The following is a 144,179-nucleotide window of genomic DNA, read 5'->3' on the forward strand; positions in this document are numbered from 1 at the left end:
TTTAAAAACATCACTAAATAACCTAAACAGATACGATTTAAGGAAGTAATATCAATAGATACAAAGGTTGACATGGAACTACATTTAGAGTTAACACTGTTTATATCAGATGGTAGTATGCCTCAGACAATTTAATTTTTTAGAACTCACATTTTTAATATAATAAACATATGCTACTATTATTACCAGGAAACAATATGAATTTTTAAATTACCTGACCTGTTTTATTCATTGTTGTGATGTTTCTTATTCTTACCTTTTTAAATTCTTATTCGTACCTTTTCCAATATTTTAGAGTACTTTGGGGAATAGCTTTGAGACAAATGAATATGCAGAAGTGCTTTGAATATCTTTGGAGAGGTCATTGGTGAATTCTCTGTTTTTGAAATTTTTAAAAATAGTTATATTATTTTGGCCTGTCCAATTTTTCCATTATTTGATACTTATTTTAAAAAATACATAGAAGCTTCTTTCCTAAAATATTTTAAGGCAGTTTATAATACAGAATATATGCAATATGCTATTTTGTAAGTAGATGGAAATGTTACAAGCAACTGGAAACTTAGGGCTGGAAGAAAAAGGAAGAAGCAAATAAGCTATTGGTAGGCACGGTTGTAAATTTCCTGTGATTGAGCAGTAGACATGACTCTGTGTGGCTAGCATAAAAGAAAAACCATTGAAAATGTCATAGGTCTTATTTTCGGGAAGGCAATGGCATGCCTGGGGAATGGGCTAGGAGCGGGTGGGGGAAGGGTCATTAGAATGTTTGAGGACTGGAGCATGTGTAGTTTGAAGTCCTCCTTCAAAGGTGATTATGGTTAATGCTTCTCTGCCAGACATTCTCTCATAATTAATGTCTGGCAGAAATGGGGTGTTAGGAGAAGACTCTCCATGGGCCTCTCATGTTTCCGCAAGTACCCTAACTAGAGGTGCTGATTACCTTTATCTTTGCAAGGATTTTTGTGCAGGAGACAGCTTTTAAAGAGAGAGAGAGATCGTGTCTCCCTCTAGAGCAGAAGACAGGTTTGTTTCCTGTCCAGTATGGTAAAGACAGTTTCTTCCTCTGGAGCAAAAGTCACATGGATTTGGTGGCGCCCGTTATAAAAGATTCAGGTTCTCTAAACATGGGGCTTTTCAGCTGCGATTCAAGGTCACTGTGTGTGCAGCATCCACCTGCACCCGTCTCATGTCCACGGGACTTAGGAGGCGAAGAGAAGCGTGGCAGACAAGGTGCTAATGCTGCCCGCTGTGCGATCAGTAGTGAAGTTCTTGCACGTTGACCCAGGGTGCATGTCTTTTGCTAGCATCTGTGAAGCTGGAAGACTAACTAACTTATTAGCTTAAAAACGGTAAAATTAAAAAAAAAAATTAAAAAAAAAAACGGTAAAATTGCGGACTGTCCACAGTTTCTGACAATGATTTGAAAGAGAAGGCTTTTCTTGAAGCCCCAAGGCTCATAGGCTTGGGCAAGTCTGAGAAAGGATGCATACGAAGTGAAAGTTAGAGAAAGGAGGAAATCATTTATAGCTAGTGAGGGCCCCAGATACATTTACTTAAAGGAAATTAATTACAGTGAACAGTATATGAATTAATCAAACAGGTTAACAAGGTAGGTAATAAACAAACCCTAGCAATTCCCAAAGATCATTTACTGCTAGATATTAGTTAATACTAGATAATTTGTTATCTGTTGAAGCAATGGCTCAAAAATTTAATCATTTTTAAATATCTTCTTATTCACGCTGAAGGAATCGAGCTAAAAAGATGTCTTCTTTCTGTGTAACATTTGTACATAATGACACCAATGCGAGGCATGCTTAAGTCTTCACACTTCAAAGAAATGACCTTTAAGCCACACTTAGGGAAAGTAAGCTAAAATCAGTGGGCATTCCAGTTGCCAAGGACACTTGTAATCATTTCCTTAATTGTCTTTGACAATCTTATCATTAAAGATGTGGGACATTAATTAATGATGGAACATCTATTCCTGGAAAAACAGGCCTTGGAGGCACAATAGAGAGCTTATTCTCTGTACATTCTTTGTGAGCACTGTTTCTACAGTGTGGGTCATCCATGTTGCAAGCGTTGCCCGGTTGGCGTGTAAACATTTGGAGCACTCGATTGTATGAGAATTGGATTGAATAAAACCAATGCTGATAATGCTGAAAATATGTTCAAAACCAATGTTCCCTAAAGAAGCTTTTATGCCTAGATTAGTATCAGTGTTTAATTGACAGCCTCTTCACTTGGTTAATTACTTGGTCTATTGTGGCAGGGAGAGGGAGAAAAGGACAAAAAGCATTTGTGTTATGAATAGTTGCCAATAAGGGAATCAAATGAGAGAAGGCTGAACACCCAGCTATAGAATACTATATTACATAAAGTCTTCCTTGTATACTGGATGAATTTTTTTGAATGACTGTCCTCAGAAAAATGGAAATTGTTGAAATAGGCCCTGTCTTTCAAAACACAAATTAGTGCCTTTGTGCTTTTAAGATGCCATGGAGGACAAACTCTGGGGCGAACTTTTTGCCTTCGTGTACCTTCTGCTGTAAAGAAAAGGAAACAGAAGCTGAGATATAAAAACATATATTGAGGATTTATCCTTTGTACCTTTGAACTTCTTTATAAATTAAACATTTTTCACAAAAGGAAGCAAAAGAAGTTGAGATACTATGAAAACATATGCATGCATTTATTCTTTATATCTGTAATTTATATACTAGAGCTTATAATAGCTGTTTCTTTTCTAGATTATTTTTAAAGAATTTATGGCAATCCCTATTTATTTTGCAATACTATGATGCTGTTCAAAGGCACTAAAAATATAAATAGATCCAGAGAAGGAAGCCGTTGTATTTGTGTCCTATCCTGTACATCCTCATCAGTCCGATCTCCAAATGAAGTTGTTCCCAAAGCTGAGTCGAAGGCTTGGCCTATGCCCTCTGCTCTTCTCTTTTTCCAAGTACTTCTTTGGTGACCTCATCTAGTCTCATGGTTTCAACTATCATCCACATACTGATGATGCCTTTCATTGTATTTCCAGCCTGCGCTTCTTCCCTGAACCCTACTCGGATGTCTGTTAAGTATCTTAAACTTACTGTGTTCCGATCTGAAACCTCCATGGTCCCCTTCTGCTCTGCACCTCCCACTGCCCTCCTGTTTATCGCTCCATTTTCTCTCCACCCCTTCTCATTCCTACAACGAGAATAGATCCCAGAAACATTGTGAGTTATCTAAAACAACCTCTCACCACTTTATCATTTCTTACCTATATATTACTATAGTCCTCTGAGACCAATCGCCTATTCTCTTCTCTTTCATACTATTGTTAGTTGTCTTTCTTTAAAACCTAAGCACTTTACACAGGCTCCCTCATTTTAATTCTCAGAAAACCTTCTGGCGTGGGCACAGTTATGCCAATTTTATAGATAACCTGAAGATCAGAGAGGTTAAGGCATTTATAAGGAGCAGAACCAGACTTTAAGCCCAACCTTCCTGATTTCTATGTTTATGTTCCTTCTATTAAGCCACATCGTGTATGATATTCAGGATATTAAACACCTGTTAACTTAATGAAAACATAGTCAGACCAGTTGTATCCATCAGATACTGATGGAATGAATACTTCACTTTCAGGCATTGGTTTGTTAGAAACAGACCTGTATCTCGACTTTAATAAGCCTCCTGCTTCATATGGGCTGGAAGCTGAGCAAGTCACTGTTCTCTGTGGGAAAATCAATGGCAACATTGGACAGGGAGCCAAAGAAAAGCAGAGGGAAAGAGCATGACTTGGCTCTACCAGTCAAAACTTGATCTGTGCCACGGATACTCATTCAGATGAATTTATGGGCTTTTTAAAAAGATCATCATTAGTGCCAACAGTCAAAGCCAAAAAGTCATGCCATGCTGATGAATGTGAGGGACACTGCAGAATTAAGTAGTCAGGCAAGTCCTACCATTTTATCCCAAAGTACATCATACTTGGATTAATATTTAGGCAAGATGTTTATCTTTTTGTTTCAGTTGAAAAAAGAAATAGACCTCATAAGTCATCTAATTTGTCCTCTTCAATTTAGGCTAGATTGGTCTGTGCCCAGATGAATATCTTCTGTGTGCTTAAAGATTTCTAGGCCAGAATTATCCTCTGTTGCCTTATTCCACCAGAACAGCAACGATCATGACACTGATTGTATGCTGATCTCCGTACATTAATGTGATACCCGCCCAACGAAAGTCAAGATTAGAAAACATTAACTGAGCACTTATCATACGAATTCAAACAAAATAATGATTGAATATGTTGAATTTGTTTATTTTCTGTGTATCCCCATTCAGAACATTCTTTTTAATCTATAAAAATGAGTTTGTTATTATTGAAAGTGTAGTTTCATATCCATCATGCTTAAAGTCCAGTCTAAGATTTGGAACCACCAGGGGCACCTGAGTGGTTCAGTGGGTTGGGCCTCTGCCTTCGACTCAGGTCATGGTCTCAGGGTCCTGGGATCGAGTTCCACATCGGACTCTCTGCTCAGTGGGGATCCTGCTTCACCCTCTCTCTCTGCCTGTCTCTCTGCCTACTTGTGATCTCTCTCTGTCAAATAAATAAATAAAATCTTAAAAAAAAAATTGAAACCACTAGCCACGTTAATAATAGAGACATAGTGGAATGTTATACGACCAGCCCATTCTCTAAAGAATACATTGATACCATAAGATATCTTCTTAAAACTGGTAGGTGCAAACAAAACTGTTTATCTAATTTGTTTCTAATCCCTGCATAACACATCCAGTTTGACTCTAGGATATACTTGGATTTAAGATGTACTGTGCCAAGATTGCAGTGAGATTTCCTAGATATTTACCACCAATGAAAGAAACGCCCGTAATGTTTATCCCAGAAATTCACACACAGAATTACAGTACCCTGCTGCTCATTACAGGTTAAGAGGCACGTACGTGGGGAATTCAATGCCTCAGTGATTGTCAAGGCCACAGTTTGACAGACATGGCTGTGTTGCTGCCAGAGGGACAGGTCTCTATTTCAAAGCAGGCAAAATGCGAGGATAAAAGTAGAGAAAGAAAAGAGCTAGGTAAGAAGTCAAATGAAAAAAATGATTAACAATATTTGGTGGGTAGTATAACCAGTAACATACCGGTTCTATGATTATCCCAGATTATAATTTAAATATGCTAGTGGATATCTGACTAATTTGACTATAATTGTCTACCTTATTCATTACATAGTTCCTTAAGTCTAGAATTTTATTCAATTCCTACACATACGTACACACACACGTATAACAATTAAGTAAAATTCTAGATTTTAAGTATAGAATTCTCATCTGCTGGTCACTCTTTAAACCTTATAAATGAGCTGATTTTTTTCCATCTGAGGAACTGAAACTTTTCACGTCAAGCTCATAAAGTTCTCCATGTTGCCAATCCCAGCTGACACGCCCATCCTCATCTTAATTGAATTTATTAACAGTGTTCAACACAAATGACTATTCCCTCTTACCTGAAACACTTTCTTCTTTTAACTTCTATGAAACATATGCTTATGATTCGGGAAATGTCCTACGACAAGGGAATTGAGACTTTGGTGCCAGACTGCCTGGGTTTGAATCTTAGCTCATACACTCACTGACTCCAGGGCAAATAAGCTTTCATTGACTATAACTAACAATCCTCTTATGCAAGACAAATGATACTAACATTTACCTGGTAGGGTTGCTATAAGGATTCAGTGAGCTAATATTTATAAAGCATTTAGAAAATTGCCTGGCACATAGTAAACCCTGTAAGAATGTTAGCTGTTATTATTATTAGCTGTTCCTGACTACTTTTTCTTGGTCTCCTTTGCTGACTCAACTATGGGAAGAATCACCTGAGAAGCTCTTGGAAATACCTGAGGTACAATTTAGTGTGATAATTTTCAGTACTCAGTCTGGAATGGGCCCATTCCGTAGACTTTGGAATATAAAACATATATATAACTTGATCTCCACATTGTGCCAACATGGAGTACTGAGGACAGGATTTACTGCCCTACCTTAAACAAGTAGAAACCACGCAAAACATATGAAACAATTGTTTTCAGACATTGGACACCAGATAGCACAGGGTAGCAATTCTTTTTTTTTTTTTTTAATATTTTATTTATTTGACAGAGAGAAACCACAAGTAGGCAGAAAGGCAGGCAGAGAGAGAGGAGGAAGCAGGGTCCCTGTGGAGCAGAGAGCCCGATGTGGGGATCGATCCCAGGACCCTGGGATCATGACCTGAGCCGAAGGCAGAGGCTTTAACCCACTGAGCCACCCAGGCGCAGGGCAGCAATTCTTAATAGATGGGAAACAAATGAGAGGAGCCGTACCATGCCCAGCTTAATGCCTGGGGAGGCTCCAGGCTACCTCGCAGGGAAATGGATCCCAGACAAACCCCAGTAGTTTCCCATAATTTAAGAGATGGAGTTGGGAGTTCAGGGATACCAAGGTCAATAGAGTTTGCAAGACAAAATACTGGAGAGGAGAATGCTGCATAGAGACAGCATTTGGGAAATCTGCAGAGTCCCTCTGCCCACCATGTATACCTGAAGACTGATCAGCACATGCATGTAAGGAGACTGAAGCTTCGGGGGGAAGCACCCTAAAAGAGTCAAGTAGAGCAATCCTAGGAGCTGTCATTCGGAATAGTTTATATTCCAACAACCACAGTATAAAACCCTTGTAATATACATGGCACCAGGTAGACTACTATGAAGGGTACTTTCTCAGTAGTGCAGAAAACTTGCTTGAGTCTGAAGGTTGCTCTAACTCTGGCTGACAAAGCTTAATGGCAAGCCTTGAAAGGACAAAATGATTTCTAAGTAACTTAAGGACAATTCAGAATGGAAACTGAGAATATTTAATGGAATACAAGACTATTTAACACTCAGTAAGGTGAAATTCACATCTAGCATCTAATAAAAAATACTAGAGGTGCAAAGAAGTAGAAAATGTCACTCATCAGAAAAGCAATAAAAAATGAAATCTTGCCATTTGCAATAACGTGGATGGAACTAGAGAGTTTGCTAAATGAAAAAAGGCAGAGAAAGACAAATAGCATACAATTTCACTCATGTGTATACTGTAGGAAGCAAAACAGATGAACATAGGGGAAGGTAAGGAAAAATAAAATAAGATAAAAACAGAGAGGGAGGCAAGCCACAAGAGACTCTTAACTACAGGGAATGAACTGAGGGTTGTTAGAGGGGAGACGGGCAGCAGACAGGGTAAGTGGGGGATGGGCATCAAGGAGGACCCTTGCGATGAATAGTGGGCGTTATGCATAAGTGATGAATGACTAAGTTCTACTCCTGAAACCAATACCACACGATGTGTTAGCTAACTTGAATTCAAATAAAAACTTGGAGAAAAAAAAGAAAGAAAGAAAAGCCAATGAATACAAATAGATTTAGAAATGTCACAGATGGCAGAATTAACAAGTAAGGATACTGCAGTTGTTATGACTGTAGTCCACATGTCCCAAAAGAAAGAAGAAAGCTAAGGATGTTAAGAGAGTCATAGAAATATTTTTAAAGGCGAAAGTGGAATTTTTAAATGAACACTATAATGTCTAAGATGAAAAATACGATGAAGGATACTAGTAACAGATTAGAAACTGCATAATATTAGTAAATTTGAAGAGAATATAAAAAAATAATTATTAAGAAAGGAAAAAAATCCTGAAAAAAACTCTACAGCTTTAGTGATCTTTGGAGCAACTTTCAACAGCTTTATGTATATGTAATTAGAATGCCCAAAATGGAAGGGGGTAGGAAATAGGAGAAAAAGTTGTGAACAAATAATGCATTAAAATGTAAAAATTTGGTGATAAAAACAATAAACTCACAGATCCCAGAACTGCAATGAAACCTAAACACAAGAGACATGAAAAACTATACAAAAACCATATCAAAGTATGGTACAATTGTACAATCAGACAGTACAATCAGATTGCTTCATACCAACTGAAAAAAAAAAGTTTCTTTTTTAAAAAGATACATTTGCATTCAGAAAATAAAAATTAGAAGACAGCGCACTTGCTATGAACACTGGGTGATGTATGGTACTGTTCAATCACTGTATTGTATACCTGAAATAATATAAACTGTATGTTAACTATATTGGAATTAAAATTAGAAAAATAAAAAACAGTGGAATAAGATTTTTAAAGAAAGTTTAAAAAATCATGACATAATCCACATACCGTAAAATTCATCCTTTTAAATTGTACAATTCAGCAATTTTTAGTATAATTACAATTCTTTGCAACCATTACCACTATCTAATTCCATAACACTTTTATCACCCCAAAAACAAACTTGCTCCCATTAGCAGTCAGTCCCCCATTCTCCACTCCAGCCCTAGCAACTACTAATCAAATTTCTGTCTACCGATTTGCCTGTTCTGGACATTTCATATAAATGGGAACATACAATATGTTACCTTTGGTGTCTGGCTTCTTCCACTTGGCGAAGTGTTTTCGCAGTTCACAAATGTTGTAACATTTATTAGTACTTCGTTTCTATTTATGGCTGAATAATACTATTGTATTGATATACCATATTCTTTTTATCCATTCATCAGTTGATAGACATTTGGATTGCTGCCAGTTTTTGGCTGCTATGAATAATTATTCACATTTGATACTACTTTTTGTGTGTATGGATACTATTTTTGTTTATATTTTAATTTCTCTTAGGTAAATACCTTATGAGTGGAATTGCTAGATCATTATGGTAGTTCTGTTTAATTTATTAAGGAAGTTCCAAATTGTTTTCCACAATGGCTACATCATTTTATGTTCCCACAAATATAATGTATGAGGGCTTCCTATTTCTCCACACCCTTACCAAGATTTGTTGGTTACTGATTATAGCCATCCTAATTCTGTGTAATGGTACTTGCGGTTTTGAGTTGCATTTCCCTAATTAATGATGCTGATGATCCTTTCATGTGCATATTTGCCATTGGCAACATTGTTGTGCAGCTATCACCATCATCCATTTCCAGAATTCCTTTCATCTCGCACAATCAAAACTCAATACCCATTAAACCATAACTCCTCATTTCCTACTCTCCTAGTCCTTGGCAATCACTATTCTTCCTATCTCTATAGCTTTGCTTACTCTAGATACCTCATATAAATGGAATCATATAATATTTGTACTTCTTATGACTGGTTATCTCACTTAGCATAATATCCTCAAGTTTCCTCCATGTTGTAGCCTGTGTCAGAATTTCCTTCCTTTTTAAGGCAGAACAATATTGCGTGTGTGTGTGTGTGTGTGTGTGTGTGTGTGTGTATGTCCATTCATCTGTTGATGGAAACTTGAATTGCTTTCATCTTTTGGCTATTGTAAATATGGATGCTATGGACATGGGTGTACAAATATATACTTTACTGTCTGGTTTCAATTCTTTTGCTTGCTCATATGGTAATTTGATTATTTTTTTAAAGAACACCATACTGTTTTCCATAGCAGCTGTATCATTTTACATTCCCAACAACAGTGTCCAAGAGTTCCAATTGCTCCACATCCTTGTCCGCACTTGTTATTTTGTTTTTGGGTTTGTTTTTTACTACCGGGTGATCTCTCACTCTGATTTTGACGTTCATTTGCCTAGTAATTAATGATATTGAGCATTTTTTCATATGCTAATTGTCCATTTATATATATCTTCTTTGGAGAAATGTCTTCTCAAGAACTTTACTCACTTTTTATTCAGTTTGTTTGGTTTTCTTTGTGTAGTTATAGAAGTTCTTTATATATTCTGATTTGTAACCCCTTACCGGTTGTAGGATTGGAAATATTTCTATGGGTTACACTTTCACTTGATTGTGTTTTCTGATGAACAAAAGTTTTAAATTTTGATATAGTCCAATTTATCTATTTTTTTCTTTTGTTGACTGTAGTTGTTCTAAGTCTGGTCCATTTTGAGTTAATATTTTATTATGGTATAAGACAGTGTTTCAAATTCATTCTTTTTCATGTGGCTAGCTAATTGTCTCGTTTGTTGAAAAGATTGTTCTTTTCCCATTGAATTGTCTTGGTGTTTTTGTAGAAAACCAATTAACCATAAAAGGAAGGGTTTATTTCTGAACTCTAAATTCTAGTCCATTGATTTACATATAAATCTTTATGTCAATACCACTGTCTTGATTATAATAGTCTTTTTTTTTTCCCTTTTTATTAATTTTTTCAGCGTAACAGTATTCATTCTTTTTGCACAACACCCAGTGCTCCATGCAAAACGTGCCCTCCCCATCACCCACCACCTGTTCCCCCAACCTCCCACCCCTGACCCTTCAAAACCCTCAGGTTGTTTTTCAGAGTCCATAGTCTCTTATGGTTCGCCTCCCCTCCCCAATGTCCATAGCCCGCTCCCCCTCTCCCAATCCCACCTCCCCCCAGCAACCCCCAGTTTGTTTTGTGAGATTAAGAGTCATTTATGGTTTGTCTCCCTCCCAATCCCATCTTGTTTCATGCTTAGTGAAATAAGTCAATCGGAGAAAGACAACTATCATATGATCTCCCTGATACGAGGACATGGAGAAGCAACATGGGGGGGTAGGGGGATAGGATTATAATAGTCTTTAATAAGTTTTGAAATGTGTGAGTGTGAGTGCTCAACTTGGTTCTCTGCTAAGATTTTTTTTTTGCCTATTTTGGGTTCTTTGTATCTCTATAGGAATTTTACAAATTCTTGTCAATTTCTGAAAAAAATGGTACCTGAGATTTTGATGAAGATTTCATTGAATCTGTACATCACCTTGAGGATTTTGACCATCTTAACAATTTTAAGTCTTCTAATATATGAACATGATATGTTCCCATTTATTTAGATTTGCTTTAATTTCTTTCAGTGATGTTCTGTGGTTTTTAATGAATGAGCCTTAAATTTATTTTGTTAAATTTATTCTTAAATATTTTATTATTTTTTGAATGGATAAATGGAATCATTCACTTAATTTTATTTTAAGTTTGCTCACTGCTACAGCAGAGCTGAGAGTGGAGTCAGACATGGGGCTCAATGTCATGACTCTGAGATCATGACCCCAGCTGAAAACAAGAGTCAGTTGCTCAACCAGCTGTGCCATGCAGGCACCCCTCTAAGAAGTTTTTAGATTGCTAATTCAATCCCTTTATTTGTTACAGACCTGTTCAGATTTTCTTCTTTAGTCAGTCAGTAGTTTTTGTCTTTTTAGTAATTCATCAATTTCATCTAGGTTATATAATTTGTTGGCCAACAGTCGGTCATAGTATTCCTTTAATGTTTTCTATTTCTATAAGGTCAGTAGTAATGCCCCCTCTTTCATTCCTGATTTTTTAGGAACCTAAGTTTTCTCTCTATCATCACTTTAGTTAAGCTTACATAAACTTTGTTAGTCTTTTCAAAGAAACAAACTTTTTGGGCACTGGCTGGTTCAGTCAATGGAGCATGCAGCTTGACCTCAGGGTCACAGGTTCAAGCCCCACGTTGGGTGTAGAAATTGTTAAAAATTAAAAAAAAATTTAAAGAAAAAGAAAAAAGATAAACAACTCTTGGCTTCAAATATAGCCATTTATGGCTAAACTTCCCTCTAAGCGCTGCTTTAGCTGCATCTCATAGGAGCTGGTGGGTGTGTTGTGTTTTCCTTTGTTTATCTAGAAGTTCTTCCTAATTTTCTTTTTGATTTCATCTTTGGCCCACTGATTATTCATAAGTATGTTGCTTAAGTTCCCCATATTTGTGAATTTTCCAGATTCCTTTCTGTTACTCTTTTCTAATTTTGTTCCATTGTGGTCATAGAACATAGTTGAATGATTTTCGTACTTTTAAACTTACCAAGGCTGTTTTATGGAATAACGTATGTTCTCTCCTGGAGAATGTTCCATATGCACTTGAGAAGAATGGGTATTCTGGTATTTGGAGTGGGATGTTTTATAGATGTGTATTAAGTCTAGTAGTTTATGTGGTAATGAAGTCCTCTAATTCCTTGTTGATCATCTATCTAGTTGTCCTATCACTGAAAATGGAGTACTGAAGTATCCAACAATTATTGAATTGTCTGTATCTCTTTTTAGTTCTGTCATTTTTGGCATTATGTGTTTTGGGACTCAATTCTTAGGTGCTATGTTAATAATTATTATATCTTCTTCATAAGTTAAAGGTCCTTTTTTATTATTGATAATTGGGATACATAAAATATGTAAATTCACACACAGACATATCACTATTTGTGATTTTGACAAAAGCTTATGCCCTAGCAATATAAAAATTCTAATAAGTTCATTTCATGAGATTCCCATCAAAAAGGAAAAAAAAAAATATGTGGTGAATTTGCAATACTTTGCACCACATTACCAAGCACATTCTCCAGGGGGAATAACTTCCTTTTTTTTTTCCATTTTATTTATTTTTTCAGTGTAACAGTATTCATTCTTTTTGCACAACACCCAGTGCTCCATGCAAAACGTGCCCTCCCCATTACCCACCACCTGTTCCCCCAACCTCCCACCCCTGACCCTTCAAAACCCTCAGGTTGTTTTTCAGAGTCCATAGTCTCTTATGTTTCGCCTCCCCTTCCAAATTTTTTTTTTAATAAACATATAATGTATTTTTATCCCCAGGGGTACAGGTCTGTGAATCGCCAGGTTTACACACTTCACAGCACTCACGATAGCACTTACCCTCCCCAATGTCCATAGCCCCCTCCCCCTCTCCCAATCCCACCTCCCCCCAGCAACCCCCAGTTTGTTTTGTGAGATTAAGAGTCATTTATGGAGGCGAACCATAAGAGACTATGGACTCTGAAAAACAACCTGAGGGTTTTGAAGGGTCAGGGGTGGGAGGTTGGGGGAACAGGTGGTGGGTAATGGGGAGGGCACGTTTTGCATGGAGCACTGGGTGTTGTGCAAAAAGAATGAATACTGTTAAGCTGAAAAAATAAATAAAATGGAAAAAAAAAAAGAGTCATTTATGGTTTGTCTCCCTCCCAATCCCATCTTGTTTCATTTATTCTTCTCCTATCCCCCTACCCCCCATATTGCTTCTCCATGTCCTCATATCAGGGAGATCATATGATAGTTGTCTTTCTCCGATTGACTTATTTCACTAAGCATGATACGCTCTAGTTCCATCCACGTCGTCGCAAATAACTTCCTTTTTGATTAGGTATTAATGAAAATGGAAAATCTGACTTATAATTTTATACATCAGATAAAAAGAAAAGTTTTCTAAAAACTAGCTTCTACCTCAAAATAGTCAAGACCCCATTTCTCCTCTACTGCACATTCTTTGGGTATTGGGGTTATAGGACACCATCAGAGAATTTTCTCTGCCAGCAGGCTATTTTGTTTGATATTTCCTCTGTTCCTGGCCTCTTGTGTCACAGTACTGGGTGAGTCATCCCAGCAGGCAGAAGGAGTATTCCTAGGACTTAGCTACACTCAAAAATGACTGCAAATTTCATAACTGTACTTCACTAGGCCACAGCTCATTGAATCTTCAATTCAACTTTCTGTTAACCAGATTCCAAAAAAGGATCATGTCTATGCAATAATGCCATCCCCAAAATGAAGGTCAGAATGAACAAGAGAAAGTCAGAGTGGAAAAGGATAGTAGTCTTATCTAGTGCTGTTAAATTATCTTTCTTTTGATGACTTTACGAAAAGAGAGGAGACATATACACAGTGCTAGGGCCTTCCAGGATCTTGGAAGGAGACCTGTGCAAAAGTGAGGGACCTGAAATTTACATTTAGGGAGTTTGTTATACATCCACCTCTGGTCCCAACTCAAGAAGCTTTGTAATAATAACTGCCATTCAGGCATAAGAGCCATTCCATTGCTGAATGTTAGTACTCTTCAAACCATCACCAGAAACACTCTTTTCTTACACCCTCATTTGATTAACTATACTTACCAAGCACCCACTATATGCTATTGTTCTGTACTCAGCCCTGGACATGCAATGATGTGCAAGATATACACGCTGTTTCCACTCAAAGAGCTTAGAGTCAAAGGCAATACTTGTCCCGCCCCAGCTAGAACATTTCAGGTTTGCCATTAGCCATCTGCCTTCTTAGTCCTTGTCCCTGCCGTGACGAATTCTTTAGGCTACTTTCAGGCTAAGCCTGGCCTGGATCACCATACCTCAGCTCACAGAACCAATGCGGCTTCCCATCACACTGAACTGGAGGGTCAGATTCCTTATCCTCAGTTACAAGGCTCCTATTGCACTCCCCTGAAAGACTCAGTGAGCTCATTTCACTGTGTTCCCTATCCCATTACCCCCGTTCAGCTCATGAGAACTCCCTTCTGCCATTTGCCCTTTCCATCCAGATATTCCTCTTTTGGATCTTCATTACCTCACTTACAGAATTACCTCACTCTGTGCAGAATGCTACTCACACTGGGGAACTATTTTACTCAAAGCTGCCCATAGCATGCCCAAAGCCTCCCTGGATCAAGTGAGATAGTCTATCTGCATCCCTTGCCATACACTTTGGGGAAAAATTATAGCCTCGCTTTCCACGTAACATCAAATTACTAATTATCATTTAGTCCTCACCAGAAGTATGATACATTGCATTTAGTAATCATTTTTTTAATACCTGGTTTTAGGTAATACTTTCCATGCTACTTTCAGCTAAGAAATCATTCTTTTCTAAGTGGAATTTAGGAGGAAAAAGACTTACAAATGATGAAATCTGGTCCTGTTCACACACAATAGTAATCTTTATTGTATGATTCAGGGCTAGAGTTCATTGAGGTGGTGTTTGGCTGGCTTAGTTAGGCTGTCTCCCCAAATTAGCTTTGCTTTCCAATCCAGATGCAGAAGTGTAAAATGGTCACCAGCCAAACGCAGAAGGACACACAATCTGGCTGCAAAACATAGTGACCTATCTAGCAGAAAGAAGAAACTCGACACAGACCTGGAGATGTGCTCACACTCCACACCGGGTGCTTAAGAATCTGGTAAGAAGGACCTTTAAGCCTTGAGGGGAAATGGTGAACTTGAAAATGTCTTAGCTGAAAGGTGCAAAAGGCTCAGACCAGACTTCTTTGGGAAGGCAGTCTCTATCCTTGAGGATTTCATAGAGTAAATCTATTATCATTACCACGGCCTGCTAATGATAATCAGGGCACGTGTAGACTGGGCCAAAATGAATTATACACAAATCAAATATTCCAAGTGCATAAACAGTCTCTGTGAATCGATGAGACATGTGTGGCCTGAGGATGAGGGGATAACAGGTGTATGGTCGTTGTTTTCTCAGGGCTGGTCACATGAAAGGAGAAAGCAATGATGCATGCAGCTGTATTTATATCCTGTATTCAATCATGGAAAATGCAGCATTCAATTTCATTGTCCACCCATTGAAAGTAAGTCTGGAATATTTCTTTTAGGAATCTCATAAGTTACCGGGACAGAATTTAGCCCTTAACTATTCATCTCTGTTGGCTTTTAAAATGTAATCCTGGTCAGTAAATAAAGTACTCAGAAATCTGTGAAGTGGAGGTAGTTAAGACATATATATTTGTAGAGTCTCTTAGAAATAGTGGCACCATCCCATCTGAGCAGGCACAATGCCTCTCTTAACAGATGGCTGGGAGAGAAGGCGGCCAAAAGACCATGTATGAACAACAAATGTGCTTGCTAAGGGCGGGAGTCCAAGTGGCGAATGTCGAAATTGTTTTCCATCCTAAGCTTGCCGGCCTGTGGCAAAGGGAGTGGGGAGTCAGTTGACTCTCGTACGTTAAAGTAAAATGATCAAACAGCTCCCATGACGATAGGGAAGGAGACCAGCAGACTTGGGAGTGGCAGTGTTTTGAACATGGCATTACAAATGTTTATCGTCCTTGTATCCTAATGTGGAAATTCCTCTTTATATCTGTTAGCATCGTATTTTATCTGGTTTTCATTTATATAAGCTAAACCATGAGTGTCACATGTACACAGGCAATCTGGCATCTCTAGAGATGAAAAGTATTTCCACTAAAGGGATTGGGTACAAAATTACATTGCTTAAAAAGAGATTATTTATAGGAGGGGAGCTGTCTTTGAGGGTTTCTACCTTTCTTATTGCGCTCTAAGCAACTTTCCACCAAGTAAATTTGGATACAACTAGTTTATTATCTTCTGTCTTGTGCAAGTGCCATAAGGATGTAGTGAAAAAGCTTAAGTGTTGCTTGCACAAGTCAAGACCTCTGGAGTAAAAAAGTGCAGTTTATGTGAATTTTAAGGCTATGTTGTTGAATAATAATTTTTACATGAATGAGAATTTTTCAATATAGTCTATGGATGGAAGCAAAATTGTAATGCAAACACCATTTTTTGAAGTCCAGCATCAATGGGTGAAGGTGTGTAGTTTGCATTTGTGTATGTATGAGGATGGGCACTATATGCAAATGACTATCTACGTACCTTTATTTATTTCCAGTATTCACCCAAAATGGTACCAAAACGTGACAAAAGACAGAGCAAAGAGATAGAAGTACAGTCTCGATTATATTATCGTTGGGTTCCACTCATGTTACATACAGTGCGGAGATAAAGACATTCAAAAAATATCAAGCACTTTCATGTTTTTTAAATAAATGAGACTCTTTACATAAAACAGGACTTAGCTACTGGCTCAAGAATTCTCCTAGCTGCTGAATCTAAATAATGCAGCAGACACTTGTTGATTAGACAGTGAGACAGTTTTGTGAAATACTTTTACAGGAAGTCTTTCTTGCTCTTACTGCCACATTTTGCCCTTTGAGATTTTAGGATTGAGATCACTCATACTGACAACTTGTGTTATTTAAAATATTTGATATAATTTACCCAATCCAGAGATATTTTCTCAAACTTTTATCAAAACCTAAATGTTATTTATTTTGGTAACATTATTGAGTTGCTCATCTCTGGTTTAAAATAATGTTGCTTTAAAACAATATAGTTTAAAACGACCTCTTGGTCATTGCTGAAATTGCTAACTTCTGTTCAGAATCTAGATTAAAAGTTTAAATTTTTAGTTACCTTAAATTTTATAGAACTATAAAATAGAGTTAAAGCTTACATAGTTCTGGAATAAGAATAGTATTTTTATAAAAGTAGAATATATAATTTAAAATGTTGAAAAAATGTTTAATACAATGAGACATCAATGACCACAGTTTGAATTAATTACTGAGCTAGTGCTGCCCCCTACTGACAGTATTAGGAAACTTGATTTACTTGTTCATTACTGTCATTACCTAGCGCAAAGCCAGTTAATACAGACTCAACTTCTCAATCTTGCTTGCACATTAGAATCACTTGGGAAGCTTTTTAAATACTCTTATTTATTCCGCATGGCCTGGCATCAGTCACTTTTGTAAGTTCCCCTGAAATTCGAATAGGCATCATATTAAGAAATGTTACTTAAGGCATGGACATCAAGTAGTCACAGTTGTACCCCGGCCCCAGCAGCATTTAACAGAGCCATGAACACCAGTCTCTGTCACCTGTTCTGCCCTGTCAGTTTCAGAGACGTACTTTCCGGTCCCCAAATTTCCTGATTAACCATCGGCCAGGTCAGAGCACATGCACAGCAGTATATACACACACACACAAGCAGAGATGCATGCACATTCACAATGGCAGAAGCTGGCTTATCCTTCTGCTTCCTCTGCACCTCGTTTCTTACTGTCAACTTCCAACCAAAACTCAGCTTTATCAGTATAACTCACAAGGCTCTAAAACAGATACCAGTCCTACTCGGAAGAAGAGGGAACCAAAATAAGAGGATGGTATTGAAATTGAAAGCAGGACGAGGTGTTTTTTATCTTGAGGTAAAACGTGTGTGTCCACTTCCGTGTGTGCATTTTTGTGTCTGCGTGTGTCTGTGTTTCCTGTTTTCTTCATCGGAATGTAATTCCAAGAAAAAAGGGGTTTCTGTTTTAGGAAAATACTTGGCACACAGTTGTCATTTAAGAAGCATTGTTTTATAGACAAAAAAAAATGAATGTATGACTGAGTAGGCTTACAAATGAGATGGGATGAGAGAGAGTTGGATTACAAATAAATGTTCAAGGTTGTGCAAGAAGGAAGAGAAAAACCCAAGTTGAAGGAAAGAAAATAGCAACTAAAAGGTTGAAAATACATATTGCAGTTTGAAGAAAATGACAGAATGAAAAGAACAAATTTTTAATTAATTTGTGGAAATCTGTGAATTCTGTCAAACCCCAACTATTCCAAGACTAGCCTTAGAGGTTATTTAAGAATGCATGGCTAGGCACAAAACTAATGGGTCAGCCCCGGAGGATTCTAGAAAACCACTCATTATTTTGATAACTAGTATTAAGAGAGAAATATTCAGTCATTTGTCTTGCCTCTCTTATCCAAACTTTATCATTAGGTAACGAAATACTAGTATACTTCTGTAGAAATATTCCAATTAATAAATGAATAAGAAGTCATTGAATTAGAATATCATTATTTTTCTACCCACAATGAATGAATGGCTTAGGCACTGAGTGTTGAAAGTCGGCAACAGGACAAAAGGAGTGATAATTAGATATTAGATGCTTCTAGACGGAAGAACACACCATACCTATGAAGCAGTCTTGCTAAAAAGAATTGAGCCTAAATCTGATGACTTCTAGGTCAAAATAACACTCTTGTTTCCCAAAAATGCAGTATTTTATTTTTACCACAGTTATACAATATACAGAAATATAGGGGAACAGAAGCACCCCCAAACCTATTAAACTATACCACAGAGATGCAATCAACAAAATCCTATCCTAATGGAAGGATATTCTATAGGACAAAAACCTGGTTTCATAAAAAATAAATTGTAAAAAAAAAAAAGTAGAGTCTGTAGAGGAATCTATACATTAAAATCTCTTAAAAACCATATCAACCAAGCACAGTGTAAGCACAGTATTTGAAACCTAATTGCAATAAGCTGTAAAAAAATTAATGACATTTATAGGCAATTGGGATTTGAACACTTACCGGATACTTGTTTTTAAGGAGGTATTACTTTTTAAGTGTAATAATGATGTAGTTAAATTTTAAAAATCCTCACCTTTTGAAATGAATACTGGAATATTTGTGGCTGAAATAATATGTATGAAAGTTACTTGAAAATAGTACAACTGAAGAAAGCTGATGGGGGTGTAGACACTTTGGATTGGCCCTGACTGTTGAAGTGGGGTCGTGAGTATCTGGAAGGGAGTACTATCTTTTAATTTTTGTGCAGGTCTGAAATTATCCATTCTAATATTTTAAAAAATTATCTCATGAAAACAGTGCTTCCTCATGAAAACAGGAGAGATTGGGGAGGGGTTTTCACTCCAAAACGATTTTAGAAATGGAGAACAAAGAAAGAAAGAAAGTAGAAAGAAGGAAATATTTTTAATAGATTATATTGTGTCCACAGTGAGCTATTTATTCTCACTGTTTTTTTGTTTTTTTTTTTCTGGTTTAAATAATGTAATATTGTCATTGCAGCCTGCATGCCAAGAGCATTTTCATTTGCACAAAGGGAGAAAGAAGCAGTCTCCATGCTGGGGGTTCATGGGAAAGAAAAAGGAGAGAAGTAGTTGCATAAGTAAGTGTTGCTTCACTAGCACGTGGGGAATATTTATTCATTCTTCCCTGGAACATTTTTATATTGTTGTTATTTAGAAAGTGTTTCTACTTGGGGCCTTTAAATTTTTCTTTCCGGTGGAAAATAACTCCGGCGGTTGCGCTTTTTCGTTCTAACCCATAACATGAACAGTCAGCAAGATGTCAGGAGGTCCCGCTCTCCCCCCAGCCTCAAAATGCCTTTCGTACCTCGGAACAGGGGCTTGGTTCCTGGAAGACCAGATACAATGACTGAGCTGGAATTTAGACATCTGGTCACTACTCGAGTGTTTCCAGCAGGGGGAGCAGTGAGCACGGATTTGCAGACCCAGGAGAGGATGAGGCTCCTTGGGTCAGAGAGAGGGCAGTTAGACACCCTGTTCTTTTAAGCACTGGTTTCCTGCTTCAACTCAATTTTGCAGACCGTGGAGCTCCTGGTTGGTAAATGAGTAGCCACAAGCAGATTCTCTTCAGTCTTTACCCCACAGCCATATAAGATTCTTGTGCTAATGGGGAGCCAGGGGTCATAAATCCAAGATTCTCTCTTTGTGTGTGATTTTAATTCTTCCTCAGAGCTAGAAGAAACTTCAATTCTCCCCCTTTATTTAAGTCTCCCATAACCTTTCCTCTTTGCAATTTCCGTTTCCTCAAAGCCTGGCCAACAGTGAGGCAGGAGCTTATTTTTACTGCTCACGTTAGGTTAAGGACAGAGGCTCAGATGGGAAATATGCCCTGTTGTGCCCAACCAGGTGTCCCTTTACAGGCCCTGGTGATAAAGACTGGGGGTACAAACCTTGCCCAGAGAAGCCCAAGGACGAGTGGGACAGCTGCTTCTTCATTCACAGTGAGTCAGCAAAGGTGAAGCCATAACGAGTGCTTTCTGTGCAGAGCTGTGGGGCGATTAGCTCCGGCGGACAGGCTGAGACACTTGGCACCTTTTCCACTCTCTGCCTTTGAAAATGAACCAAGCCACAGAAAGAAAGGCTTAAAGGGACCGTGAGAGCAGCTGATCCACTTTGGCCTCACCGTCACACTCTAAGAACACACCAGCCCGGCTCTGACAAATCCTCATTCTATAAAAAGCAAGAGAGACCGGCACCAGCTTAGCTGCTTCCGTGACAATGCATGTGGTTTAACTCCTGGGCATCAGCGGCCTCCTTCATTGACGGTTCTTCCCACAGAGCCCAGGGAGAAGAGAACTCAAGACCCTGGGTCCCATTAACATCATTTTGCTGCTGTTGTTTAGGGCAATGCGAATTAGTCTTCATAATGTCTCTTGCGGAAAGAACTTTTCCTCTTGCATCAGAAAATCTGTATTCTAGATTAGTGCTGTTCAGACTTTGGTGTACCTAGAAATCACTTGGAGATCTTGCTGGACTGTGGTTCTGGAGGAGGACCTGAGATACGGAAAGGGTCCAACCTGTCCTCTCAGTGTGTGGTCCGTAGACCAGTCCCATGGCACCCTCTAGGAGCTTGTTAGAAATGCGAAAGTGAAGATGTGCAACCATTTTTTCCTTCTTTATGTTCAAAGATCTCTGATGCTGACATGCTGCTGCTGATAATGATAACGATAATGATAATAATAATAATTTAAAAGTAGCTCTCATTGGGTGCCTATTGCATGCTAGCAACTATATACATGTTCACTCTAAGGCAAATAACCCTGTCTTTATTTCACATATGAAAAACCAGAGAAACTAGAGCTAGGATGCCTGAATGGCTCAATCTATTGAACCTTCCTTATCTTGGTTTCCGCTCAGGTGGTGATCTCAGAGTCAAGGGATCGAGCCCTGAGCTGGACACCAAGCTCAACGCAGAGTCTCCTTGAGATTCTCTCTCCCTCTGCCCTTCCCCCCACTTGCACCCATGTGTGAATTTCTCACAAATAAAATAAATCTTAAAAACAAAGCCAACTAGAGCTTAAGAAGGACAAGTAATTTCTTCAAAGTCATGTGGCTGGTAAGTGCCCCCATCCAAGTTTATCAGTGTCAAAGCTAGAGTTGTCTTTACTACTCCATGTCGCAGTAACTGAGATCCTTTACACGCACGCCTCCCCACTGACCCCTTTGAGATTCCCTGACTGCTTGCTTCCCCAGCCTCATCCATTGCTTGATCTTCCCACCATTTTTTTCCTCTCATTTGGTTTGTCTACAGCATCTGCCCATGACCTTGTGCAGCACAGATGGTTAAAGCAGTCAGTCATTCCTGGGGTGTTCTCTGTACTTGACTCAGTTGGGAGAGATCACTGTGTCCCCCAGAGAAGTTGACCAACTGTCTGATCTTAACTTTAGAGGAAACAAGTTTCTCTCTCTAGTGTTTTACTCACGGGTTTGATTTTCTTTACATTCTGAGTAATTCCTTCTATTTGTATTCACCTTGTATATGCAAATTCACATGTTCCAATGTCTGATTTGACAATTTCCCTGTAATCCATTTGCTGAGGAGGCGTTTTGATTTTCTTGTAAAAATAGAAAATAATTTGACTGAAGACTTACAGATTCGGTTACCAACCAGCCAAGTGATGGCTACCAACACTTTTCTTAAGTCTCTCCCCAAATGCCTATATATATTCATCCAATAAATATTTTTGAGCACCCACCCTATGCCAGACATTGTGCTAGGCCTGAGGATATAGTTTTAGTAAAATATATGTGGTCTTTGCCTCCATGGAGCTTTGTTCTATTATGATTTCCTGGTAAGTTGGCTTCTATTCTGGTGGCTCCTTCTGTATGGCAGTGAAATTAAAATCTCAAGTGTAAAGCCTGAAAAAAAATGGGACATTTTAAGTTTGGGGTGGAGTATGGTATAGTAACAAGAGTATATTGGGAGTTTGTGCACCTGACCTCTTTCTCTTTTCTTCTCTTCCTTTCCTCCTTCTCTCCTCCTTTCTTCCTTTCTCCTTCTTTCTATTCATCTCATTCTTCTGCCCTTCCCTTACCCTGCCTCTCTTTCTCATTAAGTATGTGCCCAGCATTGTGGGTACAGTAGGAATCAGGTATAAGAGATCCCTGTCTTCACAAAGCTCTGAGCCCAGTGGGGAAGGCAAGCATTGCCCTGGGCTGGATGAAGAAGCATAAGACACTATGGGCTCAGTTCATAAGCTGACCTGAGTTTGGGTCTCACATGTAGAAAAGGTAGGTCCTGATTAAGCTACCAGGAAGTTGTGACAAGTCATTCAATTCTCTAAGGCCTTGTTTGTCTGTTTTTAAATTGTAAACATTGTGCGTGTGTTTGTGATGGAGTTGAATTTAATAGTCCTTTTAACCCTTAAAGTTCTAATATTCTATACAAAAGCTTTACCGCAAAACAGACACATTGTTCATTATACATAAAAACTATGTTTTTCATTCATACATAAGAATTCAATTAATATACAGCATTATAAAGAGAAATATGCATGCTTGTAGTTTAGAACTCTTGAACTCCCATTGAGAGAAGATACTATGACCCAAGATAATCTCCCCTTCAAGTTCAGAAATTTTATTATTTTTATTTTAGAGAGAGAGGGAGAGTGTGTAAGTAGAAGGGCAGAGGAGTAGGGAGAGACTCCCTGCTGAGCACAGAGCCCAACTCGGGGCTCGATCTCCCAACCCTGAGATCATGAGCTGAGCTGAAACCAAGAGTCAGAGGTTCAACAGACTGGGCACCCCCAGAAATGTTTTGATACCACAGTTCTCTAAGTAGTGTCATTTTCCTTTCCTTCCCAATTACATGACTGGAGTGTAATCACCTGTCTGGTGAGGATAGCAGTCAAATAAAACAGTAGAGTTACATCTCTGAAACTTGAATTATAAATAAAAGTTATTCTTAAGGACTCTCTCCCCAGTGTTAACTTAAATTGGTTTTTTTATACAATAACATCAGTTATGCATGTCAAGCCACAATACTAGATATAAAAGTTAATAAATAAAATGAATTTTCAAATCATATATAAAGAGAATTACAAAACCAACATGATTCATGGTAACATTTAATTTAATGCAACAGATGGTTTTGTTTTGCTGAAACCTAGTGTCTGGTTGAAACATGAAACGATGCTGCTGCTGGGCTGTGGGTTCTTGTCCTCGGCATGTCGCTGCTGCTCAGTGCAGTGTGAAGACTCGGGTTCCCCATGCTTTTTGGATTTTGATCTACTGATACTGTCATTTATAAAGCACGCACATCTTTTGGCCCTCACTTGGCATGAACGAATCATTTAGGTCTCTTATTCTTTTCTCATTAAGACATAAATCATGGTATCATATACATAAAATCAGCCATAGACACCAAAATTCAAAGGCAATTAGACAGTCTTCTTTAGAAAGTGAGCATCCAGATGACTCAGAAAAATTTCCTATTCTATTTGAAAGATATTTATAAAATCATATAATCATATAATTTTATTATATATATAAATATAATATATATTTAAATTAATAATAATAATTTTATATATTTAAAATTTCATTTATGTGTAGTTACATATATGTATACATATACATATAATTATATGTATGATGTATAATTTATATAATAAATTGATGTATAATTTATATAATAAATATGATGTATAATTTATATAATTATGTTTATAGATGGATAATTTTATATATAATATGCATGATTTTATATACATGAACATAAATATTGTGTATTATAAAGATATAATTTACATATGTATAACATATGATAATGTATATTATTATGTCTATATGTATATACCAGATGTGTTTATAATATGTTATGATTTTATGTATGTAAATATGAATATGGAAATATATATACATTTTCTATTTACACACATATAAAATAGAGAGCTCGCTGATATTTGAAGCCATGTCTGAGATTGCCAGTGTGAAAATAAGCAGCCATAGAAAGCACTGAAAGATGTTAGTCAGTGAGTGATTCATAAAAGCCAATCTGAAGAGTGAGATCAAATTTACCAATTTTATCTTTGGAGAAATTAGACAAACAAGGACCATGAAGATAGATTTCTGTTGAAATAATTTGCTGTATTTTCTGGGTGGGGAAGGCCTTTTTATTCTGAAATCATTTGCTTCCTAACTTTTTTGGCAATGACACATCCCTTCGTTGTAAGATGGGAGCACAGTGTAGTTTCTTTGAAGAAGCATTGTCACTGCTTTAAAGAGTTTGAAGCCCACTCTGAGTTGTTCCAGATCAGCCTGACCGTTCAGTCGCATTCCAGTGAAGCTTTTTTTTTTTTTAAAGATTTTATTTATTTATTTGACAGAGAGAGAGAGATCACAAGTAGGCAGAGAGGCAGGCAGAGACAGAGGGGAAGCAGGCTCCCTGCTGAGCAGAGAGCCCTATGGGGGGCTAGATCCCAGAACCCTGAGATCATGACCTGAGCTGAAGGCAGAGGCTTTAACCCACTGAGCCACCCAGACGCCTGCCCCTCCCTGGTGAAGCTTTAACCCATAGGATTTGCACCAAATCTAGCACTGATTCTTAGTGCACCACTGCCAAGCCTAAATTACATCCTCTCCCTGGGTCCTGGGATCCTGACTGGTAAAGCAGAACCCCTTTAGCAACCTCACGGGATTGTGGTAGGATTCAGTGAGAGGGCATATGGTATTAATGTCTCTACATGGAGCAGCAACTCAAAAGAGTTTAGGCAGCCCTCCTCTCCACCATTGGTCAGCCCCTTCAGGAAAAATGTCACTGAGACAAAGTTCAATCCAGAATCCTTTTACCTCAAACTTGAGACAAGATCAACCAACTGGTACCTGCAGAAACCAAAAGATATTTTCACATTCTTCATTTATTCCCCCACAGAATCTCAAAGTGTTTACACCTCTATTTTTCTCAAGAGAGGGGGGCAGGTTTCACAGCAACTCTGTGGGCTGTGATTCCTCCAGGATCCATGGGGGGTAGTGAGAGCACAATGAGAACACCGTGGTCCCCACACCTGGAACATAGTCCAGGTGGAGAAGTACTATGGTCAGAATTTCCATTACACATTCTCTCTGCTCTTGGATTCAATGAAGCACAAGCCAGCAGGAAGAACTTGAGCTCACCTATTTCAGAGATGAACATAGCCCTGCTCTTTCCTCCCAGTGACTTTTTGATCCTCTGTCCAAACTCAGTTTCCTTTACTGTGTCCCAGCCTAGCCTGTGACCTTCCATGTGATTACTTTCTCCTCTTGGGGACCATAACAGTTTTTTATTACTACCTCTTAGAAGTTGAAAGTACTGTCCTGCCAATGCTGTTGTAATTTCCTTACCATGTGGAGACATTATTCCTATCCAGACTCAGCCTCAGCCCAACTTTTGAGATTTCTAGGAGGAGGTATGCCTCTGACTTCTTCTGAGACAGTCTTCTACCCTAAGTCTGGCTTTTTAGTTATTTTGTCAGTGTCATCTCAGGTTTATGCTTCAAGAACAATCCTGAGTTCCTGCTTGCAGCTCAGCCCAGTTTGTGGCTTCTAATGAGGTCCACTGGGTTAGGACCAGGTTTTCCTATTGACACCATGACTCCTGTTCAGTTGTACAGGTAGTGCCAGGCAGTGGACAGAACACCCCATGGAAAGCCCTGCGTCTACGATTGTGCACCTGTTCTGTTGCTGATACTGACAAGGGGACGTTCTTAGGCCCCATTTCTCATCTGTCAATGAGGAGAACTTGATCAGGCCAAGGTCAAGGGTTCTCCTCCCTCAGCACATGCAAAAATCATCCCAACGGTTGGTAAAAATTGCAAATTTACCAGATCCAGATCGCCATGTTTTTAAGTAAGCACAAAAAAATCAGGTTAAAAATTGGCCATTGAACTTCACCTTGATAAATATTGGATCTGTAAGATTATATCTGTGACTGTATTGGAACTCTCACTTTCTGGTCCAAGTTCAAGTACTCTCAGGTTCTCCATCTGAACACCTCAATGTTTCTGTCCCCCGCCTCCCCACCACGTTCCTTCCACCTAGGGAAAATTTTTCCAGACACTTTCTGAAATGTGATTACCCTTTCAGTTCTGGTGATTTTCTTAGCTGACCTAAGTCAAGAATTATATTAAGAAGGTCAGCTGGTAGTATTAATTTACAGGTGTGAATGGCTACTCCACAGTACTTAGTGCTTGACAGAGTAGAGTTTCCACATATTTTTTGTTAAATGAATTGCCAATTAATGAATTGAACCACGATGAGAGGGAGAGCTAGTTTAAAAAAAAAAGAAGTAAAAATTTTAATCAATGTTGATCTCTATCTAGGGATATTTTGGAAATTAAAATTAAATAAAGATCTTCAGTCATAGGATAGTGAGACAATTTGAAGTTGAGGATTCTCTCATGATCCCTACCAAGAAGTAGGAAATCAGAGCACCTGAGTCTACCCTGGATATCTGGGACATTTTGGGCAGGTTTCTGCATGGCCACTTCCTCTTCCTCACTTGTTGGATCACAGAGGTGTTCACACATGGTTTTCTGTACAAGTTCCTCTGTTCTTGCAATAAACATAGCCTTTGTCCTGACTGTTATTCTCCACAAATCCCTTCATGAGCTCCAGGCTCAGAATCCCTTGATGGCTCTTGATTGTTCTTGTGATGAAGTCTGAGCTCCTCCGTGTGGTACACAAGACCCTTCAACATCTAGTTTTCTGACCATCTCTCTAGACTATGTCTTGTTATACACCCTTCCCACACATAACGATGTCCCAGTATCCTAGCTATCTGGAATGAATGGCAAGAATTGTAATTCTCTAACTGGTTTTCTTTTTTCCCATTGCCAGCAATGTCCTTCACGCTTTGTCTAATAAACTCCCAATTAATCTGAAAGACAAGGTTAGGCACCTCCACCACAGTAGGCCCAGGAGGTGCCTAACCTGTTCCCTCAAAGATGTCCATGCCCTAAATCCTGGTACCTGTGAATATGTAACTTTACAGATATAATTTACATTACAGACTGTAAAATAAGGGTATTAACCAGCATTATCCAGGAAGGGGGCACATTGTAATCACAGGGACTCTTAAAAGCAGATAACTTCCTCTGACTGGAGGCAGAAGAGAGACATAGCAGAGGGGGAGTTGCGGGGACTCCAAGTATGTGAGAGGCTTGAGCCCCCAATATTGCAGGCAGGCTACAGGAAAGCCTGAGAAGAAATGGGAGTACTGTCTGGAAACAAAGACCAGCTCCTGGTTGCCAGCCAGCAAAAAAGGGCTGGCTTCAGTCTGATAACCACAAGAAACTGAATTTGGCAAACAATCAGATTGAGTTTAAAAAGTGATTTATTCCCAAAGCTTCCAGAAAAAAACACTGAACTGCTGACACCTTGATTTTGGCCTGTGAGACTCTAAGATGAGAACCAGCAGAGCCCAGGGGGACTTTCGAGCTACAGAACTGGGAGATAATAAATGGATATTGTTTTAAGACATTAAATTTGAGGTAATCTGTGATGGCAGCAACAAAAACATGATAAATTCTCTTCGAGAAAGTCTTTCCCCAAATCTTCTATAACCACCCCAAGTCTATGTTACATGTGTCACCTAGATTTCTGTGGTTTCCATGTGCTCCTCATCAAGAACTTAACCCACTCTGCTGCATTTTTCTGTTTACTTGGTTGTCTCTTCCATTACATTTTTGAGTGGCCTGAAAATAGGGGCCATATTTTTCAGATTTTTATCATTAACACATATACAATGGCTGCTCAATGAGTGTTCGCCAGTGAATAAATAAAGTACATATTCAATTCATTCAATAGATATTTATTGAACACCTACTATGGGCCATGGATTATTCTAAATGCCAGAGTTACAAGAACAAACAAGAAAAAAAATCAAAGAAGGGTTAGAAGAGGCAAACAATAAATGTGAAAATGAAGAAATGAATAATACCTGATAGTGATCATTTCTAAGAAGAATATAAAATAAAATATTGGGATAGAGTTATACGGTGAGAGACAGGCTACCTTAGCTAGAATGATCAGGGAAGTTGTCTCTTAGGGGACGTTTTGCTGAGGCATGAGTGACAAAGAAGCAACATGTGATGATATGATAGTTTGACACCAGTATGAAGACTGTGGGGAAAGGGTGGGAGCTAGAAGACCACTCCATCCAAGCAAGAGCTGGATGAGGCTTGGGCTGGCATTGTAGCCATGATGATGGAGAGAAGAGGTCAGACGGGAAGTATGTTTTGTAGGTAGAAGTGACTGGTCTTCCTGATGGATTAAATGAGGATATGAAGATTGAAAGTTTCAAAAGAGGACCTCTGTATTTTTGGCTTACTCAACCAGGGGCGGGGAGTAGGGACCGGGAGACTAACCAGATTTGGGAAGGAATGTAAGAGAATCAAGAATTTTTCACTGGACATGTTTGAGAATGACAATTGGTCAACCTAGTGGAAATCTCAAAGACAAATGGATATATTATTCCAGAATTCATTGGTGAGAATTAGCTTTGAGCTGAAGATATAAACATGGGATTAATGGCATATCTAGGGTGTTTAATGCCATCAGATAGGATGATATCATCTAGGCAATGTTAGTAGAGAGGGCAGGAGTTAAGGACCAAGGTCTGGGATGTTCTAGCATTTAGAATAGAAGAAGGGGAGAAATACAGAAATAAGATGGAGAAATAGTAAAATGGAAGGAAAGAGAGAATGTGATGCCAAAAACCTACAGGAAAAAAGTGCTTCACAAAGGAAAATGATCAGTTGTATCATATACTGTAGCATCAGGAATTCCTAAACATGAAACATTAAAAAGAATCAGCCACAGAATTTGGCAGGAGATCAAAAATTATATTTTGATTTTAATGTAATAATGTTCTGATCCAGGTCTCTTCACTAGCCCCATTCAATCAATTCAATTCAATTCAACGAACTTTAGTTTTTTAAAATACTGTGGTAGATGGGGGAGGGGGAATATAAAGGTGACCAAAACAGAACTTTTTTCCTCAAAGAACTTACAGATTAATTGAAGATATGGGCTTATCAGAAGCTAACAGCATGATATAAAACATGGCAATTAAGCAATTAATTCTGAAAACGAGGAACAGAGAATTGGGAAGTCTTTAGGGAGAAAAAACATTTTGGTTGAGTCTTAATTAGTAGTAGTATTTCAGCCAGCTGAAAGAAAGGAGAAGGTTTTGTTGTTATTTTTTTTTTTGGTTTTTGCTTGTTTGTTTTGTGTTTTCTAATTGACAAAATAGAGATAATGCAGGTAAGGCATAAATGCTTCTAAGCTAGAGTGGTGACATTGGGAATAGGAAGGAGGAAGAACAGGAGAGATGATGCCATCACGGGCTGTTATTTATATCCACATTTCAGTGGGGCATCATCTTCCCCATTTTACAGAGAAGGAAACTGAAGCACAAATTATCCAAGAAAAACAGTCTGAAAATGAACACAGTAACTAGGTTGAATTGTCAAAGAATGTCAAAGACTTCAACATTACCACAACACACACCATCGGTGCACATTAAGAATGGAAAGTAGATGCCTCTGATAATGATTGCAACTGGGAAACTCTTCCAACTACCTCAAACTGAGGTCCAAGACACATATTTGAGTCATATTATTGAGACTGATGTTCAACTATAGTGTTCTACAGTAGCTAATGGATAATATTGAGGACCTACATAAGGAACAGGTGAAGACTTTTTTTTTTTTTTTTTTTGAGTTGCGAAGAACAACTTCAAGGCACATTACATATCTGTGGTATGTGGAATTACAGAAGTAGTTGCACAAAACACTTGAATATGAGTGAGGATGGCCCAAAGTGGTCTCTTTTAAAACTCAAATACCTCATTGACCATCCATTCTGTAAACATGACTAGACTGAGGCCTTGAATCTCAAATGGCCATGCTGGGAGCAGAGGCACTTAATGGAGGAGTTAGAAAATGAAAGTCTGGTCTCTTATGTCCCTGGAGTCACCTCTGCAAAGGTAAATCTCTTTGGTAGAGAACAACATGGTAATATGGAAGGCGTTGAGATAGCAGCAAACAGGAAGCCTGGTTCAGCCTCACAGGGAGCTTGTAGACCTAATTTTATAGAAGATTAGAGATGAGTGGTCATGAATCAGGCAAGTCAATGTTCCTTTCAGTAGAGAACTTTTTATGCTATTATTTGGACTCTATAAATCTGATGAGACTTCAGAACAAGTCCTTGTTCACATGCTTTACCAAATAAGAATAATCAGTTTAGGCTTAACATTCAGGGGGGATGGAGGCCTTTCCTGTTTTATTTAACTCTCTGTCCATGATAAATCCAACACTGCACTTGAAGATAACCCATAGAAGTGATAGAGGAAGAAGCTGGAATTCTCCTACCTGACTAATGTGATTATACAGCGCTATCTCCTTCACCTCTATGTGCTGTTTTAAAGACTTCCTCTTGTACAGACAGTAACACAGCCAGCTTGAGATGCTAAGTGATATTTAACCCTTGGCATTTTCTTCTTGCCATTTGATTTTTGTGATAAGTAGGTCTTTTTTCTCTCAGTGAGAATTGATTGACACTTATGTTCCCCTTAATGCAGTAGTAAAAGATTTAATAGAAGTGGAACATGGTTGCTACAGTATATTTTCAGGCACTAAAGTTGGAGCAAAATGGAATAAGGGCCAGGTGGCGGTATCTACAAACTGTGCTAATAGCTCCATCAACAGATGTTTAATGTACTTAGAGTTATTCTCCACATCCTACTGTTGCTAATACATTTCCTCCCATACCTCCTCTCAACACAAAAATTTTGAGAGGAAAGGAAACATTAATAACCCCAAAGTGTTTAATTTTAAAGGATATTTAAATCTTAATACTGGTTATAAGGTGACCAATTTGACCACTGGATGACTTATTGCAGGCTCCAATAATTTTGTTGCCATCATTAGTACAAGTTGTTAACCAAGGGAAAGCTTAAAAATGTATAGGTCTTCTCCTTTATTTACCCTTGGATTGCACACTGCTTTGAAGTTATTTTTTGATGGATCAGAAATCTAGAGGCGCTACACCATGATATTTTAGCCTTGGGTGCAGGAGAGGCCAGCCAGCTGCCTCACCATGTACGAGGAGGGTGCTGGCCTTCTAGGGAGAACCCATGCTTTCTGTCCACTGGTTTCAGTTCTATGGTCAGTCCATCAAGTCAGGAAACCGAGATGGAGGAGACAATTTAGAGAGTCACAAGTCAATTATTGGGGCATACATTTATTTTTTTTACTACAGTGGGAAAAAAAGAATGAAGAGTGACTCCCACCTGGAGCAGTACCATCTGTGAATACTTTGGGAGGTTTTGTTATGTGATTTTCTGGGCTCCAGGTTGCTAGTTACAGATAACAGGGGCCTGGGAGTGGGGGCAGGTGAGGAGCTAGAGGACAGAAGAGGTACTGTGAGAGGAAGATAAGCAGGCATGATAGTTTGGGAGCATGTGGTGGTGGCCTTCTAAGAGCTTCTTAGAGCAATTTGAAGAGAATGTGACAGGGGAGGGAGTAGACAAAAGTGGGCCAGTCCACAGGGGAGTCCTCTATCCAGGCAGCTGCATGGACAAATCCTCATCATCATGTACCCTGTCCTTGTTTCTCTATTTTATCTCCTTTATTTCTTTTCCTCACCTGATCAGGTGAGCTTTTCCATTTTTAGGGTTTTTATATGGAGGAAGAGGCTTACACATAATGCCTCAGGCTCATGAAGGTCATGGTGCAGCCATGGTTGACCATTCCCATTTGACAAATTTTAATCTGTTCTATAATTTAAAGTATTCTCAAAGTGGGTTAGATATGATGTGGTTCATTGGTAAATGAGCATAAGAAGAGAAAAGCTATCTTAAAAGAAAATTACAGGGGCGCCTGGGTGGCTCAGTGGGTTAATCCTCTGCCTCAGCTCAGGTCATGGTCTCAGGGTCCTGGGATAGAGACTGGCATCAGGTTCTGTGCTCAGCAGGGAGCCTGCTTCCCCCTTTCTCTCTGCCAGCCTCTCTGCCTACCTGTGATCTCTCTCTCTCTCTCTCTCTCTCTCTCTGTCAAATAAATAAAATAAAATCTTTTTTTAAAAGATTTTATTTTATTTATTTGAGAGAGATCACAAGTAGGCAGAGAGGCAGGCAGAGTGAGGGGCGGGGGGAAGCAGGCTCCCACTGAGCAAAGAGCCGGATGCGGGGCTCGATCCCAGGACCCTGAGATCATGACCTGAGCCGAAGGCAGAGGCTTAACCCACTGAGCCACCCAGGTGCCCCAATAAAATAAAATCTTAAAAAAAAAATTACAGCGTGTGGGTTTTCTATAACATTCTTTTTAAGTTAGCTTCAACAACAATGGAAAGAATAACTTCTTCTCTAAAATTAGACTGAAATGAAAGCACCAGAGGGTAGTTGAAAGAGCTTTGGAAAGGAAGCCAGGATGCAGTCTCTGGTTTGTTCCTGATGAGCTCTAAACAGTTACGAAAGTTTGGGAAGGTCTCCCAACCTGTGTGGTCATCAGTGCAATTCAAAGACCACCACTGTCCTTTCTAAACTGGGAAATGTCTTCTGATCCTAATCATCAGGTTTTGTTTCTGCTTGAGGGAATGCCCACTAACAGCTCTGCTTATAACAAAGAACAAAAGGCAGGTTGAAGTAGAAGCAAAATTGAGTAACATGAATCCTTGTTCTAATGCAGATTAAAATTGTAGAAGGGCTCATTTTATGTGAGATTCTATTTATACTTAGTAACATTAGCAATTATAATTAAAAGTATTTTCAGTGTAGTGTAGGCATGATGATTTGCCTAATTAAGGCATGAACTTGAGAAGAGAAAAGACATCTTAAAATGAAGCAACAGGATGTGGTCTTTCCATAATAATTTATTTCCACAATATGAAAAATATCAACAGTTAGGCAGAAGAGCCTGCTCCCTTGGGAAGTAAGGGATGTGGTTTCTCTGAGTAACGAATTTTTCTAATGAAGAAAGGCACAGATTTGAAGTTGAAGACCAAACAGAAAGGAAGACTTAGATATTAAAACAAAATAATATTTGAAGAGATTACAGTATGACTTAGTCAAACCATAAATGATAATTATAAAAACAATGATGTAAAATATAATGGGAAAGCATGATTGAGATATAAAAAAAGAATCTTTTCTAACACTTTTAATTCATGTCAATGAGACAGAATTCATAGGTTACATATTCTGTTTTTCCACTTACTTTTTTCTGATCGTAATGTTCTTGAAAAATACAGAAAATATAAAGAAAAAAGCACCATAAATCCTATATCATAGTAATACTGCTTATATCTGATGTATTTCTTTTCAGATATATAAGTTTAAAAATAAAATTTGGATCATACTGTATAAATGGTTTTATATACTTCTTTCCCTAGTATTGATTTTCATGAATATTTCCCCACAAGATCAAATAGTATTTAAGAACCTGGTTTTAAGTGGGTCTATAGCATTTGTTGTCTGGATGAAATCATTCCCCTATTGTTACAAAATTGTCACTCTTGGGGGCACCTGGTTGGCTAGGTGAAGGTCACGGTCTCGGAGTTGTGAGATCAAGCCCTACATCAGGCACCATGCTCAGCATGGAGTCTGTTTGAGATTCTCTCCCTCTCTCTCTGCCCCTCCTCCCCCCAGCTTGTGTGCTCCCCCTCTCTAAAATAAATCTTTAAAAAATAGAAGTCACTATTCATCATCATATGGTAATGGGCAGTTAGGAGCAATAGACTCGATGTTCACATAGCAAAGATCTTAATCCTAAGTGGGAAAAGAAGTAGGAAACACAATAAGATACATAACATGAAAACCATTCATATAAGTAAAAGCATGTGCATTCTAAACAATAGTTCACAGTGTACAAGATCAGAGCTCAGCACACACACTCATTCTGTAGCACAGCCTCAGCAGCATTGACTAAAGGTGAACGTATCATACCCACTGTGACTTACAGTTCCATTCCTGGGCAAAGACCTGACAGAACTATGGATATATGTTCACCAAAAGTTGAACCAGAAGGTTCTCAGCAACACTATCAGCAAGAGCAAAACCAGAACATACACAAATCTCAACAACAGAATGGAAATGAACAGCGCATAGTCACAGCCTGGGATGTTATATAGCAGTAAAAATAAACAACCTTCACTTGCCACAAAAACATGAATGAATCTTAAAAACACAACGTTGAGCTGAAGATGCCAGATATGCAGGAGAGCAAATGGTATGGTCCTGTTTCTAGAATGTACAAAACAAGAAAAGTAACCTCTCCTTCTCAGTCAGGAGAGTGGCTCCCCTTGGCCTACAGTGACTAGAAGGTGCCCCAGGAAGACTTGTGGGGTGCCAGCCACATCTGCTCCTTGATCCTAGGGCTGATGGCACAGGTGTGTTCAGCCAAGCTGCACACTTAGGATAGACGGAACTATTTTTTTATGATATTGCAGTATGATATTGCAGAAGGTTTTCTTTTAAGTTATAAAAGAAAACTTAAGTTTAAGTTATACATTAAACACATTAGAGAGGTTGCCTATCAAAGAGGAAATGAAAAAATGAATGAATCAAATTTTTTTGAATCACCTTTAAATGTATGGCTTTCAAGAACTTATTGCTGAGGAATAACAAAGAATTTCTTAATTTAATAATGGGTTTTAGAAGAGTAGGTTGTTCACTTTTTGCTTCAGGGCTTTTTAGAAAATGTATGGCAAAGGATGAAATGACATAACACTAGATTTAAGTCTTATTACTAAGAATTGGGGTAATTAAATCTTTATACTTCTCCAAAAGTGAAATGAAGTGTGGTAATTATGATTCAGAAAACAACTTCCTTTGCCTTAATGTAATGTTTCTAAAATGGTACCTTTTTAGTAATTTTCATTTTTAGAACATGGTATTTATTTCTCTTTGCTTTTTCTTTTCTTCACATTTTAACCTCAACACCAACCTTTCCAAGTGTTGTTTAACATCATCACAGGCACTTCCTGCTGGAATGGGCGATTTTTCCTTCCAGAACAACCTAAACAGATTAGAAATCGCAAAATGCTTCTGATTTTAATTCGCAGCAAAGAATTGCTAGAAGAGTTGTTTTAGGTTATCCTGGTGACATTTATTAAGATCAGAAGGTGCAGAGATAAGACCATCAGAAATGTTTATCTTATTTAACTATTTAGATCCTCCCACACCTGCTTAGTTCAGTGACCTTAACTATCCTATAATTGCCTATACTAAATGCTTAGTGGGTATGAGGCAAGAACATACCAGCTGAAGCAAAATGCTTGTGGTTTTCTTTTACATCTGTTTTTGTGGATGGTTCTAATTCCATTTCATGGATAAGATGAAAAAAATTTCGCTAATTGAGTCACTTATGATATGAGCCTATTGTTAGGCATGTAGGAAAGCTTTCACCAGGCACTCTAATTTTATTTTTCAGTAGTATAAATGTAATTGAAATCAAAATTTAATCTACAAGTAATTTTTTGTCTCCTCCAATTCTGTTTGTTTTGGAAAAAAGAGGATAATTTTTATAAAGAAGTTCAGCTTAAGTTTTGCCCTCTGTTGTGACTTTTTTAAAAAGCAATTTTATAAAACATCTAGCAATTGAATCGTTTCTTAGTATGTCATTGCTTTTTCTTTGACAGTTTAATGTTGGACATGAGACTTATGAACATATTAATTTCAGAATGACGTCCTCTTTTTTTTTTTAATGACGTCCTTTTTTAATGAACTGCAAACTCATCCCTGCGGCAAACTCCTTCTCTGCATTCTTATTTTTTCTAATTGCTCATTTTCGCTAAAATTGCACACTGTGTCATCATATTGGGTTCCAGTAGACCTCACAACTCGTGTATGTACATGTATCACATAGGGAAATAGGTGCGCATGTATATAACTCTTCGTTCTTGAGGACATGCAAGGAGTAGGAACACAGAATCATGTGCTCTGTAGTTTACTGAAGCCCCATGGAAAACCCTACTGCAGTAGCTATGCAAAGTTCTGGTTAAACATTGTCCTAGCGTTTGCTCTGCTCCGTCTGTTGTTTTTACGCTAGACTCAGCTCAGGTTGGAGGCAGTATTGACTTTGTAATTAAACCATTTTACCTTCAGAATTTTGTAATCACTGCATTTAAAGCCATCTGTTGTGGTAAGAGGGTAAACTCTTTTTCCTTTCTACCTTGAAAGAAAAAAAAAATCTACAGTTGCCTTTTTTTTTTTTAACTTTCAGAGTCCTGATTTTAGGGCCTTAATCTGGTAACATATCCATTGGGGGCGGGGGGAGGAAATTCTCTCTGAGTGATAGAAAAGGAAGCCTGTCATAGAACTCACAGGAAATACAGAGAAAATCCCTGCTGTTCTTTTCCAAGGGCCTATTGTTTCCTCTTGCACAGGCAGAGCTATTATTAATTTATTAGAGGAGGCATGGGGTGATATTAAAGACAGTTTCGACACATTACAAAGTGTTGGAAATATTCCTTGCCAACTTGCCATGATATTGTCGGGATTCTAAAAGTGTGCCTTTTTTTTTTTAAGATTTAATTTATTCATTTGAGACAGATACACAGAGAGAGAGCATGAGCAGTGGGGAGAGGGAGAGGAAGAGGGAAAAGCAGATTCCCCGTTGAGCACGGAGCCTGAAGTGGGGCTCGATCCCAGAACGCGGAGATCATGATCTGAGCCGAAGGCAGACACTTAACCATCTGAGCCACCCAAGTGCCCCTAAGAGTGTGCTGTTGATGTGGGTATCCTGGTTCTTATCGCAGTGAGTAAGGAGGGCTCATGACTCAAACGGAATATTCAGAGAAGGGGAAAATACTTTTTACAGAAGTGGCTTAGAAAATGTATTGGCTTTGTAGTGATAAAGAAGCTCTAGGCCTTGCCTTCTCTTCCCCAAAAGAAGAGGTAGAAGAGTGGCCTCTTCTTGCACCTCTGTTAAACCTTTTTTAAAGGGCCGGAAATGAATTCTATCCCTCACGCCCAAATGGTCTGTACTATCTGAGCTACCAGTAAATCTCACATTTTGCATTGAGGAAATGTAGCAAAAAGGGTTTGAAAGTACAAACTTTAGAGTCAGAACAGGACCCAAGTCATGGCCATATCACTTTTTAGTTTGTGGTTGTGGGGAAGTCAATTAACTTCCCTAACCTGAGGTCCTGTCATCTATAAAACAGTGAAAGTAGAAGTATTTCTGACACAGGGTTGCTGTGGGGTCTTTATAAGATAATGTGGCCAAATGCCTTGCACAGTGCTGGGCATGTGGGAAGCACAGAGGAAATCTGTCTGTCTCAATCCATTACACGGCTCAGTTGCATGTAGCTCATCAATCAAAACACCTGGAGTTATGGTTTAATAGTGGACTGTTAAAGCAACTTCGTAGTTCTCTTTGGCTAACATCTTATTATGTACGTCCATCTGGGGAGAGAAACAAAATAGGGAAGTAAATGCCAAGTATCATAAAACTCATTATTAGTTGAATCATCCCCCCACCCCCATAACTTGGAGACTGAGCGAAAAGTCCAATTCAGAGATTCCTCTTAAATGGCCCATGGCAAGCCAGCAATAGCTGACTATCCCTTGGGACTGGGGTGCCATCTGGGAGGGGCCGGCAGTAGAGGGAGGAACAGGGTGCAGTATCAATCCTGGGCAGAACAGTATTGTCTCAGACTGGAAGCTTTAATTTCATGATGCCTGGATTTAACTCAATCCTGCTGCTTCCTAGATATGTGACTTTGGGGAGCCCACCTAATGTCTCCAGTGTCTAGTTTCCTTATCTGTAAAATGGAGAGAACAGAAGTACCTACCTCCTAGGGCTGATGTGCAGAGTTACTAAGGTAATGGCTACAACCTGTTCAGCACCATGCCTGGCCCACAGCAGACCCTTGGTAGATTTATTTTTTATTTATTTTTATTACAAGAGAGCCATAATGAATATGTGATGACTGCCTATTGAACAACCGTTAACCACCAGTCATGAAGGTTCACAATAGTTAAGAGTATCCAATTTCTCCTACACATTTACTCACTCTCTGCCAAACTCAGAACTTTATTCTTTTATAGCATTATTGCGACCATATTAACAGAAGCTATTGTTAAAACCATGCTTATGTCAGACAACCAATAGGTCAATGGTCCTTTTTACCCTGAAATGGAAGATGAGTAATTTACCTTTAGCAACACACAAAAATTACTAGGCACATAAAAATTACTTAAGATGGGGCGCCTGGGTGGCTCAGTGGGTTAAAGCCTCTGATTTTGGCTCAGGTCATGATCCCAGGGTCCTGGGATCCAGCCCCACATCGGGTTCTCTGCTCAGTGGGGAGCCTGCTTCCTCCTCTCTCTCTCTCTGCTTGCCTCTCTGGCTACTTGTGATCTCTGTCTATCAAATAAATAAATTTTTAAAAAATTACTTAAGGAGTATGCATTCAGTTGAGTGTATCAACATAGTTGACCCTTGAAACCATGGATGTGAGAAAATGTTTATAGGATGGTTCTGATTACAAATGATATAAAACACAAGCAAAAACTTCATGAAAATGTATCCTATCTGTGTTTAGGAAAATAAGAGATGCATAATTTTATTTGTCATCTGTTATGACGAGCTTGTAACTATTCATAATATTCCAAACAATTCTGATACCTATAAAAAGCTTTGTAAACTCATAATCCAGCAGCACATTATGATACATAACTGTTCTAATTGGAAGAAAACTTTAGAAAATCTGTGAAAAAAATAAAAATATGTAAGCTTCAAAAGAAACTAAAGCTAAAATAAGGAAAAGAATTTCTAAGAAATAGAAATTATTTTGGCAACTCTCGGGATTTCTAACTGCTTGAACATTCCATGGATTAAAAAAAAACCCTATCTTACATGCCACAATCAGTTCATAAAGCAATACCTTCTAGAACCCTGAACGTCAAAGAATTTCTTTTTTTTTTTTAAGATTTTATTTATTCATTTGACAGACAGAGATCAGAGAGAGAGGAAGGGAAGCAGGCTCCCTGCTGAGCAGAGAGCCCGATGCGGGGCTGGATCCCAGGACCCTGAGATCATGACCTGAGCTGAAGGCAGAGGCTTAACCCACTGAGCCACCCAGGTGCCCCACATCAAAGAATTTCTATCTTCCTTAAAAGTCAATCTGGTTTACAATCCCCATGAAGTAGGGAATTTCTCCTGGTTGAGAGATAGGTGCTTTCATGAACCAGCTATAGCTTAGCAACAGATCAATGGTGCCCCCTTGGACTGTGGACAAACTCCTTCCCTCTGAGCATGGAGGTTAGGGAGAGGTGGGATGGAAAACCTTAAGTCTTTCTGGAGGGAAAACTGTGTCCAGCAGAAATCACAGCTGAAGGAGCAATCTGGCTCTGCTTGGTCAGTTACAAGTATTCCTTCAGGCATTTATGTGAATATTATTAATAACATGCTATCATTAACCTTTGTCCAGTTCAAATACTTTTCTTATTCTTATCAGTACAGATAAAATGAGGTAAACCAGATGTGAGAGAAAGCTCGGGAACCCATCAGCTGTGCATCAGCCACCCGATTGTTCTTCTGTGGCTGTTCTCCTCTTGCCAGTCAACCAGTCACAAAGTCCACTGCTTTGATCTCAATCTGACTCTATTTGACAAAGCCCGTTGCAGATGCTCTTCATGGAGACAGCAGATTACAGACAATGCCATGTGAAAGAAAAGCTATCTTCTAGCCGTGGATACACTGACAGCTATCTCTTTAATCTGGGATATGCTTGTTTCGAGGAGTCGGAGTAACGAGGCGGCCATGGAATGGAAGGCATCTATTTAACTCAATGACAAAATCTCTCTGAGAAAGACCAAATTCCGCAGCAGCAACCAAGCAAAAATTGTATATGCCATAAAATCATGAAGATTCCTTTTTAAAAAGTGGCTAGAAACACTGCTGATTTTCCACAGGCAGCCACTTATGCCCCACTTGGCCCCAGAACCCATCCATTTTCAGCTGTTGCATGTAAGCAACAGTAATAGAAGCAGATGATGGGGACTTAACTTGCAGGCATGGGATACAACTCTTAAAAATACATTTTGCCCTTTGCTATCCCCTTGACTTTGGAAAGAGATCTTGATTTCACTTTGGTCAACAACTATGGAAGGAAGAATGTCATTTTAACAATTTAGTTCAAAGTAATCTTTACTGCAGGATATAAGGCTTCAAGTTGTCAGAAAGTGCAAAGCCCTTTTCTCCATAACTTGAAATTTATCAGAATTGAGCAAATGGCTTTGTGGATGTCAAAAGAATGACCTTTGAATTTGAGCATCTTGTTGAGGTGAGCATGTTGCACACTGCTCAATTCCCTCCCTGCCTCATCAGCCCTAGAATGTCATGGAGCACTGGGTGTTGTGCAAAAACAATGAATACTGTTATGCTGAAAAAAATAAATAAAATGGGAAAAAAATGGCATTGTGTTCATGCTAGACTTCAAAATCTCAGTTATTTTTTTTTTAAGATTTTATTTATTTATTTGACAGAGACAGAGAGAGAGCATAAGCAGAGGGAGTGGCAGGCAGAGGGAGAGGGAGAAGCAGACTCCCCACTGAGCAGGGATGGAAATATGGAGCTCTATCCAAGGACCCTGGGATCATGACCTGAGCCAAAGGCAGACGTTTAACCCAGTGAGCCACTCAGGTGCCCCCCAAAATATTAGTCTTTAATCTTTTAAAGTTAATGAATAAAACCAAAGCCCTTTCTCGGTTTCACTTCCCTTTAAAAATTGAAAGAAGATACACTTATCTCCAAGTCAAGCAATCCCATGCTCAGAGTGACTTCATTCTAGAGCTGACTTGATGCTTCTCCCCCACTCTTATCATTCCAGCCACTCTTGTCATTCACATTTGAGAGCTTCTCACATTCTAAGCTTCCTATTTATTTACCTCCACTAAACACATTCTCCAAAAACTTTTACTTGTCTAAATGAAGCAGTTATTGTTTTAGTTCTGGTTTCAGCTGGAAGGCTACAGTCTGCTATATTTCAGTCTTCATCTTGCCTTGGGCAATTGCGACAATATCTCTAAAATTTATTTCGTACAAATTTGTCATCAATCATTCCCCTTGACTTGGGACCAATACAATAAGATAATGCAAAGAATTTCCTTAAGAACATGGCAAGTATTCAAGGTTTTTCTATTTACATATTTGGTTCATCAGGTTCAAACCGGGCTGCTCCGAGGCAGAATTGTCAAAGGAAACACACTTTAGCCTCAGGTCACTAATAAAATATTCAACATTGTTTGGGATAGCTACTGTAACTACCCTTTTTTTTTTTTTTATTTTTAATTGTAACTACCCTTTAATTACCAACTCCTAAATCTTGATAGTGTATACATTACAATACAAAATGTTTTATATTTCTTCTAATTACAAAGTAATCAACAAAATTTAATAATTGTAAGAAATTGTGAAACAGAAGGTCTCCTATAATTTCCTCTACCCTGGAAATTCACTAGCAACAAATGGAGGCCGAATTCCCTCCCCAACATTTTCTTGTTATGGTTATACTTCCCTGCAAAATGTATGTTTTCAAGAAAAGTGTGATATTGTGTAGACTAGTTTGTAATCCACTTTCCCGCCCCCATCACATGGAAAGGTTTTCATGTTTCCATGTGTTTCAGAAGAGCACCAGGTTTTAAAACTCTTTGGGGGTGGGAGGGGGAAACATCTCATTTTGCAAAGTGTTTGCTTTCAGAAATAGCTAATGTTGCTCCAAATATCTACTGAATGTGTTAAGCTCAAATGGACAGCAAGAAGATATTGCTCAATGAACCTATTATCCTCCTTAAATGCTAGCACTTCCAAAGTCTTAAAGAATATGGAGGATTCTAAGCATGACTTCTCATTCTTACTGCAGGCGGGCAGACCCAGACCGTTGCGGTAGCTCCATGGATCCCAGGAAATCCATACCCTACTAGGGATCCCTGTGAAGTCAGGAGCAGTAACTGTTCTCTGGCTTTTTCCCTATTCTTGTTTTTTACCCCTCACCCTTTTCTTCTCTTTTTTGCTATGCATGTATTAGATGACGTTTCTAATTTGAATATGTTGCAGGAGATTATCATTTCCATGACATTACATTTCCATGACATTACATTTCCATGTAAAGGATTTATTGGGAGCCACTTTCATCCCATTTTCTTGTTCTTTTTAAAAGTGAAGAATTTGAAGCATGAGAGGAGCTAGGACTCAGAGACGATATGCAAATTCATATAAGAGTATCTATCTTGTCTTAAGTCTTCTTTCTGTTTCTCTTTTTTTCTTCCTTTTCTTTCTCTCACTGTGGTAACCAGGGCATAAGGGCAGCTGGAACATGTGGCCTCTTATTTGATCAAGGGTAATGATCAACCAAGCCCAGAGAAAGGTAGGCCAGCTTTCCCAGCTCACCTGTGAAATAGAATCTCTTTACGTGGTCTCCAATTGTGAGTCCATCTGTGCCACCATTAAGAAGGAAAAAATGTACAGAAATAAAGGTCTCCCCCAGCACAACAGGAATGAATATTTAAAGTTCATTTGAATATGCATATGTAAGGGCTGCCACTGGATGAATGGAAATGTGTCCTTTCCTCCTTTCTGTGAATCTAAAGAGCTGCAGATGGGTTGCTTTGTTGTTTGCTTGTTTATTTTCATTTTCTTCTCCTGTATCATCATGTTTGTCTTTGCATTTCTCTTTTCTTCTTTTTCAGATTTTAGGCAGAGGGCACAATTCTCAGGATTATACCAAGAAACATGAAAACAAGCAATTCTATATTTGCTAAACATAGTTTCCAGAACAAATGGTCTTCGTTTGTGAAGAAAGACAAAGTAGGGGCTTTCACAATATTTGCTATCCTAATATGTTTCTTCCAGCACTTGAGGAAAATTTATATGGTATCTTAGAGTTCCTATGAATCCCGACTATTTTTCAAATACAAGTCATTCAAATGATGTTAATAGGTCAGATTTCCCAAGTTTCTGATGGGATAGCTCATTAAACACCACTGGGCTTCCGGGCCATTCTGATGCTACAAGCTCCTTTCTTGTCCATGTCTGGTTCTAGATGCTATTTCTGGGGTGTAAGACAGATTTTAATTACTAGTGCTGCTCTCCATGCAGACAAGCACCAGAAAATAAAATGAAGTATAATTGGTTATGGCCATTGGCTCTGGAGAACTCATGTTACACCTCAGCGCCATAGTGCTTGGTGCTCAAAAAGACTTGTTGAGGTAGGGGTGGGGCAGCAGGGTGATGGACACTGGGGAGGGTTTGGGCCATGGGGAGTGCTGTGAAATGTGTAAGCCTCATGATTCACAGACCTGTACCCCTGGGGCAAATAATACATTATATGTTAATAAAAATAATTTTAAAATTTTAAAAAATAAAGGGAGAAGAGAAAAAAAAAGATTTGTTGATTGACATACCAATTACTTCAGAAAAGGCTTCTAGAACTGCTAGTGGAAGGAATTGATAGTCGGCTGTGGGATGAGGGCAGTGAACAAAGAATTGTCTTGACAGCTATGAGCTTCAGAAGGGAAAGACAGGGAAACACAAACAGGAGAGGGTCATTGTTGGAAAGTGAGATGATTAGGAATGAGAAGAAGATAGGACAAAGACACCAAGAAAAGTCACATGTTATCCTAAAAGATTGTTTTGATGTTACTATTTTCACATTATCACTATTCTGAATTTTATATGCATTCATGAAATCAAAAAGACAAAGCATTAAATTTCCAGGTTAAAAAACAACCACATTACAAGCACAGCAGGACACTTTCACTGCACTTCTAACCCTTACTCTGTCCTCCAGGTCGCACATGGAGATGGAGAGTGAGTCTGAGGGCTGGGCTGGAGGTCAGGAATGGCATAAGGATATCTGTGTGCTTTATAAAAAGCTGAAAGTTTAATATCCACATCTAGATTAGCCTAAATATGTCTATGGCATTTTATTCCTATATCAGAACTTCCTACTTCACTTAGGGACCAGGAGAATAATATATCTTTGTGTGTTCTCCATACATGTGTGTATAATGCATTGGCTTAAAATCTACACTAATTCAATTCAAGAAGTCAGAGAATCCTATGAGATGTGCCCATTAACTTGGATTTTGCAGAAATCTCCACCTCATCATAAAGCTTTGTGGGTGTATTGCTTTGGTAATTGATCTTGTCTTTTGGATGAGGAAAACCAGATCATGTGGTCATTTTATTACCGATGTAGCAATTAAGAAAGAAGAACAGAATCAAGTAGAGAAGTCTTTCTGGCTAGATTCTGCTTTCACTCTCCAATCACCAGGTCCATCCCATTTTTCTTCTGCCAGGATTTTGCAGGAGAGCTTGGAAGAAAAGCCTTACAAATGGATGGGTCCTGTTGCAGGTACTGACAATGTGTGTGAAGAGATAAGGAACAGCATGTGAATAGAGAATGTAATGGCAGGGTAGTGAGAAGACAAGTAACAATCAGTGCATCCAAGTGATTCAGCTAAGCCTGGATGACAACATCTCTTCCACTATGTCATTCCTTAAAACCTCCACCTCTCCTATACCTTCAATGACTTCTACTATGCCAGTTACTTCCCTGTAATCCATATGCTTGCTTAAACTTTTCCCACTCAGAAAGAAAAAAAACCAAACAGCCCTCTTTTAACTCTATAGGAAAATTTTTAAAATTAATTAATTTTTTATTTTTTATAAACATATAATGTATTTTTATCCCCAGGAGTACAAGTCTGTGAATCACCAGGTTTACACACTTCACAGCACTCACCATAGCACATACCCTTCCCAATGCCATAACCCCACCCCCCTCTCCCGGTCCCCCTCCCCCCAGCAACCCTCAGTTTGTTTTGTGAGATTAAGAGTCACTCTCTATAGGAAATTTTAAAGAATGTTCCATACTCACTATCTTCCTTTTCTCACTTCCCACTTACAACTCAGTCCAAACCCATACAAGCTGACTTTTGCTCAGAATCCTCCACTAGAACTGTCCTCAAACAGCCCACTGATTTCCACCTTCCCAAACCCAATAGATATTTTCCAAACCTTTTCTTATGGAGCACCTATACTACATTTGTCCCTGCTGACCATCACATATTCTTGAAATTCTCCCACTTTCTTGACCTCAGGTCACAGCTTTCCCCTTTCTCTGCTCCCAGCTCTGACCATTAGCCTTTTTCACGAACGTTCTCAGTATCTTCTCTTTAAACACAAGACTTTTCTCAGGGATCTTCTCTTGGCCCACTGTTCTGCCTACCTATGATTCTCCCTGGGCAATAAGTTTGTCACTTACAGTTTTAATTAACACCTTACCTTAATGACCAAAAAGTGCAAATTTCCAACCTTTGTCGGTCCCCCCAAGTTTTAGAGCAGAAACAGGCCCATCCAGGCATACCTCTCAAAAATATCTCAAAAAATAGAATTAATTTGCATAAAATGATTACATTTCTTGTGACCCTTCACACATATATCTTTCATGGAAACACAGATGCTCCTACTTCCTAATCCCTTATTGGCATCACCACAGACCAAGTCTCAGACCAGCTCTTCTCTTTCCCATCATAATGTCCACCAGGTCCATCCCCCATGGCCAATTAATCAAGTCCGTCTTCTCTTGTTTTGAAACCTGTAGAATTCATCGCAAGAGTTGAGGCCTAAACCACCTTTTACCTGGAATGTTGTAGTATCTTCCTCACTGATTATACAGATTGTAGAAACCCAAAGAATTCCAAACACAGCTTTTATATAGCACATAGGGTTTCGTCCTGTGAGTTATTTATAATCCAATAGAAGAACAAGCACGTAGACCTGCCTCAGAAAAACCAGTCCCAGCACGACCCAGTCTCAACACAACTTAGAAAAGTCCTTCATTGTTGGATGCTACTGTTTGGACTGACCTTGGGTGGAAAACTGGATTTTATTCCTTCATGGGGATGTGAGGAAGATTTGTCCGAATCATTCCTTTTATCTAAGGGAATGTGTGATACAGCTAGCCTTGAAAGCAGAAGGCAGATGAGTTGCTAGGCTATTGAGAGGTGTGTTTGCATGGATAAATACTTTCAAGGGAGGAAGCCATGTGTTTATAATCTCATCAATATTAACTGAACTTGAAGAATGAATTGTGACATTGACATTGATAGGGGATCAAATCATGACCTCCACAGTGCCTGAATTTCACCCAACATGGTTGCTCGATTTACCCTACTTCACTCTACTTGTGTTCTCCATTGGGCAATTCGTTCATCATCTCTCGCCTAGACCACTGGCATATCCTCAGGGACATGCGAACATGGATATTCATGTGTCAGAAGGTCTTTTTTTTTTTTTCCAGAAGATCTTTTTTGACAATGAGACCAACAATTTTGTGATTGTCTATTCTAGAGGAATCAAAAGAGTTTCTCTTTACCTTCAGGATGAATGTTAATGGAATTTGTTTAAAAAATGATTAGCGAAGACAATTTCAGTAGTACCAACAAGTTTTATTTAACACTTCATGAAATGACAGTTTCCATTCAGAGAACTGCAAAATGGGATGGAAGGAAGGAAGCTTTTGTAGCTAAAGGAAAAAGAACAAGGAAGGAAGCAATACAGGCCAGTGCCGGCCTGGTATTTAGGGACTGGCTGACAGGTTATACCACGTTATTTGTCAAGTGCGGCATTTACAGAAACACTTAGTGATCTAAGTTTCTGTTTGCTGACGTGGCACCCTGGACAAGAGCAGCTCCATCTGGGCCTAGAAATTTATTTCAACAAATATATTACATAAGGTTTTTGTGAGGTTAAATATTCATATCCAGTATCAATATGGAAATAATTCCCATTTAAGAATATTTAAATAATGTAGTCATTCCCTAAGAATTTTATTTTAAACACTTTCAGTGTGATGTCCCTTTTCCCCACTCCCAAAGTAGGCAGGTAAAAATCATTGTGGGGATATATTCATAGTCTAAGCGTGCCAACTCCCAGACATGCTAAAAACTGACTGAGATGTCACAGAGGTTTTGTCTCCTGGACATCAGACACGCCAAAAGCACCTGGAAAATTTATTTCATGGATGACTTCGTACATTTAAAACAAAAATCAGGTGTATGCATTTTCATTTTGGGATTCAGTGAAAACAATGCTAGACTAGAAAATATTCTAGGCCATAGTATTTCCAATGAATCAGAAAATTACGTTGTATTTTCTTAAGTCTAGATGGGGTTTTTTTTTGTCTAAATTTTCATCTGTAGAAAATTGGTTAAGCAAATTATAATATATCCATCTGAGGAAATTCTAACAGCTGCTAAGAATCTTCTGGCAAAGGAAACTAAAGGACAGAAAAACGTTCATCATCTACTACTAAGTGTAAACCAAGTATGCACAGAGAGATGCTCTTGGGTTGTATATGCATAGAGGCATGTGTATGTGTATAAAAATAGCGTTTATAAATTCTATTTGTAAGAATGAGTTTATATGTGGATTTTTTCTGTTATTTTGCTTTCTGAACATCTTTTGTTTTTGGAATTAGGAAAAATATTTAAGTTTTTGCAAGGGAAAAACCTGCTCCCCATCTTATCTAACAAAACCATTTATTACTACTTAACTGCCTCCCCAGAGTTAGGAACACTGGCCAATGAGACTTAAACTGCCAAAAATATACAGTTTATATCACTTGCTGCTGCATTGCTGAACTAACATCTATGGGTAAAATTCTAATTTTTTAATCTTTTTTAATAAAGATTTTATTTATTACGGAAAGAGAGAGAGTGTGCTGAGAAGGGAGCTGGATGTGGGACTCTGATTCCAGGACCCTGGGATCATCGCCTGAATCAAAGGCTGGCGCTTCGGGGCGCCTGGGGGCTCAGTGGGTTAAGCCTCTGCCTTTGGCACAGGTCATGGTCTCAAGGTCCTGTGGATAGAGCCTGGCATCAGGTTCTCTGCTCAGCGGGGAGCCTGCTTCCTCCTTCTCTCCCTGCCTGCTTCTCTGGCTACTTGTGATCTCACTCTCTCTGTCAAATAAATAAATAAATAAATAAATAAGGCTGACGCTTAACCAACTGAGCCTCCCAAGGACCCTAAAATTGTAATTTTTTAAACCGAATAGGTTCTTCCAATTTAGGGTTCACTTTTCTCCATTGTAATTTAAGAAATAATTATGAGATTTTTAAATCTATTAAAAAGTACAGCAAACCCCTGAACAACACGGGGATTAGGGGTAACAACACTTACCTCCATATAGTCAAAAATCCACATGTAAAGAAAGAAAGTAGTCCACAAGTCACTTTTGACTTCCTCCAAACTTAACCAGCCTACTATTGAAGAGCATACTGTTGACCTTACTGAGAACATAAACAATCATTTAATACTATTTTGTATATGTATTAGATACCATATTATTACAATAAAGTGAGCTGGGGAATAGGAAATATTAAGAAAATCATAAGGAAGAGAAAATACATATATAATACCATGCTGTATTTATAGAAAAAAGTCTGCACGTAAGTGACCTAGGTAGTTCAAACCTGTGTTGTTTAAGGATTAACCATACACACCTCCCAACAACATATTTATATTTCTACCGCATATGTATTTCCATAAACAAGAAATACTTTGTTTTGTTTTCCTAATTTATATAAATCTTGGATTTTACCTATTTTCTCAAACTTGCTTTTTCCACTTAACATGATTATGTAATGACTTATTCTTGTTAATATGTGTAGATTTAATTCATTAATTTTGCCTAAATTATACTATTACGTTGCATGAATTTTTTTTTCTTCTCCATCTATTGATGGTCATCTAAGTTCATTCTAATTTTTTTCTCTGTTACAAATCATGTTGTTAACACGCTACCATCTGTCTTGTTAAGCAAAAGTGCAAGCATTTATTTAGGATGTGTATATGGAATCCATGACTTACAAAGGCATTTTCCAGGCAACCAATCAACCAATCAGTGAGTTAATCAATATTTACTGAGGGCCTAGGCTACTAAAAGAAGTCACTAGATCTTAGTTTTAGAATAGGGTGTGTTTCACCATTATGATTCAAAATAAAATAAAATCTAAACACAAAAATAATAGCACGACTCTCCTTTCCAAGGAATGTTTCAGATGGGTGACTATACCAGGGCAAGCCCAGTCTTGGTCAGTGTTCCTAGTTTGTGCAGGTCTGGGCCCTTGTGAGATGACAGTGATTGTTGATTCACCCTGGCTCTGGCTTCATTGTGTTGTTTGGTACACAGCATCTCGAGCAATGCACCTAAAGGTGATTATTCATTCTATGTTCAAAAGTGTTCCTGGGGTGCCTGGGTGGCTCGGTGGGTTAAGCCACTGCCTTCGGCTCAGGTCATGATCTCAGGGTCCTGGGATCAAGTCCCGCATCGGGTTCTCTGCTCAGCAGGGAGCCTGCTTCTCTCTCTCTCTCTCTCTCTCTCTGCCTGCCTCTCCATCTACTTGTGATCTCTCTCTGTCAAATAAATAAATAAAATCTTTTAAAAAAAAAAAGTGTTCCTTAACATGCAATTTTAATCAAACATGTGTTTATTGGAGAAATACATCAGTAAACCTAACAATCACGTCAGCCACCCTAGAATTTATAGTCAAGTTCAAAAGACAGAAAAATAGCATGTTATATGTCATGCTGAAAAAATGGGTCTAGGATCTAAAGGGAGTTTATAGGAGGGACACTAACCTGGACTTTGGGGTTTCCAGGGAACCTTCTCAGACAATGCAACATCTATACCAGGAGGTTGAGTAGGAATCATCCCAACACAGGAGAAACAGATGAAGAGGAAGAGAGTTTATTGTGTTTATTAAATTCCTATGTATTAACTTGTTTTAAATCTCAACCTTGGCCTCAATTAAGCCTCTATCTGCCAATACGTCATTGAAGTCTATCAAGGTCTATTTCCTCAGCCTTTCAATATCATTTTGCACGCATTAGAAAGACCAAGGATGGAGCCAAAATTTTCCATTAAATGAGGTTGCCTTCAGCGTTGTTTGTGTCAAATGCTAATGTCCTGAAATATTTTAAAGCCATTAAAGTTATTGATTTTTATAAACATTTTATCTCTATTGACCATTTATCATTCACATTCCTACACTTTCTACTCTGACCATAAAACATATAGGAAATCCCAGTACCTACAGAGTGATTACATTAGACATCTAAAAATCCTATGAACCTTCCATCTGCAGACAAAGTTCCAAAGAGCATATGCATTATATTGATTAATATTAGGTCCAAGCAGGAAGAATGAAAAAGCCCTAGGCCCGTGCTAATGAGTTTGGGCCTTGTTCTGAGATCAAAGAAAAGCTGGAGAATGGTCTTGAGCAGTGCAGTATGGTCTGTTTAAGAAAGATCCGTCTGGAAGTGATGGAGAAATGGACTGAGTTGAGCTAATACCATCATCCCAATAAGAGATGAGGGTTTGCTTTGGGATGTTGTCCATGAGTACAAGGAGGATGAGAACTCAGAAAGATAATCAGAAGGAACAAAGTGACCAGAAAAGGGAGCAAGGAGGAAAAGGTGAAGATAACTTCCTGATTTCTGGCTTCAGAGCACTATAATGACAAGAGGGAAAACAGGGTGAGAACACAATCTGAGAATGAAGCGAATGGCTCCCACTGTGTGCATGACGAGCCTTGGGTTCCTGCACAGCATCTTGGAGGAGATGCCCAGTAATCGACTGTTCAGCTTAGTGGCTTGGGAGAGTGCTTTAGGCTAAGCTGAAGGTTTTCCTGATAGTAATAATAAAGAGAACAGAAAACACCTTGTCCCCAGCCTTGAAGTTATGAAGGCATTAGAAATGTCCAACACTTAACAATTTTTTTATTATAAATGTAACCATGTATATTTTTTGAAATACCAATTTAATTGACTTTTAAGGGGGAATAAAAATTAATCAATGAAAAGTATTTTCTTCCTAATATAAATTTTCACAGAAAAAATCACGTATTTTTTAAAAGATTTTATTTATTTGAGAGAGAAAGAGAGTGCGAGAGACAGAACCAAGTGGGAGGAGGGGCAGAGGGACAAGTGGACTCCCTGCTGTATAGCAGAGCCTGAGTATGGAGCCCGACAGGGGGCTTGGTTAGGGGCTTGTCCCCAGGACCCTAAGATCATGACCTGAGCCAGTCTGATGCTCAACTGACTGAGCCACCAGGCGTCCCAAAATATCACATATTTTTATAGCTGTTTATTACAGTTCTGTGAAAACAAATCAGACTGAAATAAACATTGACAGTTCACTCCCAGAATTATTGATTAATCAAGGAAGAATTTACATCATTGTTTGAAACTGATAAAATATATATAAACACAAATTATTTTTAAATATTGCTTGTAATAATGTTTTCATATCTAACAATCAGACCATATTGTATCCTGTGAGAGTCACTTCTATGTAACCATATTGGGGTAGTTAATGATTTACTACATTTTGCTTTTTTCCTTTACTTTTACATAATAGATTCTTATTTAATTACATCAGCTTAGGTTATCTTGATACACGACTTTAGCAATATCGCAGTCTACGTTACACATAAGGGCACACAAGAACAGTTGGCATTGCATTCAGTAACATTACTGATTCCACTGGGATTTGAAGAATAATGATAACTAAGAACAGTTACCATTCATTTAGCCTGTGCCATATGACAGAAATTATCTTGCCAAGTACTTTATAAGCAGTAGCTCAGTTAGCCCTCACAAAAACATTTTGTGGTAGATAGCATTATTAAACCCATTTTACAGATGAGAAAAATGAGACTCAGGAAAGTTATTTGTCACATAACTAGTGTGGTTTCAAACACAGATTTGTCTGCTCCATAGAAAGCATTTTCCATGCTTTTCTACAATTCTGTCTCTACTTTAAAATCATAGTTTATGTTAATCCTGTCTTCATGTTTTCATAAAAATTTGAAAAACCAGTTCAACTCTGCTGTATAAGGCAAACAGGTGATTCTTAGGGCAGTGTCTTTCCTAGAACTCAAGACTAGAATACTTCTTAGTCCTTACTGTACCCCTATCTCAATCTTTAATGGTCTTATCCTTTTAAATGCAGGGAACCCCGGGAAAAGCCATACAAACCACTTAACACTGAAGTCTGTGATAAAGTCAAGCTATTCTCTCTGGTTTCCCCAATTCACTTGTCCATTCTTCCCTTATATTCCCTGGGGAGGATTATTTGAGAGAACGGCTAATATGCCAAGGGGCTATCTTTCATCAAAGGATTAATGAACTCTCGGAGGGTTTTCTTTTCCTTTCTTTAAAGTTTTATATTTTATTTTATTTTATTACGTTATTTGTTATTATTTATTTTATTTTATTAAGTTATTTGTTAAGAAAGAGAGACAGCATGCAAGACAGCTGCAAGTAAAGGGAGAACAGGCTCCCTCAGCGGGGAGCCCAGTGTGGGGCTCCATCCCAGGACCCTGGTATCATGACCTGAGCCGAAGGCAGATGCTTAACCAACAGTGCCACTCAGGCGTCCTACTTTCAGAGGGTTTACTTTGTCAGTTTGTCGTCCAAGTGCCTCAACCCCTCCCCCAGGCAACTAAAAACTCAGCTTCCTGTGAAAATACATCTGGTACCATCTTCAGGCACACTTTCTAGCTGAAGTTTCTTTGGGGAGCAGAGTGTCAAAATGAATATCATAAATTGTAGAAGTATCTGGACAATGAGTAATAAGTGAAAAACAATAATGTGTGGGGCAAATAGTACAAATATGTAACTCCTAAAATTCAAAGGCAAGAAATCTTGCCATTCCATATAAAATATGGAAACAGTTTTATTTTCCACAGGGATCATGCATAAAGCATTAATAAGCTAAAGCACACAAAGCTAAATGACAAATCTTGATTAACAAACTGCCCACGAAGCTCATATTTGCCTCTGTGTGTTTAAAGATGCTTGAAGGCTGTAAACCATGACCCTCATTCTATTGATTGGTAAGAACACCACCCTTGTTTTTAACTAATAAAAACAATGGTTTCTCTTTACTTTAGAGCAGGTATCATATTGAGTAGTTAATTTTTCACTTTTGTAAACGTGTTCCTCACCCAATTCTCACTTAAAGACTCTATGACATCTATTTTAAGAGGTAAAGTCACTACATCACACTGAGAAATTTTGGTTTTGACCTGCTTTTCACCTTTAGTTCCCTTAAACTTTAGGGTCAAAATTAATCACATGGGCAATATAGAAAAATGCCATTTAAAAGCAAGAAAATATTTTTTTTTTCTTACCTGGTATTTAAATACATTTTTCAAGGAAGGAAGTCTGGGGTTGAATTTGTGGAAAACAAATAGAGAATTCTATTAAACCCAGTTTTATTGGCTGAAATACTCATTTTTGAAAAGAGAACCAAATTAAGACCTTCATGAAGAAAAGCAACACCTAACACAAATATCATGTTACATGTCAATTATATCTCAATAAAAAAAGAAAATGATGATATTGATTTCCTTAATTATATGTTGTCACAGAACACATAAAAGGGACTTAAAGGCTATTTTTAGTAGTAGGTTCTAGGAAAACAATGGTGTTCTTTGAAAATATTTTAGCATTTCAGAATTCATAAAAATCTTATCTTGACATTCTTACCAGCCTTGTCTAATATACTTTATATATATTCACAATCGTGTTTCTTAATCTTCATCAATAAGTCATTATGATCATCATTAAAATCTGAAAGCCTGGGGAGTATCCCTGTAGATTTATTCAGGATGCTCTTCCAAATTCTCTGGGGTCTGCCACATCTCTCTCTCTCTCTCTCTCTCTCTTTTAAGGCTTTATTTATTTACTTGTGATAGGCAGAGAGTGAGCAAAGAGCAGGAACAGGGGAAGAGAGGGAGAGAGAGAAGTAGGCACCCCGCTGAGCAAGAAGCCCCAAACAGAACTCGATCCCAGGACCCCAGGGTCCTGACCTGAGCCGAAGGCAGACACTTAACAGACTGAGCCACCCAGGTGTCCTCTGCCACATCTTTTCATCTTTTACTTCCCATCATAGGTTCCTTATAGGTTGCGTTCCTGTCGTGAACACTCTTCCTGCCTGCTCAACCCTCCCACTCCACCACCTCCTTCCCAGCATCACCAGCTTCCCAGTTACCCTTCCAGTCTCAGTATGTCACTTCTTGCAAGAAATTTTCCTGACCAGCTCTCCCCACCCCAGCCCTGCTCTGGAAATATCTTCATGGGCTCAACTCTCATTATTTCTCTGAGCAGCCTTTACTTCTTTTCACAATGTCAATAAATTGTTTGTTGGTTGTAACCAGTTGTGTAAATGCTTAGCTTAATGTCTGCCTTGCCTCATAAAGTGTAAGGGAGGGACCTTGTCCTTGTTATCAGTGTGAGCATACTTGTTATTTGTTAAAATGTGGTATAAAATTGAGTATCTCTTCAACATATTAACTAACTCCTTGACAAAACTTAGCCGAGCCTAAGAAGATGACCAAGATGTTTTAATAAATTATTCAAGTTATAAATAAATTTTAAGTCTTGACATTAAATGAAATATTTGTAAATAATGAGACAAAGTTCTTAATAGGAATAGGAATCTAGAAGTATTCTATACTTGTATGTATGTCCAAAGCTTCCTGTGCTATTGAGTGGACAGAGAGAACTAGAACCTTCTAGTTATGACAGAACTTCTAGATATGACAAATAAAATGGTCAAACGGATGAGTGGTCACTTTTATCACCATAAACACCTGCATGAATATGATTTAAATTATAGACATTAGAAGAGAATTTTGAGGAAAAAGACCAGAGATCTCTCCAACTGGATTAGATTCTACAAAAACAGGAAAAAAAAACCAAATATATTAATTTGATCATTCTGGAAATAGACTATTTTTATGAGAAACATTTCTACCATTAATATTATATGCCCAAGATCAATAAAAATTAGCACTATTTGTAAGATTTTGATATTATAAAATTGAAAGCCTTTTTACCAGTCAGAATAGAGATAGGACCTTATTTTGTAATGAAATATCTCAAAATTAATGAATAGATTACTCATTGCAGCTACCAATCTTTCCCAGCCATTGCTAACACCTATAATCAAGAGTAACTGAAATTTATTTTCTTTTCATTTAATCGGTGTGCTTTTGGAACAGACAAGTTGTGTTCTCTGCCATTTACAAACTTGAGCATTTAATTTAGAATTCAATAATTGAATGAGATAGTACAATAACCTTTTATATAAACTCATCATTTCTTATCTTTCTCAAAGTACAAAATGTGCTGTCTGCCATAATCACTATTGTTTACTCTTCTGGAAGGTTTTGTTTAAATTTCTATAACTCACCTGCGATTATAAATCTGCCTTCAAAATATAGTATGACCAGTTTGCTACTCCAGGCCTCAGAAGAACTCATAGCTGTTAATGGGAGACTTGTATAACAATTAATTCTTCTCCTTGTTATAAAGAAATCTGAGTGCCTATAATATCCCTTTTCAGGGAGTTCCAATATCACACTCATTTTTCTCCTGCTTTTTGAAAAGTTGAAACTTTGGTTTGGATTTCAGAATTCATTATTTCAAAGGGTTTTCCCTTCTTTCTTTCTTTTCTTTCTTTTTTTTGGGGGGGGAGTGTGGATGGATGGGTGGGGGAGAATACACCACTTGAGCTCACTTTCAAGAGTTGGCAGTATTTTTTGTCTTGTTTTTGTGGACCTCATTTGTATGAGTATAAATTCAGTGGCTGAAAAACATCATCAGTGAGCCTCTAATTCACTATTTATCAAGTTTTTCTGAAGAAGAGGAAACCCATAGTGCTGTGGACTGTGGTGTAGGAAGAGCAGGTGTACACTGAATGGTTAAATGGAGATTCTGTCACTAAGGGCTCCAAGGGTAAATCTGGGAGGACAGAGGACAGACAAATGGGCATTGTGTCTCACTTCTCAGGATGGCACAGTGTCAGCTCTGGTGTTCTAGAGATCTAGCTCTGGGCACCTGTCATCTCAGTGTCCTGTTAGAGGGACCTACCCATTGCTGCCTGCTGGACCACTCTCACAACCTGGCTTCTCTCTAGCTCTCCTTCTCTCTCTTTCTCCCTGCTTCTAGTCATATTCTACTGCTTGTTTGCTTCTCTAGGCTGTGTGCATGAGGTTCATAGTCACAGTTCCTGGAGAAATCATATGATTGGGTTAGGTAGATACCATTTAATATAGAACACCACTACAGGGCAAAGTTTGGGGAAGATTTTCTCACAGCCTACTGGTCTACCTCCAATATTATTGGTTTTTTGAAGTGGGACAGTTCTTCATTGTGCAAATCTGTTCCACACATTGCAGGATACTCACATCCCTGGTCCTGACACTAAATGCCAGTGCACCTGCTCTCTTTAGACATCATGGCAATAAAAATATTCCCCTTCCCATTTCCAAACTGGGCTCTTGATCTGGGCAACCTTGAGGGTCTCATGTAATTTTCTCTTTTGAACCATGAGAGACTATGGACTCTGAAAAACAACCAGAGGGTTATGAAGGGGCGGCAGGGGGGTGGGGGGGGTGGGAGGTTGAGGAACCAGGTGGTGGGTAATAGGGAGGGCACGTACTGCATGGAGCACTGGGTGTGATGCCAAAACAATGAACACTGTTATGCTGTAAATAAACAAATAAAAATAAATATAAAAAAAAAGAAACAAAGAGAAAGGTTTTATGTCACAACTGTAACTGGAATTTAGTTTAATTTTTTTCAAAACTCATTTCTAAGCTGAAACCATACTTGGGAACATATACCTGAGGAGAGCTCTAACTTTTCTGAGTATAGTACTACCTAGAGAGAGGAAAATAAACCAGATCTCTCCTGACCTTTAATTCTATAGTAACAATATACCTGGGTTTTTGTTTTTCTTCAAGCTATTATAAAATGGGCTCTTGGTGCCTAAATTGCATTAAGAATCCACTGAATTATTTGAAACATTCATTTTTCATTATGCCATTTCTATTACAACTGCTATAGCACAAGATTTGAAAGGTAGGACCCCAAGAATTGAATTTATAAACCTCTAACTTTTGTACTCTGAAAAACAACCTGAGGGTTTTGAAGGGTCAGGGGTGGGAGGTTGGGGCAACCTGAGGGTTTTGAAGGGTCAGGGGTGGGAGGTTGGGGGAACAGGTGGTGGGTAATGGGGAGGGCACGTTTTGCATGGAGCACTGGGTGTTGTGCAAAAAGAATGAATACTGTTACACTGAAAAAATAAATAAAATGAAAAAAAAATAACTTTTTAATTTCCAACCTTAATTTTGGACTTCCCATAAGCATGAGTTGAACAGGTCTCTTCTTTATAATTGATACTCCACAACTTCTAAAAATTAATTGAAGAATCATTTATTTACTTTTAAAAACAGAAACAATGGGGCGCCTGGGTGGCTCAGTGGGTTGAAGCCTCTGCCTTCGGGTCGGGTCATGATCCCAGGATCCTGGATCAAGTCCCATGTCAGGGTCTCTGCTTAGCGGGGAGTCCGCTTCCCTTTTCTCTCTGTCTGCCTCTCTGCCTACTTGTGATCTCTGTCTTTCAGATAAATAAATAAAAATCTTTTAAAAAACCCATAAACACTAAAATGCTAGGCAAGATTCTTTAACTATATTAAAATTAACCTGAAGAACAGCATCCAAGCTTTAGATTCATGAAAGAAACAATTCTCAAATTCTTCTAATTCATGCATGACTGATACTGCTTCTCCAGCGGCATTTGGAAATATGGAAGATGTCGTTAGTGGTCACAAGGCTGAGTGAGGAGACTGCTTTGGTATTTAGTGTTTGAAGGATGGAGATACTCAATCCTTGTCCAATATGCAGAACAGGACTGTAAAACAGAGAACTGTTCTGCCCTAAAGCCAATAGTGCCCATACTGAGAAAATTATTATACATCTAAGAGAGATAAACTCAAGTACCACTGCCTGGGGAAAATAGCAAGTTAGTCTTCTTGATGTCAAAATTTAGCACCTTGCCATCAGCCAGGAGCACATGAAGCCCAGAGACAATGTTCACTTGTCTTCTGCACTCTCTCTGCTCCAGATCATTTTCCATCATCTACAAAGGGGCTATCAATCTACAGTCAGCTATTTATACTGTAATGCTCTGCAAATAGGGTTAAGGAAAACTTTAGAGCCACTACTAACATACTACTTTTCAATCCCTTCTATCTAGTCAGTCGCCAGTCCTTTAATTGTACTAAATGACGGTCATGCCTCTTTGGAACGGTGCTTGGCCTTCTTTCTCCTGCTCCTTTCACTAGCTTCCATGTAGTCTCGGCGCTTCTCTGTGGGACATCTGGATGAGAGAAACAGCCTCCAAATTAGCCACTGGGCTAGTTCCTCTTCTGTCTGGTCTACTTCCCTTTCCAGCTGCTGCTGGCTGTTTCTTAAACATCGCTTCCCCCATACTGCTTTTTACTCAAAAATCTTCAGTGAGTTTCCGTTTCCTATCATCTCAGCCCTTCATTATTACATCAGGATTTAGTAAAGGTATTGGCAGAGGTTTTTTTTTTCTTACTGTCTTTGTATTTCAATTTTCATCGTTTTCAACTTGCATTTTCCAGTGTGTCTCCACAAAACAGATGCTGAATATATATTTAATTACTATACAATAGAAATTTGGTTCTTAATTTTCAAGACTTCTGTCCAAACATTTCTTAAAGCTGTTTTGTCCTTTCCTTCAATTCAAGCGCTTATTCATTTCACTCCCTTTTGTACTCTAATGATTTTACTACAACAAATAATAGAATATTTATGGCTATTTCTCATGATTTGTTACTGTTGCAAAATTTTTCTGCTCAATTAATTAGCTCATAAACTACACACTACTAAGCACGCTACTGAGCAAAGGGCAGCAACACTCCGGCAAGTCCACAATTCATTGTTTATTGCTTGCTGAAAACAATTCCACAGTTTGTCTTCACCAAATTACATCGTGATGTATAATGGGTATTTGGGGCTTACAAATCCTTTAAAAATCTATCTGGAGATCACAGTATAACCCAGTTCTTAACACAAATAATCTAAGGCCTGTCGTGAGAATATAGGAAAAGGCTGTGAAGTTAATGGATGTTTGCCATTACAGGCCATGATCTTATAACAGACTTCTCAGCTAAGACATATAATAAAGAAAAAGAAATAGAGCTAGATAGATGGTGTATCAATTCTATGAACTCATATGGAATGAATTCCTCACTTCTCTGTTTCCCTTTGTATTCAAATTATCCCTGAACACTCATTCACTCTCAGTTTCTAAGCCAAGTACTTGATGAAAGACTGCTTCCAAACCTGTAGAAGTTCAAATAGTCTATCTGCCACAATTTCCTTATATTTATATGCATGGATATGATATGCACATGTTCTTGAATTCTGATGTTTTGGCCAACCAGCTGTAGTCTTAAATTTAATAGCCAAAGGAGCTTTGCAGCAAATCCCAAGCACTCTTCAGAAACAGTAACAGCTCTGAGAGAGATCAAGCCTTTAAAAATATTTTCATACTTTATCTCTTTCATTTATTCTCATCTCTCTTAAATAAAGATGGAAAGCATTTATAATCTCCATTCAGTTACATAGAATTGACATATTGCTTCTTGACATATAGTCAAGAAGACTAACTTGCTATTTTCCCCAGGCAGAAACCATCACTCTAATGCACAGGATTGAAAGTCAAGCAACTTTGGTCTAGAATGAATTTAATTAAGTCTTGACCCTGTAAACATTTCCATAGGAGGTAGAACATACACATTTGACTTTTGGTCAAATAAGGGATAGTAAACAGTGATTCTGAGACCCTAATAAATTAAATTTATTTTAAGGCATTAAATATTTTCCCTTTATAGACCAAAGATGAAAGAGCACATAGATTTTCAATAAATTAGGAAGCAAAATATTAAATCTTCTTAGCTGAAATGTTTGCATCTTCAAAGCCCCACTGGTTCCAACGATAATGTTTGAAACTATAATTAATAATGAGATCACATTTTAAACCATTTGTGTGCAAGGCAAAGTCTGCAAGTATCTCCACTCATTAAGGAGTTCTCCATAGTTTTGTGTCAGTGACTTGAAAAACAATGTCCTGTCACTGTATATTCCATTTTCTTTACCATGATGGCAATCTGGGTGAATAATATTTGAGCAGTAGAGATTTTTTATTTCATTCCCCACCCAACATTGTTGGTTTAAGTGCCTCCGGCTGCTGTTCCCATGAACACAGTATTGATGGGTGGTAAAGAGGACACCATTTCTCTACCATTCGTTCCATGGGAATCCAGGGTCTCTTGAGCTGGATACTGATTGGAAGTTCCATACATACACTGAGATGAGGAGGAAGGAATTGGTGTTTGCAAGCTGGATGCTGTAAGGGAAAATATAATCAGCAATTGAATATTGACTACAAAAAGTTTTCGATATTGTTTCTTTGCAAGTGCCACTCACTCTAAGCCTCTGTATTTATTTTTGCATTTATCACACATATCTATGCTATTTTCCCAGAAATTGTTTTTTCTTCTGCACAGTTCACAAAGGAAACTCAATTTCAAACTTAAATTAAAAGACAACCTTATCACCCAAATAGATCCCAAATCTACCTCCTTTTTCCATCCACACTTCTTCCATTGTTCAAACCACCATCTTCACCACTTTCTCACACCAAACACAAAAATAAACTCAAAATTGATGAAAGACCTAATGTGAGAAAGGAATCCATCAAAATCCCAGAGAACAGAGGCAGCAACCTCTGTGACCTTGGAAGCCCTAACTTATTGCTAGACATGTCTCCAAAGACAAGGGAAACAAAAGCAAAAATGAACTATTGGGACTTTATCAAAATGAAAAACTTTTTAACAGAAAAGGAAACAATCCACAAAACTAAAAGACAATCTATAGAATGGGAGTAGATATTTGTAAATGTCTTATCAGATAAAGGACTAATATCCAAAATCTATAAATAACTTATCAAACTCAACACCCAGATAATCCAGTCAAGAAATGGGCAGAAAGGGGTGCCTGGGTGGCTCAGTGGGTTAAAACCTCTGCCTTCAGATCAGGTCATGGTCTCAGGGTCCTGGGATTGAGCCCCGAATCAGGCTCTCTGCTCAGCAGGGAGCCTGCTTCCTCCTTCTCTCTCTGCCTGCCTCTCTGCCTACTTGTGATCTCTCTCTGTCAAATAAATAAATAAAATATTTAAAAAAAAAGAAATGGGCAGAAGACATGAACAGACATTTCTCCAAAAAAGACATACAAATGGCCAACAGACACATGAAACAATACTTAACATCACTTGGCATCAGGGAAATACAAATCAAAACCACAATGAGATACCACTTCACACCAGTCAGAATTAACTGCTAAAATTAACAACTTGGGAAAAAACAGATGTTGACAAGGATGTGGAGAAAGAGGATCTTTCTTACACTGTTGGTGGGAACGCAAGCTTATACAGCCACTTTGGAAAACAGAATGGAAGTTCCTCAAAAAGTTAAAAATAGGGCTACCCTATGACCCAGCAATTGCACTATTAGGTATTTATCCAAAGGATAGAAACATAGTGATTTGAAGGGTCATGTGCACCCCAATGTTAACATCAGCAATGTCCACAATAACCAAAATATGGAAAGAGCCCAGATGTCCATTGACAGATGAATGGATAAAGAATATGTGGTATACCCATGACCCAGCAATTGCACTACTGGGTATTTACCCTAAAGTATTTACTACAAATGTAGTGATCTGAAGGGGCACGTGGACCCGAATGTTTATGGCAGCAATGTCCACGATAGCCAAACTATGGAAAGAACCTAGATGTCCATCAACATATGAATGAATAAAGAAGATGTGCTACATATATACAATGGAATACTGCGCAGCCATCAAAAGAAATGAAATCTTGCCATTTGCAACGACGTGGAGGGAACTAGAGGGTATTATGCTTAGTGAAATAAGTCAATCAGAGAAAGACAACTATCATATGATCTCCCTGATATGAGGAAGTGGAGAAGCAACGTGAGGAGTTTGGGCGGTAGGAAAAGAATAAATGAAACAAGATGGAATTGGGAGGGAGACAAACCATAAGAGACTCTTAATCTCACAAAACAAACTGAGGGTTGCTGGGGGGAGGGGCTAGGGAGAAGGTGGTGGGGTTATGGACATTGGGGAGGGTATGTGCTATGGTGAGTGCTGTGAAGTGTGTAAACCTGGTGATTCACAGACCTGTACCCCTGGAGCTAATAATACATTATGTGTTTATAAAAAAATTAAAATATACATATTAAAAAAGAATATTTGGTATATACATTTATATGCCAGAATTTTACTCAACCATCAAAAACAATGAAATCTTGCCATTTGCAACTATGTGGTTGGAACTAGAGGGTATTAGGCTAAGCAAAATAAGTCAGTCAGAGAAAGACAAATATCATGTGATTTCACTCCTTGGAATTTAAGAAACAAAACAGATGAACATAGGGGAAAGGAAGGAAAAATAAAATAAGACTAAATCAGAGAGGGAGATAAACCATTAAGAGACTCTTAACAATAGGAAACAAACTGAGGGTTGTTGGAGGGGATGTGGGGGGTGATGGGGCAACTGGGTGGTGGGCATTAAGTGATGTAATGAGCATTGGGTGTTACATGTAACTGATGAATCACTAAAGCCTACCTCTGAAACTAATAATACACAATATGTTAATCAATTTATTTTAAATTAAAAAAAATTTAAAACAAAAACAAAACCACCATCTTCTTCTACCTGAACCAACATATCATATCTTCATTGGTCTCATGACCCTCACCTTTGCCACACCCTCTCATTGTGCAGGGAGCAGCAGGATGATGTTGCTGAAGTGTACAGTACACTGTCACTCTTCTCAAATGCTACAATGACTTCCCATTACTCTTAGAACAGAATCCAAGCTCCCTTGCCTGGTTCACAACACCTTCTGTGAACTCGTCTCTGTCCGCTGATTTATTTTATTCTACTGTTTTCATTCACTCAAAACACACTGGCCTTTCTGCCCACCGAACTTTCCTTGTTCTTCTTTCAGAGACTATGCACTTATTATTGCTCTGCCTAGAACTCCACCACCAGGTCTTCATGTCAATGCCTCCTCATTACTCAGCTTTCAACTCCAATGTCTCTGTTTCAGGATTCTTTTCCCAACTATGTTACTAAAAGCAGTTTCTCCATAACTATTTGCCATTTTACCCTACTTAACTGACTTCAGAGTATCCATCATTATCTTTTTAATGCATTTGTCTATGTATCTATTGTCTTATCTCTCCTTACTAGAATGTAAACTCCTTATAGAAAGAACTCTATCCCAATCACCACTATAAACTCATGTCGATAATGAAGTTTGGTACATAGTAGTAGATTCTCAAGAATGTGACCAACTTGCTCTCCGACACTCCATTTCCTTTATGTATGGCTGCTGGCTTCTCGTTGTTGTTTATCTTGTTTTTCTAACTACCTGTTCTGTCCCTGAAAACCAGTCTTTATAACTAAGGAAACAGACAGTGGGTCCTAACTTCCCCTGCACTCCTTACTTCTTACTCTAGTCCCTCTTTTCACTCAGAAGCCCTCTTTGCTATTTATCTGTAAGCCATCTCTGACAACTAAAGCTTAGAATCCATCCTACACCCAAGCTATGTTCCAGCAAAGCTTCCACTATCTCTACGAGTAAACAGAACTAATAGTAACAATAGCAACACGGTACATTTTAGTCTCATGGTGAGGAAACTTCCTGAAGTGGAATTTTCTGCTTCATTAGAGTAACCTAGAAGCAATGACCGTCTGCAGACAGCATGAGATGAGCTGCTAAGCTCTGCTCAGGGAGCATCTGTGATGATCACGGAAAAGGAAGAAGTGCTTCCTATTGAGTTATTGGAAAAGCACACTGAGAGGGGAGAGATGGAATTTATCTCATCTTCCCTTATGCTTCAGTTAGGTGTCAATGCTCTTGACTTTGCTAGCTTAAAATCTATTCCACTGGAAGATTTCATCCATTGCATATAAGCATTAACACTCTGCCTTGATACTACATGCAACTATACTTGTGCTATGGGAAACTAAATCTATCCATATATTTACCCCTTTTATTCAACGCACTGATGTATGGCGTTCCTACTCTGTGGCAGACACTTGGCGGGTGCTGCTGACGCATCTAGTATGTCACAGAGTTTTCACAGGGAGAGAAACCTGGTTGCAAGAAGATGTCAGGGGACTTCATGGCAATCACACAGTTTTGCTCATTTTTACTTAAACTGTATGTAGCAGAACAATAAAAACAACATTTTTTACAGAGCTGTCTAATCCCATTTTACATATAATTGAGAAAATGACAGTAACCTTTATCACAAATCACCACTGTTTTAACCCTGGAGTGGCTTTTAGGGTACTGCTGGTGATTATGGGGTCCAAAGACACCTCTTGGCACTGCCCTTGGGTCCAACAGTGAACAAGAGAGAGTGAGAAAAAGACATCATTCCTGCCTTCGTAAAACTTAAAGTCTTTCAAACTGCATCTGATGGATTAGATTTATTTTTTGCAAACATAAGAGGTGTCAGCTTTTGAAAGAATAACAGATTTAGCACTAGGTTGTGCAGTGACATATATACTGGGAACTGGGAAGACTGTTACTAATACAAAAAAAAGACTGCAGATCCAAAGTGATAGGTCACCCGTGGGAACATGAGGGCCTGGTTCACCTCAACAGTCACCCTCCAAAGTAAAACTACATACCTGAGGTTCACAGCTTTTTAAAAATGTTTTCAGGAACTACTAAAATAATTTACCTACTACTGGAGTTCGACAGGCGACTGAAGGTGACGTGTCTGCATAAAACGAGCTGGTCTGCTTTCTACTACTGTCATCTAAAATGTTAAGTGGATCGTGGATGTCACTGTAGGGAGGCAGTGAGCGAACACTGCTGATGACAGAAACATGCTGATTCACCATCGATCCAAGTCTATGAGGCTCTGGGTAGTTTATGTTGCTTCCATAGTATCCTATAACAGAAAATGTCAAGAATATACTCTTCACTTACTACAGAGAATATTCCAGGAAGGGAAAAAGGAACAAGGTAATAGAGTAGAGCCCTAAAGATACCATGGTATAAATAGGACATTCACATCTCCATTTACTATAGAATTGGATTCGTGCTTGTATATGGATATGGATCACTATGCTGGTTTTTTTTTCTTTTTAAAAATACAAAGGAGTTATCCTATTGTTAATTTTCAGATATAAGACTACACCTCTTTTATATATTTTCCTCTTCTAAATTAACAGGATCTTCCTATAAACAAAGAAATCACGACTAAACTCTCACAAAGACTACACTACTTGTCAAATACCAATTTTATCTACAGATTTAGGTTTCTGGAAGAAGGACTGGCCTACACTTGAGAGAGGACACGGAGTCTTCTTTGGGGGCTGAGGAAGTCTACAGATCTTTCCAACTCCCTAAACTTTAAGTGTTTTTTCAGATTAACAGGGGCACTGTTTGGGTCCTAAGTTGTAAGATCTGCTGCTAATTCTCCAGAAGAAACATTATTCACTAGAAATATTTTCAAAGGACAAAAACATTCTTCTCTTGGACTTATTAAGGGAGATCTCAAATAGTTTGACATAGTTCTTTTTCATCATTTGTGACAATTAGAGGGGCAACTTTAAGAAGCCACAGGAATTAGGGACATGTTTATATGTGGAAGAAATGAGCTCCACTTGTCTAAGATTCCATGAGCTTTAGAAACTTCACATGGGATGACATGCTGCTCAACAGAGGTGGAGCTCAATGTCTGATTTTTGCCTTCTTGGCATCTCAAAACCCAGAAAGATTCTTTAAAAATTTCAATACCGTTAGGTGAACTAGGAGACAATGTTGTTCCTTGACAGCTGGCAGCCCCTGTGTTGCTCAGGAAATTGAAGCTTCCTGTGTTTAAAAACTGCATACTATGTGTATCTTGGCTGTGTGAGGATGGTCCATAGCTGGAAGGTGGTCGAGAACTATACGGAGACCCAGCACAGCTGCCACTGAAGAAGTCTCTAGAAAGCTGCTGTTCACTCCAGGCCATGCATCGACCATGCTCAGGACGATGAGGGTAGAGTCCTGATGGGGGGTGAGGCTGTGCCCTAAACCCAGTCTGATAGTTAGAGTTGGTCCCATAAAAGTCATGGTTGGCTTGAGGGTGGGTAGAATAAATGGACTCTGGGAATGTTGAGCAGTGTGATGGGGCTGACAGGACGGGGCCCACACTTGGAGGTCTCCCTGCCATTGGCCCCTGGTTAATGACACTTCCTCGGCTTGCCATGGCTGGAGAAATGGGTGGTGTCATCAGATGACCAGTACTCTGGGAAAGCTCCATTTGACCTGGAAACAAATTCACAGAGCATTCACCAGTGGCATATTAAAATAAATGGGCACACATCTTCAAAAATTATCCAAAAGATGTATTAATATATATTTTTTTCCAATTTGGTTCATTCCCATTCTCTAAAAATAACAGAACTGGGGAACACTAAAAACCTAGGTTTAAAAGATACCAGCATAAACAATGAATTTTGGAACACTGAAAAAAAAAAAGATACCATCACAATAAATAAATAAATAAACAACACCATTGCAATATATGTATATTTCACAACATGAAGACGTTTAGTGTTAGTAACTGTGGAAAAAAGTCCGGGATGGCTTCGTGCTTCCATGGGTACGAAGATAGTTACAGCTCAAGCTTGGGAAGGTCAAGGGATCTGTTCTTCACATTTCTTCATAATTAAAAACCAAGCTGAATGCTAAGTGGTTGATTTTTAGGGTACAAGGAAAAGGCAGTAATGTCAAAACAACCACAGCTTCAAAGCAGCCGATTCAAAACATCAAGCAAACACTACTGACGAACAATGAGTTATGAATACCACCTACTCCCTGGGTGTCTGATTTTCCACTGGTGGGATTAGGCCCCTGAACTAAAAGGCCCTTCCAGATTTAAAATTCTGTGTGTCCAATGAAGTTATACCTATGAATTTCAGAAAACACATAAGGCAAGAAACAGACTTAAAATAGTATCTAGTAATGAGTTCAAGCCAAGCCACTAAGCATTCAGATGGACACAAAGGGGACTCTAGACCAAAGAGGAAAATTATTATAATGGTTATCCTAAAATGACCATATCTACTTTTTAGTGGAGGAGACGTAAACTCAAAAATAAATAGGCAAAGCACCTTCAAGATTTTATATATAACAAATCTAATTTTTTCTTCTTCTAAATGAAAATAACTAATTATTTGTATTTCCAGCATAACTAAGTGAGCACGTCACAGTGTGGTATCTATGTTCATAATGGTATTGATAAAAGTGTGAATGACAAATGCTGAAAAAGTCACAAAAATATAAAGCTTTAAGAAAAGTTAAGACAAGTCTTTTTTAATCCTTGGAATGACTGGATGTTACCAAGGTTGAAGAAAACAAAGGAACAGCCTCGTGAGAGATGGCATGCAGCTTGAGTGTCCCACAGTGTACCTGGGAGTGGCATGGTGTCTGTAGTCCCAGCAGGGAATGGGGGCAGAGCAGAGGGTAAGCCTCCAGGATGGCTGGATGACAGAGGAAGATAGGCTGTTTCCACATGGCTTTCATTCTTCACGGTGTCACTGGAAACAGTGCTCCCTTTATTCCGGTTGGCCAGAAAGCATGAACTTGGAGAAGCAGTGAAGGCAGCTTTACTTGCATCTGGAAAGATATTTTTTTAATGGAAAATCTAACATCATTCCCATATTCCTAATAAAGGAGCCCAAGAAAAGGAAACTGAAAATGTTTTAGGGTTGTGTCATAAATCTGGAGACCCCAGAGGATATCTTCCAATGGAACCAGTGTCCTGGAAAACCTTAAACTTCTTTGAACTATTCCACAGGCTTCCAATGGAACTAAGATCTTGGGTCGCGGCAGTGGTGCTGGGCTTTTGTGGTCATTGTAATCTGTACCTTTTTGAGTGTGAGGTGTGTTCTGAGGGGACACTAAGGAATCCACTCTGGAGTGGACAGTCTTCAAAATGCAAGTCATCACATCCCAAATAGACATGTTCTCTTCCCTCTCCAAATTCCTACAGAACTTATATCTATGCCATTTATAAGGTGGTATACCACAGGTGTTGTCTCGAATTACGGTTATTTTTTATTATAATCACCTCATCACCTTCATTTAAATTCTCACAAGAACATCCATTTTCTATCCTCCAGAACTTCCAGTAAAATCCCTTGACTGCTCTATGCGTAAATAGTGGAGAGAAAAAAATAGTGTTTCGATTAGTGTTACCATCCTGTGTTAGTTGTGACATGCTTCGGAAAAGAAACCTCTGAGATGTTTACAGACCCACAACACATGTACTTACAAACTCTTGAATTTAGGTTTAAAGAAAGAAATATGCAAAGCAAGATATACATTTTAAATTACCTGAATTCTTCATATACTTGTCCAGTAAATTCTGTAACTCCTGCTCTTTGTCATTATTGAACTGGGTCTCCATGGCAAGAAGAATGTATTCATCAAGAAGCATTCGGATCAAATGGAAAGAACCTTGTTTGTGGATGGGAATGGGGAGAGGGCGATGTCAGATGAAAGGAGGGAGAGAAGGAGAAGGAAAGAGAGAGAGAGAGAGAGAGGTCGAGTTATCTTTGTGACCATCTCACAACACTTTACAAGGAGCAACTGAAATCAACAAATACTTGTTGGACTTTAAATGACCTGCTAAGACCAACATGCTTAACTTGAGTCTCTAATCTTTCTGTGTACTGCCTGCCCAGCTTACTGTGTGTACTGTCCTGCCCGCTCTTTGGCCACTAATTACATCAAAGGAAAATACGGATGAAAGTGAGACATGCTTTATGCTTTAAGAGGGCACACACTGGAGTGTGATAAGCTTTAGCCTGGGGAGAATGAGCTCTCCTCTGCTCTATTTCTGTTTACTTTGTACTAAATAATTAGACAATGACCACCAGGGTCTGAAAAAAAGTATCAAGTAAGATGTCTTTCTAGCCTGAAACAAAGTTCTCCTTGGTTTGGACAAAAGCAAAAGAGTCATTTTCATTTGGAAGTTGTCCTGGAAAACCTTAAACTTCTTTGAACTATTCCACAGGCTTCCCAGCAAGAGGCTGGTTTCATCATAAAGTCAGGCTTCAATGTTGCATATTTTAAGAAACCTTACCTATAAGTAAAAGATTTCAAATAAAAGGCTTAAGACATTTTGTTCATCCCTCAGTGCAAGTTCACTGATTTTATCTAATTCCACTGAGAATTAAATAAAAACAACCTAGTGAACTATAACCTATATATAATATGAAGATTTCTCGAAAAGCAACTACTAACTGCAGAAGTGCTGTCCACAAGCTAGCATTATGGCTGCAAAACTAAGAGTCCCAGAAATTTTAGGAAAACGAAGGTTTTCAATTTTTGAAAAGGCTAACTTGACTCAATTTGTTTCATAAGTCAAATTGATCAGGAAATATGTTTCAGAAACATATGAGAGCATGTCTTCTCAGCTGCTCTTTGATTCTTGGAGTGCACCTATGGGGTTCCTGGAAAAGATGAAAAATTTGCCATACTGTAATGAGTAGTGTCTTTGGAAAATAATGTACTAATTATTGTTTACTTGCTTGTTTAACAACAAAAAGGTACTGGTGGAATGTAATGATAATAGCTGCTATTCATTAATTGTTCAACGGGTACTAGACTCTGCTTTTTTCATGAGTATCATCTCACTAAAATGCCCATACAACCCAATAAGAGGAATATTCATCCTATCTTTTTTTAAGGGCTTCAAGTTCTTATTTAAAATCTAGTTAGGATAGAGTGTAATATTGGTTTTCAGAGTAGAATTTAGTGATTCATCACTTACATATAACACTAATATTCAACACAACTAGTGCCTTCCTTAGAACCCATCCCCCATATAGCCCATCCTCACCCACCTCACTCCCCCCAGCAACCCTCAGTTGCTTTATAGTTAAGAACACTCCATAGTTAAGAGTCTCTTATGGTTTGCTTCCCTCTCTCTCTTTTTTTCCTTCTTTCCCCTATGTTCACCTGTTTTAGTTCTTAAATTCCACATATGAGTGAAATCATGATATTTGTCTTTCTCTGACTGACATTTCACTTAGCATAATACACTCTAGCTCCATCCACATCGTAGCAAATGGCAAAAATTTCATTCTCTTTAATGGCTGAGCAATATTCCATTGTATACAGACCACGTCTTCTCCATCCATGCATCAGTCAATAGACATTCAGCCTCTTTGCATAGTTTGGCTCTTGTTGGTAATGCTGCTATAAATATTCATCCCTTTTACAGTGAGCAGAGGCAGCTCGGGTTAAAACCAAGCCAGAGAGAAGCAGTGTTAGGGTTTAACTGCCTGTGGTCTGACTCCACAAGCCAGGGTTGTTACTACCATTGTCTATTGGCTTGATAATCAGATCTGAGAAGTGACAGTGCCCCATGTTTAAAAATCAACAGGAACTGTGACTGGAAAGTGAATGATATATTCGGGGACGAAGAGCTTTATAAAGCACATGAGATACCAAAACTGGATGCATTGTTCAAGGTGAGGTTATGCATTACTCGAGCACCAAAAAAGCTCCACTTAAGCAGGAAGTCTTGAGCCCTCTTCTTTAACGATCTTCCATTTTGTTTGCTGGTCTACAAGTAAAGGAACAAAACGAAACTGTAAAATCTGCCATCTCGTTACTATATGATTTTATGTCCTACATAAAATCAAGAGGTTGAGAAGCTGTCTGACAAATGGACAGATGGCATGACACGCAATTTATTTTATCAGATATAATGACCTGTCCAGGGATTTTAATGTTTGTCTGCCTTTGTTGTCATTTTTAAGGCTAATAGATCTTTATTCTGTATGGTTTTGTTACCTAACAGAATTGGACAACAAAATAAAATAATTCACAAATTATTTTTGTGAATAAAAAATATTTTGTCTCATTTTCCTTTGACAGAACTTCAAAAAAGAACAGAAGGTGAAGTGTCAAAGAAGGGTTATATATTTCTGTGAATGATTAACTCTAACTTCTCTGCTCCTGAATGATAATCTGTTTTCTTCCAGGAGAGGGGGGAAAAAAAAAAGTCCCTACTCTACAACTAGTTTCCTTGATAGGGAATGGCTAACACCAACTAGTGATGGATCTATTTGCTCTTATTGCCTAGCTTCATGATGGATGACTTGCACGTTCTCAGAAAGAGTTGAAAAAAACATAGAAAACACAAAATACTGTGCTTCCAGAATTTAAAAATGGAAACACTTAAAACCACACTTTCTGTCAGCATTTATGAAAATTTACTTTTTAGGAAAGGGCCAAATCTTCCCAGTTTTTGTCTTTCACTATTGATGTTACTCTGCTGTAATTTTATGGATTGACAGGGAAGGCATAGTGCCTTGTAGCCCTTTGTCAAGAAATGGTAAATAGAACTGAATCTATGCCTGACACTCTCAAATCTGGCCTGTTCCTAATTTTGATATTTGAGCCACCTTATTTGCAAGTCTTCAAATGCTATTCAAAGTATTTTTACACACAATCACCCCTCCCCCATCATGCAAGAAATTACAGCCAGTTTAGCATTTACTATTAAAAGTTCTATTTTGTGAATCTGTCATTGAAATATACCTTAATAACTCTCTGCTCTACCACAGTATCCAACCATTCAATAAAAGCCTCCACAGTGGCATTCTTCTTAAGAAGATCTTTCAGTTCTTGGAACACTGTGATAGAGTCATCTACCATATTAAAAAAAAAACACACACACAACACAATATTATTCTATTTTGAACCCAAGAGAAAACCTGAAGCTAGAAATCATTAAGAAGTCTATAGCATAAAAGGAAAAGACAGATGAAATTAAATCTGTTAAAAGAATTATTTCATATCCTGAGAATAAATAGCAAAAACATTCTTAGCTATTTACTCTTCAAAATTTGGATAATAATTTTAGGTCTCTTGGTACAAATTGAAATAAAATCTTGTGTATTATATAAGTATGTATATAATACGGAAGAGTAAGTTGTCATTTATAGCTGATTATTGATTCTGAATCCGAAGTTTTCATTAAATGCAACAGATTCATTGAAAACTGATGAACGAGCTAAGCTAAACTAGTTGATCTCCTGCTTTCTGACCTATCCTTTACCTTTAGCGAAAATTAAATTTTGACTGCAAAACTGAGCCGCTTACACGAAGAATCTTTTATCTTGTAAAAGTTAAAGGGGCCATTTAGGACTATTATTTATTAAAGAGTTTGAAGCTTACTGAATCCCAAAGGGTAATATAATTTTTGCTAGGAAACAGAAAACAAAGCTGAAGTTGGACCACCCCAGAGAGAAGCCCATCATTTGTGCAACAGCCTATCGGAGGCTGCACATGTCTTTTCAGAGAGCAGGGAAGGAGTGGTTTGCTATCCCTGGGAGACAGAGCCTAGTTGTCTAGTCACACATATTGCCTTTGTAAATTTTGTCGGATTGTCCAAAACTGAGCAGGGAATTTCTGCTTTGAAAAACAGTATTATGCTGAGATGTCATTTTGATATGCATCATATACCATATGAGGCTAAGAGTGTAAAACACAGGGAAGTGTGTATGTATGCATGTAAAGTAGAACTGAAAGAAAACCAGGATGCCTGGGTTGTTCAGTGGGCTAAGCGTCTGCCTTTGGCTCAAGTTATGATCCCAGAGTTCTGGGATCAAGTCCCGCATCAGTCTCCCTGCTCAGTGTGGAGTCTGTTTCTCCCTCTGCCTGCCGCTCCCCCTGCTTGTGCTTATTCTCTGTCTCTGAAAAATAAATAAAATCTTAAAAAAATGTAAACAAACAAAAAAACTGGAAGAAAACTCACAACACTCAAAAACATTTCCACTATTTCTAGGTTATTTCTAAGCAATGAGATTATGAGTGGCTTTTATTTTCCTCTTAATATTTTCTATATTTTCCAGGTTCTCCACAATCTGTACCAACAATTGTTTTCAAGTAGAGAACAATTTCTTTTAATTAAAAAAGTTTCTAAAAACCAAGTTTTCTCAAACAGTTATTTTTTGGTCTAAGGGGACTCCCACTCCCACCTCCATCAGAGAGTTACCCAGTCCAATATGTCAATGGAACCAAGGTTGGGAGACCCAGCTCTAAACAGAGGGAAAACTTACGTTCCGTGTAGATATCAGATTCAGTGTCTGTGCTGCCAGAAATGGTGAGAAGGGCCTGTGATCCAATACTATTCAAATCAACCTTTTCAATATCAGATACCATGGAATTCACGACATGCTGGTCAAAGAGAGCTGGTCTGGCAATCTGCGTGAAGAAAGTATAAAGACACTAAATCATATTATTGATGGTCTATCTAAAGGAAAGTTTTGGCTACTGGAGAAATAGGTCCTTGAGAGAAGAGTATCATGAATGTTTTCTTACTTTAAAACTAAAAACAATAGCTGAGACTCATGATCATCTCTGTTAAAGTTTTGAAAACTATTTTTGAAACTAGAAAATTATTTTTTAAAAGAATTTTATTTATTTATTTGACAGACAGAGATCACAAGCAGGCAGAGAGAGGAGGAAGCAGGCTCCCTGCTGAGCAGAAAGCCCAATTGGGGGGGGAGGGCCTTTCTGCTCAGCAGGGAGCCTGCTTCCTCTTCTCTCTCTGCCTGCCTCTCTGCCTAGATCCCAGGATCCTGGGATCATGACCTGAGCGGAAGGCAGAGGCTTTAATCCACTGAGCCACCCAAGTGCCCCTAGAAAATGAATTTTTTAATCCATTGTCACATAATAAGGATTTCACAGGGTTTTATTTCTTATTTGGAACTATCACAACCAGGTCTTTTAAAATTTAGGGGACTAGAAACTTTCACAAAGCAAACAGATGGGGGGAGGGGAAATACATTTTAACAATATACAAACAGTAATTTAAGAATTACTTTTTTCTCTCTATTTAAGAGACCCAAATTAGTTGGTAGCTTAACATGTGTTGTTTGTGGATTTCACAATATCAAATATCACATGGGCGCAGTCCCCACAACCTTAATTTTTATTAACTGGATTCATGTAGGAAATAATAATTTTTCATTTTATACTGCATTCAGAAGTTTTGTGTCTTTTTAACTTTTTATACTGAAATAACATTAAATTTATAAAAAAGCTGCAAGGATAGTGCAGAATATTTCCATATACTCCCTATTCAGCTTCTTCTAATATTATCCTCTTACCTAAGCATTGTTTATTGCCCAAATCAGGAAATTAACATTGCTACAACACTGGTAGTAATTCAAATTTTTCCATTTTTCCATTAATGTCCTTTTTCTTCTGGCGTCTCATATTGCATTTAACTGTTGCCTACTTGATCTCCAATCTCTGAAAATTTCTTACTCTACTATCAGATAATTCATTTTTTAAAATTCGGTGACTCAAATACCAGCATACCTGAGCAAGGTGTAAGAAAGATGTTTGTCGTTTCAGGGACGATACAAATCTTCGCACAATAGGTATCTTCTTATCGGTTAGAGCTTCTGGCAAGTTTTCCAAGGATGAAACAACCCACTGTTCCCAATTTTTAGCAAAATTCCTTATATCTGCTAATAAGCTACACACACACACACACACACACACACCAAAAAAAAAAAAAGCCTATGTATTAAATGCTAAATTGTTCAAAATGCATTACATAAATGTAGTTTAAATGGAGGTATACTGTTACTCTATGATTTCAAGAACATGACTTCGAACTCGGATAGATTAAGCCTAGGTCTGCCATTATCACCTTGGTCAAAATAGTCAGTCTCCTCAAGCTCTGGTTTCATCTATTAAATAGGAAAAAAAGTAGTATTTTTGTCACAGGATTGTTATGAGGATTTTATAAAATAATTCATGGAACTTTCTCTGGTCAAACCTTGTATGCAGAGGGTAATCAATAAATAATACCTTATTAACATTAGCTCACGGTATGCTGAAAAAAATTAAAAAAAGTATTTCTGGGGAAATATAGGTATGCATCTTGATTCCAACAGCTTCCTGAGAGACATCACAGAGGGATCATGGTGCCATTTCAGATATTTACTATTAGTTTCTAATAACCTATTCTGAGAGTCCAAATTTAACTGTGAGATACATCATTGAAAATCTACTATACGACCCTATTTAGAAAATTGCAAATGTTGGTTGTGCATATACATAAACATTTGTATATAAACACAAAAATTTAAAAACCAGTAACCATCTACACACTACATCCCAATAAAAGAGATCTAAATTTACATTTGGGATGGCACATACACTGGTAAGCAGTAACATCATAAGGGAAAAAGAACAGAAGGGGAGTTCAAGAGCCCTCAATTAAAATCATGGCTCTCCTTCTTACAAATTCACTGATTCTGGGCAAATAAATTAATTCCTTCTGCTGCCAGTCTCCTCATTTGTGAATATGGGATCATAATAGCTACCGGGGAATAGGCTGACAAGTTGTGTTTTAAAAAAATCCAATTGTTCAATGATAAGGAATAGGTTAAATAAAGTATAGTATTTTTCAGGTGCTAGGAATCTATGCAACCATTTAAAAAGATAATACTGATCTGTATTTGATGTGAAAGATTTTCACAGCATACCACACTAGTCTGTATACCATGGTTCCTTTTTTAAAAAAATGTGTCTATTTACAGATACTCTTAGAAAAAAGTCTACGAAATAATAACCTAATACATTAAGAATGTGGAGAGATTATGAGAGCTTTTTAAATGCATTTGTGCACGTTTTTCATTTTCTACAAAGAACCAGTTGCATATTTAAGAGATAAATACATAAATAGTCATTTTCAGGCGGCTGGAGGAGTTAAGTGAAATAATTTATGTAATCTCAAACCCATGACGTGTTTAATAAACGCCAGCTGTTATTTATTAGATCAGTGGCAGGACCGGATGTCTGCCATTAAGGGCAGCCATTCTGCTGTGACGTAGAAGTGTTTTTTTTTCTTTTTAAGATTTTATTTATTTATTCGAGAGAGAGAGAGAGACTGAACATGAGCAGAGCAGAGTCGGAGTAGGGAGTCCAATGCAGGACTTGATCCCAGGACCCTGAGATCATGACCTGAACAGAAGACAGACACTTAACTGGCTGAGCCACCCAGGTGCCCCTGTGACATAGAGGGGTTAAGAGTAGCTCAGACTAGATGTTGAAAGGTTACACACTGATAATTAAAAGAAACTATTGATTAGAACAATACCAGCTACTATATAAATAAATAAAACTATCTAGAGGAAAAAGTAAATTAAAAAAATTTGTTTTATCAATCATCATGCATTTATTGAGAATCAACTATGTTCATCTGACATATATTCGTGCTCCAAAATACTAAAATAAATTTCACTTTTTCATTAGACATTGTTTACAAAGAAAAATTTGGCTTTTTATTTTCAAGTTTTTATTATTCACACATCAGAAAGATTTTATGAAAAATCTTCAGGTGTCGTTTCAATTTGAGATGCTTTTATTGAAGTATAATTGACAACATTATACTGGTTTCATGTGTACAACATAGTGATTTGACATTTGTATGCATGTGAACTGATCACCACAATAGTCTAGTTACCATCTGTCATCAGGTGTCAGAGAGGATAGGGGTCTCCAGGGGCAGGGGCAAAATGGGTGAAAGGGATCAAAAGGCACATGAAGACACATCTTCACTAAAAGAAGGTAGTAGTTCTGTTAAGCTACCTTATGATTTTGCAATTAAGACCAAAGTTAATAATTAAGATAAAATAGTTCTTTAATTTTTATCATTGTGGTTATTTTCCACCAGTTATCCCCACTTATATTCCTTTAGCCAGTTTCCACTGAAGAAATTTCTATTTCAAGGTCAATGACACTTAAATATTTATTTTTCACTTGGGTATCACTCTATTAAAAGCATTTCAGGATGGTTCCATCAATTTTGTTCATTGAGGTTTCAATATAAGGTTCAATATACATCTCCTAGCTACTACAATGGGACAGAAACAGGCAACTAATCTTGATAAACAAATGAATTTCTACTTAATGTTTTCCTTTAATATGATGGATAGGGTTAAACCCTACACTAAGAAATTATCATGTTTTATTGACTGAACTTACCTTTCAGGCATTTCTTGCATTGTTGCAGGAATGAGAACATCTGTAAGAACCTAAATCACAGCAAAAGAGAGTTAACATAAATTCTTACTTAGTATTTTCATAGAAAGATACTTATTTGTCAATTACTTTGTATTCCTAGCTTTCTAAAAAATGATATATTAACTCATTTCTGGAAGTTATATTTTTATATCTGAAATGAACATGCGTGTGTGTGTGTGTGAGGGGTGTGTGTGTGAGAGAGAGACAGAGAGTGAGGAGAGGGAGAGAGAGAGAGAAAGGTGGGGGGGGGTATCTAGAAACATTACAATACTAGGTTAAGCAAGTAACAATGATATACTGGGTCCAGAGAGTTAATTATCAGAACAGAAAAAATATTGAAAGAAAGGGCTAGACTAAGCCCTAAATGGACATGATGAATAGGACCTGAATGAGAACAAGTAGAAAGAAGAAATTAGATAGAGATGACTGATCCCAGGTCAGGAAAAATTAGACTAAGGAAGTGGGGACCAAATAGGATATGGGCATTGCAGATCCACAGAGCCGGCTGATAAACTGAGTGGTCCAGCCTGACAAAAAGGACCAAGAGGTCTAGAGGAAGAAGTATTTTAAAATTTGGGTAGATGCTAATCTACAAAGGCCTGCATGTCCTACCAGCAAAATGCACATGTATTCCATGTGTATGAGACAGTAATGTATATGCCCAGTAAGTTAGTTACCAATGGACTGACCTTGGTAATCATGTGCTGTTTTATAGACTAAAAGCTGACCCCTCCTAAGAGATGGAATGAAGGTGCTGCAGAAACTCATTCTACAGTGCCTCCCTAGGAACCCCATGAGGAGGGAAAAACTTAGTGCATTTAAAGGTCCTTAAACTTAGGACTTTTGTGTTGGATGAAAAAAAAATAATAAAAAATATGCTTTAAGGATATTTCTTGGAGGTACTGAATGACAGTCCAAACAACCTGACCCAGGTTGAAATGCAGTTTTCTCCCTCAGCTTGGACCTTACTGTTGCTCTAACTAGGGGACACACTGCCTGGGAATTAGTGTCTCCATCTTCCCAGATAAATGTTTGGCTAGAAGGTCAACCAGCTCATCTTTGTTCATGATGTCTTCATGACCATTCTGCAGACTTTTATTTGGTCTGAGAACAGAAATCAACGCTAATACATTAAAGCTAGAGATTTCCAGTATTTTTAGGGTGTCCAGTATTTTTTTTCCCATTTTATTTATTTTTTCAGCGTAACAGTATTCATTCTTTTTGCACAACACCCAGTGCTCCATGCAAAACGTGCCCTCCCCATTACCCACCACCTGTTCCCCCAACCTCCCACCCCTGACCCTTCAAAACCCTCAGGTTGCCCCAACCTCCCACCCCTGACCCTTCAAAACCCTCAGGTTGTTTTTCAGAGTCCATAGTCTCTTATGGTTCGCCTCCCCTCCCCAATGTCCATAGCCCGCTCCCCCTCTCCCAATCCCACCTCCCCCCAGCAACCCCCAGTTTGTTTTGTGAGATTAAGAGTCATTTATGGTTTGTCTCCCTCCCAATCCCATCTTGTTTCATTTATTCTTCTCCTATCCCCCTACCCCCCCATGTTGCTTCTCCATGTCCTCATATCAGGGAGATCATATGATAGTTGTCTTTCTCCGATTGACTTATTTCACTAAGCATGATACGCTCTAGTTCCATCCACGTCGTCGCAAATGGCAAGATTTCATTTCTTTTGATGGCTGCATAGTATTCCATTGTGTATATATACCACATCTTCTTTATCCATTCATCTGTTGATGGACATCTAGGTTCTTTCCATAGTCTGGCTATTGTAGACATTGCTGCTATAAACATTCGGGTACACGTGCCCCTTCGGATCACTATGTTTGTATCTTTAGGGTAAATACCCAGTAGTGCAATTGCTGGGTCTAGGGTGTCCAGTATTTTTAGGGTGTTAATCCCATAAGTGTGCTTTAATCTGCTTTTCCCCCAGAACACCAATAGTGAAAAAGCCATTATGCTATTCATTCTGAGAACACCTTAAACAGTTATTAAGAATTAACTAAGTTTTCATGTATTATTAACCAGTATGGGACATTTAGAATCATTCTTAAATGTAAATAAAAATTCTGTTTTCATGTAAGTGTACATTAAAATACATACCTATTAAATATTGCTTTCTCATCAGAAAAAAATATTTTATCTCCAGCCAGAAATAACAAAATTTATTGAAAATAAAATGGAAAAATGTGGACAGAATGCTCATTAAAACAATACACTGTTTGTGTTTAAGACACCCCCAAAGAGCTTACCTTATAAAGAATTGAGTCACAAACACAGAAAATGTCAATGATAACAGGATTTTCAAGCAGGGGAAGAAGATGATCAGGCATTCCTTGCCAAAAGTGTAATAAGAAATGCTGGATCTAGTTATAAAGCAAAAAGTATATACATTAAAATTCTTTCTTAACGTGAACTCATAAAGAACAGACAATATGATCAGCGAAGCGTTCTTTGTCACCCTTACCTCTTCAAAGTTTCCATTAATTGCATTGTCCAGGATGCACTGGCAGTGAGTTTTATACATCATTATGAGGGTATCAACCTATTTCAAGGAAGACAATGCTTAACCAAAGAGTCCTTTCAACCCCGCCTTCATTTGTTTACGCATTCATTGGTTCATTCATTTATTCAGCATGCATTTTTTAAGCTCCTGTTATGTACAAGGCATTGTGTTCAATGTCGAGGAATCAAAACCAAAGGTACAGTTCTTATTTCCAGGAGCTTACAGCCTTGTGAAGGGAGAAAGGCAAGCAAACCAACACTTAACAGCATAGCATCATGTGAACAATGAAAAAGGTGACTGAGCAGGGAGCTGTGAGCCAAAGCAATCTTGTGTTTTTCTACCTAGTAAGAAGATTATCTTTGGTTGCAGGAATAAACATAAAATGGTGAAATATATCACCTCTTCATACAGTTGTAATAAGTGCGTGCTTGGACAGTGTTGCCTAGAGGTTTCCAGTGTGGGTGGTAAGGTCAGCTAAAATCAAGTGCCCAGTTCCCCTGCCCTACTGTGCACAGGATGCTTGGTCTCCAAACCCTAAGCTTTTTGTCTTTAAGTAGGATGAATAATATATTACCCAGATTCAATAAGATATGGTGCACATAGAGCAGTGCCTGGTACACAGTGAGATCTTACTAAATATTATCTGAAATTAGTAAGAGCAAATGACTCGAAAAATGTACCCTAGAAAGTTCTGAATGGTGAGTGTCTATTAGGAAGAGTCTTTGTTTCCATGTTACCACAGACATTTGGATAGCATAGCTAAAAGTTGTAAATATATTCTAAAATCCACAATGATTTATTACTAAATAATACTTCAACAAACAAAGCTAAGCTTAGAGGTGTGCCCACGGACTACCTGGGTTTGAATACCAGCTCTGATCTCTCACTCACTAGCTATAGGATGTCAGGTGAGCCACGTAACATTTGCGTGTTCTAAATTCCTCATCTGGAAAATGGAGATAATAATAACAACAGTAAATTTCTAATAGGGCTGTTATGAGGACTAAACAAATTAACACAAGCAAGGTGGTTGGAATAATCCATAACACATGTTGAGAGATTGACGGTTGGAGCTATTTTTATCCCAACATGGTGACGATGACGGCAGTGTCTTACTCTAACCTGCTCCCCAGCCTTTATCCTTACAGCCTAGTGACAGCACACATCTCTGTGGTGTAGCTCAAGGCTCTATCATAGTGATGTGCAAATTGTTAATCTCCCTGCAAGGACGTATGCTGACTACAGGATGCCTCTAGCAGAATATGTCACGATTGCTGCAACTGAGACAAGCTCTATACTTTAGGCAATGATATTACATTTTTATACAGGTTGCCAAGACTCATGTTTAAAAGTAAGGATAAAGACAGTATGAAAGATAGAGGTTTGTCCTGAGAGAATTAGTGAGTATGTGGTTGGGGGCAGGGGGTGGCAACTGCCTCCAGTGACACCATGATGAGGCAGAAGTGGCCCCTCGGTTTCAGCCAACCCCCCACCTCACTGGGATCAACTTCTCCCTGGGAAGTCCCATCCTTTCTGCTTCAAGAAAGCAGAGGCATAAAGTGCTTCGCTTCAGTCCCACCCCTCTTGCTAGAAACTGAGAAGTTACCTGGGGAACTTGGCTACTGGCTAAGAAGGTAAAAAGCAGGGTCCAGCTGTCTTCAAGGGACAAAGAGAAGTGTTAGTCCCTGGTGCTCATGATGAGGACCATTGGGAATGTCCTTAGAAACCAGGGGTTATTTAAGCATCCTGATACTTGAGTGAGAAATGATCTACCAGTTTTTTAAGTTGACAGGAAGGAATTCCTTGGAGACTAGTGGAGAAACTGAAAGAAACTACTGGAAGATGTCCTCACTTCTCTTTTTTTCTTTGCTCCTCTCCCCATCCCCATCTGTCTCACCAGGAATATTTACACAGCAAACATCTTCATGATATGTTTGCATGTAAGCAATTCTCTCCACACGGGGTACCCAACAATACCCTCCCCAAAGAACCATGTTCCCTGGAACATCACTGATTTCCACAGGTTTCCCCACAGACTGCCATATGTTAGCATTTACTGAAGTCATAATATCACATAATATCTATATTATCTATAAGGTTAAAGAAATGATGTGATAACCTTGAGAAACATGATGGGAAAGAATGATACAAAGTGGACACACTTCAGGAGACTTGCTTGGAATCAGCGTGTGAGAATTATCTTCAATATTTTGCCTGTTCTTAACAGGAAGAGTAGGTCATCAGAATGAACCCCAGAAGTTACTGTGCGTCTCTACTTATCTGTCAATAGATCTTTTTATCAATATGTTATTTTATTGCCAGTTTCCACAGAAAGCCCACTACTAAAGTAATCCAGTTGGACATTAGTTACTCATACTTCTCTTGAGGTGCTATCTTTGTACCTCAAGAATATGAACATATTCTTAACATATGTATATAAGATGTTTTCCTTAAGGGGCACCTGAGTGGCACAGTCCGCTAAATGTCTGACTCTTGGATTCTTCTCAGGTCATGATCTCAGGATTGTGAGATCAGCCCCAGGCCTGGCCCCACCCCCGGATCCCCACTCAGTGCCCAATCTGCTTGAGATTTTTTCTCCCTCTCCCTCTGCCCCTCCCGCCCTGCTTGTGCACTCTCTCTATATATAAAATAAGTAAATAAATGTTTTTTAAAAAGATATTTTTCTTGAGTACTAATGACAAATTAATTTGGTTTGAATGAAGAATGCAGAAATCATTATGCCCTGGTTTAATACTAACAGCAGGAATGTTAGTCATTCAGTAAATACTTAGAAAATGACTTTAGAAGTCCAGAAATAGAGGAGGATTTACCCTTAGATTTTACTATATAAGCACTGAAAAGTCACAGTGAGGATTATTACTGAACTGAATCCTATGAAACTGTTTCTTCCTTAACTTTCAAAAAAATTGGAAATATATAAGGGAACACAGATTTTTCTAATGGAAAGGAATCTTTGCCCACTTCTAGTATAGTCCTTGCATTCATCCAGGTATCTCCCCCTCAATGCTTGGAATAAATTCTGTCCCAGGGAAGTGTCTGATGACTGTTTACTGAAGTGATATGAGGCTAATTAAAACATAACGTTTATAATTAAAGAAATTGCATGTGATATTTTCTTCCTTGATAGTGAGTTTTAAATAAAAAATACTCTTTAGTCTTTTGAGGTTTATGTTACCAACTTCTGATTACAGATTATCATGGAGATGGTAAATAATTAATTGGAAAGTGTTTAATCAATGTTAGTAAACATTTGTCCCTCCTATAAATCAGTCAACTATGTTTGATTATGCAGATTTCTGACTGCTTCCTGCAAGTGCCATGAGATTCCCAGCAAATTGAGATATGGAACCAACATATCAGAAAATCAATAGAGAAGTATCTTTAATTGATACCTTGTCTTTAGAAATGCATCCTTGGTACACAAGGTGTTGAGCACTAGGGAATTCTGGAAGAAGTGTTCCAGTTTTCGAACTTAGTGAATATTTGCGAGTGAAGCCACCCTATAATAGGAAAAATGGAAAGAAATAAATCATTACCAACTATTTGAATGCAAAATATAATTCTAATAAAATAGAAACCTATACAATTTCATTCTTCTTCATCCTGCAAACCACGAGGACAACTAAGGAGATTTTGATAAACTGTTTAGATCATTCAACTGAATAAACAAGACATGTTGGCAGAGTTATTCTTTCTAAACCATAAGTAATTTCATAGTCAGGATATTTTTCTTACTTTGGGCTTTAGTTTTGAATATTTGTCAGTTTGCACAACTTTTAGAAATTTAATTTTAATTCACACTTTTAATGGCATAAGTTTTGAAAGTTCCACTTTTAAAACTATTGAAATTATTTTAACTATAAGAGGATCAAGAATTGCCAAATCCATTATGGATTACCAAATCATTTATGGAGTAAGTAAACAAGATGATAAGAAGTTAATTTATGTAGTCTCAGAAATAGTTGTAGAATTGTGAGTGGACTCTAAGTCTTCTGATTCTCAAATTAGTACCCTGAACTTTCTCACCTCAACCTTCCCCTACCCAAATTTAGATATGTGTTCTCCTTCCGAATCCCTTGAGGGGAAAGAACACCTCTGGTAGTTTTCAGAAAATTAGAAAAAATGGCAAACGAAAAATAATATACAATGCTGCAGGGTTGACATAGTTACAAAAAATCCACACATAAAGGGAGAATGCATATTTGTGACAGAACCAGAGCCTCAGCAAATCACTCCCCCAGGTCATAACTGATTGTTCTTGCCCCTCAAATAAGGATTGGGCAGAGAATGAAATTGTGATTATGGTAAAGGAAGCAAGGTATTCCTGGTAAGGACAAAATTTCATTCTTTCTCATAGATTTCCTATATTTTCTTCTATAGTTTTTGTGTTCTTCATTTGTCTTTGCCATATTGAAGAATTAATACTTATATAAGTTGGGTTCTTACCCTGTCTTACCATTCGCAACCTTTGTGGACTTACAGACTTATGTGCTAAATCAGGAAGAAGTTAGGAGGACTTTTCAGTCTTTAACGCAGATATTTTAGATATTTTGATTTCTTATTAACTGATTTGATATAAACTTTCCAAAAATTTTATATTAAAAGTGCAGTAGAAATCTATTTCTTTCAGGTTAGGTTTTAGTTTTCATCCTTGTACCCTCTATTTTCAAGTATGGATAGAGAATAATTATTGTGATTAAATAATTTTTAGGAAATTAATAAAGGGGGCACCTGGGTGACTCAGTTGTTTTGTTTTTTTTTTTAAAGATTTTATTTATTTATTTGACAGAGAGAGATCACAAGTAGAGAGGCAGGCAGAGAGAGAGAGAGGGAAGCAGGCTCGCTGCTGAGCAGAGAGCCCGATGCGGGACTTGATCCCAGGACCCTGAGATCATGACCCGAGCCGAAGGCAGCGGCTCAACCCACTGAGCCACCCAGGCGCCCCATGTGACTCAGTTGTTAAGCATCTGCCTTCGACTCAGGTCATGATCCCAGGGTCCTGGGATCAAGCCCCACCTTGGGCTCCCTGCTCAGTGGGGTGCCTGCTTCTGCTTCTCCCTCTCCCTCTTCCCTGGCTTGTGTTACCTCTCTCACTGTTTCTCTCTCTCTCTATCAAATAAATAAATAACTCTTTAAAAAAATTTTTAAGTAAAAATTAAATTTAATAAAGAACTACTATATACATGATTAACTATCAAGAACTGATATATTAGCAAGTTAATCCCAATCTACTCTATTTAATCAGTCTTAATAATTTAAGATATGGGGCGCCTGGGTGGCTCAGTAGGTTAAAGCCTCTGCCTTCGGCTCAGGTCATGATCCCAGTGTCCTGGGATCGAGCCCCACATTGGGCTCTCTGCTTGGCAGGGAGCCTGCTTCTTTTCCTCTTTCTTTGCCTGCCTCTCTGCCTACTTGTGATCTCTGTCTGTCAAATAAATAAATAAAATCTTAAAAAAATAATAATTTAAGATATGTACTCAATTTCTAATTTCAGGAAAGTTAACACTTTTTTCTCATATCTTTTCTCATGGGTGGAAAATCATGTTTATTTGTCCCAAGAAGTAATTTAGTGAAATTGGAAGAAAGAGAGAAACAGAAACCGAAAAAAATTTCAATACATAGTGTTGTGTGAAATCTAAGTTAGGAATAAGAGAATAGTCTAATTTCCATTAGCAAATATAATTAATAATCAAAAAGTTTTCCCCAAAGAGGGGAAAAAACAGGTTCAGAAGATATTTAATAGACGAGTTTTATCAAGCATTCAGGAAATAGATATTTTCAAAATTAGATTTTTTTAGACAGTAGAAAATAAGAACCTTGTTCCAGTTCATTTGAAAACTTCTTTGCCAAAGGCAGACAAGGACAGAAAAAGAAACAAAAAGGACAGGCCAATCTTGGTTATTATCATACTTGAAACAGTACTGAACAAAATATTAACTAACCAAACCCAGAAGTCTATAAGAATGGTTATAACCAAGCTAGGCTTAAATTCACCACATTGACAGATGGGATTGGGAGGGAGACAGGAGAAAAGAAAGGGGAATGGAGAATACCATTTATAATCATCTCAATCAATACAGAAAAAGCATTTGTTCACTTCTATCTCTCTCTGCCTATCTATGCTAGAAAATAAATTTTCCTTAGTCATTCAATAATCAAAATATCAAAAAAATCAAAATAATCCATCAAAAATCCATAGCAAATATCATACTCAACAGTAAAATACTATAAATGTTCTCTTAAAAATCACAAATAAGATAAAGTTGCCTACTCTAGCCTCTTTTATTCAACATGGTACTAAAGTTAATGACCAAAGCAGTAAGGCCAAAAAAGTAATGAAAGAGTAGATATTGAAAGGGAAGAAACAAAACTAGCATTATTTGCAACTGATGTGATTGATTACATTAAAAACTAAAACAAACTGCACAAAAATTGTTACAATTAACAGAATTTTAGCAACACTGCTGGATACAAGATCAATGAAAAAAGTCAGCTGAATTTCTAAAACCAAGGAACAAACATTAAGAACCTGCAATAAAAACGACACTCTATAAAATAACAAAAAATATTAGAAGATGCCTAGAAATAAGGCTAACAAAAGAAGTGCAAGATGTCTTTAAGAAAATGACTAAACTGGGGCACCTGGGTGGCTCAGTCAGTGAGTGTCTAACTCTTGATTTCACCTTGGGTCATGATCTCAGGGTTGTGAGATCGAGCCCCGGGTTGGGCTCCATGTTGGTCAGAGAGTCTGCTTGAGATTCTCTCTCTCCCTCTTCCTCTGTCCCTCTCCCCGCACACCCTCATTCCCTCCCCAAGAAGAGAAGAAAGGAAAAGAAAAGAAAAGAAACAAAACTTTATCAAAGGATATTAAATTATGAATAAGAAGGTTCAGTGTTGTGGAAATATCACAGATTGATCTATTTCTTCAATGCAATTCCAATCAAATCCCATCAGGGTTTTCTGTGAAAATTAACAAACTGATTCTAAAATGTGTGTAGAAATGTAGAAATTCAACAAAACAAGAATAGACACAACACTCATGATAAAGATGAACCAGCAACCTGAGGGTTTTGAAGGGTCAGGGGTGGGAGGTTGGGGGAACAGGTGGTGGGTGATGGGGAGGGCACGTTTTGCATGGAGCACTGGGTGTTGTGCAAAAAGAATGAATACTGTTACGCTGAAAAAATTAATAAAAAGGGAAAAAAAAATAATTCTTGTAGGGGCGCCTGGGTGGCTCAGTGGGTTAAGCTGCTGCTTTCGGCTCAGGTCATGATCTCAGGGTGCTGGGATCGAGTGCCGCATCAAGCTCTCTGCTCAGCAGCGAGCCTGCTTCCCTCTCTCTCTCTCTGCCTGCCTGTCTACTTGTGATCTCTCTCTGTCAAATAAATAAATAAAATCTTTAAAAAATAATAAAAAAAAAAAAAAAAAAAAAAAAAAAAAAAAAAAGATGAACCAGCAAAAAGAAAACAGAAAAATTCACAAATTTGTGGAAATTAAATATACTCTTAAACAACCAACAGAGAAATCACAAGGGAAAATAGAAAATACTTAGAGATGAATGAAAGTAGAAATATGACACATCAAAACTACAAGATGCAGTAAAAATGGTGCTAGAGGGGAAATTTTTGGCTATAAATGCTTACATTAAAAATCAAGAAAGAAGAAGAAGAAGAAGAAGAAGAAGAAGAAGAAAAACAAAAACAAGAAAGAGGGGTGCCTGGGTGGCTCAGTAGGCTAAGCCTCTGTCTTTGGCTCAGGTCATGGTCTCAGGGTCCTCAGATCAAGCCCCACATCGGGCTCTCTGCTCAGCAAAGAGCCTGCTTGCCCCTCTCTCTCTGCCTGCCTCTTTGCCTATTTGTGATCTCTGTCTATCAAATAAATGAATAAAATCTTAAAAAAAAACAACAACAAGATCTCAAGTCAATAATCTAAATGAACAACTTAAGGAACTAGGAAAAAAACAACCTAAACCGAAAGTGAGCAAAAGAAAGGAAATAATAAAGATCAGAACAGAGATAAATGAAATAGAGAATATACAAATAATAAAAAAAAATCAATGAAACTTAAGGTTAGTTCTTTAAGGTCAAAATTGACAAACTCATAGGTAGAGTAACTTCAAAAAAGAATAGAGAAGACTCAAATAACTAAAATAAAAAATAAAAAACTGATTCCACTAAGCAAGAACTGTAAGAATGTACATGAAAACTGTACATCAACAATTTGGATTACCTAGATGAAATGGATTAATTCCTAGAAACACAAGTTCTACCAAGGTGGAATCACAAAGAAAGAGAATATCTGGATCAGTCTATAACAAGTAAGGAAATTGAATCAGTAATCAAAAATCTGACAAAGAAAGGCTCTGATCCTAATGACTTGACTAGTGAATTATACCTAACATATAAAGAAGAAATAGCATCAGTCTTTCTTGAAGTTTTCCCAAAAACTGAGGAAGAGGGAACACTTTCTAACTCATTCTATGAGGCCAAAATTATCTTGATACCAAAGTCAAACAAAGACACCATAAGAAAACCAAACCAAACAAAACAATAAGTCTCATGAACATTCATACATAAATCCTCAACAAAATACTAAGTGAACTCAGAAACATATTTAAAAGATTTTTTTGGGGGGGTTCGCCTCCCCTTCCAAATTTTTTTTTAATAAACATATAATGTATTTTTATCCCCAGGGGTACAGGTCTGTGAATCGCCAGGTTTACACACTATAAAAGATTATACACTATGACCAAGTGAGATTTATTCCTTGAATGCAAGGCTGGTTTGACACATAAAAATCAATCTGTGTCATATACCACCTTAACAGATTAAAGGGGAAAAAACACAGGATTATTTCAAATGATGAATTTGACAAGGTTTGACACACTTCTGTAATAATAATTATCCAAACACTTGGAATACAAATAAAGTCCCTCAAGGTAAAAAAAAAAGCCATATGAAAAACCCACAACAAACATCATATTCAATGGTGAAAGACTGAAAATACTTCCTTTAAGATCAGAAACAAGACAAGAATGCTCATTTTCAACTATTCTACCCAACATAGTCCTGGAAGTCCTAGCCAGAACAGTTAGGTAAGCAAAAGAAATAAAATGCATCCAAATTAGAAAGAAGTAAGTAAAATTTGTTTGTAGTTGAAATGACCTTATATGTAAGAAATCATACGGATTCCACCAAAAAAAAACCCTATTAGAAATAATAAGTGAATTTAGCAAAGTAACAGGATACAGTCAACATGAAAAAATATGAAAAGAACTAAAAAAACAATTTTATTTATAATAGCATCAAAAAGAGTGAAATGCATGGTAATTCACATAACAAGGTGAAAGACCTGTTAATGGAAATTAAAAAGCAATTCTCAAAGAAATTAAAACATAAGTGGAAAGACATCTTATGTTCATAAATTGGAAAATTTATTGTTAAGATGTCACTAGTACCCAAAGCAACCCAAGGATTCAATGCAAAATCCCAATGATGGTTTTTTGTCGAAGTAGAAAAATAGATCGTAAAATTCACATGGAATTCAGGAGATCCCAAATTGTAAAATAATCCCCCCCAAAAAAGAACTAAGTTGGAGAATAAACACTTTCTGATTTCAAAATTTACAACAAAGCTACAATAATCAAAAGAAACTAGAGATGACGCAAAGACTGACATATAGATCAGTGAAACAAAATAGAACACCCAGAAATAAACCCTCACAAAAACTGCCAAATGATTTTTGACAAGGATGCCAACAATATTCAATAAGGAAAGGACAGTCTTTTCAACAAATGGTGCTAGAAAAACTGAATATTTGCATGTAAAAGAATGGAGATAGGCCTGTACTTAATACCATGTAAAAAATTAACTCAAAATGAATCAAATATGTAAAATATCAGACCTAAACTGTACAACTCTTAGAAGAAAAGACAGGGCGGGGTGCCTGGGTGACTCAGTTGGTTAAGCATCTGCCTTCTGCTCAGGTCATAATCTCAGGGTCCTGGAATCGAGTCCCACATTGGGTTCCTTGCTCGACAGGGAGTCTGTTTCTCCCTCTTCCTCTGTCCCTTCCTCTGCTTGTACTCTCTTTCTCAAATAAGTAAATAAAATATTTTTAAAAAGAAGGAAAGACAGGGCAAAATCTTCATTACCTTAGATTTGGCAATGATTTCTTAGATATGACAACAAAAACAAAAATAGACAAATTGGACTTCATAAAAATTAAAAACTTCTGTGCATCAAAGAACACTGCCAATGGAGTAAAAAACAATCAATGCAATAGAAGAAGGTATTGGGGTGCCTGGGTGGCTCAGTGGGTTAAAGCCTCTGCCTTCAGCTCAGGTCATGATCCCAGAGTCCTGGGATCGAGCCCCACATCAGGCTCTCTGCTCTGCAGGGAGCCTGCTTCCTCCTCTCTCTCTGACTGCCTCTCTGCCTAGTTGTGATTTCTCTCTGTCAAATAAATAAAAAATATTAAAAAAAAAAATAGAAGAAGGTATTCTCCAATCATATATCTGATATGGGATTAATACGCAGGACATAAAAAGAACTTGTAAAACTTAATAAAACAAACAACCCACTTCAAAAATGGACAAAAGACTTGAACTGACACTTCTTTAAAGAAGATATATATTAATCAACAAGTTCATTTAATAATGATATTCAACATTACTAATCATTAGGGAAACTTAAATCAAAGCCACAAGGATATACCACTTCACCTTCATTAGGATGACCAGTATTAAAAAAACAAAACAAAACAGAAAACAACAAATACTTTTGAGGACATGTACGATTATGTACTGTTGATAGGAATATAAAATGGTATAGTTGTGTAAAACAGTATGGTGATTCCTCAGAAAATTAAATAAGAAATTACTGTATAATGTAGTCATTCTTCTTTTGGGTACATATCCGAACTATTTGAAAGCAGGGCTTCAAAGAGATATTTGCACACTTATGTTCATAACAACATTATTCAATCCAAGTGTCCACTGACAGGTGAATAAATAAGCAAAATGTTGTATATACATGTGATATTACTCAGCCTTTAAAAAGAAGGAGATTCGGGCGCCTAGGTGGCTCAGTGGGTTAAAACCTCTGCCTTCGGCTCAGGTCCTGATCTCAGGGTCCTGGGATCAAGCCCTGCACTGGGCTCTCTGCTCTGCAGGGAGCGTGCTTCCTCCTCTCTCTCTGCCTCTCTCTCTGCCTAGTTGTGATTTCTGTCTGTCAGATAAATAAAATATTGAAAAAAAAAAGAAGGAGATTCTGACATATGCTATATCATGAATGAACCTTGAGGACATGATGCTAAGTAAAATAAGTCAGTCACAAAAAGACAAACTATGTGGTATATATATGAGGTACCTAGAGTAGTTACAATCATAGAGACAGAAGGTAGAATGGCAGTTTTCAGGGGCTGGGGGGAGGGGAAGGAGGGGTTATTGTTTAATGAGCTTAGAGTTTCAGTTTTGCAAGATTAAAAGAATTCTGGAGATAGATGGTGGTGATGATTGCACAACAATATGAATGTATTAATACCACTGAACTGTGTACTTAAAGATGATTAAGAAAGTCAATTTTGCTATGTGTAGTTTACCACCACCACAACAAAAAACCTCAAAAAAAATTGCAGATGAAATAAGGACTTAAGTGCTAAGAGCAACTTTCTACTTTTTGAAGAATATATAGGAAAATATTTTAGGATCTACAGATTTTTAAAAACAAGATAGAAAAAAACACTAACCATAAAATTAAAAAATATCTTTACTGAAAGACATTATAGGATGTTGAGCCATGCCAACAGGGTGAAGTTATTTACCACACATAACCTACAGGATATTAGTAACTAGAATATAAAAAAAAAACTCCTAAGAATCAAATTTTTCAAATAGAAAAATTATGTAATCTGAGCAAATATTTCATAGAAGAAAATTGGCCAATAAAAATCCCCAAAAATGTAAACTTATATTTTTGATATAGTTATGAAAAATAATTTTCAAGTGAAAAATCACAGTACCATTTTACATCCATCAGACTAGAAAGAACTAAAATATCATTCAAGGCTAAGTATCAGTGAGAATGTGGAACAAAAGGAATGCTCACACACAGTTGGACAGACATAAATTAATACAACCATTTTGGAAAACTTAATTGTAACCAGTAAATACACATTAAGCATATCCTAGAACCTAGAATTCCATTTCTGTACCTGTTCATAGAATGTTCATAGCAATATTGTTTTTCAGCCAAAAAAAAAAAATCCACCAACAATGGAATAAATAAATGCATTGTGATATTTTCCTGTAGTGGAATATTATACAGCAGTACAAATAAAGGTATTGAAACTATATGTAGGGACCTCCTGAGTGGCTCAGTGGGTTAAAGCCTCTGCCTTCAGCTCAGGTCATGATCCCAGGGTCCTGGGATCGAGTCCCACATTGGGCTCTCTGGCTCAGAAGGGAGCCTGCTTCCCCCTCTCTCTGTCTCTGTCTGCCTCTCTGCCTACTTGTGATCTCTGTCTGTCAAAGAAATAAATAAAATCTTAAAAAAAAAAACCATATGTACATCAACATCAATGAATCACAAAATCTAATGCTGAATGAAACGAGAAAGTCGCCAAAAAAATGAATCTATTCTATGTGGGACAAATAAATACACTGGCAAGAAAAAACCAAGCAATGATAAGTAATATATAGAACGATTCACCATTTTTAAGTGTACAGTTCAGTGTATTAAGAAAATTCATATTGTTGTGTAACCATAACCACATTGTTTAGATATATTCATAACTGATCAAATCTGAGGAAAAATAAACGAGTGATTAGCACCAAATTGTGGAGAACAGTAGCTTTTTGTAGGTAGGGAGGGGAAAGTGATCGGGGTAGGAGCACAGAGGACTTCTTTCTGTTAATCTACGGGGTAGGTCTTGTATTTTTATCTTACAGGTATTTTTAAAATGTGTGTGTGTGTGTGTGTGGTGTGTGTGTGATGAACAAAACACTTCTCAATAAAAAAAAATGTTTGCATGCTAAGGAAACACATATTAAAGAATGAGGTATATTATATGTCTTTTATATAAATATCTATTTAAAACTCTCATCTAGATAAATAGTAGTTTTGTGTCCTAGCAGCTAGCAACATGTGGAACATCAACAGGAGGCAAGAAAAATTTCAAAAATTAAATATGTTGGGTTAGCAATGGTGTGCAAAGTTGGTATAAATCAAATAATAATATGCTGTCTGGAACAAAAAGAAAGGAACGATTGACAAGCAGGGAAATAAGTAAAACATGATCATTTTAATCACACTAATATGTTTGCTATTTTAATTGCACTACAATTGGTGCCAGGTCATAGGCCGGGGTGTGTGTTGGGTGGGGGAGGTTCCCCTCATCTGATGACTTCAGTACTCTTGGGTAAACTATTAAAAATCTTATGTCCCAAAGAAAACAAGAAAAAACCTACAGAAAAGAAACAATATGATTAGAAGGCAAGAGGGTCTGATTTATGAGGAAAGATTAAAGGCTTTAAGCAGCACAGTTTGGCTAAGTGATGACTAAAAGAGAGCATGATAACACTCTGCAAATATTTGCAAAGCATATACCAAGGAGGGAGGATTTGTTATTTATCTCGGTGCAAAGTTGTTAAACTGGCCATGAATGGTCGATGTTAAGGAGAAGGAAATTCAGGCTATCAGGGAAACTTCCTGGTTGAAATGTACGAAGTCAAGAGGCTGACTCCCCAAGAAATAATGGCAACTTCACTACTGGAGCTTAGTTAAAACAAAATTTGGCTCATGCTAGAGATTCACAGGAAAAGAAAGGCTTTCTTTGATCAGGACAAAGTATTGAGACTAGGTTTTCTTAGTGTTACTCCCGAGGATTAAACGATTCTGAAACATTGTCTAAGACATTTCTGAAATTTGAACCACTACGTTTATGAGTAAAAATTTAAAATAATCGAAATTCATATCACTAACTGATAAGTACTCTTACCATCCTCTTCTTGTCTTTTTGTTTTACTTTTCTTGTTTTTCCATTTGTTTGCTTTTATATCATGAACTATTTATAACTTTAAAAAGGTACAGATACAATGTAATAAATAGCCGTGTATTAACCAACCCGACTGAGACATTACACATTTGAAATATGAAAGCGTCCTCTGTAGCCTTCCCTAATCTTATTCCCTTCCTTACCCACAAGAAATAATGTTCTTTATTTAGTTCACACTGCTCCCATTTAAACCTCTAAAACTTAATCTCATATGTAAATACTTTGAAGTAATATATGCTATTGCTTTATAACTGGTACCATACAGTATGTATCCTATACTCAATGAGTTTTCTCACTCAACTGTACGTTTCTGAGATGAATCTAATTTGATTCTTATAGCTTTAATGCATTCACTTCCAAAGCACTGTAGTATCACCCTCTATAGATATATTAAAATTTATTCTCTCACTATATCATAAAGTACATTGACTTTCCAGCATTCTGGGATCACCAACCACACTCCAGTGTGCCTGCGTGTGCACAGGGTGAAGCTTTCTCCAGGATGCAGTCATAAGTTGTGTGCACCTTTGTCTTTACTAGTGACTGTCCCTCGTATGGTTCCTTGGAGTTCCTTTGTTCCATACTTGTAACAATGCTTATTTTCAGACTTTTTAACTGCTGTTATTCCAATAATAGTGAAATGATTATTCCTTATGGTTTTAACTTGCATTTTCTTGATTAAAATTTCCCTGATTGAGTTGAGCCCTTTTCATATGTTTATGGAGAAGAATGGTATTCAGTATATTTGTTGGCCATATGTTATGAAACCTGGTCAGTTAAAAGGGGCACCATGAACACCAATACTATTTCTAATTTATTTTTCATCTTGTGTGAACCGCGCATTCATATAGAATGCTGTATTTCTATTGGGTTGTCCTTTTTTCATGGAGTTGAATATTTTAGATATTCTAAAATAGTGTTATCTGACAGAACTTTCTGTGATGATGAAATTGATCTATGTCTGCATTCTCCAATACCATATGTGGCTATTATGGACTGGAAATGTGGCTAATATGACAGAGAAACTGAATATTTTATATAACTAATGTTACATGGGGCTAGTAGCTACTACATTGCACAGCATAGTTATAAATATTAATCCTGTCACTCATCAATGACATATGGATATCCAATTTTATTTACATATTTGAAGCCATATATGCATATATTTGCCTTTGTGTCCTTTTTTCCTCCTATTTAACATTTTCCATGTCATTAAAAGAGACTCTAAATAAATGAAATAATATTCAGACCCATAAAAGTCCTATAAATGATGTAACAATTTCTGTATTAGTAGTAATTTAGGTTGCACACAGTTTTTTACAGTAGCCAATTACAGTTTTTGCATGATATTTTATAAGAGTTTTCTGTTACTTCTTTATGTGAGATTCATGAAAAAGTGAAGCTGTGGGAGAACGAGTATGAACACTTTAAAGACCTGATAGAGACCTTGCAACTCTTGTCCAGGGTGTTTGTTCAGTGTTCACCAGAAGGATATGAAAGAGCTTATCTCACCAGACCATCTCCACCATTATAGTAATTCCTTAATATTTGACAATTATATAATTTAAAAAATTTTTTGCTTATTGGCAGTCCATCTTTTCATGCATTTATTGGCCTTTTCTTCCTTATGTGTATTTTCTATTCATGTCTTTTACTCTGTTGTGTTGTCCTCATATTTTTCTATAAATTGATAGGATTTCCTTATTAGAAGAATTATCCCATTGTCATATTTGCTAAAAATATTTTCTCCAGTCTTTCTTTTGACTACAAATTTTATATATGATGCTTTTGATACAGAGTGGTTTTTAATTTCTCCCTTCTATATTTTTCCTTTGAAATTTCTTAAATTGTTTTCATCATAGAAAATGAATCATTCAGAAATGAGGTAGATATAAATGTATTTTTATATTCAATAATTTATATGAAATTCATACAAGGCAGGAGATATACATTTTTTTCCAAAATAGTTCATTTTTCTAACTTTATATGATGAAGGATTTTATTTATTTATTTGATACTACATCTTCCTCCAAAAAGGACGTAAGACAATTCACTGAAGAAAAAATTTTTTTCTCCTTCATTGGCTGTAATGTCTCTTTGATTATACAGTAAATTCTTATGTATACTAGGATCTTTTTTCAGGTATCTAATCTTTGTTGTAGATTTGTTCCACCTACAGTTGAGTCCGTATCATAGTGTCATAATATTTTGATATCTCGCAGACAGGTCCCTTTTGACTATTCTTATTTATATTTCTCTTAACTATTACTTTCTGCATATTGTTCTAGGTCAAGTGTACAGTCATTTTAATCACTTCCAAAAATTAGCTACCCGATCAAAACTGTATTGGGGTATTATATGTCTAAGTTAATTTAGGAAGAATTGGTACATTTAAAATATCTAGCATAACTATCCAGGAATGGGATATGTGTTTTCACTTAAAATTTCCATTTAAAGTAAAAAGTTTCTGCACAGTGAAGGAAACAATCAAACAAACTAAAAGTTAATCTATTGAATAGGTGAAGATATTTGCAAATAACATATCTGATAAAGGGTTAATATCCAAAATATATAAAGAACTGGTATGACTCAATACCCAAAAACAAATAATCCAATTTAAAAATGGACAGAAAACGTGAAAAGTCATTTCTCCAAAGAAGACATACAGATGGCCAACAGACATGTGCAAAGGTGCTTGACATCAGGGAAATTCAAAGCAAAACTACAACATGATATCGCCTCACACCTGTCAGAATGGCTAAAATCAACAAAACAAGAAACAACAAGTATTGGTGAGGATCTGGAGAGAAAAAAAAAAAAGCCCTTTGACCTGTTGGTAGCAATGCAAACTGGTGCTCCCACTAGAAAACTGTATGAAGGTTCCTCAAAAAATTGAAAATGGAATTATCTTATTATCCAGGAATTGCACTACTGGGCATTTACCCCCAAAATACAAAAACACATGCACCTTTATTTACAATAGCCAAACTATAAAAACGACCCGTGTCCATCAATAGATGAATGGATAAAGAAGATGTGATGTGTGTGTATACACACACACACACACACACATATACATATACATATATATGTATATACATTATATATAAAATAGATTATTCAGCTATTAAAAAGAATCAAGTCTTGCCATTTACAACAGCATGAATAGAGCTAAAGATCATAATGCTGAGCGAAATAAGTCAGTCAGAGAAAGACAAATACCATATGATTTCACTCTTCTGTGGAATTTAAGAAATAAAACAAATGAGCAAAGGATCAAAAAGGAGAGAGAGAGACAAACCAAGAAACAGAATCTTAACTATAGAGAACAAATTGATGGTTACCAGCAGAGAGGTGGGAGGATGAGGGAGCTAGGGGATAGGGATTAAAGAGTATACTTACCATTATTTAAAAAAAATAGTTTTAAAAAATAAATAAAATTTTCTTTTATGCCTGTATTTTTTTCAAATAGGTAATATGCTTCTCTTATTATGGTTGCTCCTAAATATTTTGCATTTCTTCTGGTTCCTGCAATTTAATTTTATAATGCCCTACATTCTTGTTTCTCATAGAGATTGTTCCCATCTCTCTTAGTAGGGTATCTCTGAGAAAATTAAGTCCTATAGAAAAAGATTTGAATGACCACTTTCAGGATTTTCCAAAGGATGGTATTTGGCCAGTACCATTCTATATGCCTAACTCGTTCCTTACATACCTACAGTCCTTACATACAATGAGTCCCGAGGGCTACAACTCTGTGGCATCCTGATTGAGAAGAACTGGGACTTTCTTTAAGCTCTTTGAACTCTTCTTACCCCATGACTTTTATTCACTACAGATGATCTAGCTGACTAATAATACCTCAGAGAGAAATATAAAACCACCGAACTACCTCAATTTCCACCACAAAATCTACAAATCTACTTGCAACTGAACTTAAATTTTTCCTCTTCCTGTTCCTTCCCTCTAGAGCCACTTCCTCCACTCTGAAGCTCTTCCCTGGGCTCTCAGCTTTCCCCTCTTCTTTTTGTATCTCCAGTCTCTACTCTTTACTGGATCTGTCTTATCAACATTAGAATGATAGTCTAATCACCTTTCAAAACTAAATTTCAAATCCTCCTCCAACTACCACCCTCGACTTGGCTAAATCTTCTACATTCACTGACACTTCCCAATTACTTCACAAACCAATCAAACTCCAGCTCTCCACTGAAAAGTTTTTTCCCAAAGTCATTAATTCTCTCCAGTTAACTAATACCATAGACCTTTTTCAGCCATTATCTTGATGAGCTTTTAGCACCATTTTATGGCAGTAACCTCTCCCTTCTGTTGAAAACATTCTTTTCTCTTGCCTCTGTGCCACTAAATTCCCCTCTTCCTTTTCTTACCTCTTTGGGTTCTCCTCAATTATCTTACCAACCCTTATCTTTTTTTTTTTAAGATTTTATTTATTTGTCAGAGAGAAAGAGTACACACAAGCAGGCAGAGAGAGAGAGGAGGACAGGCTCCCTGCTGAGCAAGGAGCCGGATGCAGGACTCAATCCCAGGACCCCAGGATCATGACCTGAGCCAAAGGCAGCGGCTTAACCAACTGAGCCACCCAGGCATCCCCAACCCTTATCTTTTTTTCTCTGCTTTTCACAACTCGTTTCTCATGGCCTCTTCCATTATCATTTGGGTTTTTCCTAGACACTTTTATCTATTACCATGGCTTCAAACCCCATTAAAGTAAATGTCTAGCTAAGTCTTCTCTTCCAGTCACATATATTCAGCTGCTAACTTCAAGTTTATACAGGATATTTCATAAGCACTTCAAATACGATGAGTCCCAAACTGAACCCATTATCTTTCTATTCTTTCTACCTGCTTCTTTTCCAATGTTTCCTCGCTAAAATCAGCCACTTTTCTCCATCCCTAGAGCTATTATCCTAGTCCAGATATTCTCATCCAGACTTATGCACATATCTATGACATGATGCTCCTCTTGTCTGCCTTCCCATATAGCCCTTGTTGACGTTTGGTAAGATCTGAGGCATTTTTGGTTGTCACAAGGGGGAGGGTGTGGAATTTGGTGAATAGAAACCAGAGACACTGTGATATGGCTGAACATCCTTCAGTGCACAGGACATCCCCCACAGCACAGAATTATGTCACCCAAAATGTCAGTAATACTAAGTCTGAGAAACATTAACCTATGCTGTTACCTCTATTCCATCCACTGTTCCTCTCCTCCCCAACTCCACTCCTCCAAACTCTCACTTATTCTCAGTTCTGTCCTTAAATGTCATTTCTTATCGGGAATGTCCTTAACCACTTCAACTAGGTTAACACCCATGATACCCTTTGTAATTACATATAATTACTTTTTAAAAAGATTTTATTTATTTATTTGACAGACAGAGATAACAAGTAGGCAGGAAGAGGGAAGGAAGCACGCTCCCTGCTGAGCAGAGAGCTTGATGTGGGCCTCGATCCCAGGACCCTGAGACCATGACTTGAGCCAAAGGCAGAGGCTTAACCCGCTGAGCCACCCAGGCGCCCCATGTATAATTACTTTTAAAGACATGTTTTCCTGCTACACTGGAAAAGCGCAGATCTGTCCATTCAGTATTTGTCCCCCAGTACCTGTAACTCCATATACCTATACATTAGTATCTTGTCCATAAGTTTTAAAAAATAGAACTTTATTCAGAATATTTTAAAAAGCAAATAGAACTGTTGTAAAATAGCAATGCTAGCACCTATTTTCCCTACCTCACAGTTATCAGTGTTCAAATGAGCTGAAGTACATGTAGGTTTATACTGAAAGTCTCACGTCCTGAGCAAACTATGATGGTTGATCACCTCAGGTACAAAATAATTTTTTTAAATTTTGACTTTGTTAAACAAATATTCTATTATCAGTTTTTAAAGTATTTGGAGCAGTTCTGAGTCTTTCGGATGCCCTCGTGTTCATTTCTATAATCATCACAATAACGATACTCTATTATTGTTTCAGGTGTCTTTGGAAATATAGGCTGTGTAGCCTAACAAAATATTACATTTTAGATTTATTAACAAAATCTATATCTGAATTTGTAGTGGACTCCTCTGAGGAGGAAACTGTACACCGGAGAAGCACTTTTTCCTTTATTCTGTGAAGTGAGCCTTGCCATACACATGTTGTAACAGCTGATGGCTCACTGGCACCAGCAGCCTCATCAAAGTGGTAGAAAGAACACCTGAGAGAAATTACTTAAATTCCCTATTGACATAAACTTCAGTCAACTGAAGTGTATTTCTAAGTCAATATTTTTGCACTTTCACAATTGTTTATCTAATAAAGAGCTATTATTTCATTGATAAAAAGAGCAATCTAGAGGATTTTATTATGTAATTAGCCATTAACTGTATTAAAAGCATTGGTGGGAAGAAATTGGTCATTTCAAAGGGTTGGGGGTTTTATATTATTTCTTAAGGTAATATGCTTGCATCATTTCACCAAACTAATGGGATTACAATTTACCTCAGGTCCAGATTTACCACACAACACATTGCCATGTGTCCTTAGTTCTGTGGCACCTCTTTTTAATGATTAGATAACCTGAGGATAATGAAGGCCTTATCGTGTGCCTAATTAGCCATGCAGTCCCTAATGGTAGTCTAACTCATTTAGATAAAGGCAGTTTGCTGATCTGTTCCTTGGCTGGGGGAAGGGAGAGGGAGGGGTGTCTAGGGAGAAAGTGCCTGAGTGTGTGCGTGCTAGAGACACGTACCCTTTCTCCCTGGCTCCCACCCATCTCCACATTGTAGAAGAGATCAGCAAGCTGCCTACACACACACACACACACACACACACACACATTCACGAGGTTCAAACAAACCATAAAATTTGGACTTCTTGATAATTATTAAAGGTTTTGTCTAAATGGGTATATTCCAAATACCAATTCCTTCCATATCCCCAGCTTTAGGCTTTCTGTTTATATTTAAGTGGAAATTTCTTAGATCAGGAATGGTCTTTTTTTTTTGCAATCTCTTAAGTATCTGATATTAGGCAAGAATAATTGAAAAATTACCCTTCCTAGGCTAACTGGAAATGTTACATGTTCAGTAGGTCCATGTAAAGAAGCATCAGTTGCCCCAAATCGAACTTAGCTCTGTCTGAAGTTTTCAATCATTCAACAGGCTCCTCAGAAATTAACATTTATTTGTATATTTGCCGGCAAGGATGGTTAGCACTTACAGTTCAGTTTGCAGTACAGGTTATGGCAGACACAAATAGAAACGAAAATAATTCTTACCTCATTCTTCAGCTTGCTTCCAGAAAACCTTAAAAATCAGTACATTTTCCATTAGTTAAAATAGAAATATAAAATTACAGCAATCAAAGAAATGCAGAGGGCCCACTAAAGTGGTGACTTCAATCATGATTAGTGAAATAAACCTGGAGAAATCAGTTTGATTTTCAAAGAGACCCACACATCCTTCTCAACTTACTTAAAAAATAAACTATTAAGGGAAAGTAAAATGAAGAATATTTAAGGAAATCAGATAGGATCTGAGGCAAGCAAAGCACACTTGGCATGAAATATTCGGTTTTGTCCAGGCTATATGTTCATTTTCCAGTGAATATAGCCAGTAAGCCACCATTATGTTCTTTACCACATCTGAGTTCATCTTGGTATGACTTAGGTGACCCAAATGATTTTTTTATACAAGTTACTTTACGTTTCAAATTAATTTATTCCTTTGCAAGCTAAGAGCAGATTACCATAAGTCAACATCAGATGCAGATTTAACTATTCAGAACTCCAATATATAAAAAATAATAATTGTATAGTATCACTGGTTTTGTTGGATGTCACCCCACTTATTCATGATCTCCTTTTGATAGCTAAGGATAGATTAGAGAAGTGTGTTCTTTATATTAACTAGTGTTTTTTCTTTCATACAGATTCAACAGGTCAGTAGCTTTAACTCACTTAAGGTAAGCCGGTATTCAAAGAATGTATTATTAGAGATGACTTATAACAAACTTTTCATCTCTGTAAGGTGTTGATCGAGCACATAGATTTTTATTTTATTTTATTTTTAGTAGGCTCCACACCCAATGTGGGGCTTGAACTCAGGATCCTGAGATTGAGTCAAACACTCTATTGAGTGAACCAGTCAGGCAACCCAACCACACAGATTTTTAAAACAGTTTATTTCTTGGGGAAAAAAATATATTTTTCTGCCTATATTTTATCGAAACCAGCCTGAAAACAGACCTAGTCTTATGAGTAAATACTAATTTAAAAGCAATTCTGCTTCCTTGATTTCTCCTTTTCATCTCTCTGGGAGATCTTGTTCACTATTAATTTCTCATTAATGGTAGCAATTATATAAATTCCCCAGTAATCTAGACCACATCATTGTAAATGTCCATACAAAGTTGAAATTAAGGTCTGATGCTTTAAAGAAAACATTTCAATAAACAAAATGAGAGTCTTATTCAATTGCTATTATGCATCGGTAAAGAAATGCAGAGAACTTGTCTTGAAAAAAGTAGAACTCTACCTTGTCAGGCCCTTTCCAGAATAAACGGAGTGGTAATATGCACTGCTCTCTTTGATGCCAATCCCATAATAATGATACCTAGAGCAAGGACAGAAACCGCTCTGTGTTAATGAAAGCATTTTTTGAAGGGGAAAAGGAAACTAAAGTATAGTTGAGGGAAAGCACAAGTAAGAACTGCAACCCCTTGATCACTTCCTTTCCTAATTTTTTTTCAAATAGCACCTTAATGTGCTAAATCCCCTTAATGGTCATTAGTCCTACTTATGGCCATATTTCTGGCTCTGGGATTAAAAAAGGAGACGTCTACAGTCAATCCCCTACAAACCACTAAAATATTGGGTTTCAAAAACCAAAACATTTGTCAATGTAGACATTTAAATGTAGTCACCTAAATTTGTATGTGTCAGCGCTGGCTCCAAGTATACCAAGTATCTATCTGCAAACTGCTGTTCAATTTGAACGTAGTCAAATTGTCAGTTGAACAAGGAAATGATAGGTTTCCTTTATAGTGTATTTAATGGCTGGAGAAAATGTATGACATTGCATGGAGGAAGACATCAATGTCGTGTACAGGGATATGTATGGAGCACGTGATCTTCCAAGTTATTTTCCTCATGAGGAATGAGAAGTGCAATTCCTTGTCATTTTCACTTCAAACTTTTGAGCAACAATGAGGGAAAAACTATGTCATGAGTCAATGGAAACATGCAACATGGAAAGTAACAGTGTTACAAATAATTTGTTAGAGATGTGTCTATGGATCCTGAGTCACAGACAAGTATAGCATTTCATCAATTCTCCAGTTGCAGCTCATTCTTCTCAACTGCAGAATTCTGACTGATGATATACCCAAGTACAAACACTGCAACTATTATACAAAAGCTCATCAAATAGTGGGGATTGAGGAAGTGTGGCTAATGCCAGCTAACTTCCACCTCCCCTCTCCTTGCCCTCCCCTAACCCATGCAGCAGCAGCACCTGCTTCCTTATCTATTGTTTCCATTTGCATTCATCTAAAACCAGGCAAGGAATGAAATAAACAGGAGTAAGGGGGTTTCCACAGGACTTCAGTGTGACCATATTTAAAATTTTATTACTTAGCATCATCACCTGGGTTTGAAGTGGACAAGTAAGTGAAGGACCTGTTTCAGGGCCCCTTTTCTGATCCAGCAATTAAAAAAGAGAGAGAGAGAGAGAGACTTGGCAGAGCGAATTCGCCCCTAAACATTTTCAAGCCCAAGACAAAAGTATAAATGAAAGCCCAATACCATATATTTAAATATTTAAATATAAGTCAAGCTAACAAAGCACTCAATAAAATACCCCTGTTCTTCTATCTTGACAATTTACCTCCATGATGATCTGGTAGGTGGGTTTGAATTTAGAACTCTTCATATGTGAACATGGTGGTGGGAGAAGAGCCAGCCTCAACCCTTCTCTTCCCAGGCCCTGCTCTTTTGTTCACTGTGAGGAACCTCTTGTGAACACACAGCCTCCATGTCCAAGACCAATCCAATCCTCCAACCACCACCACCAAAGAGCTACTACCTGTGGTCACCTCTCAGACCTATGTATTCTGTTGGAGCACAGCACCCTTCTCAGGATGGGCGGGGGAAAAGTCCCGCATAGGAGGGAGAAGGCAGGCCTGGGGCTGTTTGAACAGAGAATTCTGGGGCCCCAGGGACCAGCAATGTGGGCTAGAAAGAGAATGTGGTCTTGAAGTGGACATGTTTACTCAAGCTATGGTCTCCTGGGAAAGAGAGCAGTGGGAGGAGGGCCAGCGGAGAGCCTTTTAGACTGTGAGGCCCAGAGATGGCTTCCCTCCCAAAGTTCTAAGGGCAAAGAAGTCACTTTTAATGACCCTGAACTACTTGAGATGGAGAAGAAAGAATTTTTAAATATGAAAACAAAAAATTACATATACTATAATAAACATATTTGAGAAATGGTAGGAGGGATGATCAAGGTAAATGGAGATATTACCTGATTGCTGCGGACTGGGAACAAGTTTTCAATACAAGGACAAAAAGGAGTCTGTTAACCTAAGCAGAGAAGGTTTATAATTGTTCCTGTTTTACAGTATAGAAAATAAGAAAATCTTATAGTAGATGAGGAAAAAAAGAACCCCTAAGGTATATTGGAACAAAGAGGGAGATGAAGGAATGATGAGAGCGATGGAAACTCCAAAATATGGACCTGACTTAATTCTCCAATGAGAAATTAAAAGAAGGAAGCTTATTTAAGTTACAAAGACCTTACCAAAAACAGCTATATTAAGAGAAGTAGATAAGGAGAAATACTTAAAAACCACAAAAAATGAGCAGATTTAGATGTTATTGGGCCAAATATATTAGAATTAGTTAATGAAACTAAGAGTCTGAAGTAAGTAGTAATATTTTCTTGATTAAATTTTGGAACAAAGATAGCAGAGGGAATGTCTTTGTATTAGAAGAGATAAAGCAAGGGATGTTTGAGAAAAGGGGATCAATTATAATGGAAATACATTGTAATTTCATGTTCTCTGGCACAGTTTTCTATTTATTCTATAAATGCTAAAGTTTAAATAACTATATTTTAGCCACTTGCTAAAGTAATATATGGTAAGCATTGCTTTAAAAGTCGATCATTTTCTTTTATTAGAACTTTGATCTTCTTGTTTCTCATCTATAATCCTTTTTTCAACATGCACATACTATCATACTATGGTAAGGTGGTTCTTCATGCAGATTTGAGAAGAAATTACATTGCCCGGAGGCAGACAAAAAGTGTAGGACAAATCAAAAGGATAAGCGGGAATTGAACAAATATTAGAAGACATACTGTGTCCTGACGACAATGCTAGCTGTCAATACAATGACAAAACAGACATGGAAAATCAGGTCAGGAATGTACTTCGCTACACCCTTGTTCATGGCATCCTGAGCCATAGCATTTGCCAGTCATGAAATACTGACCGCACTGACCAATACTGGGCATATTTTACTTCCATTTTTTAAAATCACCTTACAGTCACTTAAAAAAAAAAAAAGCTGCAACATTCTTTAGGACTCAATAATACTGACTAATATGAATTTGTAATTTTTTTTGTACTTATGACTTTTAAGAAAAGGGTATTCTCATTACACAATTCATTGGTTCCTTATTTTTCTAATAGGACTGTATTATTTTGCCCCCTCTTTTCCAGTCATTAGGGAAAAACATCTTTAAAAACGGAAGTATGGGGGCGCCTGGGTGGCTCAGTGGGTTAAGCCTCTGCCTTTGGCTCAGGTCATGATCCCAGCGTCCTGGGATTGAGCCCTATATAGGATTCCCAGCTTGGCAGGAAGCCTGCTTCTCTCTCTCCCTCTCTCCCTCTCTCCCATTCCCCCTGCTTGTATTCCTTCCTTTGCTGTGTCTCTCTCTGTCAAATAAATAAATAAAATCTTTAAAAAAAAACAAACAAAAAAAAAAACGGAAGTTTTTTGACATTCAGAGTCAAGATTTTATATCTTACCATTCCCCTGCTCCAACCCCAGCAAAAGAAAATCCTTTTAAAATACTGAATTTTAAAGATTTCATTTATTTGTTTTTGCTAGAGAAAGAAAGAGACAGAGCAGAAGTAGAGGGGAGGGGCAGAGGGAGAAGCAGACTCTCCGGTGAACAGGAAGACCAACATGGGTTTTGATCCCAGGACCCTGGGGTCATGACCTGAGCTGAAGGCAGACGTTTAACTGACTGACTGACTGAGCCACCCAGGTGCCTTAAAATGCTGTATTTTATTCACAGGCCAAACGTAAACGATACTATCAACCCAGACACAACTGAGCACTCTGTTCCAACTGGCTATGTTGCCTTCATATTTGGGAAGCAAAAGATATATATGTGTGTGTGTGTGTGTGTATACACACACACATACATATAAGCAAAAGATATATATATACACACACACATACATACATATATATATATAATTTTGTATTTCAATTTTGTTTGTAATTAGAAATCTTTAAGTGAAGATGTTTTGAATATGTTTGCACTCAGCGTAAACAATCCTAGCTCAGCATGAATCATATTAAGCAAACATTGATATCTAACAGGAATCACCAAGACTTATACCACTGATCTGGATTTTTCATATTTGATAATCCATATATAACCAAAGACCCTTTCTATAATGTAAGCTCCCTATAATAGAAATCAATAAACATTTGCTGAATAAATAAATAACATGAAAAAAGTTAGAAATAACAATGCATTATAAGGAAAACTTTGTAAACAGGAATTTTTCAATTAAGGCCATGCATCTTATATCAGATACTTAAATATACTAGCACAATTTTAAATTTGGCAGAGATTAAAGAATTTCTTGTCTAACGGGGTATAAGAAATATACTAACTCCTTTAACCTTTTTGTAGGTTAAATATAAGAAATATACTAACTCCTTTGACCCTACTATGAGCACTGTATAAACTTATCTATTATTGTCACAATTACTTGCTCTCCATAAATAATGTGTTTTCTCACCTCGGCACCCTTACTTGATTGAATTCTTCATTGGGAATGCACTTCTTCCTTTCTGTCATGGTTTCTTAACTTACACCCCAAGACATAGATTTAATGCATGAAGCTTGCCTGGTTTCTCAGGAAAATCTAATCTCTCTGTCCTTTAATCTCCTCTCTTGGTCATTTATCCTATGTAGCTTTATACCTGATACCACTGGCATGTTTCTACATGGCTTACCTGTCCCACTAAACTATAAGGTTTAGAGGAAAGGAACTGGGTCTTTTCCTTCATTAATATTCTCCTTAGAAATTACTGTAGGGTTGCTGGGGGGGGTTGTTGGGAGAGGGGGTGGGGTTATGGACATTGGGGAGGGTATGTGCTATGGTGAGTGCTGTGAAGTGTGTAAACCTGGCGATTCACAGACCTGTACCCTTGGGGATAAAAATACATTATATGTTTATAAAAAATTTAAAAATAATTAAAAAAGGAAAAAAAAGAAATTACTGTATAGAAAAATCCTCGCTTATTGGAGAATGAATCAGTGTCTCCTGCTAGAAATTTAGACACTTATAAACACAGATTTCCTTATAGCCAACAGTTTCAAAAATGGCCTCGTTGTACCCATGTATTCCTACGTCACCAGTAAAATACTGGGGTCAAACAAGGGTGGTATAGCTAAACAATGTGTACAAAGGACATGAAATCAGTATATTTAGGCAGAAAGACTATGGCCAGGAATATAAATCTTAAATTTTGCAATGACCACTGTAATGCTTTAGCACTTTCATATCTAGTTTCTTCTGGAACCTGCAAAATAATCTTTCCCCCTTAACCTTCCTTTTAGTCTACTAGATACATGTTATCACTTGAGTGATGATTTAATGTCTTTGAGAACAGAGAAGAGATAATAAATGAGCAGCTCTGTCTTCCTAACAGCTAAAGGTAAACCTCATAAAACTAGGGAGAGTAATTTCATGCAAAGCCTACATGGATTTTTCATCTCAAGCCCAACATTTTACAACATAATTTTACTGGTAATATATTCCCCTAAAATAAATCTTGCTAGGAAATATTTGCCAGAAATATTCCAGTACAACAAAGACATATGGTTGCCGCATGTCAAATAAAAAGTAAGGGTTGCACAAGTGTGTGCTTGCTGGTTATTTTAATTTATATACCGCTACCCAATGCTGATTCTGTGGGTTACTATGAATAAAAATTTCCAACATTTCAGTTTTTTCTCTCTATATGATTCTTATCCATTTTTATTTAAAAAGATAAGTGATAAATGTTTAAAAATCCTGGGTATGACTAGCTAATTTCTCTCAGAAAATATCTGCATAATACAAGGATCTTTGTGGGACGCAGGGATGGCTCAGTCAGTTAAGGGGCAGCCTTTGGCTCAAGTCAGGATCCTGGGCTCCTTGCTCAGCAGGGAGCCTGCTTCTCCCCTGCAGGCCATTCCCCCTGCTTGTGCTTGCTCTCTTTCTCTCTCCTTTGCTCTCTCTGTGTCAAAAATATAAATAAAATATTTTTTAAGAATGCAAAGGTCTTTGTGATTATCTAATAAATTGTGTTCATTCGTGTCAATTGCCCTTAGTCCTGTATCAAATGACAGATATCATTTACATTTTAGCAATAAAGATTTATTAATTAGTTTTTAATGTCCACATTTTGAGGTTAACGTGTTATAAAATACAAAAGATTTTTAATAGGACAAATGAAATTATTGCCGCTCTTACTACTAAAGTATTTACATTGTGTCTAATACTTTTCTTCATTTGCTGATAAATTTCTACTTGCCCCTATAGTTCTTCTTTTCTAGTTCAGTCATTATATAGAATTCCTAAAACATATGTTTCCACTGAGCTAGTAGCCCCAACGTTAGTTTACACTACACAAATGATCACTGATAAGGAAATGATGGGATTAAGCTGTTCAGGGACTTGCAATAACTTACTATGATAAGAGCAGCTGCCATATCAGTTTTATTAACCCACTAAATCACTACTAATAAATAAGATAATAGCTTTGTCCATCATGTCTGAAAACCAAGATTCGACTGATCAAAGTCTACAAGAAATTAAAATGTAACTTCAAATCAAACAATCTACTGCGTACATGAAATCTACATGGTGGTCTCCACTGTGTTCTCCCTTATTCTTCTGAGCTTTTCTGAGCCAGCGTGAGAAACAGCTATTCATCACTATATCCCTGGGGCCTAGTCAGCATCAGGATACTCAACAAAATGCTCATTAAATAGATGATTATTAATAGTGAAAGTTTTTTGATCCCACTGTTTGCATCTTAAAAACTTTAGCGCCATGCTTTGTACTCTGATAAAAATATGAATGGATTGATTATTGATATAATCCATTCATGACATGATAGGCAAAAATTACTTTTCATTAGCTACTCTTTAGTGCCTATGTGATGTTTCAGTTACTTTTTCAAAACCCAGATTTTGAAAATACAGCACAGAAAAAAAAATCAAGTGTATATTTTGGCATTGGTAGTAAATCAAAGAGAAAACAACCAAAAACTCAAAATCAAAGTGAGTTTTTATCTTGGTACTGAGAATGTGTGGCGTCTGCCACTGGGGCTTCTTGGCAGGGAGGGGATGGTGACAGTGAAGGAAGGGACAGAGAGCAGAGCTTTGTCCCTGTAAACTCACTGACTTTGTCCCCAAGGCTCACTCAGGTTAGATGCTCTAGTGTGAGGCTTTTGGACCCCAGGTGTTAACTTTTAAAGACCTTCCCTGCCACCCCCCTCACCCCCCACCCCAACCCAACCCCCATCTCCCCATAACCAAAGACAGCAATGGCTTTTCTTATGTAGAACATGAGACAGGTCCCTGGAAACAAATTATTCAATTTTTTGTTTCTAATTTTGACATTGCAGGATACCTGGTGATCTGTGTTATCTACCTAGTGATTTTGTCCATTTGGATTTTTTGTTTATTTTTATTTTATTTCTATTTTTTTAAATATTTTATTTATTTATGACAGAGAGTGATAGCGAGAGAGGGAACACCAGCACCAGGGGGAGCTGGAGAAGGAGAGGCAGGCTCCCCGCTCAGCGGGGAGCCTGCTATGGGGCTCCATCTCAGGACTCTGGGATCATGACCTGAGCCCAAGGCAGATACCTAAGGACTGAGTCACCAGGCGCCCCAAGATTTTTTGTTTGTTTTTAATGCATGTTTTATATATTTTATCTCTTCCTTTGGTTCAATAAATTTTGCTTCATTTTATTTAGTTAAACTTTTTCATCTTTCACTTTCATGAGGGGAAGAAGTAGCACCTGCACAAAGGTGGGGAGTGAGGACCAATCATTTCAATACCCACTTATGTCAGAACTTAAAGAAACAGAACCTGAAAATAGACACAAAATTCACTCCTATTTTTTAGATCCTACTAATCAATCTCTTCCTCACAAAGATCAGTGTTTCCCCAACTATCAGAATTTATACAGGGAATAAAATTTAAAGAGGTTCAATGAACCCTAAAGGCATCCAAGGACAGTTTTAGAAATAGTGATGCCATCTTTTGCCCAGAATACAGAAGAATCTTTTGAGTTAATCATGATCTAAAATAAATTCTGTCTGAAGGACTCAAATGAAATGACTGGACATACTCTAGTTATTCTATGACATTCAGGCAAAAATTGAGAGCTTTTGTTTTTAAATAACTATCATTAGGCAGTTATATATTATAATATTTAAATATATGATCCACAGAAGTCAAAATAAATTAATACTAAATTTATTTTAAAAAAATAATCCAATAAATATCTAGTGATAGTATAAACACCACCTCAATAAAGTAAGATTTGCAAAATAATGGTACAATTTGGAGAAATTATTAATTTCTTTCTCCAAAATATTCTTACTTCTTCGTGCATATTTCTGTGTTTCATCAATTCTTCATAAGAATATTTTTTATATTTTAAATGTATTTTTTATATTTCTATAGACACAAAAATATTAAATTTTTGAGATGTTAACTAGCCATTAGAAATGAAGATTGTAAAGATAATATACTGACATAGAGAAATGTTCAGGACAAAAATTAAAAGCAAAAAGCAAATGTGTGGTTGTGCCACACATTTGATTTTATATAAAACATAAATATCTCTAAATAAATATAAAATAATTTAAAGTGTCTTATGATGGCGGCTTCAGAAAATATTAGCTCTTTAGGAGTGCCTGGGTGGCTCAGTCGGTTGAGCGACTGTCTTCTCTTCAGGTCAGGGTCCAGGTTCCTGGGGTACTGGGGTCGGCCCTGCATAGGCCTCCCTGCTCACAGGGGAATTGGCTTCTGCCTCTCCTCCTACCCCGCATTTCTACTCTCTCTCTCTTTCCTTCAAATAAATAAATAAAATCTTTAAAAAAAGAAAAAAGAAAAAAAACTATTAGGTCTTTGAAGAAGAATCTGATACAGTAATAAGTTTTTAAAACAGATTAGGCAAAAAATGAAATTTACACCACAAAAAATCAAAAATTCAATTAAATAATTATTTTCTTGACATGGCTGATATTGAGGGGAAAAAGTAGGATTTACTAGTTGACAAAGCACAGACTTTAGAGTCAGATAAACTTTGATTTAAATGCCAACATTGTTATTTTACAGCATGTGTGTGGAAAGTCAATCATCTTTAAACTATAGTCTTCTCATTTGTAAAACACAGTAATTCCATCTTGTATTGTCACTGTAAGGATTTGAGAGTGTGTGGTTGTGAGTGTGCTTGTGTGTGTGTGTGTGTGTGTGTGAAGTGCTCAATAAACCGTAACTTTTAATTGCATCACTGGATTTTGGGATTATTGAAAGATTAATTTCATATTATCAAGGACAGTCAGGTTGAAAAGCATATTCATTTCTCCACCCATTCCTATACTTTACTCATTTAATTCTCACAACAAACCTGTGAGACAGATACTGTATACCATCTTTACTGATGAAAAACTGAATAATTCATCTGGTGTCACACAGGGACTACAAATGGGAGTAAAAGAATTAAAGTTTAGAATTGTCCAACTCTAAACTTCATGCTCCTAACTCTAGGCAACTCTTAGAAATAAATAAAAATGCGAAAACTATCTGGCTAAGAATAATTACATCAAAACATTGCCAATTGCAAGATACACAAACTCTGCATCTCGCTGTATCATTCAACTTCCTCAGCTTCCCTATGGAAAATGACTTTTCCCCAGGATATCAAAATACCATGAATATAACAAGCAAGTTATAAAAAGCAAATGGCATATCAAGAAGGTAGAAAAAAAATTCAAATTATTAATGCTTCTCTCTTGGGCACATCTGCTCTTAGATACCAGACAAATTGCCTGAAGTTACCACATGGTGTTACCTAAACCTAAACACTGGAGCCTCACAGTGTCACAATGGACACAGTTAATGATTCATCCCTAATCCTGAAGGCTCCTTCTAGGATTAATTGGCTTTCTCTGCAGCCTGCCTGCCTGTCCTCCTGCAGACGGATGAAGAGGGTTTCTCTGCATTGCTTTGGCTGTTTTCCTACTACCTATCTACGTCAAACATTATCTGATCTTTCCTCCACCTACACAAGTCAGTAGGAGTCAAATTCATTAGCAATCAGCCAGTTAAACTGATTCAACTTTCAAAAACAAGTCCTGACTTGGTTAGAAGGGAAGGACTTATTTAGTGGTTTTCAATTTGGAATTTCATCCCTCCTTCTCAGACCATAGGTTGTTAACATTAATAGGAATCAGTTAAATAAATATTCATCAATCATCTGTTATGTAGCGGACCACACAAAGGATATGAAAGTGAATGAGACAGTCTCTATCCACAAAATAGTACCTTTTGAGGGGGAAGAGATAAGTTAATTTCACACTAAGATAGGTACGAATGAACTGCTCTGAGGGCACAAAGAGGGAGCCTACAAGAAATCAAGAGAGAAGTAAAAATTCAAAAGAAGAGGGAGTTCATGAGGCATTCTTTTCAATAGGTAACCTTTCAACATACCTGCAAGGGAAAGGGAATTTTCCACGGAGGAAGACAGCGTAAACAAACGAATGACAGCTGAGGAAGCAGCAGAGGGTTCTGGGCCCTAATTTGATGGGAGCACAGGTTCCATGCTGAGAAGTGAGAAGCAGGTGGTCTGGGAGGCAAATGGCTTGTGACTAAACCATAATGGACCTTGAATGTCAAGGTGAGAAAAATCTGCCATGAGCTGCTAAAAGTTTCAGAGTATGACAGATGATGGAATGGAACCTTCAGAATGTTGATCTGAAGAGTCGTATTGAGTGGACTGAAAAAACAGAGTGAAGGCCAGATTATGAAATTGAGAATGGAGAGAGACCCGTTCAAGAGACTTCATAAAGTGAGATTTATTCTTTCTGGCAAGTGACTAAGACTGAGCTACTCCTCAGGGCGGCTCCTCATCACATGTGAGTACTGACCCCCTGAAACGGGACTAATCTGAATGGAGACGTGCACTTGGTATAAAACACAGCCCGGAGCTCAAACGCTTAGCAGGGAAAAAAAGAGCATAAAATATCTCAAATGTTTTTCATTTTGATTACTTGGTGAAATGACAGCGTTTCAGATATACCAGATTACATGAAACATTAAAATCAAATAAGATCTGCTCCTTTGTACTTTTTTCAATGTGGCTACTAGGAACATTTGAATTAAATACGTGGCTGTGTTGTATTCCATTGGGCAATGCTGAACTACGTGTCAGGACAGGAGAAGATGCTGCATGAGCTAGCAAATGAACGGCAGAAGAGGGAAGACGGGTTATCAGTGTTGTGACAGGGAAACCGTGGGAGACACTTCATACACTGATTTATCTTGAGAGGGCTCTGTCAGCAGGTTCACGTGCTAGAGGTGCCAAGGAAGATGACTAGTGGTAAAAAATGAGCCGTGGAGTTTCTGTCCCGGTAAAGACGGGCCCTAGGACACACGCATGGGCACAGTGGTAAGGGAAGTGAGCAGGGCTGCTCTTGCAAGGAACAGCAAAGAGAAGCAAAATAACAGAGCAAGTGTGAAAAGTATAGCAGGTTTGAGATGATTTTATTTTTATCAACCGAAGAGACCTGAATACGTTTGTGGGCAGGAGAGGCAACACTGAAAACACAGAGGGCAGAGGCAATCACGGACGAATGAGAACCTAAAACTGGGGGTCCTATTGAGATGGTCACAAGAGAAAAGAAAAGCTGAAGCTATCAAGAGAGAGATCTTACTTTATGTTTCCATGTACATGAAGAGATGACCAAAGAAGTCATTTGTGCAGATCATTTGTCTTGAAGGGAAGAGAAGAGGATGTTAAGAAGTCATTATCTGGGAAAGAAACCCAGAGAAAGAACCCGAATCATACTTCAACCCCTGGCTTTGCCCTTGCCTTTGGGAGTGCTGTGGGTTCCATCTGACCACTTAACTTAGCCATGGGCACTCTCCTTTCATGACATCGATGCCTTCAGTAGTGGCCTTAAGATGATGACAATGGTTCATTTACATTATTTCATCGGAAACAAGGATATATCACAATTTCCAGTATAAATTTTGCTTTTTAAACATCATTCTAAAATCCACTTTTTTCTCTTCTTAGTTCTTAACAATTGGCGAAAATCTGCTTCATCAAGAAGAGAATACCTGCTTCCACTCACTGATAAAGACAATCCTTATTTTACAGGTATCAGTTCTCACGTACAGGTATCATATATCACTGATGCATGCTCATCAGTAGGTCTTACTTTGAATGGCCTCTAGTTCCAAGTCGCCGAGTTGTCAAGAGGGGAAATTTCTGGCGAATTGTCTGAAAGGAAAGTCAATCACTTTAGTTTTTAGGAAGTATATGGTTCTATTGCAAGCAACTTGTAACCAATTAGTTGGAGAAAGTAAATCTTAAACTTTGAGTATATTTAGTCCGGAAGATGTAACATCGTACATATACCATATTGGTAAGCAATAATATATTATCAGAGGCAGGAAGATACTTTTCTGATGAGATTATTTTATTGCTCTTGTCTCAGTTTCCAGGGTGAATCATGCCAGTGTCTGATTTTGCTTAATGTGACTACCAAAGCAACTGTTACTTTATTTATGCACTTGAAAAATTTGAGTATCTTTATAATCATTTTATCCAGAGGTTTGCCACAATTATATCTCCATCTCCAACCCTGCAAGAACACGGGATATTTTCTTTACCTTACCAGATCTCCACAGCACTGTTTTAAATGTTTTCTTCTCTATGTTCCTTTCTCTAAAATTTGCTAAAAATTGGCATTAGCAATTAAAAAAAAATGAAATCTTTTCTACTGGAAACAGGAAATTGTAGGATCTTCATGGCAAAGTTCTTATAAATGTTTACTTCCTGAGGACTGGTTCTGTGGTTCTAACCAGATTCTCAAGGTGTTCCACGACTCCGGAAACAGTTAAGACAACTGCCATAAGTTGGACTCATTAAATAGCTGTGCTAAAGGGGACATTAGAAATTGCCTTACGCGGCTTCCTCATTTTAGGCAGTGAGTGAACTGAGTTTCAAAAAGGTGAAGTGCTTTCAGAAGGTCTCTCAACAAATCAGTCACTGTCTAGGCCAGAACCTAAATCATGAGATCACCAAGCAGCATATCACACTGACTCCCATAAGCAGATAGGTTTTCATATGAAATGTATAAGTTATTTCATTTTCAAAAACTGAGAAGCCAGCCTAGCATTCATTATTTCCTGGACAATGAGTCCCTCTACAGGTTAAAATTTGGATTTCAGTTTACATGAGATGCCATCTTTGAAGCTTAAGTTTCCTGTAGTTTTTCTGCGCTACCCTGGGTTTCTTAAGACAGCAGAGCATGAGAAGACTCTCAAAGAACAAGGCTTTCCTAAGAGACTGATATTGTTTCCTGGTTCTCAAAATAAGACCAACATATATAAGTAGAGTACTGCCAACTCTATAGATTCCCGTCCTAACCATACAGGTCCGGCAGAAAGGAATGTGTTTAAATGAGCAATATTTAATCAATCCTCGCACAACATCTTGGAGTTTGGGGTGTATTCGTACTCAGAGTGAAGCGGAGCATCAAGGGAACTCTTTATGAAAGTAAGTAAAAATCTATTAAAAACCCATAAACTTGGACCAGCTAAACAATAACCACAATCACCAACTGCATCCACAAGATACTTGTCACCTCTACTTAATTTCGCTTCTCAGTGCAGGCCATCACCGTATTTCTTAACACATTCCTCTTTGAAGGGAAATGCCACTCCTCAAGAGGAGCTGCCTTTAATGTCGCATGAAGTATTCTGATAGCCAGGGTTCTAATATTCAAAGCATAAAGAAGTTCAAGGTAAAACCTATAGTAGGTAAAATCAAGATAAAGTATATAGTAGTTCCAAATACACCCGTAAGAAATTTCATTTATGCTTGTGAGAGAAATTTCTGAATATTCTACATGAAAACTTGCTCAGATGAATATGTTTCCACACTGTCTACCTGACATGACTTTAGTTGTTAAGTAGTATAGCCAATACGTGTCATTTACCTTTCCAAAGGTGGCTGCACAGGCTGGCTCCAATTTCTCTTTCCTGCAGAAATCTAAATAGTGTGCATAAAGGATACACCGTGGAAGGCAGACTCCCTCACATACGATGTAATTCTCTTCAAGCCTAAAAAAAGAAAAGGCAAAAAATTGGTCCAACCTTTCCTTTATTTCTCCTTTCCTTTCCCCTTTTACATTAGTCTAATGACTGCTTTGAATACAAACTCTATATGAATGAGCTCATGCGCGGGCCCAGGTAGATTTGTTTCATTCTGGATATTATTAAAAGTCAGATCACAAGAACTAATGTTAGAAGAGCAACAGCCCCAGTGAACACCGGTTAGTGCAGTTAAAATACCATGGTGAACATAATACCATTCCTCCCTGGTCTATAGCCCAAAGAACAAGTCCTACTTCTATGGAAATCCTCCCTATTCATTATGGTTTGCCCTGTGAGGTAAAAATGGGAATGGTGAAATTGAAGATGACTTTTTTAAAGAGGATGTTCTCAGCCCTAAAGGGCCACCAGGTTTTAAGTTTTAACTTTCACTCACAAAGTAGTTCTGAACCCTAAATGGTTAGGGAAGCATGATGATACATTTATTTGCAAAATACCTAAGAATAAACTCACATCACTTAAGTCTGAAATGGTACTGATCTATTTCTCCTCCGCCGCCTTTTGCTGTGATCAGTACTGTAACAACCTCAACCATAGCACACACTTGAAACAACATGTATATCTCTAAAGACATTTCCAAACTGACATATATAAATTCAACTCTGTTATAAACATAATTATGCAAATTTTGAAAATTTAGACATAATTCTATTTAACTTGAATGTCTACAATTGCAATTAAAAGTGATAATACAATAAATATAATATAATAAATATAACAAATGTGATAATACATATTTGCTACAAATATCTGCATAGCAATCAAGAACTCAGAACTTGTTGATTGTAATCCCAGTTTTTCTAATAATTTAGTAGGTGATTTTGACCAAAATTTGTGTATACCCATTTTATGTATAGTAAAATTAAAATTATTCCTATATAGGAACAATGCAATAAAGAGTACGCTTTCAGATTAAAATTGAGTTCAACTATCCAAGATCTCTGAGTTAACATATTCCCAAGATACAGAAGATAAAAGCTAAAAAAGATGTTCATCAGATGTAAAGCATCAGATGTCCATTTTTCCATGGAGAAAGAAAAAAAGAACCAAACCCCAGTAAAATTTGCGTGCATGAAACCAAACACCCGGCTGACAGTTGAAAACTGGAGTTACTCAGCCAAATTTTTCACTTTATTTTTCAGTTGTAATTTTTAACCTCCCTAATAATCTACACAATCTTAAGGGAAAATTCTCAAAATACAATTAATTCACTTCATTTCTTAAAAAATATACATTAGACTTTTACAGGAAAGAGTATGGAAAATTCAAACAAAAATTACAGCATTTTATAGTTTCAAAAAATATGAAAATCACTAAGAAAACATTCAACTATTTAAAAATTGTATTTTAATGGCATGTATAAAATGTCAACTGTTCTGCCATTTTGATGTTTTTGTAGGCATTGTCATTATCTTCAAAATAATCCTAGCCATAAGTACAATGTTATTTTGGGGTATGATATTTTTTCCCTTAATTATAATATATTCCCAATTATATTTATAAAATTTAAAAAAAAAACAAGTTTGTTGCCACTCAGTTGATTTGAACCAGAAAACTGGAAGTGATCATTCAACAGCTCTCCAAAATGTGTCTTTAATCAACACTTCTGCTCCAGTTATCCTAATAAAAGAGTTGTATCCTAAATATTCCAGATAATTAACTCAAGCATTTACTGCTCCAGTGTATTTTTAACCAGTAAGTCTGACATCAACTTCAACAGTTAAGTCATAACCTCAGAAGAATATTCAGTTCATATTTCAAATATTTGAAAAGGTTTAAGTATATAACACAAAAATTTAGTACATATGAATTGTAACCCAAATAACTGAAAATAAGATTTAATAGTTTCTGTGGTAGTTTCTTAGATACTATTTTTTCTACTGTATTTTTCTAAGGTTTAGATCAGACTTTACATATAAACATTGTATACAACCTATCAGTAAATAGACCTTTTTAATTATTTGCTTGTGATTTGTAATTCAGGAGGAAATTTATACCCTATTTCTTCATAGTATGTGGGAAAGCTTAGAGTTTTTACTTTAGATCTCTCTTCCTTTTAGATAATATTACAAAATGCTCTCTGTACGTAGAAAACCTACTGGCAAACTCTTGGTTCTGAAAGATTTTCCACAAAATCCAATTCGCAGGTGTTATAAAAATAGTTGAACATTTATTTAAGTTACTAGTAACATTTTAACTGATTTTTCTATGTCTTCTACTTTAAACATACTTCACCTAATGGCCAATACACAATTGTCAATTTTCCCTCATATGGATAAAGAATATTAAGATCCTTCCTCATAAGTCGTTTTAAAGAATCATGTTTTATAAACACAAAACTACCACATAACAGATATCTAAAGGTCAAACTGATTGTATGTTATGCAAAAAGATATAAAAACATTCATTATTGCTGACATTTGACAAAATTATAGTTTAGGTTAATAATGAACAAAGTGATGGGGTTTTGTACTGCGTATCATTTTTCATTAATACCAGAATACATCTCCGCACCAAATATTCAGTGGGGAAAAAAAGGATAAATTTCCTATTGGCATTTTAAACTTTCTCTGAAAAGTTTGAGGGAAAAGCAAATTGAGAAAAGCGGATTCTGAAGATACTTTTGTTTAAAGATACTGACTTAAGACTCAACAGGTGCTGAAAGGTACCCCTGTGGGAGCCTTACCACTGCAGGGTGAGCTGAGTCTGCTTCTTTTTATCCTTCATCATCTGCGTGATGGTTTTTTTCTGAGAGAGGTGTTGATCGGCTGCTTTGGTTTTGCTGTCGTGACTCTCTCCATCCTCTTCTTCAGAGGAAAAGTTACCATTGCTCAAATGCATTTCTGATTGCAAGTTGAAAGGATGATAAAGAAAATCAGAATGTGAAAATCAATTAAGGAGTCTCTAAATATACCCTGGGGTCAAACGGGGTGGTCTTGGGGGGGGGGGGTGGCGGTGAGAGGAGAACTACGCAAAATCCCTTGGAGTTAATTTCTAGTTGACAAACATTTTCCTGGGGAAAACACAAAACTCTGGACTTGAACGTTGTACATACCTGTTATGTTTGCGGAGTGTTTACTTTTATTATTGGATGGTCTTCTTAGAATTCACCTTTCTCCCCAGCCACAAGCCCCGCGGGGCCGGAGCACTCACCTGATTTAACTCCCACCGGCAGCTCCGGGTCTTCCCCTCTCTCCGCGCTGCCCAGGGCGCCCCCGGGCTGCGCTTCAGCCGCCAAGTACACCCTTTCCTCGGGGTAAATGAGCAAGCCCTTGCCCAGGAGCTGCACGCAGCACTCCTCCGGGGCCTCAGGGGAAACTTGGGGCGTAGGCTGCGCCTGCAGGAAAGGGTCTTCCAGCACCGGGACCTTGGCCATCCTCCTGGCCGCGGGAGACCTGGGCACCCGCCGCTCGGCCCGCGCCCCGCGGAGCTCAGAGCCCAGGGCGGGGCGGGGCTGGGCGGGGCTGGGGACCTGCGGCCTCAGGGGCGTGGGCGGAGGCCGAAGGCTCCCCGGCCCCCCGGCGTCGCGGAGAAGGAAGCCAGTGCCCAGGTACATCTCAGACCTGGGACCCGGGTGGGCCGAGGCAGGACTGCCTTTCCCCACCTGTCTGAGGTCCCGGCAGATGCTCAACTCGGAGCTCACTTCCCCAGCTGCGCCCGTCTCGCCCGGAGGCCCAGTCCCCACCTCTCACCCCTTCTTTGATCCCTTTCTCTCAACGTGTGCAGAGCCGGAGGACACTTTTCACACTCAAAGCTCCCAGAAAGGTCCGAGAAATCCCCACTCTTTTGTTCGAGGGAAGCGTGGCTGCAGCCGTCCCCATCCCTAGTCTCTTCAGACACAAACGACGCCCTGGCTGGGCAGCCTTGATTCTGCGAAGCTAGGCAGAGGAGGACCAGAGAGCATGGCTCAGTCTTTGCAGCCCTGAGTCTGGTTTGCTTTTTCTCGGATTAATCTTAGGGATTGGTGAAGGCTCTTCTCAGAGACTTGGAGACAGACGCCATCGCATCCCGCTTGTGTCCGTCCAGACTGCCGTACTCCTGGGTGTACAAGGGCTCTTAATCCCAGGCCTCACCTCCCTGCAGTATTTTGGGACTTAAAGCATCCCTGACAAGTCCTTATCTATTATACCTAAGGATAGAGCAATGGACATTCGTTGAGATGAAGGATGAAACCGCCCTATTTCATTTCCAAGCCAAAATAACAAGAGAGTCATGTGGGGTGCAAAAACAATGATGACTTGTGCTCTTTTTAAGAAGGAGAAATCAGAAGAGAGTTGGGGTGTGTGTTGCCTGACTGCCACAGAATCTTTCATTCCTTCCATCTTCTGCTCTTTTGACAAGTATGTCCTGTGCCTACTGTATGCCTAGTGCTCCCCAGAAAGGCAAGGAATCTGCTTTGGCTCATCTTGCCTCACCACAGCCAACAACCTGCCATCTTGTGGAGCATTAAAGAGAGAAATCAACCCTGAACTTGAATTTAATATTAAACTACATCAAAATTTTACTTAGGAAAAAACAAAATGGGACTCATGGTGGTGGATGGCTGAAGGGTGAATTATAGAGAGCAGTAATATAATCTAAGAGCATTACCTGGCTTAAGCAGCTGAAATTACCTATATATTTGAACATTATCCTGTTTTTAGCATCACTTGGGAAAGGCATCACTTTGCTGTCAAAAGTTTTCTCCCTACCTTGTACCTCCAGCAGCTGGGTTCAGGCTGGGGCTACCCACCCATCCATGCACCCAAAGGTCAAAAGGTCAGAGGCTATTACCTACCCCCCCCCCCCCCCCCCCGCCAGGGAAAATTTGTCTATCAGTCTCCTCCACTTAGTCCCCCAAAGCCCCAGAACTTTCTCAGTCCATGGAGCTTAGCTCTACAAGTTTAGAATGTTTCCCCTTATAGAGACACCCTCAGACTCATTGCGTAAAAGTTCTAGGGATTATCTATGTGTATACAAAAAGACTCTGTTACTTCTATCACATAATCAGAAAAAAAAATTCAGGGAAATTATTGGGAATTCTTTTTGAATTTTTAAAAATACTGACCTCTTGTTATCCAGGCTAATTGTGTGTGTTTGGGTGTGGTTGTGTGTAAGTCATACAGACACTAAATGAATATCTGGCAATTATCCAGTTGGACTGAACAATGGAAACACAAATCAAACTCATTTAATGCCCTTAGTGAACTTTTGGCCTAATTTTAAGTAAACCATCTGCCAAACAGTATAACATCGAAGTTCTGTGCTCCTACTCAGAAATATAAATTAAATAGACCTATAACAAGTGAAGAAATTGAATCAGTAATCAAAAATGTCCACAGAGGGGCGCCTGGGTAAGGCAGTCTGTTAAGCATCAGCCTTCTGCTCAGGTTGTGATCCCAGGGTCCTAGGATCTAGCCCCTTAAGTGTGAGCCACAAGAGCCCCATGTTGGGTTCCCTGCTCAGTGGAGAGTCTGCTTCTCCTTCTGGACACCCACCCCCACACTTGTTCCCTCTGTTTCTCTCTCTCTCAAATAAATAACTAAAATCTTAAAAAAGAAAAAAAAAAAAAAAAAAAACACTTCCACATAGAAAAAAAACTTCCACATAGAAAAGCCTAGGACAAAAGTCTTCACCGGTGAGTTACACTAAATCTTAAAAAAGAATTAATGCCAGGGGCGCCTGGGTGGCTCAGTGGTTTAAGCCTCTGCCTTCGGCTCAGGTCATGATCTCAGGGTCCTGGGATTGAGCCCAGCATCGGGCTCTCTGCTCAGTGGGGAGCCTGTTTCTCCCTCTCTCTCTGCCTGCTCTCTGCCTACTGTGACCTCTCTCTGTCAAATAAATAAATAAAATATTTTTAAAAAAAAAGAATTAATGCCAGTTCTTCTCAAACGTATAAGAACAAGTGAAAACAGTGCTCAAGGTGGGGTGGGGAGAAGTATCATTACCCTAATTTTTTATTTTTAATTAGTATAATTAACTTGAGTTCATGAGACCAATGTTTTAAAGATGTAATGATAAATAAGTCATAAGGCAGGAAAATAGGTAAATATGGAGAATGATCTCTTAAATAGTGATTCTTTATTTTTTTTTAAGATTTTATTTATTTATTTGACAGAGAGACAGCAAGAGAGGGAACACAAGCAGGGGGAGTGGGAAAGGGAGAAACAGGCTTCCGCTGAGCAGGGAGCCCAACACGGAGCTCATCCCAGGAAATCACAGGATCATGACCTGAGCTGAAGGCAGATGCTTACCGAATGAACCACCCAGGGCCTCTTAAATAGTGATACTTAACACTTAGTTTTTAAAATTCCCTTTAAGAAATTTATGTAAACCATCAACTCTCTTTTGGGGCGGGGGGAAGGCTCATGAATATACTCACATATTATATATGCAAAATTCTGTATGCAATTTGACAGATCCTAAGTTTAAAAAAAACTTAAAAAGTTTATTCAGTTTTTTAAAAAGAGCATAATGATATCTGAAACAGGAGATTTTTGGAAGTTCCAATGACAGTGTCTTTGTGACTGGAAGCAACACATTTAAGGGGAAAGAAAAGGAATTTGGAGTCACACACATTTGCACTCATTTTCTTTGTGGCTTTAGGTACTTAACCTTTCCTTCTCCCTAAATTTTCTGATCACTCTTTGTCCAGCTTCTGACTCCATTTGTTTTCAGTCACCAGTTCCACCGCCACCACCTGAGAATAGACACTGCCCTTGGTTACCAGACCACCATTGCCCACAGTCAGAGAGAGCCCAAGAGCCTCAGTGTCTGCACACTCCATGAGTATCCCACAGCAATAACAGGTGCTTAGGGAGAGTAAAAGCCTCGTTCTCTGACCTAACAGTAGATAAGTCAGAGTTGCAAGTTACAACTCAGAGCTCCTTTATGGAATTACGCTGAAGCATCTTCAGCTGGATTATTCCTGAAATCCCATCCTTGTTTGGTTTCCTCCCCTTCACTGTCTTGCTGCCTCTACTCCTTTATCTGGTTCTCCTGGAAATATTTCTTTAAGAATCACTTGTAGATGACTACTTCACTCAAGTTCTGCTAACAGAAACATCACATTATAGGGTTTATGTAAGAATTAAATGAAATATTATAAAGATGAACCTAATACAGTGCCTGAAACAGTAAGCTCTCATAAAAGGTATCTAATATTTCATTCTGCAACTTAGACCTCTTTTAGTGCTTATAGGCAAGGGGAGAAATTTTTTCTCTTTCATTGCAAAATGATTCTGAAAAACATCTTTCTCCTTTCCTAGACTATTCCTGGGCGTAGTATAATCCGGAGGTATCACTACTATGAAACATGTGAAATCACATGTCTCCTCTATTTTTTCTTCTTTTCACCAAGACTGCTTTTTAAATATAGAAAAGACTTTTTATTCTGCCTTCAGGTAATAAATTTCATGTAGTTGTTGCTTTCAAATAAAAGTAAGGACAGTTATGAACTAACAACAGAGCCCCAAGATACATGAAGCAAATACTGATTTTGACAAAGACACCAAGACCCTTCAATGGAGAAAGAATAAACTTCAACAAATGTTGCCCAAAAAATCAGATATCCACATGCAAGAGAAACGCTTTTCCACATGAACTGGAACTCTCCCTCATGCTGCATACAAAAATGACAACAAAACAGATCAAAGACTTAAATATAAGAGCTAAAACTGTGCAACTATTAGAAGAAAATCTAGGTATAAATCTTCATTGCCCTGGATTAAACAAATATTTCTTAAATATGACACCAGAAACACAGACAACAAATGAAAAAATAGACAAAATGAACCCCATTAAAATGTGTGCATCAAAGGACACTATCAAGAGAGTGAAAAGACAACAAACAGATTGTCAGAATAGTTGAAAATCATCTACCTACTAAGATAGTAGTACCCAGAACATACAAAGAATTTTTACAACTTGATAATCAAAAGATAATAGCCCAATTTAGAAATGGGTAAAAGATTTGAATAGACATTTCTCCAAAGAAGATATACAAACAACCAATAAGCACAGGAAAAGATGCTCAATATCGTCAGCCTTAGATAAATGCAAATCAAACTCATAGTAAGAAAACCACTCACTCCCACTAGGATTAGAATAGCTATGACTTTTTTAAGAAATAAAATTAACGTTGGTGAGGATGTGGAGAAAAAAGAACCCTTGTGCACTGCTGATGGGAATGCAAACTGGTGCAGCCACTGTGGAAAAGAGTTTGGCATTTCCTTAAAAAGTTAAACAGGGTGCCCAGTTAAACAGGGTGACCAGGAATTCCACTCCTAGGTTTATGCTCAAGAGAACTGAAAACATATTCACACAAAATCGTGTATGCAAATGTTTGTAGAAGAGTTAAGCATCAGAGTCAAGGTAGATGCAAGCCAAAGAACAGAACAATACAGTATGACATACCCATATGAAGGAATATTATTCAGCCATAAATAATAATGAGGCATTGAGACATACCATAATATGGATGAAGCTTGAAAACATGCTACGTAAATAAAGTCAAATATAAAAGGCCACATATTGTTTGATTCTATTTATGGGAAATGTCCAGAATAAGCAAATCTGTAGAGACAGAAAGTGGATCAGGGATTTCCAGGGGCTGCAGGGAGAGGGTGATGGGGAATGACTGCTCAATGATTATGGACTTTCTTCTTTGGGTAATGAAAATGTTCTGGAATGAGAGGTGACAGTTGTCTAACATTGTGAGGATGCTAAAAACCACTGAAGCATACACTTCAATGGTCAAAATGGTGCATTTTATCTCAATAAAAAAATTTTAATAAGCAAAGTCAGGTTATAAAGAAACTACTTAAGAATCTGCTACATTCTTACCAGATAAAAGTCACTAGTTTGGACAAACTTCACAGGCTTATTCTTAAAATATGAGTCATTACTTTTGTAATTGTCCTGTAAATTTCAATGAATTATATCTTGATTCCTTCTTCAAGTCTCATTTCGTCATTCTTCAAACTTGGTTGTGCCATGTTAATTTAATTTTCTTTCTCTCTGTTGTGTTTACTGCATGTAGGATGAGAAGGAAAAAATAGGAAATAGGGAATGAAGAGGAGAAGGGAGAGGGAGGGTTAAGAAATGATTGAAAAGACTAAAGGAGTCAGTAAAATAAAAAAGGAAAGATGAAATTCATCCAGTTGGAAGTTAGGAGACGGAGTTTATGTCTTTAGTCTCTGTATGGGCAGAACCATTTTTTCCAAAAGTGCAGATCAACGCTACAGCCAGATTACATCTGGGCAGTGATCAGGACCAGGAAAGGGAATGTCTGGCTGGAAATGCAGTGAGTGACCGGCACTAAGGTGATTTAAAGGAAGAATCAGCATTTCCTGGTGACTAGTGGGCAGGTCTTGCATGGAACAGAAAAGTTATTTCCCAGATTGCTGTCTTCAGGAGATACCAAAGAAAATAAGAGGACTTTCCATGTAAAATAATTGCTCAGCTAATGGCTCTGACTCTGTCCCAGAACACACTATGGTCATTGCCAAACACAATGTTATCAGACAGGCAACTCATGAATAACAGCTACCCCTTCTACCAGCATCATTCCAAAAACAGACACGTGTCTCAAACTCAGAACAGGGACTTCAGCCTGCACTGGGGCCCAGAGCTGATAACTCAGCCCTGAATCACAAGTGTCTCGACTGAGAGCTGCTGAAACCAAGTCCAGTGTCCAGACATTTCATCAGTTTTTCCTCAAGGCTGTGAGAAGATGCTCTTCTTGGTTTGTAACTCTCCATACTGTAAATTCTACTGAGTGACTGATGCAAGTCACTTATTTGTTGTTCTATGTGTTGTTAAGGGAAATAGAAATGGAAGAAGAGAGTACATGGGTGCTTTTTACATTACACTCATAACTTTTCTCTAGATTAAAATTGTTTCAAAATAAAATTTTAAAAGTGGAGTGAGCTTTTTTATTTTTAGTAAAAGTTGACCTATGCTTGTTTATAAAAAAAGATATTTACATAATTTTAGGGATGCATACACATACATAAAATATGTTAACGTCAAGGAAAGATGTGTTTTTATTATAACGCTACTGTTAAAAATGGAAAGAATACATTTAAAATATTTCAATATTCACTTCTCTAATTAAATTTTTATGGAGAGTTACTTTGTTCAAACTTTATGTTCACTGTCTCCAGTAACTTTTATCCTTCACATAGAAATAACCACTTAGCTCTCTCTTCATTTCCAGTTAAAATATAGTCTGATGATCTTTTTTAGATTAATATAAAATGAATTATATGTTTGGAATAGTGAGAGAAAATAAGTTGTTAGTCTGTATACAAAACTAAGTAATATGCTGCTTTATGTATATTTGAGAACTTCTTACATTGAGAATATATACTGTATATATTACAATAAGTATAATAAATAGCAAAAATATGATCTGCTAATCAAATTAAATATTAGATGTATATGTTAAATAAAAACTGACACATAGTAAATGTCTACCAGATATTTGTTATAAAAATGAATGGAAAATAATGGCAACCCTCCATCTTCTTCATTCTACCAAAAATGATTTATTATGACCTAGGGATTCAAAAATAAGTAAGACATGATTTTGCTCCATTCAGTGCTCTCAGTCTAGTGGAAAAGGCAGATATGTTTTAATACAACATAATAAATATTAAAATGGTGGTAAGCACAAAGTGCTTAAAGAGCACAGAGGCAAGAATGACCAGCCCAAGCCAAGGGCAGGCTTGGTCCAAGAAGGTAGAAATTTTCATAGAGGGTATAACATGTGAACTAGTCTTAAAGGTCTGGCATGCAATCACAGGTGGAAGACAGAAGAAACAGAATGTACACAGGCACGGAGGCAAGAAAGACATGGCTGGCTGGAGGAATGGTGACTGGGTGCAGCTGGAGGATAAGGAGCATCACAGAACGTGAATGATCATGAGCTGTGATCAGATCTTGAGGGCCTTGTTCAAGCTAACAGCTATACATTGAAACTAATAATAACATGTCATTGAGGGGTTTTCGGAAGAAAGTGTAAAGAATGAGTGGTTGTGAGGGAGGAAAGTTAGGAAGACCATGTGATAAAACAAAATAAGTCTTGGCCTGGGACAATGGCAGTGAAGGCAGAAAAAAAGAGGTGATTCAAGAACATAATGAGGATTGATACATGGTGATTGTGACAAATTTTTACAGTACTGGCCCCTCCAGTGATTCATGGATCCCTCATTTATGCCATTGGGTAATCCCCTCTTATGTTGACTCTGAACTTGGCCATTAGCAGACATCAAACAGAGGCTTGAAAAGCATTTATGCATTCTCTCACTGATGCTGAAAACTTTGAGACCATTACCGGTGGCCAAGCCCAGACTAGCTTGCCAGAAACATGTCATACCCATTATTCTAATTGCCAGCTAGAATTAACCAATAACTAGAACAAACTACAATACAGTGATGTAAATGAAGCCATTCTAAAATAACCAGCCTCTGGCTATCTTGCCAGCTGAGTGCAGAATCATGAGTGAGGCTTAGGATTAAGCTCAGCGCAAATTGCTGGCCCACAGAACTATACATGAGAAAATAACTGTGGTTTCAAGCCACTAAAATTGGGGGGTAGTTTGTTACACAGCAAAAACTAACTGATACAGTAATGGATTAGCTGATAGTTTATCACCTGACTGCCACAAAAAGTTGGTCAAACTTTAGAGACTTAGGAGTAGCAGTAGCTAGTGGGAAAAACAGTCCGAAAACTGAGTGTGCAGTGATTTTGTTTGGTTTTCATGGTTTTTGTTTGTTTGTTTACATTTGTTTTTTTGGATAAGGAAGAATAGAACTCAAAGGTGAGGGATGTTTTGAATAATCAAACTTACTTCAAAGGGTTCATATAAAGATCAAATGCAGTAATAATACACCAAAACACCAAATGAAAAATAATTGCTATCTTATAGGTCTGTATGTATGGATTATATGTACTTTTTTTCTCTTTGACTTTAGGAATTCACACAAGTGGCTATACATGTACACACACACAGAGAGAGAGAGATAGACATACACACATCCCATTTTGGGGAGAAACAACTTGGGGTGCCCCAGTACACTTTCAAACAGCTCCCTAAAGTTTCATACTATAGGAGGAATATAATTTTCACAGGCAAACTTCTTCTTCCAAACACAGAGAATTATTCAGTTGCTTCTTCAAAATGAAGTGTCCACACAGAGACACATGTTATGGGTGTGTGAGCCCTAAACCCTCTCAATAAATGAATCATGTTTCAGGCTCAACAAACTTTATTTTAGAATTTTTTAGTTACAGTAGTTACCACATATTTTCCTGCTGGCAATGGGGTTGGAGTGCCTACTATTCCAAATAATAAATTATATAATAAGATTTGCTAATTTATAGAGCATTTAATTTCAAAATATAATGTGTAGTCTACAAGAGGAAGACAATCAACTGTTCCAGGTCATAGCAGTGTTCATTTGGGATCAATCACTGGGTAAGATCAGAATGCTTTTCAGCCTTAATATTCTTTTTTTTTCCCCCATTTTATTTATTTTTTCAGCATAACAGTATTCATTGTTTTTGCACAACACCCAGTGCTCCATGCAAAACGTGCCCTCCCCATTACCCACCACCTGTTCCCCCAACCTCCCACCCCTGACCCTTCAAAACCCTCAGGTTGTTTTTCAGAGTCCATAGTCTCTTATGGTTTGCCTCCCCTTCCAAATTTTTTTTTTAATAAACATATAATGTATTTTTATCCCCAGGGATAATCTCACAAAACAAACTGGGGGTTGCTGGGGGGAGGTGGGATTGGGAGAGGGAGAGGGGGCTATGGACATTGGGGAGGGTATGTGCTATCGTGAGTGCTGTGAAGTGTGTAAACCTGGCGATTCACAGCCTTAATATTCTTATCGTAACAGGGCAAATAATTGAAATTGAAAGACTTATATTGTAAGCATAAAGTTTTAGTCATGTTTTACCTACTATCACAGTTAATACAGAAGAAACTAGATGATCTAAAATTTAAGGCAGTATACATGATTTCTCATAAATTTGTTTTGAATGGTTTGTAACCAAACTGGTTCCAAACTTCTTTATCTTCTCAGTGGACTTCTGTAAATCACTCCTTAGTTGTGAAATACACTCTAAATGGTTCCTTTACTTAGAATCCCTGTTCCAAGAATATTAAAGATTGTGGCTTTCATTTTTTTCCTCAGCCTTCCAATTCTTCAAATTTTATATAAAAGACATGTGAAGATGCTGACTGTAATCATTTTTCTGTATATAATAATTAAAATTATTAGTAATTTTGATGAATGCCTTACTTTTTAAATACAATATTGAAATCAATAATTCTTGAGAACTCATGTAGTTTCCTCAAGCTACAGAAGATTAGTTTTGCTTGAGTGGTGAATTCTGTAACTTGTCACTGAGCAGAATGGATAACTTTACCTACTAACTCCAGGCCATGGTTCTAAGATCGTGTGTGCAATGCATCTATTCCTCATCCCTCACTCTGTCTGAAAGCTTCTGAGCTCAATACACCATCTTTACTGAACAAGTTATCAACTGGAGTTGTTGAGTAACTGCTACTCTTTCCATAACTTACTGGTTTGGGTTGCCAGTAGAGGATAAATAATGAGAGAATGACATAGTAAATTAGGTCAAGAGAAAAGATAGTTGGTATATTTAACACAAGGATTGAGATGATCCTTCTTGAAATTGGACATCCGCATCAGCATTACCCAAAGTAAATGTGAAATACACAGATACACACTCAGAACCAGGGTATCACTGAATAAATGGATTTCATCCATACAGTATCACATATTATGAATTTCTCACATTAAGACATGGAAAATTGGGCTTCAGAAGACACGAGGAAGAATACTGTGTCCCAGCCTAAGTCATAGTCTAAGATCTTAGAGAGGTAATAGAGGATGCTTTCAGGCAGATTATGGCTCATTCGGAAAGGCACTGTGGAGGAGAGAGTGGAAAGAAGGAGGAGGGGAGAGTGAAGCGTGCAGGTTGAGGAATGAGAAGGTGATCACAATCTCCTAGTGGCCTCAGTGGTGCTTTCCTGGTTTTTCATACCATGGCTCATGTAGAAAATGGCCATGTTCTATACAGCACGTTGGGGTAAACACATGAGTCTGCTCCTAGCAAGAGGGAAGCAGACCAGAGATTCTGAACACTGCAAGAGACAGGGATCAATGCCATCCCTGTAGACATCCTGTTGGGAAAATGCTGTGGGAACATCCATCACTCTGTTAGTTTTCATCACTGCGTGCCCTCAGCAAAGCCTGGCACTGGCTTTATCTTCTCTACTTTGAAGAAGAGGAAGGCTAATACCAGGATGCTGCTGGAACATTTTCCAGCTCATTGTAAAGAAGGACATGGGAGAGTTTCCCCATTTCCATAGTCAATTATGGAATACTGTTAAGTGGACATGGCATTACATGTAGAACATTTTTCTTGATAACTCTATGTTATTTACATTTGAATGAAATAATTTAATTTTTGTATTAGAAAGCATGTACAACTTACATATCTTATCTTTTCAGTTAGCCATTTCGATGACATGAACTGAAATTTCAAGAGAATTTTTATTACTTTACATAAAATATGAGGCTATACTATAAATACAAAATATAAAATAAGAAAGTACAGAATATATAGAAAGGCAATAGAACTTGTTTCCATGTCAGCATCTTAAAAAAAGTCATGTGTTCCAGGTTAAAAAAAAATGAATAAAGATAAGGAGAAGAAATCAATAGGAGATAAAGAAGTCAAAAAATAGGGGCGCCTGGGTGGCTCAGTGGGTTAAGCCTCTGCCTTCAGCTCAGGTCATGATCTCAGGGTCCTGGGATCGAGCCCCGTATCGGGCTCTCTGCTTGGCAGGGAGCCTGCTTCCTCCCCTCTCTGGCTGCTGCTCTGCCTACTTGTAATCTCTCTCTCTCTCTCTCTCTCTCTCTCAATCTGTGAAAAAAAAAAGAAGTCAAAAAATAACTTTGATATTAACTTTTATAAAACCAAAAATAGCTAAAACATCTAGCAATTAATATTTCAAATAAAAATGCTTATTGATCATTTTTCTAAATTATGTAGTACTAAAAATTAGAGTTACCAACCTAAACATGTCAAACTAGGTTGAATTTTAGTTCAACATTATATCTTTCAACGTTAATTAGGTGTATCAAAATAAATCAGAATACGTAACTTTGAAAATAATGCATCAACTTAAGAATTAAATGGCACATAGTATAAAAGTAAACTATAGCAACAATTACATTAACATGGAAAGCAAATAATGATCACACATTGTAGGTTGATCTACTTGTAATTTCTGTTTACTCATATCTCCAGAAACTTAACTCACTGACAAGCAGGGCAACTTCAAATCAGATGCAAATCCAAGTCACATACTAAGCTTACTCACCAACTGACAGTATGGTGAACTAAGCTTCAGTTTTATGAACTGAATAAATAGCCACTTCATCCTTACAGCATAGCCATTATAACCACTAATTTGTAACCTAAATCATATCAAAAAGGTGGTTGATGATCTGTTTCTAACTATGAGTTAGTTTTGAAGGGAGACATGAGAGACATAAAAGTTAATTGATCCCTCCAGAGATAGTAGGGCATTTATCAAGGTCATTATATGACCTGCTAGTGGACCACATAAGGAAAATTAGACTAATGGAAAATTCTCCCACAATGTTTCCATTAAATAATCTATGGATTCCCAGCTGCCTTCAGAATTCACTTAGAGTAAGAAATAAGAAAATTGAAGATGACTATAAAGAAAAAAGGAAATTGCAATGATTGAGACAGGAAGTGATTAAGGTAAAAAAGGAGAATTTTAGTTGAGTCAGGGTCATGGTAAAGATCATTTCTGTTTCGACCCTATCCAACTGTATTGGTAATTACAAGCCTCTGGAGAGAAAAAGTAATTCCACAGTGCCAACATATGGCATCTCTTAGACTTTCAATGGTTTCATCATCTACTTTGATGTGAATGAATCCAAATATTAAGCTAGCAGAATTGGTACTCATGAAAACTTATGAAAATATGAATGCATGTTGTAAATAATGAAATTCTAGTTTTAACTATTTTTTAAATTTTTTAAAAGATTTTATTTATTTATTTGAGAAAGAGCACAGAGGGAGAGTCAGAGGGAGAAGCAGAGTCCCCACTGAGCAGGAAGCCCAAGGTGGGGGCTTGATTTCAGGACACTGAGATCATGACCTGAGACGAAGGAAATGCTTAACCAACTGAGCCACTCAGGCACCCCTGGATTTAACTTTAAAGTTAAGATTATATATATATTTTTTTGTCAGGGATGCACTTTCATTCTTGTAGAGAGAGAAGAATACATCTAGGCTTGCTGAGTAAGCAGGCTTCTTAGTTTCACCAAACAAACCATCTCTGCACAACAGATTAATGACATCCAAAGAGATCTGAACTCACATTCATCTGTGTACAGTCCTGAAGTCCAGCAAGGAAATAAGAAATGCAGATAAGAGGGGCTCCTGGGTAGCTCAGTTGGTTAAGCATCTGCCTTCAGTTCAGGTCATGATCCTGGGGTCTTAGGAGCGAGCCCTGCTTTCCCCTCTCACTCTCCCCCTGCTTGTGTCCCCTCTCTCGGTATGTCTCTCTCTGTCAAAAAATTAAATAAAATCTTTAAAAAGAAAAGAAAAGAAATGCTGGTAAGAGTATGGAGAACAAGACAAAGGGAAATGGAAAAAAAAAAAGTGTTGATATATTTGAATGCAAATTCAAGACCCAAAGGAAATAACCAAGATAAACTGAAAGGAGTAGATTTTGGCACAGCTGGGAAAAACACATGGTGGATTAATAGCACATTGAATCCTATGAGCAGAATGAAGGAACAAGTCCTTAGGAATGAGAGCATAAATGTGGAGCATTTATCAATATCTATATTATTAATAGTACATAACACTTTGCTCATAATTTTTATTATAGGAATTTACTAACTTATTGAGTTTCATTAATAACATATCACATACCAAACACATTATATGCTTGGCAATATGTTAAGTACTTTATACTTTATGTCATCTTATCTTCACTGATTCTATGAGGTAGGTGTAAATATGGCTTTTTTACAGATGTAGAAACTGAGATTCAAAAATGGACATGACTTGCCCAACATCTCGTGATTAGTAAGTGAGGAAAGATAAATGATCCCAGCCCTGTTTGATTTAAAAGTTCATATCTTAATCATTACAATGCCAAGCTTCTTGACACACCCCCCTCCCCCCTGCCCCACAAATACAAGGGCCGGATCTGTCTCATACATGCTTGGACCAGTGGTTGTCAGCCTTACCAAACCACATCCCCACCCCAGCCCCCATTTTATAGCAAATGTTTTGCAATATTCTCTTTATTCTACCAAAAGAAAGTTACAGTAAACCATATATGAGTATTTAGTCAATATAATGTACTAGCTCTAATATAAAGAGTGAACTAAAGAAAGATTGTTAATAATGAAGAATAGGCATTTCAATAGATACATGCTCAGGCATGACATAGCTAAAACACTTTATTAAGAAATTTGATGTTTGATGGAACATCTGGGTGGCTCAGTCAGTTAAGCGGCTGCCTTTGGCTTAGGTCATGATCCCAGGGTTCTGGGATCAAGTCCCACAACGGGCTCCTCACCCAGCGGGAAGCCTGTTTCTCCCTCTGCCTGCTCTGCCTACTGCTGCCCCTGCTTGTGCACTCGCTCTCTCTCTCTGAAAAATAAATAAATAAAATCTTAAAATAAAAATTGGATGTTTGCATCTAAACATAGAGTTACCATAATGGAAGAGTAATACATGCAAAGAGCTTTTTTGGTCACTAAAATATATATGAGGCATTGCCATTGGTAATGCAATTTTCTGAAATAGTAAACAACTCTTGTGAAATTTCTATGCAAAATATGGTGATTATATTAGCATGAAACAAAGTAGAATTCAAGACAAGGAATATTATCAGAAATCAAGATGTTGCCCATTGATGGGGGGGAGGTAATTCTTTAAGACCTTAATATGTATGCATCTAAAAACAAAACTGCAAAACTTGTGAAGTAAAAATTGAGAGAACTAAAAGAGCTCAATAGAGATTTTGAACAACAATAGAGATTTTGGCCTTCATTTCTTAATAATTAGTAGAATTAAGTAGACAAAAAACTAGTAAGGATATAGAAGATCTGAACAAAACAATCAGGCAACTTGATCTAATTGATATTTACAAACCTCTGTACCCAATAATTATACACACATTCTTTTCTTTTTTTTTTAAGATTTTATTTATTTATTTGACAGACAGAGATCACAAGTAGGCAGAGAGGCAGGCAGAGAGAAAGGAAGGGAAGCAGACTCCCTGCCGAGCAGAGAGCCTGATGCGGGGCTGGATCCCAGGATCCTGGGATCATGACCTGAGCTGAAGGCAGAGGCTTTAGCCCACTGAGCCACCCAGGAGCCCCTACACACATTCTTTTCAAGAGTATGTGGGACATTTACCATATATACTAAACTATTAAGAAACAAATATCAGTGTATTTCAAAAGGTTGAAATCTTACAGGGCTTGTTTTGAATAGAATTAAATTAGAAATTAGCAACAGAAAGATACCTAGAAAATCCTCACATATTTGGAAATAATATATTCCTAAGTAACACATAGGTCAAAGGGAAAAAAAATCACAAGAGAAAAAAAATCCTTTAACTAAATTATAATAAAAGTATAAGCTATCCAAATTTGATTTTGAACAAAAATTGGTGAGATTCAGCTATTACAGTACTTACAGGAAAATGTATAGCTTTAAATGAGTACACTAGTAAAGAAAAACAGGTTTAAATTAGTGACCTAATTTTCCATCTCAAGAAGTTAGTAAAAGAGAAGCAAATTAAAACCAAGAAAGTAGAAGGAAAGGCATAATAAAAAATCATTTCAATAAAAAACGAACATAAAAGAATACTAAAAAAGTTGAATATTTGAAAAGATTAGCAAAATTTATAAACCCCTACCAGGAATAATTTTTTAAAGAGTGAGATAAAACACAAATGACCACTCTCAAGTATAAAAGAGATATTACTATAGGTCCTGGATATAGCAAAAGGCAATATTTATGAGCAAGGTTTAACCAATAAATTTTAAAATCTAGACAAAATGGACAGTTTTTTTCCAAACACAGCTCATTAACAGTGATTCAACAAGCAGTGGAAAATCAGAATAGCTTTATTCTATTTTTAAAAATTGAATTCACAATCCAAACCTTTTCCAAAAATAAAACTACAGGTCTGAATGGTTTCATTAGAGTTTCCTATCAAATATTTAAGGAAAAAATAATTTCAGTCACACAAATTTTCACAAAAATAGAGGAGGGAATACTTTCTAATTCACTTTATAAGTTCAGCAAAACCCTGCTACCAAAAGCTGACAAAGACATTACTCAAAAATTCTCAGCGAAATTGAATCCAACAAGATATCATAAGGATGATCTATTTTGAAAAAGAGCTTTTATCCTGGAATGCAAGTGTACTTTGACATTCTAAAATCAATCAATATAGTTCACTACGTTAACGGAATAAGGAAAAACAAACATCTTTAACTACCTTAACAAAATAAAGAAAAACAAACAAACAGAAAAGACATTTGACGTAATTCAGCACCCGTTCAGGTCAAAACACTCAGCAAACAAGGAGAGATGGAATTTAACTGGGCTCACAAGGGGGAAACCATTAGAGAAAAAAATTAAAAAATAAATAGTTGAGGCTCTGCTTTGCCTATTGTTTCACAAAAGGAATCACATTGGTAAAATTGTTCTGCAGTAAAATAATTGGGTTTGCAAGCAGTCACAAAGCTGGGGAAGATGATGATGATGGCGATGATGATGACAATGATAGTTTTTGTTTTCTAACTGGAAAACTAATTGTTGTCAGGATTAAAGCCTTGTGTGCTGTCTTTGGCTCAAAAAATATAGTAGAGAAGATGTCTGCATGTTCAGGAAATTCAGGTGAGCCAAGGGTTAACATACTTTTCTTTCTAAAACTAAACGAATAAACTTACTTCAGGAGGTCCTATATCTACTCAGCGATAGATAATGTAACTTTATTAATTCAAGATAAACTCATCTACTCCAATAATTAACAAACATTTACTGAGTATTTATATGTGCCAGGCACTTGGGATTCAACAGTGAAAAAAACAGAAAAAGACCTTGTCTTTAAGGAATTTCTATTCCAGCCAAGAAGATAGACAATTTAATAAAACCATGGATAAACAAATAATATGGATAAAACAATGGATAAAACCATTGTATAATAGGTTAAAAGCATGTAAATATGGGAAAAAGTCAAAATATTACCAGATTAAGTGGGATCAAGAGTGCTGGGGGTGGTGGGAATATGGGGGCAGGGTAAGGCTAGTTAATAACATTAAATAAGGCGAGCAGGATAGGCTTCATTGAGATGGTGACATTTGAGCAAATACTTAAGGGAGAAGAGGGAGTTAGCCAAGTGGCCCTGTGGAGGGACAGTATTCTGGGCAGAGGAAATTGCTAAAGACATTAGCAGGAACGTGTGGAGTTATTTTTCAGGAGCGCAGAAGGCCAGTGTGGCAGGAGATGAATTAGCAAGGGGGACAGAAGCAGGGAGAGAAGTTACATAGGTAATAGGGACGGGATCATGTAATGTCTTGAAGATCACTGCAAGAAGTTTGGGCTTTACCCATTGCTGAGTTCTGGACAGAGAAGGGACACGATCTGACTTATATTTCAGTGTTCCCTCTGGCTTCTGTGTTGAGGATGGGCTGCAGGGGAATGTTCTGGTTTATCTATTGCTGGCTAGTAATTTACCCCAAAAAGAGTCTTACAAAACAACCACCATTTTATTACACCTCTTGGTTTTATGAGTCAAAAATCTCATCTGGGTAGTTCTTCTGTTCCATGTGGCATCAACTGAGGTCATTCAGTGGTATTTTGCTGATGGAAGGGCTGTTCTGGAGAGTTCAAGATGGCTTCTTCATAGGTCTAGCATTTTGGACAGTTGGGCTCAGATTGTCAACCTACACGTAGTCCCATCACCATGGAGGACTGGGACTATTGGATTTTTGCATAGAGCTGCCACATTCCCTGAGTGTTCCAAGAATCAGGAAGTGGAAGCAGTCTATTTCTTCAGAGCTGGACCAGAAAACTGGTGACATAGGTTCACTTCTATGATATTGCACGGATCATGGAAGTTACAGAATCAGCCAAAATTCAAGGAGAGGGGACACAGATTACATATCACATGTCTCTAAGAAAGAAGTGTCAAAGGATTTATGGCAATCCCTATAGTCTATTCTCTGACCACAAATAACTTACAATCCTCCACTTGTAAAAAACAAAACAAAACAAAACAAAAAACCACCACACTCCTTCCTTCCCTAAATACTTGTAATACCAGCTTCAGGCTCATGTTCAGGATCTCATTGCCTAGATCACAACCTTTCCCCATCTTCGGGTTCCCTCAGCCTACAAGAACTTTATCTAATCAGGGTAGGGAATCTGCTTTGACATCATCACACATTTTGTCAAATCAAATTTACAAGTCAAATACTTCCTGCCCCGTTTTCTCTGGGCTTCATCATTGCATCCTTTTCTCTCACAGGTCCAATCCCATCCATTGAAAGACTTCATTTTAAGACTATTGTCTCTGCTAATTTTTTTTCAAATTTGTTTTTGGAAGCTTATTCAAAACATAAATCCTTTCTTTGTGTTTAATCATCATGAGAAAATTAGTGTCAAAGTACAGAGTGGACTGGCCTGGGGGGAAACCCAGGGCAGAGGGGCAATTTAGGAGGCCATGGCAGCCTTCTGCACTTAAGACAGCGTGGACCCAAGATCCTGCTTTGGACTAGGGCAATGATTTGTTCTCTTGCCTGGTGATAATGCTGAAAATGATTTCTTCCTTAGGATAGACTGACTCGATCCAAAAACTATTTTATTATTCTGTGATTTATCATGTAATAGAGCTCTGAAAAGTTCTCCAGCACCAAGTAAGCGCTCAGTGCACGTTAATCATTGTCATTAGTAGTAGTAATGTATTTCTTGGAAAACTAGTGATTTTCAGTTCTTTCAGTAATTGTAATACATTATTCTGTCGAGTTACCATTAGGTGGGGATGTTGAACAACATTTTTCTGCGTTGTTAAAAGACTTGTTCCTGACTTAAAAAAAAAAAAAGAGGCCTGTGAATAAACAGCTGCCTTATTATACTGCATAACCTATTTTTAATGAATCTTTCCCCCCAAAATTATAAATAACCTTTAAAGGTTTCAAAATAACTAAAAATGATTGGATTCAGACTACAAGGTGAACTCTGGGGTTCCTATAGAAAGACCCTCTCACTGCATCAAGTCAATGGTTCAGCCTCTTGCCTCTTGACGGCTTAGTGGACTCTAAGTCAGTATCTCATCTCAGTCTGGGACTCAGGGGTTCGGGAGTGGATTACAAAATACAAATAATGAATAAGGCCTGTGTCTGACTCACTTACTGAAAATACTAGAGTAGAGCCTAACTTGACTTCCTCTCCTTTTATTAATAGCAGCCATTAAGCAGCTACTGGTGCCAGGTGTTAAATTAGGTGCTCTCTATACTTGGTAACATTGTATCTGCAGAGCAGCCCTAGGTGGGCAGGGTTATTAGCTCTATTTTACAAAGAAGGGAATGGAGAAATGAACTTGGAGAAATGAACTTACGTTACTTGCCTAAACTCTTTCAACGGCTAGGTGGCGAAGAGAGAATTTTAACTCACCCTTGGTTGACTCCTGTTTTATTTTTCATCTGCCTAATAAGACATCAAAATTCATTTATCGATTTTTAAAAGAGAGACTAAGTTAAACCTGTATTTTTTAGGTCATACTTCCATGTAAATATCTAATTGATGGTCTGTTTTGTCCTCAGAGTCCATTCTGACTGAAGAGCTTAAAGATTTAGTGAAACTAACAAAGATTATCTCTCCAGTGAGGAAACCACAGCCCTCAACAGCAAATGTAGCTTTCGTCTCAGGGTGGGGGGCTGTTGGCATCTACTTGGGAGCTGCTGGGTTAGCAACAAAAGAACAATGTTTTCCTAATTTACCAGGAGAGTTCTTTCCTTGAACTTGTCATCCTGACCTAAATAAGACATTATTTTTCTCTGAAACTTTAGGGAATAACAATAGAGAGGGATTTGAAAAGACAAAGAACAATGCTAGAAAATATTTTAAATGCCTCTGCTTAGCAGAATTTATAAAGAACCCCTTAAACGGACAAACCTCATTTTCAAACAAAACACTTCGATCATGCACCTCGTGGAAGATAGCTCCATGTGGTCCTATCTCTTGAGGGTGAATAAAGTCTGAGAAGTGGGAACCCTGGGAGCCTGGGAGGGAAAGGAGGGGTCAGACTACTTAGCTCCACCCAGTGTCTTCCATTTTTATTTAGATAAAAAATCCTTTTATCAAAGGACAACTAATAACATCTTAAGGAAGTGTAGGAAACATTGGTCTAGAGAATTTGTTCTTTTCTCTTTTTCTAGTAACTCACATAAAATTCTCCATTGGATTTTCGTAGCATCCATACTACGAAGTCATCAGACGCCTTCTCTTTGTAGGGATTCTCTCATTCACTGAAATTCTTTTTTTTTTTTTAATTCAATCCTTTAAAATTTATTGAGAGTTATTTTATAACCAATATTTTGTCTATCTTGGAGAATAGTATATGTTTTCTGCAGTTTTGACATGTAGTATTTCATAAAGGTCATTCAGGTCAACTTGGGTAATAGTGTTCCCCAAGTCTAGGGCATCCCAATTGATTTTCTATTTATGCTATCATTTCAAAATAGATAAGGCACAACTAGCAGAACTTGAAGGAGAAATGGACATACTCATAATTATATTTGGAGATTTAAAAAACATCTCTCTCATTCACTGAAATTCTAACTCATTAAAGTCTTGGTTTTATGTGTGTGTCCCCTAAAAGATTTTTTTTCTAAAGTGGAGTTAAATTTTTTGTTTACTTTATGATTACAAGAAAATGCTTTCATCATTTCTTGTTTACTACAGTAAATTATAATGATTTAAACTAACCAAGAAAGTGAGATGTGAAAATACACTAAGAGATAGTAACAGAGTTCAAAACTTGAAAAATATCAGCTTTTATTCCTTTCCTGTTTTCCTTTTTGAAGCCAAATGAGGAAACTCTTTGATCTTTTCATTTTCCAAGTTAGACTTATTCTGTTACTGTTAGGTAAACACAAAGACTGAACCATGAAGACCAAATTAAATGTTTCAGCCACACCTCATTAAAAATTATATTTACTACATACTTACTAAGAGGAAAAAGCAGTTTGCATTTTACCTTTTCTTCCATTTTATCTGAGTATTCTGGGGAAAATATAATAAAATAAAAATAAAATAAATATAATAAAATAAAAATATAAAAATAATACAATAATATTGAGAAATATATAGTTTTCTTGAGCTTTTATCTGCCTCAAGGTATAGTCTCTTTAACCAAATAACACGACCTTCTGAATCTGTCTCAGCAGGTTCATCCTTAGTGTATCTGCGGATGGAAACTGAGAAAGGAAAAAAATATGAATTTTAGAGTTGGTAATTTTTCTAAGTAATGACGTCAGCAAATTCTGATGTCTCTTCTTTTTAAATATATCCAGAATTTGACTACTTCTCACTTTCTCCACTATTACCAGAACCAGCATCCTCTTGCCTAAATTATTGCGACAGCCATCAACTCACCTCCAATCTATTCTCAACAGACAAAAAATGATCCTTTAAACATATGAATCGAAATACATCAGTCTCCTACTCAAAATCGTCCAGTAAGTTACCATTTTAGAGTAAAAAGCAAAATCCTCACAATCATTTGTGCGGCCCTCATGATATGGTCCCCTGTCATTTCTCTAATTCATTTCTTACTACTTTACCCCTTGTTTTCTTTTCCTCCAAGTACCCTGGCCTTCTTGCTCTTCTCCTTCTTCGGGCTTTTGCACTCATCTCTACCTAGATAACTCTTCCCTCCCACATCCACAAGGTTCCCTCCCTCACCTTTAAAACTTTCTTTCTTTTTTTTAAAAGGATTTTATTTATTTATTTGACAGAGAAAACATAAGCAGAGGGAGCCAGAGACGGAGATGAGAAGCAGGCTCCCCACTGAGCGGGGAGCCTGATGCAGGTTCTATCCCAGGACCCTGGGTCATGACCAGAGCCGAAGGCAAGACGATTAACCATATGAGCCTTTAAATCTTTCCCCAAATGTCTTCTTCTCTGCTTGCCTGACCAAAATTCCAACCCTACTCTGGAACTTTCTATGTCCTTTTCTGCTTTACTATTCTTCATAACCTTCTTAATACCTTCTAAAATATGATAAATGTACATTTTATATAATTGTTTGCCTCCTTCATTAGAATGTAAACTTCATGAGAGATGTTTCTCTTTTTCCCATTTTGTTCACTTGTGTTTTCCCACACCCAGAACAGTGCCAGAGACCTAGTAGACACTCAGTAAGTATATATGTATGTATGTATATATGTATATGTTTGTGTGTATATGTGTGTATATACATATACACACATATACATACACATACACACACACACAGTAGGCACAGTTTAATATGCCTCTCTCCAAAGAAAGGAAAGCATCCACAGGCAAATGAAAAGTAGCTTGGATCAATTGCCAGCTATCTGAGGTTAATTTAGATAAAGCATGCCTCAGAATAGAATTGCAAGTATCAATGATCCAAGTTCTTCCTACACTTCCCTAAAGCCCTGAATTCCTACATAATCAGGTTACCTTTGATAGTACCTCAGGAAATTTGGTAATGGTCTATCAGCATATGATTCAAAGGGTAACATGCACCCCAATGTTTATCGCAGCATTATCAACAATAGCCAAAATATCGAGCGAGTCTAAATGTTCATTGATGGATGAATGGATAAAGAAGATATGGTGTATATATATAATGGAATATCACTCAGCCATCAAAAAGAATGAAATCTTGCCATTTACAACAACATGGATGGAACTAGAGGGTACTATGCTAAAGAAATAAGTCAGCCAAAGACAAATATCATGATTTCATTCCTACATGGAATTTAAGAAACAGAGCAGACGAATATAGGGGAAGGGAAGGAAGAATAAAATAAGATCAAAGCAGAGAAGGAGGCAAACCAAAGAGACTCTACAGGTAAGAGAACAAACTGAAGGTTGTTAGAGGGGAGGTGGGTGGGAGGGATGAGCTGAATGGGTGATGGGTATTATTAAAGAGGGCACTTGTTGGGATTAGCACTGAGTGTTGTATGTAAGTGATGAAATCACCAAACTCTATCCTGAAACCAATACTACACTATACATTAACTAACTTGAATTTAAATAATTTTTTTAAAAAATAGTCTATCAGCACAAATATATATATGACTCAACCTCATTTCTTATTTCCAACTCTCATTTTCTACTTCACAGATTTAAAGAATTGCAAACATTTATTTCTACAGTATTTGAGGACAATTGATGGATTCAAAGAGCTAAATTGAAACAACTGGTCAGTTGACTAACCAACTAGGATTCTATAAAGTGCTCATATGTAGAATTATCTTTCTAAATTAGTTATCTTTTACACTATCTTCTTCAGCCATAATAGAGGCTTCTATCTATTTGTTCCCAAGAGCTCTATTATCCCTTTGTACAAGAAGCTTTGAAAAAACTCTCAGTGATTGCTTGCCAACCGCAGCAGTCAGATCTGCAATAATTCACCAACCTAGTCTAACCGAAGTTGTCTGCCTTTGTTTGAGGGATTAAACCTGTTGATTGCCTGGAATCTCAAGGGAGAAGACCTGAGCTTGTCTCTTACACAATATCCTACTTCCCTCCCCAAATCACCAACCTCTTCTTTTTGCTTAGATCCATGTGAAATCTATAGAGGCAAATATTTTTGTGGCTGAGCAAATTTGCATTATTTTCACTGGTAACCTGTTCAAATGCCAGTTTCTGATTTGTTGTATATTACCTATCATTTACTTTGGCCTGTTTCTTGCTCCTGAAGTCAAACTAAGAGTTGCACAAAGACACATATAAAAAGTGTTTATCCTTAAAACACAAACATGTGACACTCACAACATGAACTGTGAACCAAATGGAGTAGGTTGAAAACAAATAACAAGTTGGTAGTGTACGGTCTGTTGGGCCTACAATCAGCCAGGTGCTTACCA

At 37.6% G+C, this 144,179-nt stretch overlaps 1 protein-coding gene across 1 annotated transcript; it reads right to left on the bottom strand.

The window, feature by feature from the left end:
- Positions 1-59,834: 59,834 nt before the first annotated feature.
- Positions 59,835-120,329, bottom strand: RFX6 (regulatory factor X6). The gene is made up of 19 exons (XM_046005938.1): positions 120,105-120,329; positions 119,638-119,794; positions 116,777-116,900; positions 114,992-115,053; positions 102,773-102,850; positions 101,515-101,542; positions 83,566-83,673; positions 80,114-80,191; positions 79,899-80,012; positions 77,596-77,645; positions 74,917-75,076; positions 73,650-73,794; positions 72,127-72,236; positions 71,029-71,146; positions 68,908-69,030; positions 67,981-68,187; positions 66,322-66,834; positions 65,258-65,470; positions 59,835-60,821 (listed from the first exon to the last, which is right to left on the bottom strand). The coding sequence occupies exons 1-19, from the start codon at positions 120,325-120,327 to the stop codon at positions 60,646-60,648; spliced, it is 2,787 nt and encodes a 928-aa protein (XP_045861894.1). The 5' UTR covers positions 120,328-120,329; the 3' UTR covers positions 59,835-60,645.
- Positions 120,330-144,179: the final 23,850 nt, after the last annotated feature.

The sequence above is a fragment of the Meles meles genome, chromosome 5 (genome assembly GCF_922984935.1).
Source record: "Meles meles chromosome 5, mMelMel3.1 paternal haplotype, whole genome shotgun sequence".
Taxonomy (NCBI): domain Eukaryota; kingdom Metazoa; phylum Chordata; class Mammalia; order Carnivora; family Mustelidae; genus Meles; species Meles meles.

Bases quoted from the DNA above. Each gene is read 5' to 3' on its own strand.
- RFX6 (XM_046005938.1), bottom strand. From the start codon at position 120,327: ATGGCCAAGGTCCCGGTGCTGGAAGACCCTTTCCTGCAGGCGCAGCCT. The intron at 102,851-114,991 runs GTAAGACCTACT...TCCTTGCTCTAG, and splicing joins GGAACTAGAGGCCATTCAAA to GTATCATTATTATGGGATTG. The intron at 72,237-73,649 runs GTAAGTTTTCCC...TTAATATGGTAG, and splicing joins ATCTGATATCTACACGGAAC to ATGACTCTATCACAGTGTTC.